The sequence below is a fragment of the Mobula hypostoma genome, chromosome 23 (assembly GCF_963921235.1).
Source record: "Mobula hypostoma chromosome 23, sMobHyp1.1, whole genome shotgun sequence".
NCBI classification, from domain to species: domain Eukaryota; kingdom Metazoa; phylum Chordata; class Chondrichthyes; order Myliobatiformes; family Myliobatidae; genus Mobula; species Mobula hypostoma.
Genome location: NC_086119.1, coordinates 44,023,728 through 44,145,623, shown reverse-complemented (window position 1 = coordinate 44,145,623; position 121,896 = coordinate 44,023,728). Strand labels below are relative to the sequence as shown.

At 44.3% G+C, this 121,896-nt stretch overlaps 3 protein-coding genes across 3 annotated transcripts in view; all 3 read left to right on the top strand.

Annotated features, from left to right (window-relative positions):
* The first annotated feature begins 250 nt into the window (after positions 1 to 250).
* LOC134336812 (complement factor B-like) lies at positions 251 to 90,183 on the top strand. The gene is made up of 18 exons (XM_063031301.1): positions 251 to 429; positions 15,456 to 15,662; positions 23,362 to 23,544; positions 29,475 to 29,645; positions 32,080 to 32,154; positions 33,611 to 33,735; positions 36,690 to 36,822; positions 38,938 to 39,066; positions 41,786 to 41,866; positions 45,389 to 45,541; positions 48,924 to 49,054; positions 63,029 to 63,131; positions 72,126 to 72,270; positions 74,478 to 74,563; positions 78,092 to 78,219; positions 83,619 to 83,700; positions 87,668 to 87,717; positions 88,461 to 90,183. The coding sequence occupies exons 1-18, from the start codon at positions 345 to 347 to the stop codon at positions 88,581 to 88,583; spliced, it is 2,190 nt and encodes a 729-aa protein (XP_062887371.1). The 5' UTR covers positions 251 to 344; the 3' UTR covers positions 88,584 to 90,183.
* Positions 90,184 to 94,121: 3,938 nt separating this feature from the next.
* LOC134336809 (P2Y purinoceptor 4-like) lies at positions 94,122 to 99,307 on the top strand. Its single transcript, XM_063031290.1, has 2 exons — positions 94,122 to 94,136; positions 97,334 to 99,307. The coding sequence occupies exon 2, from the start codon at positions 97,334 to 97,336 to the stop codon at positions 98,339 to 98,341; it is 1,008 nt and encodes a 335-aa protein (XP_062887360.1). The 5' UTR covers positions 94,122 to 94,136; the 3' UTR covers positions 98,342 to 99,307.
* Positions 99,308 to 102,742: 3,435 nt separating this feature from the next.
* The window catches only part of LOC134337008 (lysophosphatidic acid receptor 6-like), a 22,197-nt gene continuing 3,043 nt past the window's right edge, over positions 102,743 to 121,896 (top strand). Inside the window, exons 1-2 of the mRNA XM_063031749.1 lie at positions 102,743 to 102,829; positions 121,859 to 121,896. The exon at positions 121,859 to 121,896 is cut by the window's right edge and continues 127 nt beyond it. Of these exons, the coding sequence (XP_062887819.1) occupies positions 102,743 to 102,829; positions 121,859 to 121,896 (125 nt within the window). The remainder of the gene's footprint in view (positions 102,830 to 121,858) is intronic.

The following is a 121,896-nucleotide window of genomic DNA, read 5'->3' as shown; positions in this document are numbered from 1 at the left end:
CAACATTCAATCATCAGAACATCTGCTGGCCCAGAACCATGGTGAGATTGCCTTGTCCAGTTTGGGAAGTTATAGACTCAGAAATAATCAAATGGTTTGTTGAAGTATTTATATTTAATGTAGAGACAAAGTTTAACTACATTTGCTCCCAACTCCTTCCCATAGCTCTGCTGTGGCATAAACACAGTTATTAATGATTAATGTTTTATCAGAAAAACAAACATTAGGATCAGAAAATACATCTCTAACCTGATTCGACTAGAACAATTAACCAAAAGTAGCGATACAGTGCATCACCTTCTGTAAAGTGGAATTTATTTTTGCCAGTTGCTGTACAGTTGATCATGGCTATTCAATGGGCTAGGCAGTCTGGACTGGATGTTGTGTTAATAGTTTGGATAATTGGACTCTGGCCTGTTGTGATTTGTGGTAAGGACCTTTTCTGATACCCTAAATAATAATGTAATTTTAATTGGTGTAATAGTATAGTTTTGTTTTCCATTTTAAATGTAAGATTTGCAGATATTATACAATATAGATAAAGGAGTGCTAATGTGGTAGGATGTTGATGGTATGCTGTTTGAACTTGGGTTTTTTGTTGATAGTGATCAGAGCTGAGGTATATGTGGACTACCTAGGCTTTTTAGACTGCATTCTGACCCGATACACACTTGACCGTGTGGCTAATCACAGCTCCACCGCCACGTTCAGATTTCCCAAATCGACCCCGGTGGATGGATGAATCACAGGTGGAGATGAGTCAGCCCCCCCAGAGCAAGCAGGGGGCACCTGGGTGAGTGGTGCCACAACACCAACCTCTCGCTCGGTGCCAGTAAAACGAAAGAACCGATTGTTGACTTCAGGAGGGAGAAGGAGGGCAAGCATGAGCCAATCCCTGTTGGTGGAGAGAGTCAGCAGCTGTAAAATCCTGGGGTGTTAGCATATCGGATGACCTGCCTTAGGCCCCACACATGGATATAATCATTGGGAAAGCACGTTAACGTCTTTACTTTCTTAGAAGATTAGGCAGGTCTGGAACGTCACCAAATATATGAACAAACTTCTACAGGTATACTGTTGAAAGTATCCCGACTGGTTGCCTCATTGTCTGGTATAGAAATGTCAATGTGTAATTACACAAGAAACCACAGAGAGTCATGGGCTTAACCCAATATGTCCTAGGCACGTCTCTGCCCACCACTGGTGGTATCTGACTCAAGAAACCAACATCCGTCATCAAAGATCCCCTCCACCTCGACCATGTCATCTTCTTGCAGCTACCATCAGGCCTGAAGTCCTACACGTCAGGTTCAAGAACTGGTGCTTCCCTTCAGCCATTTTGTTCTTGAACCAACCGGCAAAACTTTAACCACTGCATCAGTACAGCAACACTAGGGCCACTTTGTTCTCTGCGATGAAAATGGGCTTCATTTTTTTCTAATAATGTGTTTTTTTTGTAAAGATTGTGTATAATTTACATTCTTTCTTATGAATGCTATTTATATGATGCTGCTGCAAGCAAGTTTTTCATTGCACTTGTGCAAACATATTTCTGTACATTTGGCAATAAACTTGACTGACTTGGACTCTGACATTGGTTGGGTATGGTGTAAGAAGGGCCTCTTTGGCAGTGTGATGGCTTCACTTGATAATGAAATGCAAACTCAGAGCTAAGCCGGTCCTGACTTCCAGGCATAGCAGGGCATGTTGTGAGCTGAAACGAATGACAAGACATCAAGCTGCTGCAAGTAGTTGATCCAGCAAGTCATGGCCTACGACCACAGCCAAAGATAATTCCTACTGAGCTCCAAATCCAATGTCATCCTGAAAAACTTGATTAATCACTGCAAAATTTCTGGGAAGAAAAGCAAAATTAATTTTACAGTCCGAGACCCTTTGACAGACCTAAGAAGAGCTCTTTCACAGTCCTGATGTAAGGTCTTGGACCTGAAACATTCCTTCTGTCTCTCTTTCCACAGATGTGCACGAGTATTTCCAATGTTTTCTGGGGGCTTTTTAATCTCATATTTCCAGCATCTGCAACATTTTGCTTCCCAAGTTCCTCTGACACATAATGTCTCAAATCTTTGTGTTTACATTGCTATACTGTTTACTACTGGGAATTAATTGGCATACTTGGTTTTAAGGATTAATTGCATTTCTAGAGACTGGTTTCCCCTTCCACTTTCTTTCTGAATACATGACTAAGTAAGTAGCATTAAAGGCATCAGTAATGTGTTCACAGGCTGATTTTCCTAATTTCAGATTTTCAGGACTTTCCATAGATTTAGCCTCAGAATTTCTTCTTTATCTCCCTGTTGGGGTTCGGGAAGTTGGAACACTGCTCCGAATCCCATAACTGCAGAATCAGACGAGGGAGAAATACACGCAGGGGTCACTTTATTATATACACCTGTACACCTGCTCGCTTTTGCAATTAGCTAATCAGCCAATCAGGTGGCAGCAACTCCACGCATGAAAGCATTTAGACGTGGTCAAGTTGTTCAGACCAAACATCAGAATGGGAAAGAAATGCGATCCAAGTGACTTTGACCGTGGACTGATCGTTGGTGCCAGACGGGGTGGTTTGAGTATCTCAGAAACTGCTGATCTGGGATTTTCACGCACAACAGTCTCTAAAGCGTCTATAGAGAATGGTGCAGAAAACATCCAGTGAGCAGCAGTACAATAGGTGAAAACTCCTTGTTACTGAGAGTGGTCAGAGAGGAATGGCCGGACTGGTTCAAGTTGTCAGGAAGCCGACCGTATCTCATTTAACCTCACGTTACAACAGTGGTGTGCAGGAGAGCATCTCTGAACACACAACACATTGAACCTTGAAGTGGATGGGCTACAGCAGAAGGCCACACTGGGGTGAAAGGTGTACTTAACAAGGAGGTCACTGAGTGTGTATGGTACCTGCCTGCCCTTCCTGAAAGTCTGACTGCATGCTATCTTGGCTTTTTTACCATCCGTCCTATCCTGAGTCCCTTCACTCCCCAGTCGAATTAGTTTAAACCCTCCCTAACAGCTCTAACAAACCTGCCTGCAAGAATATTGGTCTCCCCTCGGGTTCAGGTGCAACCTGTCACTTTTGAACAGATCATACCTTCCCCAGAAGAGTTCCCAATGATCCAAGAACCTGAAGCCCTATCCCCTGTGTCAGTTTTTCAGCCACATATTTATGTGCAAATCATCCTGTTTCCATCCTCACTGGCGCATGGCAAAGGTTGCAGTCCAGAAATTACTACCCCGGAGGTCCTGATTCTCAGCTTTCTGCTGAGCTCTCTAAATTCTCTCTTCAGGACCTCTTTGCTTTTCCTTCCTATGTCATTGGTACCAACATGAACGAGGACACCTCTCCCCCTCCAAAATGCCGTGGACTCTATCCGAGACAACCATGACCCTGGCACCTGGGAGGCAACATACCATTCAGGTGTCCCGTTCATGTCCACAGAATCTCCTATCTGTTCCTCTGACTATTGAGTCTCCTATCAGTACCACTCCCCTCTTCTCCCTCTTTCCCTTCTTCACCACAGATCCTGGTCTCCATGGCATTCCCCAAGGAGGTCATCCCCCACAACAAGATCCAAAATTGTATACTTATTTTTGAGGGGAATGACCACAGGGGTGCTCTGCGCTAACTGCCTATTCACATTTCCATTTCTCCTGACAGCCACCCAGCATCTTGCCTCCTGCAACTTCGGGGTAACTACTTCCCTGTAACTCTGATCCATTATCTCCTCACTCTCCTGTACAAGCTGAAGGTCATCCAGCTGCTGCTCCAGATCCCTAACACGGTCTTCAAGGAGGTGCAGCTGGATGTAGTTCCCTGGGAGACTCTGGGTCTCCCAGCAAGAAGAACACACAACGGCCATTTACTACACTAGGTACAGTAAAAGAAAAAAAGGGAACCTGAAAGTTTTCTAAATCAATATATAGAGGGACCAACTAGAGGGGATGCAATATTGGATCTCCTGTTAGGTAACGAATTAGGACAAGTGACAGAAGTCTGTGTAGGGGAGCACTTTGGTTCCAGTGATCATAACACCATTAGTTTCAATTTGATCATGGACAAGGATAGGTCTGGTCCTAGGGTTGAGGTTCTGAACTGGAAGAAGGCCAAATTTGAAGAAATGAGAAGGGATCTAAAAAGCGTGGATTGGGACAGGTTGTTCTCTGGCAAAGATGTGATTGGTAGGTGGGAAGCCTTCAAAGGGGAAATTTTGAGAGTGCAGAGTTTGCATGTTCCTGTCAGGATTAAAGGCAAATTGAATAGGAATAAGGAACCTTGGTTCTCAAGGGATATTGCAACTCTGATAAAGAAGAAGAGGGAGTTGTATGAAATGTATAGGAAACAGGGGGTAAATCAGGTGCTTGAGGAGTATAAGAAGTGCAAGAAAATACTTAAGAAAGAAATCAGGAGGGCTAAAAGAAGACATGAGGTTGCCTTGGCAGTCAAAGTGAAGGATAATCCAAAGAATTTTTACCAGTATATTAAGAGCAAAAGGATTGTAAGGGATAAAATTGGTCCTCTTGAAGATCAGAGTGGTCAGCTTTGTGCGGAACCAAAGGAAATGGGGGAGATCTTAAATAGGTTTTTTGCGTCTGTATTTAATAAGGAAGCTGGCATGAAATCTATGGAATTGAGGGAATCAAGTAGTGAGACCATGGAAACTGTACAGATTGAAAAGGAAGAGGTGCTTGCTGTCTTGAGGAAAATTAAAGTGGATAAATCCCCGGGACCTGACAGAGCGTTCCCTCGGACCTTGAAGGAGACTAGTGTTGAAATTGCGGGGGCCCTAGCAGAAATATTTAAAATGTCGCTGTCTACGGGTGAAGTGCCGGAGGATTGGAGAGTGGCTCATGTTGTTCCGTTGTTTAAAAAAGGATCGAAAAGTAATCCGGGAAATTATAGGCCGGTGAATTTAACGTCAGTAGTGGGTAAGTTATTGGAGGGAGTACTAAGAGACAGAATCTACAAGCATTTGGATAGATAGGGGCTTATTAGGGAGAGTCAACATGGCTTTGTGCGTGGTAGGTCATGTTTGACCAACCTGTTGGGAGTTTTTCGAGGAGGTTACCAGGAAAGTGGATGAAGGGAAGGCAGTGGATATTGTCTACATGGACTTCAGTAAGGCCTTTGACAAGGTCCCACATGGGAGGTTAGTTAGGAAAATTCAGTCGCTAGGTATACATGGAGAGGTGGTAAATTGGATTAGACATTGGCTCGATGGAAGAAGCCAGAGAGTGGTGGTAGAGAATTGCTTCTCTGAGTGGAGGCCTGTGACTAGTGGTGTGCCACAGGGATCAGTGCTGGGTCCATTGTTATTTGTCATCTATATCAATGATCTGGATGATAATGTGGTAAATTGGATTGGCAAGTTTGCTGATGATACAAAGATTGGAGGTGTAGTAGACAGTGAGGAAGGTTTTCAGAGCCTGCAGAGGGACTTGGACCAGCTGGAAAAATGGGCTGAAAAATGGCAGATGGAGTTTAATACTGACAAGTGTGAGGTATTGCACGTTGGAAGGACAAACCAACGTAGAACATACAGGGTTAATGGTAAGGCACTGAGGAGTGCAGTGGAACAGAGGGATCTGGGAATACAGATACAAAATTCCCTAAAAGTGTCGTCACAGGTAGATAGGGTTGTAAAGAGAGCTTTTGGTACATTGGCCTTTATTAATCGAAGTATTGAGTATGAGAGCTGGAATGTTATGATGAGGTTGTATAAGGCATTGATGAGGCCGAATCTGGAGTATTGTGTTCAGTTTTGGTCACCAAATTACAGGAAGGATATAAATAAGGTTGAAAGAGTGCAGAGAAGGTTTACAAGGATGTTGCCGGGACTTGAGAAACTCAGTTACAGAGAAAGGTTGAAAAGGTTAGGACTTTATTCCCTGAAGCGTAGAAGAATGAGGGGAGATTTGATAGAGGTATATAAAATTATGATGGGTATAGATAGAGTGAATGCAAGCAGGCTTTTTCCACTGAGGCAAGGGGAGAAAAAAACCAGAGGATATGGGTTAAGGGTGAGGGGGGAAAAGTTTAAAGGGAACATTAGTGGGGGCTTCTTCACACAGAGAGTGGTGGGAGTATGGAATGAGCTGCCAGACGAGGTGGTAAATGCGGGGTTTTTTTTAACATTTAAGAATAAATTGGACAGATACACGGAAGGGAGGTGTTTGGAGGGATATGGTCCGTGTGCAGGTCAGTGGGACTAGGCAGAAAATGGTTCGGCACAGCCAAGAAGGCCCAAAGGGCCTGCTCTCACCACTGGCCTACTCCCAACAATGGCCGCCCCGCTTTGTCCCTTCTGTACTTTTATTTAATTTGCTGTGCTCTGCTCCCGCTGCTGATTGGGCTGCCAGAATGAGCTTGAATGGTTGCAAAACTCTCCTTTTAAACAAGTGTCACCAACGTACGTGAAACCTCCTCGCTGTGGCCTGCTCCCACCGTTGACTGGGCCACCGGAATGAGCCTTGAAGATAAAGAGTCCCTAAAATGAGAACACTGGTTGTGGGAAACATCTCAATGATAGGGAAAGTGAGTGTAGTTATCCGCTTTTATTCAACAGGCTGCTGGTTGAGGGGTAGTAACTTTTCTTGGACCTGATGGTGCAAGTCTTGAGTCTCTTGTACCTTCTACCTGATGGCAGCAGCAATAGAGGAAGAAGAATTCAGACTGGACAATCTGACTGGGGAGAAGGGAAAAAACGTTTCAAACCTAGAACTGTTTGGATAACTAAAGATATGAAATTTGAAATGAAACAGCAAAAAGAGCTTGATTATTATGAAAAACAGGAGAAAATCTGCAGATACTAGAAATCCGAGCAACGCACACAAAATGCTGGGGGAACTCAGCAGGCCAGCTAGCATCTTTTGTAAAAGTACAGAAAACGTTTTGGGCCAAGACCCTTCAGCAGGACCTGAAACATTGACTGTACTCTTTTCCATAGAAGCTGTCTGGCCTGCTGAGTTCCTCTAGCATTTTGTGTGTGTTGCTTGGATTTCCGGCATCTGCAGATTTTCTCTCGTTTGTAGTTGGACAACATAGAACATAGAATAGTACAGTACATTACTGGCCCTTCGGCACACAATGTTGTGCCGACCCTCAAACCCTGCTGCCCATATAAGCCCCCACCTTAAATTCCTCCATATACCTGTCTAGTAGTCTCTTAAACTTCACTAGTGTATCTGCCTCCACCACTGACTCAGGCAGTGCATTCCACGCACCAACCACTCTCTGAGTAAAAAACCTTTCTCTAATATCCCCCTTTAACTTCCCACCCCTTACTTTAAAGCCATGTCCTCTTGTATTGAGCAGTGGTGCCCTGGGGAAAAGGCGCTGGCTATCCACTCTATCTATTCCTCTCATTATCTTGTACACCTCTATCATGTCTCCTCTCATCCTCCTTCTCTCCAAAGAGTAAAGCCCTAGCTCCCTTAATCTCTGATCATAATGTATACTCTCTAAACCAGGCAGCATCCTGGTAAATCTCCTCTGTACCCTTTCCAATGCTTCCACATCCTTCCTATAGTGAGGTGACCAGAACTGGACACAATACTCCAATCTCGGCGGCTCCAACACCTCAGGACATATTCAAAACCCGGACTCCAGCAACGACCATGGAGACATTCAAAGCGATCGCGCAACCACCAACTGCGTCTCCAGCCTTGAACTCCAGGCCGGGTCTTTATGTGCTGCTGTTGTGACTCCCGTCTCCCCTTCCCCCACCACCACTCCGCAGCCCCGTCTTCCTCAGATCCCACCGTCAACTCCTGGGCCCTCAGAAGCTCCATCTTTCTCTCACCCCAACCCTCCCCTCTCCATTGACACCCCCAGCCTCCCCCCTCCCCCCTCTGATCCCAGCTCTCATCCGTGCCGGGTCTTTACCATCCCCTCCGACCTTCAACTGTCGGAGGCAGAGCGCTCTGTTCTCAGTAAGGGCCTCACCTTTGTCCCCCTTCGCCCACACCTCAGCGAGTTCCGTGTTCGCCACGATGCGGAACTTTTCTTCCGCCGTCTCCGTCTCCGAGCCTACTTCTTCGGCAAGGACTCTTCCACCCCCACCGATGACCCCTTCTCCCGTCTTCAACCCTCCTCTTCTTCATGGACACCCCGCTCTGGTCTTCTGCCTGCTCTGGATCTCTTTATCGCTAACTGCCGACGGGACATCAACTGTCTCGATTTCACCGCACCTTGTCCCCATTCCAACCTCACTCCTTCGGAACGCTCTGCTCTCCACTCCCTCCGCACTAATCCTAACCTTATTATTAAACCCGCTGATAAAGGGGGTGCTGTTGTAGTCTGGCGTACTGACCTCTACCTTGCCGAGGCACAGCGACAACTCGCGGATACCTCCTCTTATTTACCCCTCGATCGTGACCCCACTAAGGAGCACCAGGCCATTGTCTCCCACACTATCAACGACTTTATCCGCTCAGGGGATCTCCCATCCACTGCTACCAACCTTATAGTTCCCACACCCCGCACTTCCCGTTTCTACCTCCTACCCAAGATCCACAAACCTGCCTGTCCTGGCCGACCTATTGTCTCAGCTTGCTCCTGCCCCACCGAACTCGTTTCTGCATACCTCGACACTGTTTTATCACCCCTTGTTCAATCCCTTCCGACCTATGTTCGTGACACTTCTCACGCTCTTAAACTTTTCGATGATTTTAAGTTCCCTGGCCCCCACCGCTTTATTTTCACCTTGGATGTCCAGTCCCTATATACTTCCATCCCCCATCAGGAAGGTCTCAAAGCTCTACGCTTCTTTTTGGATTCCAGACCTAATCAGTTCCCCTCTACCACCACTCTGCTCCGTCTAGCAGAATTAGTCCTTACTCTTAATAATTTCTCCTTTTGCTCCTCCCATTTCCTCCAAACTAAAGGTGTAGCTATGGGCACCCGTATGGGTCCTAGCTATGCCTGCCTTTTTGTTGGGTTTGTGGAACAATCTATGTTCCGTGCCTATTCTGGTATCTGTCCCCCACTTTTCCTTCGCTACATCGACGACTGCATTGGCGCTGCTTCCTGCACGCATGCAGAACTCGTTGACTTTATTAACTTTGCCTCCAACTTTCACCCTGCCCTCAAGTTTACCTGGTCCATTTCCGACACCTCCCTCCCCTTTCTAGATCTTTCTGTCTCTGTCTCTGGAGACAGCTTATCCACTGATGTCTACTATAAGCCTACTGACTCTCACAGCTATCTGGACTATTCCTCTTCTCACCCTGTCTCTTGCAAAAACGCCATCCCCTTCTCGCAATTCCTCCGTCTCCGCCGCATCTGCTCTCAGGATGAGGCTTTTCATTCTAGGACGAGGGAGATGTCTTCCTTTTTTAAAGAAAGGGGCTTCCCTTCCTCCACTATCAACTCTGCTCTTAAACGCATCTCCCCCATTTCACGTACATCTGCTCTCACTCCATCCTCCCACCACCCCACTAGGAATAGGGTTCCCCTGGTCCTCACCTACCACCCCACCAGCCTCCGGGTCCAACATATTATTCTCCGTAACTTCCGCCACCTCCAACGGGATCCCACCACTAAGCATATCTTTCCCTCCCCCCCTCTCTCTGCATTCCGCAGGGATCGCTCCCTACACAACTCCCTTGTCCATTCGTCCCCCCCATCCCTCCCCACTGATCTCCCTCCTGGCACTTATCCGTGTAAGCGGAACAAGTGCTACACATGCCCTTACACTTCCTCCCTTACCACCATTCAGGGCCCCAAACAGTCCTTCCAGGTGAGGCATCACTTCACCTGTGAGTCGACTGGGGTGATATACTGCGTCCGGTGCTCCCGATGTGGCCTTTTATATATTGGTGAGACCCGACGCAGACTGGGAGACCGCTTTGCTGAACATCTACGCTCTGTCCGCCAGAGAAAGCAGGATCTCCCAGTGGCCACACATTTTAATTCCACATCCCATTCCCATTCTGACATGTCTATCCACGGCCTCCTCTACTGTAAAGATGAAGCCACACTCAGGTTGGAGGAACAACACCTTATATTCCGTATGGGTAGCCTCCAACCTGATGGCATGAACATTGACTTCTCTAACTTCCGCTAGGCCCTACCTCCCCCTCGTACCCCATCTGTTACTCTTTTTTATGCACACATTCTTTCTCTCACTCTCCTTTTTCTCCCTCTGTCCCTCTGAATATACCTCTTGCCCATCCTCTGGGTCACCCCCCCCCCCGTCTTTCTTCCCGGACCTCCTGTCCCATGATCCTCTCGTATCCCCTTCTGCCTATCACCTGTCCAGCTCTCGGCTCCATCCCTCCCCCTCCTGTCTTCTCCTATCATTTTGCATCTCCCCCTCCCCCTCCAGCTTTCAAATCCCTTACTCACTCTTCCTTCAGTTAGTCCTGACGAAGGGTCTCGGCCTGAAACGTCGACTGCGCCTCTTCCTATAGATGCTGCCTGGCCTGCTGCGTTCACCAGCAACTTTGATGTATGTTGCTTGAATTTCCAGCATCTGCAGAATTCCTGTTGTTTACAATACTCCAAGTGTGGCCTAACCAGACTTTTATAGAGCTGCATCATTACATCGCGACTCTTAAACTCTATCCCTCGACTTATGAAAGCTAACACCCCATAAGCTTTCTTAACTACCCTATCTACCTGTAAGGCAACTTCCAGGGATCTGTGGACATGTACCCCCAGATCCCTCCGCTCCTCCACATTACCAAGTATCCTGCCATTTACTTTGTACTCTGCCTTGGAGTTTGTCCTTCCAAAGTGTACCACCTCACACTTCTCTGGGTTGAACTTCATCTGCCACTTCTCAGCCCACTTCTGCATCCTATCAATGTCTCTCTGCAATCTTTGACAATCCTCTACACTATCTACAACACCACCAACCTTTGTGTTGTCTGCAAACTTGCCAACCCACCCTTCTACCCCCACATCCAGGTCGTTAATAAAAATCAGAAAAAGTAGAGGTCCCAGAACAGATCCTTGTGGGACACCACAAGTCACAATCCTCCAATCTGAATGTACTCCCTCCACCATGACCCTCTGCCTTCTGCAGGCAAGCCAATTCTGAATCCACCTGGTCAAACTTCCCTGGATCCCATGCCTTCTGACTTTCTGAATAAGTCTACCATGTGGAATCTTGTCAAATGCTTTGCTAAAATCCATATAGATCACATCCACTGCACTACCCTCATCTATATGCCTGGTCACCTCCTCAAAGAACTCTATCATGCTTGTTAGACACGAGCTGCCCTTCACAAAGCCATGCTGACTGTCCCTGATCAAACCATGATTCTCTAAATGCCCATAGATCCTATCTCTAAGAATCTTTTCCAACAGCTTTCCCACCACAGACATAAGGCTCACTGGTCTATAATTACCCGGACTATCCCTACTACCTTTTTTTGAACAACGGGATAACATTCGCCTCCCTCCAATCCTCCGGTACCATTCCCGTAGACAAAGAGGACATAAAGATCCTAGCCAGAGGCTCAGCAATCTCTTCCCTCACCTCATGGAACAGCCTGGGGAATATTCCGTCAGGCCCTGAGGACTTATCCATCCTAATGTATTTTAGCAACTCCAACACCTCCTCTCCTTTAATATCAACATGCTCCAGAACATCAACCTCACTCATATTGTCCTCACCATCATCAAGTTCCCTCTCATTGGTGAATACCAAAGAGAAGTATTCATTGAGGACCTCACTCACTTCCACAGCCTCCAGGCACATCTTCCCACCCTTATCTCTAATTGGTCCTACCTTTACTCCTGTCATCCTTTTGTTCTTCACATAATTGAAGAATGCCTTGGGGTTTTCCTTTACCCTACTCACCAAAGCCTTCTCATGCCCCCTTCTTGCTCTTCTCAGCCCCTTCTTAAGGTCCTTTCTTGCTTCCCTATATTCCTCAATAGACCCATCTGATCCTTGCTTCCTAAACCTCATGTATGCTGCCTTCTTCCACCTGACTAGATTTTCCACCTCACTTGTCACCCATGGTTCCTTCACCTTACCTTTCTTTATCTTCCTCACCGGGACAAATTTACCCCTAACATCCTGCAAGAGATCCCTAAACATCGACCACATGTCCATAGTACATTTCCCTGCAAAAACATCATCCCAATTCACACCCTCAAGTTCTAGCCTTATAGCCTCATAATTTGCCCTTCCCCAATTAAAAATTTTCCTGTCCTCTCTGATTCTATCCTTTTCCATGATAATGCTAAAGGCCAGGGAACAATGGTCACTGTCCCCCAGATGCTCACCCACTGAGAGATCTGTGACCTGACCCGGTTCATTACCTAGTACCAGATCTAGTATGGCATTCCCCCTAGTCGGCCTGTCCACATACTGTGACAGGAATCCGTCCTGGACACACTTAACAAATTCTGCTCCATCTAAACCCTTGGAACTAATCAGATGCCAATCAATATTAGGGAAGTTAAAGTCACCCATGATAACAACCCTGTTATTTTTGCACCTTTCCAAAATCTGCCTCCCAATCTGCTCCTCTGTATCTCTGCTGCTACCAGGGCCTATAGAATACCCCCAATAGAGTAACTGCTCCCTTCCCATTCCTGACTTCCACCCATACTGACTCAAATGAGGATCCTGCTACATTACCCACCCTTTCTGTAGCTGTAATAGTATCCCTGACCAGTAATGCCACCCCTCCTCCCCTTTCCCCCGCTCTATCCCTTTTAAAGCACTGAAATCCAGGAATATTGAGAATCCATTCCTGCCCTGGTGCCAGCCAAGTCTCTGTAATGGCCAATACATCATAATTCCATGTATGTATCCAGGCTCTCAGTTCATCACCTTTGTTCCTGATGCTTCTTGCATTGAGGTACACACACTTCAGCCCTTCTACCTTACTGTCTTTACACCGTTTATTCTGCTTCTCTTTCCTCAAAGCCTTTCTATATGTTAGATCTGGCTTTACTCCATGCACTTCTTTCACTGCTCTATTGCTCTGGATCCCATCCCCCTCGCAAATTAGTTTAAACCCTCCAGGGGTTTCTTCCAGGCGTACCTACCCTAAAGAAGCTTAAATCTTCCCTTCACCAGGAGTTCAGTGAAATCCTCTCTCACTGCTCCCCCTCTGTGATCTTTAATTATTATGGTATCTAGGTAAGGACAAAGTGCAAAGACAAACTGATTGGGGTTGATTCGGGAACAAAACAAGAAAACTTCTTGTGGAGGCAAAATACAAGAACAGTATGTGAGTTTACTTACAACGGGACGTATGAAGAAGATGCAGCCAGGATCAAAGGAAGGAAGAGATTGTTGTTAGAATCAGATTGGAGAAAGGAGAAGCTAGCAAATTAAAGCAGAAGAGTCACCTGGGACAGATTCAGGAAGGCAGAAGCTGTGATTACAATATTCCAGTCTCTGGAATAGGCACATGCCAGTAATTTGGAAAATTGTAGGCTTATTGAGACTATGAGGGTTTGTGCAGGACACAGCAGTGAGGATTCAACCACAATGAGTAAAACAGCTTTTGTCCACCTGCTTCATCAGCCTCGGCAGTCCTACTTCACCAAGTTCAAGAATGGCAGCTTCCTTCAACCATTTGGTTCTAGAACCAACTATAGCTTGATCTAGCAACACGGTGATCACTTTGCATTACATTGGACTTTTTAAAAATCCTGATTGTGTTCTTTCATGTAAATAATCTATATAAATATGTTTAATTGATATTTTTCTTGTGAATGCTCTTATCTGATGCTATGTTCCTGTGATGTCTTTCATTGCACTGTGCAGACATGTACCTGTGTATATGACAATAAACTCGACTTTGACTTCAGAGACAGATGTATTTGCTTTACGCCTATGACTGTACGGCTAACTATACCCTATGATTGTATGGGTAAGTGCAGCTCCCACACCATATTCAAGTTTGCTGATGGCACCACTGCGTGGAGCATATCAACGGTGGTGATGAATTACCATACATTTATTTATTGTTTATTAAGATACCGTGAAGAACTGGCTCTTCGGGCCCTTTGAGCCACTCCACCCAGCAATCCCCGAATTTAATTGTAGCCTAATCACAGAATCTACCACTACGTCTTTCAACTGTGGAAAGAAACCCACACAGACACGGGGAGAACGTACACGCTCCTTACAGGCAGCAGTGAATTGAACCCGGGTCGCCTGCACTGTAGAGCGTTGTGCCAACCACTACGCTACCGTGCCACAGGAGGGAGATTGAAAATCTGGCTGAGTGCTGTCACAATAACAACCTCTCACTCAATGTCAGCAAGACCAAAGAACTGATTGTAGACTTAAAGAAAAGGAAACCAGAGGTCCATGAGCCAGTCCTCAACAGATGATCAGAGGAGAAGAGAGTCAGTAACTTTAAACTCCTGGGTTTTACTATTTCAGAGGACCTGTTCTGGACCCAGCATGTACTGTAAATGCAATTGCGAAGAAAGCACAGTAGAGCCTCTGCTTCCTTAGGAATCTGCGGAAATTCAGCTTGACATCAAAAACCTTCACAAACTTCTACAGATGTGTAGTGGAGAGTGGATTGACTGGCTGCATCACAGCCTGGTATGGAAACACCAATGCCTTTGAAAGAAAATCCTACAAGAGGTAGCGGCTTCAGCCCAGTACATCACAGGTAAAGTTCTCCCAACCACTGAGCACATCTACATGGAACACTGTCATAGGAAAGTAGCAGAGATCCTCACCACCCAGCCTATGCTCATTTTTTCACGGCTGCCATCAGGTAGAAGGTACAGGAGCCTATGACTGGCACCACCAGCTTCAAGAACAATTACTACCCCTCAACCATCAGGCTCTTGAACAAGAAGGGTATTCACTTGCCCATCCATTGAGATGATCCCACAACCAATTATCTCACTTCAAGAACCCTTTATCTTGTTATTTCATGTTTTCACCATTTATTGCTATCTGCTTATATTTTTATTTGCACAGTTTGCTGTCTTCTGCATTCTTATTAATCTTTAATTGATCCTGTTATAGCTACTATCCTATTTTTCAGCCCATTTTTCCATTTGGTTCGGATCCCGCTGCAAGCTTTGATAACCTTCCTCACTGTCTATTACGTTCCCGGTCTTCGTGTCATCCATAAATTTGCTGATCCAGTTAACTACACATTATTATCCAGATCGTTGATATAGATGGACAGACAACAACTGACCCAGCACCAATTAGAGATGGCTCATAATCAGAGCATGAAGTTAAATGAAAATTGGTCGATTTCTCTCACATATCTTGGGACACCCAGTAAGAAAACTGCATGACTCTTGGGGAATTACACTGTGACCTTTGCAAGGTGGGGAACATTGCTGGGAGAAATGTGCTGATACTTTAGACTGGGAAATGTGTTGATTTAAGGAACAAGTATACATTGCAGAAATGAATTTATGTAGAATAAGTGTGTATTAAAGAGGATAAATATTTTCATCTCTAATGCGGTTATGCTTAACATTATAGAAGGAGACATCTGTGATAATACAGAAGTAATTGAAAAAGGATGGATTAAATGGCCAGAGAATCGAATTGAAGGAAGTGTAATGATGTATTTCTGTCCGGATGGATTCCGACCCTTTCCTGTCAGCTTGAGGTACTGTGGCAGGAGTGGTAGATGGAGTCGTCTGAGGAATGCTTACGGTGAAAAAGCAGAAAGGGCTTCATGCGCAGGTTTGCCTTTGTCTAATACGTTAATCCTCTTTAAGGGGGCTAAAATATGATGGAAGCTGCTTTTGACTGAGTTCGAGGTCAGCAATGCATTCAGGCATATAAACTGTTCTGCATTGGCGGCACAATACCATATCACGTTAGTGTTAAAAGCTGGTCTCAAGGCAAAGAGACGGCATAATAACTCAGTGAGAATTTCTCCAGTGAACTTGGTAATTCACTCCTATCCTTGAAAACAACCTGCTATGGATGTCAGCTGCTCCAGATCACTGCCCCAGGTCCTTGCCCACAAAATCCAAGCATTTCATTTCTATGGGAGCTTGTATTTATATCTACAGATTATCAGGGCTTAGTTTGACAAAGGTCTATTTTTCTACTGCTGCAGAAACATTCGCTCTACTTCTCTTTCCACTGTTACCGTCTGACCTGCTGATTACTCCCAGGAGATTTTCTGTTCCAATTTCTATTGCTTCATTCGTGGATGCGTCTATCAGCAACCCAACATAGCTTGGAGAGCCTTGGTATATGAAACCATAATACCATTTTTAATATACATGCATTAAATGTATCAGTTAATAGTGTAAAAGGGGGATCAATTTACAATTCTAAACTATCATTGGCTAGTCACTGATCTTCTATCCAGATTGTAATGGCTTTGTAATGAGAAAGATCCGTGTGGTTAACTCATTTTTCTTCACATTATCAACTTGAGCAGCGTATGCTCTGTTGGAAAGCTAGAATAGATTTGTCCCAGGGTTGAGAACAGAAGATGTAAAAAAAAATAGGACGACAACACTCATTGCAAATGTGAAGGTGGTTGGAGATCTCACACCAACCCTTGCAGAACACCACTGGTCACTGGCAGCCAATCAGAAAATGTCCTACTTTATTCCCACACTTTGCCTCTTGGCCGTCAGCCAATCTTCCATCCATGCTGGTATCCTCTCTGTCATACCATGGGCTCTTTTAGACTCATGTGTGACGTAAAAATCCAAGTACACAACACCCACTGATTCTCCTTTGTCTGTTCTGCTTGTCATTTCCTCAAAGAGTCCAAATAGATTTGTCAGGCAAGATTTTCCCTTAAGGAAACTATGCTGACTTTGGCCCATTTTATCATGTGCCTCCAAGTACCCTGAAACCTCATCCTTTGCAACTGACTCCAGCGTCTTCCCAGCCACGAGGACAAGATAACTGGCTTATAATTCCCTTTCTTCAGCCTTCCTCCCTTCTCAAAGAGTGCAGTGACATTTGCAATTTTTTAATCCATCCGAACCATTCCAGTAACTAGTGACTCTTGAAAGCCCACTGCTACTGCCTCCACAATCTCTTCAACTCCTTCTTGCAGAACCCTGGAGTGTAGTCCATCTGGTCCAGATGATTTGTCTACCTTCAGATCTTTCAGCTTTCCAAGCTCCTTCTCCTTAGTAGTAGCAACTACATTCACTTCTGCCCCGTGACACTTTCGAATTTCTGGTATATTGTTAGTCAGTTCCACAGTGGAGACTGACACAGAATACTTATTCAGTTCATCCACTATTTCTTTATTCTCCTTTACTATCTCCCTAGCATTGTTTTCCAGCAGTCCAATATTGACTCTCACCTCACAGGCAGGAGAAAACCTGCAGATGCTGGAAATCCGAGCAACACACACAAAATGCTGGAGAAAAATCAGCAGGCCAGGCAGCATCTATGGAAAAAAAGCACAGATGACGTTTCAGGCCAAAACCCTTCGGCAGGGCTGGAGAAGAAAAGCTGAGGAGCAGATTTGAAAGGTGGGGGGAGAGGAGAGAGAAACTCTTTACATACCTGATAAACTTTTAGTATATTCTTTTATATTATCGGCTGGCTTGCCTTCATATTCCATCTTTTCTCTCCTTCTGGCTTTTTGTTGCTTTCTGTTGTTTCTTAAAAGCTTCCCAATCTTCTGGCTTCACACTAATTTTTGCTCTATTATATGCCCTCTCTTTTGCTTTTAGGCTGTCTTGAACTTTGTTGTCAGTCATGATTTTGTCATCTTCCCTTTAGATTACTCCTTCTTTGGGATGATTCTATCCTGCAGCTTCCAAATGGTTCCCAGAAACTCGTGTTGTTCTGGCATCATCACTGCTGGCGTCCTCTTCCAATGAACTTTGGCCAGCTCCTCTCTCATGCCTCTGTAATTCCCTTTACTCCACTCTAATTTGATACATCTGATCTTATCTTCTCCCTCTCAAACTGCAGGGCGAATTCTATCATATTATGATCACTGCCTCCTAAGAGTTCCTTTACAGTTTGGCAAAAGAATAAATCAAGGAAGGTAGTGCACCCGTGGCTGACAAGAGAAATTAGGGATAGTATCAATTCCAAAGAAGTAGCATACAAATTAGCCAGAGAAAGTGGCTCACCTGAGGACTGGGAGAAATTCAGAGTTCAGCAGAGGAGGACAAAGGGCTTAATTAGGAAGGGGAAAAAAGATTATGAGAGAAAACTGGCAGAGAACATAAAAACGGACTGTAAAAGCTTTTATAGATATGTAAAAAGGAAAAGACTGATAAAGACAAATGTAGGTCCCCTGCAAACAGAAACAGGTGAATTGATTATGGGGAGCAAGGACATGGCAGACCAATTGAATAATTACTTTGGTTCTGTCTTCACTAAGGAGGACATAAATAATCTTCCAGAAATAGTAAGGGACAGAGGGTCCAGTGAGATGGAGGAACTGAGCGAAATACATGTTAGTCGGGAAGTGGTGTTAGGTAAATTGAAGGGATTGAAGGCAGATAAATCCCCAGGGCCAGATGGTCTGCATCCCAGAGTGCTTAAGGAAGTGGCCCAAGAAATAGTGGATGCATTAGTGATAATTTTTCAAAACTCGTTAGATTCTGGACTAGTTCCTGAGGATTGGAGGGTGGCTAATGTAACCCCACTTTTTAAAAAAGGAGGGAGAGAGAAACCGGGGAATTATAGGCCGGTTAGCCTAACGTCGGTGGTGGGGAAACTGCTGGAGTCAGTTATCAAGGATGTGATAACAGCACATTTGGAAAGCGGTGAAATGATCGGACAAAGTCAGCATGGATTTGTGAAAGGAAAATCATGTCTGACGAATCTCATAGAATTTTTTGAGGATGTAACTAGTAGAGTGGATAGGGGAGAACCAGTGGATGTGGTATATTTGGATTTTCAAAAGGCTTTTGACAAGGTCCCACATAGGAGATTAGTGTGCAAACTTAAAGCACACGGTATTGGGGGTAAGGTATTGGTGTGGGTGGAGAATTGGTTAGCAGACAGGAAGCAAAGAGTGGGAATAAACGGGACCTTTTCAGAATGGCAGGCGGTGACTAGTGGGGTACCGCAAGGCTCAGTGCTGGGACCCCAGTTGTTTACAATATATATTAATGACTTGGATGAGGGAATTAAATGCAGCATCTCCAAGTTTGCGGATGACACAAAGCTGGGTGGCAGTGTTAGCAGTGAGGAGGATGCTAAGAGGATGCAGGGTGACTTGGATAGGTTGGGTGAGTGGGCAGACTCATGGCAGATGCAATTTAATGTGGATAAATGTGAAGTTATCCACTTTGGTGGCAAAAATAGGAAAACAGATTATTATCTGAATGGTGGCCGATTAGGAAAAGGGGAGGTGCAACGAGACCTGGGTGTCATTATACACCAGTCATTGAAAGTGGGCATGCAGGTACAGCAGGCGGTGAAAAAGGCGAATGGTATGCTGGCATTTATAGCGAGAGGATTCGAGTACAGGAGCAGGGAGGTACTACTGCAGTTGTACAAGGCCTTGGTGAGACCACACCTGGAGTATTGTGTGCAGTTTTGGTCCCCTAATCTGAGGAAAGACATCTTTGCCATAGAGGGAGTACAAAGAAGGTTCACCAGATTGATTCCTGGGATGGCAGGTCTTTCATATGAAGAAAGACTGGATGAACTGGGCTTGTACTCGTTGGAATTTAGAAGATTGAGGGGGGATCTGATTGAAACGTATAAGATCCTAAAGGGATTGGACAGGCTAGATGCGGGAAGATTGTTCCCAATGTTGGGGAGGTCTAGAACGAGGGGTCACAGTTTGAGGATAGAGGGGAAGCCTTTTAGGACCGAGGTTAGGAAAAACTTCTTCACACAGAGAGTGGTGAATCTGTGGAATTCTCTGCCACAGCAAACTGTTGAGGCCAGTTCATTAGCTATGTTTAAAAGGAAGTTAGATATGGTTAGATATGGAAGTTAGATAAGTTAGAAGTGGGGCTACAGGGGTCAGGGGGTATGGAGGGAAGGCTGGGTTCTGAGTTGGATGATCAGCCATGATCATAATAAATGGCGGTGCAGGCTCGAAGGGCCGAATGGCCTACTCCTGCACCTATTTTCTATGTTTCTATGTTTCTATGTTTACCTTAAGCTCCCTAATCAAATCTGGTTCATTACACAACAGCCAATCCAGAATTACCATTCCCCTAGAGGTCTTAACCACAAGCTGCTCTAAAAAAGCCATCTTCTAGACATTCTACATATTCCGTCTCTTGGGATCTAGCATCAACCTGATTTTCCCAATCTACCTGCACGACTATCATAACATTTACCATTTTACATACCTTTTCTATCATCTGTTGTAATTTGTACCCCACATCCTGGCTACTGTCCTGAGGCCTGTATAAAACTCCTATCAGGGTGTTATTACTCTTAGAGATTCTTAACTCTACCCACAGGAATTCTACACCTTCCAATCCTATGTCACCTCTTTCTAAGAATTTGATTTAATTTTTTACAACCAGAACCACCCCACTCGCTCTGCCTATCTGCTTCAAACTCAAACTGGAGAATACAATACTTAACATGTTTCTTTGACAGTCGGACATAATAATTCATATGCTTCCTTCAAAACAGGAGCTTTACATTGAAGCATTTTTATGATATGCGCAGCATCCTGCCTGATCCCATGGCTAAAACATAAAATCCTGGTGTTTTTATTCCACAGCTGATGAATAATTGCTATGTTTTAATATTTGTCATCTTTCTGTCCTCTGCTTCAAACAATATTTAATCTGAGATGGTTGCCCAGACTTTGCCATTTTATTCCCTTTAGTAACATAAGTAAACTCTGTCTGGCCATTGGTTTAAAAATATTGGGGCTTCCTGATACTTTGCAATCTTTGCGTGTTAGGAATATATTTATAAGCCTTTACATTTTATTGTAGATTCTTAGTGATCACAATTTCATTTTCTGGCCTTACTCGTGACAGAAACATTCCTGTTCCTTTTTGATAGTGTAGCAGTTAGCGAGACACTATTACAGCTTGGGACGTCACAGTTCAGAGTTCCCTTCCGGCATCCTCTGTAAAGAAGTTTGTACGCTCCTCCCGTGTGGGTGTGGGTTTCCTCCTGGTGCTAGTTTCCTCCCACAGTCTAAGGATGTACCAGTAGGTAAGTTAATTGGGCATTGTAAATTGTCATGTGATTAGGCTAGGGTTAAATAGGGTTGTGGGGTGGTGTGACTCACTGGGCTGGAAGATCTTGTTCCGTGCTGTATCTCTAAATAAAATAAATGAATAAATAAACACTCATCTCTTCCCAGTTCTATCTTTATTCTGGGCTGTCTGCTTTTGTTAGTCACCTCTGATCCATCTATTCATTTTTACTAGTTTATTATGTGTAACAGGCCCTTCCGTCCCTTCGAGCTGCGCTGCCCAGCGATCTCCAATTTAACCCCAGCTCAATCGCGGGACAATTTACAATGACCAATTAACCTACCGACCAGCACGTCTTTGGATGCTGGGAGGAAATCAGAGCACCCGGAGGAGACCCACCCCGTCACGGGGAGAATGTACAAACTCCTTACAGGCAGTGGGGGGAATTGAACCCATGTCACTGATACTGTAAAGCGTTGTGCTAACCACTACACCACCCTGCCGTTATCCTTCACATACCATCCCTTGTTCTCCTCTCTGAGTAGTTGGATTAATTTTCTTTCCTTTTGAGAAAGTGTTATAAAATATAGCTTTCTGCTTTCCTGACTGACTCTCTTTGAATCCACATTTCCTAAAATTAGCATTAGTCTTTCTTTTACCACAACCCTCTCCAAAGTAACCCCTGACTTCAAACATCAAGATTATTGTTCTTATTTCAAAGTGCTCACTATAATCACAGACTCCATCCCTGAGAGAATTCTTTAACAATGTAGATCTGCAACAGTCTGGTGTTTTACCTACAACACAGTTTTGTTGTTTTAATCCAATGTCAAATCTAACAATTTATGCGTGGTTATTTGTAGAACTGGGTGGCAGGGTCGAGATACGTCTCTACCAAAGGAGGTGTAAGGCACTCCTTCCCTCTGCTAGTCTGCAGGTCACCCTTGGGCAAGGTGTAGCACCTGCTTAGTACGCCGATCAGAGTAATGTGAAGCCATGAGAGCAGGTGGTGGATGGTCGTATGAGCAGCTGGTGCATAACACAAGTCCTGGTTATGTGACCACTGATGCCAGGCAGACAATCTCTAAAGAGTATTGATAATAGTTTGGGGGAGGGAGGGGGGTGTCACCTGTCTTGTAAAGACACTGCCCAGAATAAGGCAAAGGCAAACCACTTCAGTTGAAAAATTTGCCAAGGACAATCACAGTCATGGAAAGACCATGATCGTCCATGTCATATGACATGGCACATAATGAACAAGTGATTTGTAGAATATCCCAGCTCAAAACTTTGCTTTTTTTTAAATGCCTTTGAAACTTTCAAGGCTCTCATTGCAAATGATTGCTCTCTAACCTAGTACAGTGTGTGGTGCTAACAGAATCTAGTCTTTCCAGATAGTCAGGTCTGGATATTCGGAGGCCGTACCCTCCAAATATCCGGACCTACATCTCGGTTTTTTTGCACTACCTTACTTTCCATTTTTATATTTCTTATTTATGGTTTATAATTTAGATTTTTAATATTTACTATCGATTTGTAATCCAGGGAGCGGGAAGCGCAGAATCAAATATCGATGATTGTACGTTCTAGTATCAATTGTTTAGTGACAATAAAGTATAAAGTATAAAGTATAAAGCATTGCTATCCTCGGTAAGTTAAGTTGTAATCTATGCCCTAATTATGAAAGTCCCCCTGCAAGTAATTCCAATAATGCTTTTGTTATATACAGTATGGTCCTTCCTTTGAACCACAGCTCACGACTGGCCCAACAATAGAGTTCCTTCCCTTTGTTTCATTATATCCTTTAATTATTCCCTGGAACACAATATATTTTTTGATACATGAGATTTCAAACTCTGGTACATTTTGCCCCACCACTTACATCTCCAAAAACATTCTCAACATGGTCCTGATGCAGGGTTTCAATGTGAAGTAACTCCAATTCTTTTCACAAAATAATCTGCAGATGCTGGGGTCAAAGCAACACTCACAACACACTGGAGGAACTCAGTAGGTTGGGCAGCATCCGTGGAAAAGATCGGTTGGCATTTCGGGCCGGAGTCCTGACGAAGGGTTCCGGCCCGAAACATCGACCGATCTTTTCCACGGATGCTACCCGACCCGCTGAGTTCCTCCAGCATGTTGTGAGTGTTCCAATTCTTTTCATTAGGTTTCTCTGGAGATTATTTTGTTGTTTCAGATTCCAGCACCTGTAGTTTCTTGTGTCTCCACAGTGTAATTATTATTCCATGCAGTAAATGATATGGTTCTCGATGTAACCATTCTTAATTTTCACCTGGTTTATTTTGCAGCAATATTTTGCCCTGTTCCTTCTTTAAGATTTGGAACGTACAGTCCTCCTCAAGACAGCTACACATTTAATAAAACCGTCAAATTTCATTGCTTGGATGGATTCCAGCTGGCCGGTTCAGCTTCGAGCACCTGTTTGCCAAATGGTCAATGGAGTGGCAAAGTGCCCAGATGCAGCAGTTTAAGTATTTATTTTTTATCTTATATTTCCGTGGTTTAATAAGCATAGTGGTTTAAGATTTAAGTTTACTTTTAGAGACTGAATGTGTGATCTCCTGCTAGAAATGTACGGCATAATCCAAGTTGTACCTAAGGAGTCATTGTATTGAAGAGTGCCTGTAAGGAGCTTGAATGTTCTCCCTGTGACTGTGTGTGTTTCCTCCAGGTGTTCTGGTTTCCTCCCACCGGTTGTAAATTGTCCTGTGATTGGACTAGGATTAATTTGGGGGTTTCTGGGCAGCACGGCTTGAAGGGCCAGAAGGGCATATTCCTCACTGTATCTCAATCAATCAATAAATAAAAGAGACCTTGGGTTAATTCACGAGAAGCAGATGACTACTTTATGTGTAGAAATGCACTTAGAAACTTCTAAGTGTCATCAACACAGAATTTGATTTGACAGCGACATTGTCAGTTGTTTGGTACGACACAGTTGTTGCGTGAATGAAGTCACCAGAGAAAAGTTCTGGTAGGTACAAAGCAGCCTCTTTATTTGACAAAACAAGGTACAGCAGGCATCATATGGAGATGCTTTCGGTGGAAAGGTCTGCCGCCCAACGTGGGGCTCGGTACTTTATGTGACAAACATCAAATGACAATTCCATATTTACAACGTATGGACAATGCTTTCTTTGAATCTACACAGAAACTTCACACCTCCATATTCACACGCACACCAAGGACATCCAAATGAATTTTAATCAGCATTGTCTGGTCTGCGATTCACTGCCTTTAGGAACCCTTTGTGCAGAGCTGCACTCCAAATTAAATCCACAATACATCTTCAGTTGTGAGGACAGGTAGCCAAAGTCAATTGCTGAATGTATATGTCCTAAATCTAAAAATCACTCTAAAGACATATCATACCGATTTCTGTTTGAACACTATAGCAATATGTTCTTGATTAGACAGGGCATCAAAGGGTATGGGGTGAAGGCAGGGGAGTGGGGATGACTGGAAGAATTGGATCAGCCCATGATTGAATAGCAGAGCAGACTCGATGGGCTGAATGGCCTACTTCTGCTCCTATATCTTATGGTCTTATGGTCAATAGAAATGTTTAACTTGTTATAAAAGGTTGACTTATGGTAATTAAATGATCATAATAATTCTTTGGCAAACTTAATGGTTCTGGTTTATACGTGAACCAAGTCCAGATTCAATATCCAACTGACTTCTCTCCACATTCCTATCAACTTTCCTCAAACACTACCTCTCATCTACATACTAGGTGAGACTTATGGTGCCCAATTAATCTACCAATCTGAGAGTATTTGGCATGTGGGAGGAAACCAGGTCACCCGGAGGAAACCTTCCTGTTCACAGGGAGAGCATGCAGACTCTGCACAGACAGCATCGGAGGTCAGGTCTGAACCCAGATAGCTGGGACAACAAGGCAGCAGCTCTCCTCGTTGTGCCACTCCGCTGCCCAGAACTCCCTCCCGTCACCTATCAGGAGCTGAGCATTCAGGGAGTGGGTACCTTACCACTGCAGCAAAGCCGGGAACTCTACTGGGTTCTTGTAGGCACAATGGTGAAGTCAGTCACTGTATGGGAAACCCCTCAATGGCGGAGCCTCCCAGAAATGCAGGGAAGAGGAGAATCAACAGGAAAAACTCAAAGCATGCTCTGTGCTAAGGTGGAGGGCAAAGAGATGGAATAAAACATATGGGTGATGTATGCTGGTGGAAAAGACTGGCAAAGAGTTGGAAATTCAAGAAGGAGAAGATCATTTGGTATCTGAAATTACCAGCAGAATGTGAACAGAATAACTTGGGCGAGAAAATTATTCAATCTGAAAAAGGTGTTTAACTTTTGAAAATGAAATTAACCTGCAGAAGAGCAATTTTGCACACATTTTAGGGTGTATTACTGGGCATTATAGCCCATTGAAAAAAAATCTGTCTCCACATTTTTGGTGAGGTCTTCATTCTCTGAATCGGAAACAGGTTTAATATCATGGGCATATGTTATGAAATCTGCTGTTTTGTGGCAGCAGAACATTGTAATATAAAATAATAAAACTGCTAAATTACAGTAAGAAGTATATATGTATTTAAAACATTACATTAAATAAGTAGTGCAGAAAGAGAAAAAAAAGTAGTGAGGTATTGTTCGTGGGTTCAATATCCCTTCAGAAATCGGATGGCAGAGGGGAAGAAGCTATTCCTGAATCCACTGAGTGTGAGCCTTCAGGCTCCTGTACCTCCACCCTGATGGTAGCAATGAGAAGAGGGCATGTCCCGGGTGACAGGGGTCCTTAATGATGGGTGCTGCCTTTTTGAGGCATCGGTCCTTGAAGATGTCCTGTCCTGGATGCTGGGGAGGCCAGTGTCCATGATGGAGCTGGCTGTGTTTGCAACTCCCTGCAGGTTATTTCAATCCTGTGCAGTGGCCTCTCCGTACCAGATGGTGATGCAACCAGTTAGAATGTTCTCCACAGTACATCTGTAGAAATTTGCGAGTGTCTTTGATGACATACCAAATCTCCTCAAACTCCTAAGGAAATATAGCTGCTTTTGTGCCTTCTTTGTAACTGCATTGATGTGTTGGGCCCAGGATAGATCTTCAGAGATGTTGACACCCAGGAATTTGAAAATGCTCACCCTTTCCACTTCTGATCCCTCGATGAGGACTGGTGTGTGGTCCCTTGTCTTACCCTTTCTGAAGTCCACAGTCAATTCTTTGGTTTTATTGAAGTTAAGTGTTAGGTTGTTGCTGCAACATCACTCTATCAGCTGTTGTTTCTTGCTCAAATAGCAACAAAGTCCATCGTTTCACTAACCTCTGGCTGCAGAAATTCCTCTTCATCTCAGTTTTAAAGGGACATCCCTTTATTCTGAAGAACCTAGACTTTTCTACTAATGGAAGCATCCTCTCGTGCCCACTCTATCCAGGCTTTTCCAATAGGTTTCACTGAGATCTCCCCTCATCCTGTGCCTCCGTAACAGCATACGTTCACTCAACAGCAATATACCCCAATTACTGGAAGGGTGTTGATGGAATTATGATATATCCCTTTAAGCCACCTCCAATGGGATCCCACCACTAAGCACATCTTTCCCTCCCCTCCTCTCTCTGCATTCCGCAGGGATCACTCCCTACGCGACTCCCTTGTCCATTCGTCCCCCCCATCCTTCCCCACTGATCTCCCTCCTGGCACTTATCCGTGTAAGCGGAACAAGTGCTACACATGACCTTACACTTCCTCCCTTACCACCATTCAGGGCCCCAAACAGTCCTTCCAGGTGAGGCAACACTTCACCTGTGAGTCGGCTGGGGTGATATACTGCGTCCGGTGCTCCCGATGTGGCCTTTTATATATTGGGGAGACCCGACGCAGACTGGGAGACCACTTTGCTGAACACCTACGCTCTGTCCGCCAGAGAAAGCAGGATCTCCCAGTGGCCACACATTTTAATTCCACATCCCATTCCCATTCTGATATGTCTATCCACGGCCTCCTCGACTATAAAGATGAAGCCACACTCAGGTTGGAGGAACAACACCTTATATTCCGTCTGGGTAGCCTCCAACCTGATGGCATGAACATTGACTTCTCTAACTTCCACTAATGCCCCACCTCCCGCTCGTATCCCATCTGTTACTTATTTTTATACACACATTCTTTCTCTCACTCTCATTTTTCTCCCTCTGTCCCTCTGAATATACCCCTTCCCCATCCTTTGGGTCCCCCCCCCCCATTGTCTTTCTTCCCGGACCTCCTGTCCCATGATCTTCTCGTATCCCTTTTGCCTATCAACCTGTCCAGTTCTTGGCTCCATCCCTCCCCCTCCTGTCTTCTCCTATCATTTTGGATCTCCCCCTCCCCCTCCAACTTTCAAATCCCTTACTCACTCTTCCTTCAGTTAGTCCTGACGAAGGGTCTCGGCCTGAAACGTCGATTGCACCTCTTCCTAGAGATGCTGCCTGGCCTGCTGCGTTCACCAGCAACTTTGATGTGTGTTGCTATCCCTTTAAGAGTTTACTTATGAGATTGCACTGACTAAGTTAATAGGGTTATAGCTCTGAGAACTTGCATCAAATTAACATAGAAATCTTCAGAAACCTTCAACATCAGTACCAGCAGGACACCTGGCTGCACTGCTCTGTGAAAGTCTTACAGAGAAGTTCTTACTTTTTATGTGACTTTCTCAAATGGCGCTAGCACGATGAACAAAATTGCAATGACACCAAAAATAGTGAACTGGAGCATTTATTCGACTAAAGTCTGTAGGAAGTGTCATTTGGTGAGAATTGTATTTTCTGAGTTCAAGGAAGTAAATAACTTTGGCAACACACACAAAATGCTGGTGGAACACAGCAGGCCAGGCAGCATCTATAGGAAAAAGTACAGTCGATGTTTCGGGCCGAGACACTTCATCAGGACTAACAGAAAAAAGAGATAGTAAGAGATTTGAAAGTGGGAGGGGTAGGGGGAGACACGAAATGATAGGAGAAGACAGGAGGGGGAGGTATGGAGCCAAGAGCTGGGAAGTTGATTGGCAAAAGGGATACTTTCAAATCTCATACTATCTCTTTTTTCCGTTAGTCCTGACGAAGGGTCTCGACCCAAAACGTCGACTGCGCTTCTTCCTGTAGATGCTGCGTTCCATCAGCATTTTGTGTGTGTTGCTTGAATTTCCAGCATCTGCAGACTCTCTCGTGTTGTGGTTTTAAAATAACTTTGGCAGCAAGCTTCTCCCTATTTCAGTTCTACAAACTATGCAATCAGAATGTTTTTAAGTTTCCTAGATGGAGTTAGTTAGGGAGATTTAAACCAAACTCTGAAGAGGTCAAGTTCCACAATGGAAAAATGGATTATCAACAATTTAATTCCGAAATAACACTATGGAAGTCTTCAGTACATTTGAAGTGACTATGAGGTTATCCTGCTAGGGAATGGCAAGAGTATGGGAAGCTGTGGAGGGGATTTACTCTACTCATTGCCTGACCTAGCTGTGCTTCATGACAACAACCTTTCCCTTAATGCCTGCGAAACATGCCCTTAGTGATGATATGGAGATAGTTAAGAGCATCAAATTCCTAGCTTGTCCTGATCCAACCAGATCAATTCTATGGCCAAGGAAGTGCACTATCATGTCAACTTCCTCAAAAGGTTAAGGAAATTCAGTATAGCCATACCGATCCTCACCAATTTTCAGAGATGTATAGCTTGGTAAAGCTACTGCTCTCCCCAACACCACAAGAAGCGAGAGACAGAAGTAGACACAGAAACCAGCCTTCCCTCCTTGGACTTTGCCTACACTTCTCACTGCCTCAGACAAGTAGCCAGCATAATCAGACCCCTCCCATCCTGAACATTCTCCCTTCTCCTCTCTTCCATTGGGGGATAAAACGAAAATCTTAAAAGCATGCAGCACCAGGCTCTCGGACAGTTTCTTTCCTGCCATTGAACAGATCTCTTGTATTTTAAAGATGAACTCCTAACCTCACAGTCTACCACACCATGGCCCTAGCATCTCTTTGTGTATCCGCACTACACTCCATCTATAACTGTAACGGTAATACTATATTCTGCATTCTATTTTTGCCTATCCCTTGTACTACCTCAAAGCATTAAAGTTTTGAGATGATCTGTGCAGATGACTTGCAAAACAAACTTTTTCACTGTTTCTCAGTAATAAACCAGTATCAAAACGGACTAAAAGGGCCGAGATGGCCTGTTTCCATGCTGTAATTGTTATATGGTTATATGGTTACAAAACAAACTGAAGCTACTTAAAATCAATTGTGAGAAGTTATTCCAGTTCTAACACAGAACACTCAACAGTCACCACCATCAAGTATCTTAATGACTTAGACAAGATATTCTCAAATTGTAGAACTGTTTTTTTAATTAAAAAGTTTCTAATTGTCTACCTTCTCTCTTTAGGAACATTCTGCCCCAACCCTGGAACGCCCTTTGGTTCAAGAAGAAACGGCAACAATTTTGATGTCCTTTCAATTGTAGAGTATGACTGTGGTGAATACATATTACGAGGTTCATCAAAACGTAAATGCTTGGAATCTGGCCAGTGGTCTGGAGTGGAGCCTCGGTGTGAAAGTACAATTTATATATATTATCTCTTTTAGTATATTAATCAAGCAGTTATCTGATGACATTGCAATATGGAACTTCGGATATAGACCTCTAAGAAAAAAGTCCTTATGTTGTTAAGGCTTCCTGCATTTCTTTACAGCCAATTAAGAACTTTGTAATATACAGTACTGTGCAAAAGTCTTAGGCATATGTAAAAAAAATCAGTAAAGTGAAGATGCTTTCAAAAATAATGAAATGGGAAGTTTCTAAATATCAAAAAATTACTATAAAGAGCAGCAAACAGTAAAAAAACTAAATCAAATCAATATTTGGTGTGACCATCCTTTGTCTTTAAAACTACATCAATTCTCTTAGGTACACTGTCATGCAGTTTTATAAGAAAATCGGCCAGTAGGTTGTTCCAAGAATTTCGGAGAATTTACCACGGTTCTTTGGCTGTCCAGGTAATCCCAGACAGCCTCAATGATGTTGAGATCAGGGCTCTGTGGCAGTCATACCATCCGAAACCTTACTTAAAAAAATCTTAGATGCCCAAAATGTTACACAGTACTGTACAATTCCATCATCTTTTTCCCAGGGTAAAAATGTCTAATACTAGAGGGCATGCATTGAAGGTGAGAGGATGCAAGTTCAAAGGTGCAGGGGAAGTATTTTTTACACAGAGGATGGAGGGTGTCAGGAATACACAGCTGCTGGTGGCAATGGAGGCAAATGCTATAAAGGTGTTTTAGAGGCTCTTGCATTGTGCCAAGAATGGAAAGACAAGAACCTTGTATCAGCAGAAGGGATTACTTTAGGTAGTCTAGCTTAATTAGCTCACCACAACATCATAGCCCAAGGGCCTGTTCCTGACCTTTAGTGTTCAATGATTTAAAGGAATCTTATCAGTACCACATACCAGAACCATCAATAAGTAGATCATGTTTTGGTGATGTGAAGGATGCAGGTGTTAACCTCGCGCTCTCTCGATGTTTACTCCCCTCTCTGCGGTGTCTCAGCCGTGTCTGCAAGCCTCACAGTGATTGGTCCTGCCGTTTGCTGAATTGAGACTGAGGCTATGGGCCTACTCTGGCTACTTGGGGCTCTGGGCCCATGGACTCAATTTGGTTGGTTCTGAATGCTGTTGCTTGCTTTTATTGTTCGCATGATTTGTATTTTTTTCCCCCCTCTCTGCGGATTGCATGTTGGTCTTGGGTTCTTTCGGGTTTCTTACTTCATGGCTGCCTGTAGGCAGACAAATCTCAAGGTTGTACAATTTATACATACTTTGATAATAAATGTACTTTGAACTTGGAACTTTTAACCTGCCTGCTCTTTATGAAAATAATGCCATGCATCTTTTACATCTACTGCACAAGCAATAACCTCTATGACCATTCAAACTTTTCTTGGTAGAGCTTTAGAGTGCCAAATTTGCACAAACGCTCGACTAACCTGGACTAGAACTAATCACATCTGGCCCAGAGGGAATGCTACGCATGAGCCTCAGCTGACACCAAAGTTCAGAATGGGAAACCTCCAGCTGGGAGTGGTTGAAGAGTATTGTGCAGATATGTTGAACAGAAGTTCAACTGGGGTACCTGGCATAGAAAAGAATATGGTTAGTTTTCCAGCAGAGAAATTAGAGTAAACAAGAATGGATAGAAAGGAAGTGGAAGTGTTAAGGCGGCAAGAAGATGAGGTCCCAGAACATAAGAGATGTTATCTTTCTTCAAAGAATGGGATTTCCCTTCCTCCACCATTGCTGCTTCTCTCACCCACATCTCCTCCATTTTCCGGACATCTGCCCTCATCCCATCTTTCCGCTGCCTTAACAGGGAATGAGTTCTTCTTGTCCTCACCTGCCGCCCCATGTGCCCCTGCATCAGTCTCCACAACCTCTGCCATCTTCAACAGCATCCTCCCGTCTCTCTCCGCTTTCCACAGGGATTGCTCCCTCCGTAATCTCCTTATCAATTTGTCCCTCCCCATTAATCTCCCTCCCAGCAGTTATCCCTGCAAGCGGAAGAAGCACTAGACATGCTCCCTTGCCTCCATTCAGGGCCCCAAGCAGTCCTTCCAGGTGAGGCAACACTTCACTGTTGGGGGTCACCTATTGTATTTGGTGCTCCCAATGTAGCCTCCTCTACATCAGTGAGACCAAGTTGTTCTTGGGCTTTAATCAAGGGTGTGCTTCAATCGTCGTGAGTGGTTGCTTGTTGGTGAGGCAGTGCATGATTTAAAAAGAGCTCAGAGCCTTTCGGAACATTTCAGCAGGTTTCAATCATAACGATCTATTAGGCGAATAGATCTATTAGGGCCAATAGTGTGAGGATTAAGAATTGATGCAAAGCTAAGACATGCAGCCTATTATATGACAAAGTAATTTTTGTTAAACAGCAGACAACAAAACCTCTCTCCGCCTGGTTGTTAAATTCCGCATTCCATTGTTAAACAGGCAAAAATGCTTTTGATAATGTGAAGGATGTGGCGAGAGAACTGGATGTCTTGGAGTCAACGATACGCAACGCTGGTAGGACTTCCATTGCTTACTTTCATCATTGTCATTACTAATTGATCTTCTATGCTGCCACTCGTGGGCAGATTAGAATCTGGATAAGGAGTATGGCTGCAAACTTCATCTACCGTTTAGATTCATGGGTTAGGACTTTTTGGACAAAACTGATCTGAAGTTATACTTTCTATAGCCCGTTCAAAACCAACTGCCATTGGAGGGTTTCCACCCCCTCTCCCCCGATTTAGGTTCCTTCCTGAGAGAGTTATATGAGAAACAGGAGGAAAATTCTGCCTGTTTTTTTCCCAAAAATATTTAATTGTGATGTGTTGGTGTTTCATGTGAGAGAAGTTGACCTGAAGGGACAGACTAAATCACAACCTTCCTGTCTGTGCGTTACAAGTATCAAGTTTATTTTGAAACCAAAGCGATACAGAAAGTTCTAAGTAGACAATCAATAGAATCAATTGTAAGGAAAATCCATGGGATAGTTGGTCCAGAGTATTCTGACCTGGACTTGTGTTCCTGAGGAGCCTCCCCAATCACTACAGCTCCACCTGGAAGCAATGAGGGCTTGGTGTGTTGTTCATTTTGCATGTTGCTGGATATCTCTGGCAAGGCCACAACTGGTTTCCCATGGCCAGCTGGCTCATGAGAAGATGCTGGTGAGTGGCTGTTGCTCTTCTGGTGAAGGTACAGTGTTCTTGGGGAAAGACTTAGACTCACAGATGAAAGGAATTTTTACATTCAGGATTGATTATGAAAAGGAGCGGAACCTGCAGATGATAGTCTCAATCACTTGTCCTTCTGACAACAGGAGGTTGCGCTTGAAAGGAGCTGCTGAAGCAGTCTGTGCTGGTCACGGGAGTACACTCTGCAGATGGTGTGAACTGCATTCACACTGCCCCGTGGCTGATGGTAATGAATATTCAGTATGGTAGATGAGGTTCCAATCAAACGCATTGCGTTGTCCTGAATGGGTACATGTTGTTGAGTGTTGTTGGAGCAGTCTTGATCTGCAGATTGTTCCATCTGGATCTGGACTGGTACCTTGGGGTGTTAAGAGGTGAATCGCTTACTACAGGATACCTTGTCTCAGATATGCTCTGCAAACATACATGGCTAATCCATTTGTGTTTCTCTTCAATGGCGACTTCCAGGGTGGAAATGGTGGTGATTCAGGAATAGTAATGCCATGGGTAGGTTTTGGAGGTAGACATTGATGTTACTTATCGTGTTCCAGTCCATACGTCACTTGCTGGCTATCGGCAAAGACTGTTTATTTTGTCGCGAAGTTCTGAATGCAGTTGAACTATCCCCTATCTGAATGCAATCATCAGGGAACTATTCCCAGCTCTGACATTATAACAAACTTGGGAACCTCAAATAATGCTCCTAAATGCTTCCTGTAGTGAGACCTGGTGTCCAAATTATACTGAAGCGAATCTGATTAGATCTGCTTTTATTTCTGCAGAGTTTAGTTCTGAAAAGGAACACGTGAGTGGGTTCGATATCTACTTCGTCCTCGAAGTTTCAGGAAGACTTACCAATGAAAACTTCAACAAGACTTTTGACTTTGCCACAACTTTCATCAAGAGGGCAAGTGTAACTCTTCAAACTCACACCGGTTTCAAAAGAAATGTGTTCCAAAATCTCGGAGGCTCAGGATTAATCTGACCATAACTGGGCGAGGACAAATAGTCTGGAATAAAATGACAACCATAAACGCAAGAGCTGCTGGAATTCCAGAGTAACACATAGAAAATGCTGAAAACTGTCTTACCAACAGTCACACGTGCATAAGAGAAACTGCAGATACTGGAGCTCTTGAGCAACATACACATGCCTCCCGGTGGCCAAGCATTTTAATTCCCATTCCCATTCCCGTTCCAACATGCCTGTCCATGGCCTCCTCTTGTGCTAAGATGAGGCCACCGTCAGGGTGGAGGAGCAACACCTTATATTCTGTCTGGGTAGCCTCCAACCTGATGGCATGAATATAGATGTCTCCTTTTGAGGAAAAAAATTCTCTCCCCCTCCCCTCTTCTCTATTCCCTCATCTGGCCTCTTACCTCTTCTCACCTGCCTACCACCTTCCCCTGGGTCCCCTCCTCCTTCCCTTTCTCATATGCTCCACTCTCCTCTCCTGTCAGATCCCCTCATCTCCAGCCCTTCATCTTTCCCACACACTTGGCTTCAACAATCACCTTCCAGCTACCCTCCTTCACCTCCCCCCTCCCATTTTTTCATTCTGCCATCTCCCCCTTCATTTCCAGTTCTGATGAAATGTCTCGGCCTAAAACGTTGAGTGTTTATTCATTGCCATAGATGCTGCCTGACCGGCTGAGTTCCTCCAGCATTTTCTGTGTGAGGACATTCACTCTATCCCCTTGGTGATTTTATACACTTTATAACCTTAGATCACCTCTCCATCTTAATAATAATAGTCATAGTTATACTTTATTGATCCCGGGGGAAATTGGTTTTCGTTACAGTTGCACCATAAATAATTAAATAGTAATAAAACCATAAATAATTAAATAGTAATAATAATAATAATAATAATAGTAAGTACATTATTGATCCCGAGTGGGAAATTCTTTCATTACAGCAGCAACATTTAAAAACACACTTAGCAGTGTGCAGGCTTAACTAATAAAGTACAGAATAATAATATATACAATAATAATGTACAAAATAATAAACAGACTATTGTACTATCACACATACACACACACACACACACACACACACACACACACACACACACACACACACACACACACACACAGAATTCTGCAGTTGCTGGAGCCTCCGGGTCCAACATATTATTCTCCGTAACTTCCGCCACCTCCAACGGGATCCCACCACTAAGCACATCTTTCCCTCCCCACCTCTCTGCTTTCCGCAGGGATCGCTCCCTACGCGACTCCCTTGTCCATTCATCCCCCCCATCCCTCCCCATTGATCTCCCTCCTGGCACTTATCCTTGTAAGTGGAACAAGTGCTACACCTGCCCTTACACTTCCTCCCTCACCACCATTCAGGGCCTCAGACAGTCCTTCCAGGTGAGGCAACACTTCACCTGTGAGTCGGCTGGGGTGATATACTGCGTCCAGTGCTCCCGTTGTGGCCTTCTATACATTGGCAAGACCCGACGCAGACTGGGAGATCATTTTGCTGAACACCTACACTCTGTCCACCAGAGAAAGCAGGATCTCCCAGTGGCCACACATTTTAATTCCACATCCCATTCCCATTCTGACATGTCTATCCACGGCCTCCTCTACCGTAAAGATGAAGCCACACTCAAGTTGGAGGAACAACACCTTATATTCCGTCTGGGTAGCCTCCAACCTAATGGCATGAACATTGACTTCTCTAACTTCCGCTAATGCCCCACCTCCCCCTCGTACCCCATCCGTTATTTATTTATATACACACATTCTTTCTCTCTCTCTCTCTCCTTTTTCTCCCTGTCCCTCTGACTATACCCCTTGCCCATCCTCAGGGTTTCCCCCCCTCCCCCTTTTCTTTCTCCCTGGGTCTCCTGTCCCATGATCCTCTCATATCCCTTTTGCCAATCACCTGTCCAGCTCTTGGCTCCATCCCTCCCCCTCCTATCTTCTCCTATCATTTTGGATCTCCCCTCCTCCTCCCACTTTCAAATCTCTTACTAGCTCTCCTTCAGTTAGTCCTGACGAAGGGTCTCAGCCCGAAACGTCGACTGTACCTCTTCCTAGAGATGCTGCCTGGCCTGCTGCGTTCACCAGCAACTTTGGTGTGTGTTGTATTGTACTATGATGTGTGTTCTCCTGTCGCACAGAGATGAACTGTTGTATATGCTTATTGCATCAGGTAGGAAAGATTTTCTGTAACGATCCTTGTGACAGGGGAGCTGAACGAGTCTGTTTGAAAAGGTGCTCGCTGCTTATTCAGTAGGTCATGGAAAGAATGTGCCTGATTGTCCGTAATGGATAACAGTTTGTTTAGTGTCCTCCTCTGCACCACTAACTCAAAAGAGTCCAAGTTGTAGCCAAGGGTTCTTCACTCCAAGGAATGACATCCTAGCCTGTCCAGCCTCTCTCCATAACTCACGTCATGGCAATATCCTTGTAAATTTTTCCTGCACTCCTTCCGGTGTAATTGCCTGTAAAATAATTATATTGAAATATCTGAGAAGTATCCCATAATTTAAACTATTTTACATTTGTCTTGACATTACAAGCATGAACAGAGGCAAATTGGAACCAGAACTGCATAAACTCACAGCTCTAGTGACAAAGGTTTTGATGCTGACTTCCAATGTTGTCTAAGTCTGGAGTTTGCACATTCCACACATTATCCCTGGTGTGGCTTGGCAGGAGGAAAATCCAGGGTGAATTCGATGAGCATGTGAGATAAAATATAATTCAGGAAATAAGTGGGAGGACCGAGATTGCTCTGACAGCCAACGTAGAATTGATGGGCTGATTGTCTCCTATATTCTCGAGAAATTTGAACATGAAATTGACTGTTTGGTTTGACGGATTCTCTTTCCTACATTCTCTTAGATGTCGGGTGCTAACGTTAAAGTCCGCTTTGAATGTATTGCATTCGCATATTTTTCTCATAAAATCATAAACATCAGTGAAAGCCTTACCGTGGAGATGATGATAGAAAGGATTAAAGGCCTTCAGTACAGCGGTAAGTTGGACCAATTCTTATGTGGCAAGAGCAAGAAAGGCAGGAGAATCTGAGAGTGCACAGCTTGTCAGACTGTCATCAGGAAAAGTAAATTTAGGCTGTGTTTTTTTTTGGGGGAATGGAAATCCTCTTTAGACAAGACTAAGAGATGAAGTACATTTCACTTATAGAGGAGAAGAGAAAAATAGGCTCATTAGGAGCTTACAGACTACTTGGTAGCACCTCTCAGATCGTACAAAAATACAGACTACATCATTGAGATCACACTCTGCATATGACAGAGAAACAGGGATACAAAAGAACAGAGTGCTTTTGAAACCGCTGTGCCAACCAAAGTTGGAAGATGTGCAGTTCTCATAGAAGGAAGTCTGCTCTAAACCAACAGAGCAAACAGCAAAATTATCAAAATCTGTTTTGTAGAGTGGCTAAAGATAAAGAATCTCTTGGAGTGACTCCAAATTAAACTTAGTCAACACGATAGCAATTTGACCTGATAAATGTAAGAAGATTTCTCCCGCAAAATGCTAAGGCGAGGATGGTAAGGAACCAGGTGCTGGAGTATCCGAGACTAGAAGCGAGACACTATTTCGAGACTGAGACGAGAACAGGGTTCTTGGCTAGATGCTAGACAAGAACCTGACAAGACTAGATGAGAATCCAAATGAGACAAAAATCCTAAATGCAATCGCAGACTTGAACCAAAGTTGAGCTGACAATTGAGCCCCAAACCTGAGTTTAGCTGCTCTTTAAATATTCAACTCCTGGTGCCAATACATGGCCATCAATTAGCAGAGCAGGCCGGAATCTCTAAAGTAAAGGTGCCAGCTATCGATAAGCCAGAGAATCGGAGCATCCAAACACCGGAGGCTGGCGCGGTTGAGTGAGTACTGTAAAAAAGAGTGCCCCTTATTGTCTGCCTTCTCTGTACTTCCTGCATGACAGTAACACACATCACATACACAAGAAAGTCTGCAGATGCTGGAAATCCAAAGCAGCGCACACAAAATGCTGGAGGAACTCAGCAGATCAGGCAGCATCGACGGAAATGAATAAACAGTCAATGTTTCAGGCTGAGGCCCCTCTTCAGGACTGAGAGGGAAGTGGGGAGATGCCTGAATTAAAAGGTGGGGGGAGGGGAAATTGGCTAGCTGGACGGTGATAGGTGAAGCCAGGTGGGTGGGAAAGGTCAAAGGCTGGAGAAGAAGGAATCTGATAGGAGAGGCGAGTGGACCATAGGAGAAAGGGAAGGAGGAGGGGACCCGAGGAAGTGATAGGCAGGTGAGAAGGGGTAAAAGGTCAGAGTGGGGAATAGAGGGGGAGGGCTATTCCAGTATATTTTTTTTCCAGTATATTTGCAGTAAATCCTGATTTCACATTTCCAAGGCTGTCTGGTCAACCACTTGTCGCGGAGTCATTCAATGCAGAAAGAGTGCCCTTGGGCTAGGCGTATCTGCTGACCATTATGCACCCATATGCAATAATCCTAAAACGAGTCCTACAATAATCCTAAAGTAATTTTATTTCTGCAGTTGGCTCATTCCTGTGGCTGCTCAAATGATCTAGTTGCTAAATGGCCTTTTGTTATAAATTACAAGATCATAATGTTTATAAACTCTGTAAAGTTGAGGCAGCTGCTGCTGCTATTCTAGTGTCACAGGTCACAAAAATGTGGCTTTCACTAAACTGAACCTTCCTTTTATGTTACTCCTTCAGTTTGGAACACAAGTGTTTTTTTTGTTTGTTTGTTTGTTTATTTATTGACATAAAGTGCAGAATATGCCCTTCGAGCCACACCGTCCAGCAATCCCCCAATTTAATCTGAGCCTAATCACGGGACAGTTTACAAGAACTATTGGTATGTCTTTGGACTGTGGGAGGAAACTGGAGCACCCGGAGGAAACCCGTGCAGTCAGTAGGAGAACGTACACACCCCTTACAGGCAGTGCCGGGAATTGAACTCGGGTTGCTGGTACTGTGCTAATTACTACGCTACCGTTACGCTCCAAATGTCTCTGAATACATTTGGAAAGGAGAATGAGAGAGACAAGAAATTGATATTTACTGTCTTCATCATTGTAGTAAGACTTTTAAAGCAACTTTTCCTTCTTTTGTCAGAGTTTTACAACGACAAAGGAAGAAGATTGGGGTTTGCCCTCGAATACGTTTACAAAGACATCAATGAAACTTTGAACCTTCACAGAGGGCGAGCTATGCCGAAACAAGTTATTATCATCATCACCAGTGGTGAGTTTCCTCAGGCAGTGTTGGTCACTAATGCAAACAACACATTTCACTGTATGTTTTTGGTATTTCGATGTACATGTGACAAATAAAACAAACTTTAAAATTTCTTTAATCTTCCAAAGAGGGGGATAGTGAGGTAGTGTTGATGGGCTTTTCAGCTGAAGAGAAGAAGGTATCCCTAACATGTTGAGTTTGGATCTTCGGGCTCCTGCACCTTCTCCCTCATGGTGGTAATGAGAAGAAGGTGACGGTCCTTAGTGATGGATGCCATCTTCTTAAGGCTCTGCCTTTTGAAGATGCCGCTTATGGTGGAGTGGGTTGTCCCAAAATGGTGATCGATGAGTCTCTAACCCTCTGTCACCCCTTTCAATCCTGTCCATTGGGGCCTCCGTTCCAGCCTGAGATGCCAGCGGTGAGGATGATCTCCTTTTAGTAACTTCTGACTGTCAGGAAAATTATTTGCCAAGAAGTACTAGTGCATCCTAAAGTGGGTGAAAGATCGAGGCTGAATTAAGATGCCAATGCTAATCCAAACTCTTCATTAAATTGGACATTACATTTCCTTATGGCCTAGAAGGAAGCGATTCAGCTCTCAGAGATATCCTGTCATCTTCACAACCTGCTGGAGGACCTCAATACTAGTGCAGGTTCTTGACCTGTAGTGTTAACAGCTCCTTCCCCCACAGACGCTGCCTGGCCTGCTGTGTCCTTCCAGCCGATTGCTAGTTGCCGCCGATTCCAGCACCTGCAGTCTCTTTGCGTCTCAAATCAGCCTGCCTCTCACACACATCCACTAACAACCCCACCAATTTCCCCAGCAGCTATGAACAATAGGGACGAGTTACTGTGTCCAATTAAACCTCCGGTCTTCACAGTAAGAAACCAAGAGCACTGAGGAGAGGTCCATGCCATCTGAAGGAGAATTTGCAAACTGCGCACAAACAGGCCCCTGAGGTGGGGGTTGCCTCTGGCTGTGGTACTGAACAGTCTGGGTCAGCCACATGTGACTGGGCACTGCACATTTCAGATCTTTCCCTCTACCTCCCCCTCCCCCTCCCTCTTCACTCTCTCTTCACTCTTCTAGTATACTTGTTTTTGAGGGATTCTGTGCCTGTCTATATTTGCAAATGTGCATATAAACCTCATTCAATCAGGCTACAACTCTGTCATCCAATTGCCTGGATTTGGATTATGTGTTACATACTACTCCAACTGAATATAATGATGAAATAATTTCCAGTGACTGACAGTGAATAATTTTCATTATAGGCAAATAGGCAGCATGGCAGCATCATCTCCCATAGAGTATGGAATGATGACGTAAGAAACAGGTCAGAAGTCAGCGATACATACCCTCAAGCCAACCCCACCACTCAGTGACCTGGCCTCGACTACACATTCTTTACCCAACCATGGATTTCCATGTCATCCAAAACCTACCTATTGAACACGTTGAATATAACAACCCAGTTAGTCTGTTCTGTAGTTTTATTTAACAATATCAGGCAATAGGAGGTGAAGGTCAACATTTGGGAACAAGGTCAGTGGAACAGGGAAGACAAGAACTGCTCAGAAAGGGGCTGGGAGAACGTAGAAAGTGCTGGGACATGTAGTGACCGAGTTTGGAAACTCCTCTCTCTTACACTCTGAGATGGGAAAGGAAAGATGCAGAAAGGCTCAGATGGAACTTGTGTTTGTGTACAGTACATTTTAAATTATGTATGTAACAGCTATTTGGTTGCATGCTTTGGGCAATCCTAAGCAAATTAGATCTATTTTGCTTCTAGTTTTTGACTTCATTAGTTCCTGCTCTCTCACAGTGGCACTTTGCTTTTCCCTTCCTCCACATCACCCACCAGGATAGACGTCCCTTTACCTGTAACCTTGTACCCAAACATTTCCTACATCAATCCCCATCTCCCTTCCATATCCTCTCTGACAGGAGCCTGTTCTTGTCTCCTCTGCTCCCTTGATCCCGTTCCCAAGTGTTGACCATCATTGTGGGCATTCTTCCAACCTCTGCTAAAATCTTCACCGTCTCCACTACCTTTGGAAACTACCGGGCCACAGGTTTTCCAACTCTTGTAAGCTGAGTGGGGCTTCTTGGATTTATATTACCATGTTATGCCTTGAGGCAACTTTCTATCTTGTTCTCTCCAGCATTGTAGCAATTTGGTTGTCTTTGCCCGCTTGCTTCTGAGGCCTCCACATACGACCGACTCAATGTTCAGCCAGACAGTCCCTGTCTGGCACCTTTCATTAGCTCCAGCTCATCCCTTCTGGCCACCTCCTCCTGACGCACAGCACCTCCCTTGCCTCCACCCTTCCCTTAATAAAATCTTTCTCCAGGCTTCTCACTCACCTTGCCACTGGCAGCTGCCCTGGAGTTCTCCGTCTCGGAAGTGAGATCAAATCCCCCGCCTAATCTTCACGACACACTCCTCAAGTACCTTGTTTAACCTTTGCTTAACTCTATTTTGACTGTACCATCGTGAAGGGATTCAAACATGCCTCGTATCTTAAGGTTACAATATAATGCAAGTTATTGTTGTGGTTACTTTTTTGCATGAAGTTACCTTAACCTTTTCTCTTGCTTACTTGAACCATCTCTCCATTACTTCTGCTCTGCTTACAGTTACAGTTCTTGACGTGAAACATTTCAATTTGTGTTATTTTACACTGCAACGTGACGCAGGTTGTTTTTCTTTTCTTTCAACAGGGAAATACAATGGAGCACCATCACCTATTGCTGTCAGAGATAAAATTTCAGCTCTGCTCTCGCACTTGCCAAATATTCTCGGTATGTTCAACTCTCCCTGCCTCCCCCCACTCCTGAAGTCCACAAAGCTGCCTCTGTCAAAGCAAGGCAATGGAGCACACTTTAACTCGTTAAAATTGCAATCATAAAGCAGGGCCAATTTGTGTCAAGACTTTGCCTGCTGTCACCTTTACAAGGGCACGCTGTTAATTATTATATACATTGGATTCTTAAGATGCTTATCATAGCTGAATTACCAGTTTAAACCAGCATTAGTTAAACAGATTCAGAAGATCCAGGTCAGCATATATGAATTATAGATAGATACAGCACAGGAATAGCACTTTCAGCACTGAATCCATACCCACTATCAGGCCCACTGAATCCTGACCCATTATCAAGCCCACTGAATCCTGACCCACTATCAGGCCCAATGCATCTATACCCACTATCAGGCTCACTGAATCTAAACGCACTATCACGCCCACTGAATCCATACCCACTATCAGGCAGACTGAATCCATACCCACTATCAGGCCCAATAAATCCATACCTACTATCAGGCCCACTAAATCCATGCCCATTGAATCCTTACCCATTATCAGGCCCACTGAATCCATACCCACTATCAGGCCCACTCAATTCATGCCCACTGAATCCTTACCCATTATCAAACCGACTGAATCCATACCTACTATCAGGCCCACTGCATCCATACCCACTATCAGGCTCACTGAATCCAAACCCACAATCACGCCCAATGATTCCATACCCACAATCAGACTCACTGAAAGCATACCCACTATCAGGCCCACTGAATTCATAAACACGATCAGGCCCACTGAATCCATACCCAGTATCAGGCCCTCTGGATGCATACCCACTATCAGGCCCACTGAATCCATATCCACTAGCAGACTCACTGAATTCATACCTACTATCAGACTCACTGAATCCATACCTACTATCAGGCCCACTGAATCCATAACCACAATCAGTCCCACTGAATCCATACCCAGTATCAGGCCCACTGAATCCATACACACTATCATGCCCACTGAATCCATACCCACTATCACGCCAACCTAATCCATACCCATGATCAGGCTCACTGAATCCATACCCAATATCAGGCCCACTGAATCCTTACATATTATCAGGCGCACTGAATCCATACCCACTATCAGGCCCACTCAATGCATGCCCACTGAATCCTTACCTATTATCAGGCTCACTGAATCCATACCTACTATCAGGCCCACTGAATCCATACCCACTAGCAGACTCACTGAATTCATTCCCACTATCAGGCCCACTGAATCCACACCCACTATCAGGCCCACTGAATCCATATTGACTAGCAGACTCACTGAATCCATACCTACTATCCGACTCTCTGAATCCATACCTACTACCAGGCCCACTGAATCCATAACCACGATCAGTCCCACTGAATCCATACTCACTGGCAGACTCACTGAATCAATACCCAGTATCTGGCCCACTGAATCCATACACACTATCAGGCCCACTGAATCCATACCCACTATCATATCCACTGAATCCATACCCACTATCACACCGACTGAATCCATACTCAATATCAGGCCCACTGAATCCATGCCCACTGAATCCTTACACATTATGAGGCCCACTGAATCCATACCCACTATCAGGCCCACTCAGTGCATGCCCACTGAATCCTTACCCATTATCAGGCTCACTGAATCCATACCTACTATCAGGCCCACTGAATCCATTCTCACCAGCAGACTCACTGAATTCATTCCCACTATCAGGCCCACTGAATCCATACCCACTAGCAGACTTTCTGAATCCACACCCACTATCAGGCTCACTGAATCCATACCCACTATCACGCCAACTGAATGCATGCCCACTATCAGGCCCACTGAATCGATACCCATTATCGGGCATCAATATTTATTCTCATCCTACCTCACCCTGTCTATTATCCCCAAGTTCCCATTTCCTGACCATCCTTCTTCTCAACTGGAAGCACTAAAACCAATTCCAGTGTCAACATATCAAACCAGTACTATCAGCCGGCTCCTCAAAACCCATAAGCCTTCAAAGTTCAAAGTAAGTTATATTATCAAAGTACATATATGTCACCATATACAACCCTGAGATATATTTTCCTGTGGGCATACTCAGCAAATCTATAGAATAGTAACTATAAACAGGATCAATGAAAGATCAACCAGAGTACAGAATACAACAAACTGTGCAAATGCAAATATAAATAAATAGCAATAAATAACGAGAACATGAGATAATGAGATAAAGAGTCCTTAAAGTGAGATCATTGGTTGTTGGAACATTTCAATGATGGGACAAGTGAGTGTTCTTACCCCTTTTTATTCAAGAGCCTAAAGGTTGAGGGGGTAATAACTGTTCTTGAACCTGGTGGTGCAAGTCCTGAGGCTCTTGTACCTTCTCCCTGAAGGCAGCAGTGAGTGAAAAGCGTGGCCTGGGGGGGTGTGGATCTCTGAATGACGGATGCTGCTTTCCTATGACAGCATTTCATGTCGATGTGCTCAATGGCTTGAAGGGCTATCCTACTTTTTGGAGGATTTTCCATTCAAGGGCATTGGTGTTTCCATACCAGGCTGTGATGCAGCCAGTCAATACACTCTCCACCACACATCTAAAGAAGTTTGTCAAAGTTTAATAGGTTTCAATAGGTACATTTAGTGTCAGAGAAATGTATACAATATACTTTTTGAAGTTCTTTTCACCAAAAATTGGGAACTCACCAGGACCTTCTCAGAAAACCACTTTATACTGCGCTGTACAGGAAACCCAGGCTTTAACAGTGTGGGCTTTCCCCATCATTCTCAAAGTATCCTTATATCGTGCGAAGCAGGAGCTTCCTTAAGTGAAGTGAATTCCAGCATGTATTCTCTCATTTTGAGGTCTAGAATACAAGAGCAAGGATGTGATGCTGAGGCTTCACCTTGAGTGTTGTGAACAGTTTTGGGCCCTTCATCTTAGAAAAGATGTGCTGGTATTGGAGAGGATCCAGAGGAGGTTCACAAGGATGATTCCGGGAATGAAACGGTTATCATACGAGAAACATTTGATAGCTCTGGGCCTGTACTCGCTGGAATTCAGAAGGTTGAGGTAGATCTCATTGAAACCTTTCGAATGTTGAAAGGCCTAGACAGAGTAGATGGGGAAAGGATGTTTCCCATGGTGGAAGAGTCTAGGGCAAGAGGGTACAGCCTCAAGATAGAGAGGCACCCTTTCAAAACAGAGATGTGGAGAAATTTCTTTAGCCTAAGGGTGGTGAATTTGTGGAAATTGTTGCCGCTTGCAGCTGTGGAGGCCAGACCTTTGGGTGTATTTAAGGCAGGGATTGATAGATTCTTGATTGGATATGGCATCAAAGGTTACAGGGAGAAGGCCAGGAACTGGGGTTGAGGAGGAGATAGAAGGATCAGCCATGATTGAATGGCAGAGCATACTCGATGGACCAGATGGCCTAATTCTGCTCCTATGTCTTATGGTCTTATTGTATGTCCTCCTCCAACAATGCAGATGTCTATGCCATTGGAATTGGGGAAATAGATAAAAATTACCTGGAAAATTTGGTACCACTGAAGGAAACACTAGCACACGATCAGCGGTATGCCTTCTATTTGCCAACCTATGATCATCTAGAGCAAGCACATGAGCAGCCGAGACGGGATGGTAAGTAATTAAATCAAGTTATTACCAAGTGATCCAATATACCCCTTTGTGGTCAATAGGGTAGGTAAGAGAAGCAATCAGCACAAATTCCTATTCTTCATGTGGGACCTTCTGAAGTTGCTGTCTCGCATGGACCAGAACACCAGCTTGTGTCCTACAGAGTGGAAGGTCCTGTCAGATTATTGACGGCCATCTATTGTACAGACAGAGATTAGCATCCAAAGATAAATTGCACGTCTGTTTCCTGAAGAAGCACAGATTCTCCAAAGGCCACATTTCTGTGGCCACCAAGCGGTTCAAATGATCTATCAAAGAGAGCCAGCACACCGTTTCTTCCTCCAACTGCAGTTAAATGAAAGCACAGGTGCAGGATCCTCAATACATCCTACTTCAGCACATTTGCCTTATCTGTTGTGTTTCTTCCCATTGTTGGACAGCTCCACATCCATCAGGGCGACTTAGAGTCAGAATCAGAATCGGGTTTAATATCACCGGCACATGTCATGAAATTTGTTAACATAGCTGCAGCAGTACAATGCAATAAATAATAAACTGTGAATTACAGTCAGAAATATAGATAGATAGACAAATAGATATAAAATAGTTAAATTAGATAAGTAGTGTAAAAATTAGAAATAAAAAAGTAGTGAGGTAGTGCCCACAGGTTCAATGTCCAATCAGAAATCAGATAGCCAAGAGGAAGAAGCTGTTCCTGAATCAATGAGTGTGTGCCTTTAGGTTTCTGTACCTCCGTCCTGATGGTAGCAAAGAGAAGAGGATATGTCCTGGGTGATGGGAGTCCTTGATGATGGACGCCGCCTTTTTGACGATGTCCTGGATGCTACGGAGACTAGTGCCCATGAGGAGCTGACTAATTTCACAACTCTCTGCAGCTTACTTCGAACCTGTGCAGTAGCAACCCCCCTTCCTCCCAAAGGTTTCAAAGGTACATTTAATGTCAGAGAAATGTATACAATTATGACAAGAATACACATAAAATTAAGATGTTTGCTGGCCTGGGTTAGCATCAGTGACATCAGCAAGTGGTCTGCCACCTGCCCTCAGGGGAAGGAGAGATAAGGAACAATGGAGCAGCGTCTGGAGATGTGTAATGAAGGGACGGGGGAGAGAGAGCTGTCTGGAGTGGCTCCCCCTTTGAACCCTGAACTGTTTGAAGTGATGGACAGGCGATACCCCAGCAGGGGGATAAAAGGGGTCCGGTTTGCTAAGGCGGGACACACGACACCCGAGGTAACGAGACCCTGGAAGCGGTACGCCTCTCACGAGTCGGTGGGAAGTACCAGACAACGCCCGGGGTGGAAAGGTACGATCAGCGGGAACCCGGTGTGTGTCCGCCCTTGCCTGGGTGCCGGGTTCACTGCAGAGGATCGACCGCATCTGGAGGAGGGGTCACAGTCGGTGACCTCAGGTGACATCACCAAGGACCCGCCCAAAAGTTGCTTGTGAGCCAACTCGCCGGTCTGTGAGTGAAGTCGTGTATGAAGAGTTGTTCCTGTTCTCTCTCTCTCTTCCCCCACGTTGTCCATCCATGGCAACGATTACTGCGAACTGAACTACTAAACTGGACTGAACTTTGAGTCACTTTGAAATTTGGTCATTTACCCCTAGACAACGATAGAGCTTGATTGATGCTGTTATCTTAATTCTGTGCACATGTGTGTTTATCATCGCTGAACTGTTGCATTTATTATCCTTTCGATTACTGTGTTGCTTGTTTCTTTAATAAAACTTTCTTAGTTCTAGTACTCCAGACTCCAACTGAGTGATCCATTTCTGCTGGTTTGACAACCCAGTTACGGGGTACGTAACACAATATACATCCTGAAATGTTTTTTCTTTGCAACCATCCACGAAAACAGAGGAGTGTCCCAAGGGTGAATGACAGTTAAATGTTAGAACCCAAAAGTACCCCCCCAGCTCCCCTCCCTCCTGCACCTAAGTGGCAGCAAGCAACAATGCAGCCAGCTAGAATGTTCGACACGGTACATATGTAGAAATTTGTGAGTGTTTTAGGTGACATATCAAATCTCCTCAAACTCCTAATGAAATATAGCCGCTGTCTTGCCTTCCTTGTAATGTATCGATATGTTGGGCTGGTCCTGATGTTCCTAGCTGTGTGTTCATTTCCCCAAGAAGTGTTTTCCTTCCCTTTTTATTCCAGCAGATGTTGGCATCAAAAAAAAGCTATTCCCATGGGTGCCAGCTGCTGCCATGTCTAACTGGTCAGTCTTATCTGATCCAATGACCAAGTGTTGACAATAGGAGGGAGTCAGGGAGTACCACCACATTCTTCCACCTGTGACCACACAAGGAGACAGATGTTGTCGCACTCTTATCCTGCAGTTCTACAGAACACTTGGGAGTACTGCCTGCAGATTAGGTTGACCTAGTATAGGAAAGGCACCATTAATAATAATAGGCATCCTTTAGTCTTGTGAGACCATGGATTTGTGCCTTGGAAGGTTTCCAGGGCGCAGGCCTGGGCAAGGTTGTATGGAAGACCGGCAGTTGCCCATACTGCAAGTCTCCCCTCTCCACGCCACCGAGGTTGTCCAAGGGAAGGGCACTAGGGCCGATACAGCTTGGCACCAGTGTTGTTGCAGAGCAATGTGTGGTTAAGTGCCTTGCTCAAGGACACAACACGCTGCCTCAGCTGAGGCTCAAACTAGCGACCTTCAGATCGCTAGACCTACGCCTTAACCACTTGGCCAAGCGCCAACGCAAGGCACCATTAAGAGAAGATTTATAAGGATGCAGCCAGGACTTGGGGAATGAAGTTATAGCAAGAGACCGGGCAGGCTAGGACTTTATTCTTTGGAATGTAGGAGAACGAGGGTGATCTTACAGAGGTGTGTAAAATCACTGGAATAGACAGGGTGAATGGGGTCAGTTGTTTTCCCAGGAAGGGTGAACTGGGGTGGGGCAGGGGGAGCACTGTTTAAGGTGAGAGGTGAAAGATTTAAAGGAGACCTGAGGGATCGTCATGCAAAGGGCAGTGCGTAGATGGAATGAGCAAGTGGTTGAGACAGATAGGGCAGAAACAGTTAAAAACCACGTGGACAGGTGGTTGGATAGGAGTGGCTTTGAGAGATATAGGCCAAATAGGCAAATGGGACAAGGGTAGATGAGCACCTTGGTCAGAATGGATGAGATGGGCTGAAGGGCCTGTTGTCATGCTGTAAATCTTTCTGGCTATAACACACAGAAAGGAAGAGTGCCATCATTTAGTCAGTTCAATCATCTGTGTTCTAAGTTGAGGTGGTCATTACTTCAATTTAATAGTTCCTTTCTGTGAAACAAAGGTAGGACACAACAAATTAAACTCTTCCATCTCACTGGATGAAACTTCCATTGTTCTCAGGTACCTTACAGACCTATGATTGTGGCATCCGAGGGAATTTAATCCAAAGACCAGTTGGGAGGATATTTGGTGGTGTCAAATCGAAAGAGTATGAATGGCCATGGCAAGTCAATATAGACTTCCCACATAAAGTAAGTTAGCAGCTTTTAAAGCCCTTCATGAAGAGACTTTTAAAGGTAATATTGTATGTTGTTAAGGCATAGCATATCCCATTTGCCGGTCAACAGTTTTTCCCCCTTCATCCCTCATCCGCTCCTCCTCACCCCTTTCAATAGAACCTTGGACTTGAAATGTTAAATCTTTTTCTCTTTCCACAGCTGCTGCCTGACTCGCTGAGTATTTTCTGTTTTTATTTCAGGTTTCCTGCTTTAGCAGTATTTTTGATTTTCAATGATTTCCTCTGCAGCTCCCACCTATCAGTATATATAACTCCAACTACTGACTCATAATCTACAGTATATAACTGCAGCTCCTATCTCTCAATGTATATAACTCCATCACTAACATTCTGTGTGCAAAACTCCCTGGGTCCCCTCTTCCTTCTGTTTCTCCTCTAGTCCACTCTGCTCCCCTATCAGATCCTTCCTTCTCCAGCCCCTGACCCTTCCCACCCAGCACCTTCCAGCTAACCTCCTTCCCCTCCCTCCACCTTTTTAATTCCGTCATCTTTCCCCTTCCTTCCCAGCCCTGGAGAAGGGTCTTTTCCATAGACACTGCCTGACCTGCTGAGCTCCTCCAGCATGTCGAGTAAGTTGCTGCTGTTCCCATCAGTGTACGCAACCCCGGCTCCCACTCACAGTGTATGTAACTGCAGCTCATGTGTATATCCCCTTCGCCAACATGTCTGTGTATAAAAGTCCAGCTGCTCTCTAGATTCAAGATTGTTTAATGTCATTTCCTGTACACAAGTGTAAAGGAGAATGAAATAATTGTTACTCCGGATCCGATGCAGCACAAAAGATAAAGAACACTATAATAATAAAAACACAATAAATACATCAGATAGCTTTAAACATAGATTGATTGTATGCCCATAAAGTGATACTAGACTGTACATAAGGTGACTAACAGGAAATAATAAAGTAATGGTGGAGTTGGTGGGTGGAGGTGTTGATCAGCCTTACTACTTGCGGAAAGGAACCGTTTTTGGGTCTGGTGGTCCTGACATGGATGCGACATAGCCTCCTCCTGGGTGGGAATAGGACATACAGGCCATGAGCAGGGTGGATCAGATCCTTCTTGAAGTTACTGTACGTATGTCCTGATGGTAGGTAGACTGGTGCTGGTGATGTTTTGGCTTTCCTGTCCACAGCCGTGCGGTTTCTGTACCAAGCAGTGATGCAGCTTGTCAGGAGCTCTCTACCGTGTATCTGTAGAATGACGTGAGCATGGATGTGCAAAGTCCAGCCCTCTTCAGCCTCCTCAGAAAGCAGAGCTTTCCTGACTGTGTAGGATGTGTTCCTGGACCACGAGAGGTTCTGTGTGATGTGCACTCCCAGGAGTTTGAAACTGCTGTCAGATTACACTGCTGTGCCGCTGATTTCAAGGTGATTGTGAGTGGTGTGAGTTCTCCTGAAGTTGATAACCATCTCCTTAGTCTTGTTGACATTGAGGGAGAGGTTATTTTCCTGGCACCAGGCCACGAGCTCTCCCATCTCCTCTCTGTAGACCGTCTCATCGTTGTTGATGATGAGCCCCACCACTGTCGTGTCATCGGCGAACTTGACAATGTGGCTACGCAGGTGTTTGGCCGTGCTGTCACGTGAGAGCAGGGTGTACAGCACTGGGCTCTGCACTCAATCCTGGGGCCACCCGGTTTGAGGATAATGGGGAGGGAAGATCCTGTCTATCTGAGGTCTGGTCACTAGGAAGTCAAACACCCAGTTGTATAGAGATGTACTCTCACCACGTATATAACTGCAGCTCCTATCTCTCAATGTATACAACTCCATCACCAAACTGTTTCAGTACTAAAGTTCAGCTCCTATCAGTGTATATACCCCAGAGTGTATATAATTCTAATTTCCATCTCTGTGTATATAACTCCAGCTCCTACAAGTGTATATAACCACCTACCTAGCAGAGTATATAACCCCATGTCTTCCCTCTCAGTGTATATAACCCCAGCTTTCATCTCTGTGTTTATAACACCAGCTCCTATTCACCTCTTCTTCTTTGAACTCCGATTTATCCATTCTCTCCTCTCCTATCAGATTCCTTCTTCTCCAGCCCTTTAGCCACCTGGCTTCACCTGTCACCTCCTAGCCATCCTCCGTCCTCCCCCCCCCCCACCATCTCACCTTTTCTTTCTGACGTTTTCTCCCTTTCCATTCCAGTCCTGAAGAAGGGTCACGGCCTGAAACCTTGTCCGTTTACTCTTTTCCATAGATGCTGCCGGACCCGCAGAGTTCTTCCAGCACTTTGTGTGTGTTGCTCTGGATTTCCAGCACCTGCAGAACTTACCTGTGCTGTCAGAGTTTCTCTTCCAATATCACTCACGCTGTAATTTCTGAATTATGCTGCAGGCTATTGTGCCCTGTGTAACACCTCACAAACCTTCTCTGACGTCCCCTTTCAAAGCCGCAACCTCAATTCTCTAGACAGCCAGGTGATGCATTACACTTAGGATTATTGCCATCTGTACTGAGCCTTGTCATTCTGATCTAGAAATGCATCAACTATTCTTTGATATTGTATCCCTCTATTAATGGATACTGCCGGAGTTCTTTCAATGCACTGATTCCAACAGTTAAAGAAAGTGACTCACCATCATCTTTATGTGGGCATGAACTTATAAAGGCACAGCAACAGCAGCTGGGCCAGTGGCAATGTGGTTGGCCCCGAGGCTCAGCAGGGAGGGGTAAAGTCAGGCAGAGCGATTGTGACAGGAGGACAGATGTCCTTCTCAATAGAACCATAGAACCATAGAACCATAGAAACTACAGCACAGAAACAGGCCCTTTGGCCCTTCTTGGCTGTGCCGAACCATTTTCTGCCTAGTCCCACTGACCTGCACACGGACCATATCCCTCCATACACCTCCCATCCATGTATCTGTCCAATTTATTCTTAAATGTTAAAAAAGAACCCGCATTTACCACCTCCTCTGGCAGCTCATTCCATACTCCCACCACTCTCTGTGTGAAGAAGCCCCCCCTAATGTTCCCTTTAAACTTTTCCCCCCTCACCCTTAACCCATGTCCTCTGGTTTTTTTCTCCCCTTGCCTCAGTGGAAAAAATCTGCTTGCATTCACTCTATCTATACCCATCATAATTTTATATACCTCTATCAAATCTCCCCTCATTCTTCTACGCTCCAGGGAATAAAGTCCTAACCTATTCAACCTTTCTCTGTAACTGAGTTTCTCTAGTCCGGCAACAACCTTGTAAACCTTCTCTGCACTCTTTCAACCTTATTTATATCCTTCCTGTAATTTGGTGACCAAAACTGAACACAATACTCCAGATTTGGCCTCATCAATGCCTTATACAACCTCATCATAACATTCCAGCTCTTATACTCAATACTTCGATTAATAAAGGCCAATGTACCAAAATCTCTCTTTACGACCCTATCTACCTGTGACGACACTTTTAGGAATTTTGTATCTGTATTCCCAGATCCCTCTGTTCCACTGCACTCCTCAGTGCCTTACCATTAACCCTGTATGATCTACGTTGGTTTGTCCTTCCAACGTGCAATACCTCACACTTATCAGTATTAAACTCCATCTGCCATTTTTCAGCCCATTTTTCCAGCTGGTCCAAGTCCCTCTGCAGGCTCTGAAAACCTTCCTCACTGTCTACTACACCTCCAATCTTTGTATCATCAGCAAACTTGCTGATCCAATTTACCACATTATCATCCAGATCATTGATCTAGATGACAAATAACAATGGACCCAGCACTGATCCCTGTGGCACACCACTAGTCACAGGCATCCACTCAGAGAAGCAATTCTCTACCACCACTCTCTGGCTTCTTCCATCGAGCCAATGTCTAATCCAATTTACCACCTCTCCATGTATACCTAGCGACTGAATTTTCCTAACTAACCTCCCATGCGGGACCTTGTCAAAGGCCTTACTGAAGTCCATGTAGACAATATCCACTGCCTTCCCTTCATCCACTTTCCTGGTAACCTCCTCGAAAAACTCCAACAGATTGGTCAAACATGACCTACCATGCACAAAGCCATGTTGACTCTCCCTAATAAGCCCCTGTCTATCCAAATGCTTGTAGATTCTGTCTCTTAGTACTCCCTCCAATAACTTACCTACTACTGACATTAAACTCACCGGCCTATAATTTCCCGGATTACTTTTCGATCCTTTTTTAAACAACGGAACAACATGAGCCACTCTCCAATCCTCCGGCACTTCACCCGTAGACAGCGACATTTTAAATATTTCTGCTAGGGCCCCCGCAATTTCAACACTAGTCTCCTTCAAGGTCCGAGGGAACGCTCTGTCAGGTCCCGGGGATTTATCCACTTTAATTTTCCTCAAGACAGCAAGCACCTTTTCAATCTGTACAGTTTCCATGGTCTCACTACTTGATTCCCTCAATTCCATAGATTTCATGCCAGCTTCCTTATTAAATACAGACGCAAAAAACCTATTTAAGATCTCCCCCATTTCCTTTGGTTCCGCACAAAGCTGACCACTCTGATCTTCAAGAGGACCAATTTTATCCCTTACAATCCTTTTGCTCTTAATATACTTGTAAAAATTCTTTGGATTATCCTTCACTTTGACTGCCAAGGCAACCTCATGTCTTCTTTTAGCCCTCCTGATTTCTTTCTTAAGTATTTTCTTGCACTTCTTATACTCCTCAAGCACCTGATTTACCCCCTGTTTCCTATACATTTCATACAACTCCCTCTTCTTCTTTATCAGAGTTGCAATATCCCTTGAGAACCAAGGTTCCTTATTCCTATTCAATTTGCCTTTAATCCTGACAGGAACATACAAACTCTGCACTCTCAAAATTTCCCCTTTGAAGGCTTCCCACCTACCAATCACATCTTTGCCAGAGAACAACCTGTCCCAATCCACGCTTTTTAGATCCTTTCTCATTTCTTCAAATTTGGCCTTCTTCCAGTTCAGAAGTCAAGGGAACAGACAGCGGACTCCGTGGCTGCGAAAGACAAGCCAGGATGGTGTGTGTCCTCGCAGGTGCTAGGGTGCAGGATGTCTCAGAAGATTCTCAAGAGGGAGCGTGACCAGGTAGAGGTCGTGGTGACATGGGTAGAAAGAGGAAAGAGGTCCTGTGCAGTGAGTCTACAGAGTTAGGGAAAAGGCTGAAGAACAGGACCTCCAAAGTAATAATCTCTGGATCACCAGGCAACACACACAAAATGCTGGTGGAAAGCAGCAGGCCAGGCAGCATCTCTAGGAAGAGGTACAGTCAACGTTTCGGGCCAAAACCCTTCATCAGGACTAACTGAAAGAAGAGCTAGTAAGAAATTTAAAAGTGGGAGGGGGAGGGGGAGATCCAAAATGATAGGAGAAGACAGGAAGGTGAGGGATGGAGCCAAGAGCCGGACAGGTGATAGGCAAAAGGTATACAAGGGAGAGGATCATGGACCGGGAAGCCTAGGGAGAAAGAAAGGGGGAGGGGAGCACCGGAGGAAGATGGAGAGCAGGCAAGGAGTTATTGTGAGAGGGACAGAGAGAGAAAAAAAGGAAAAAATAATAAATAAACAAATAAATAATTAAGGATCCCCTTCTTACACCACCCCTTATTTATTTATTTATTTATCTATCTATCTATCTTTTTTTTCTCCCTCTGTCCCTCTCACTACGCCCCTCGCCCATCTTCTGGGCTCCACCCCCCCCCTTTCTTTCTCCCTAGGCCTCCTGTTCCATGATCCTCTCCCTTCTCCAGCCTCGTATCCCTTTTGCCAATCAACTTTCCAGCTCTTGGCTCCATCCCTCCCCCTCCTGTCTCTCCTATCATTTCGGATCTACACCTCCCCCTCCCACTTTCAAATCTCTTACTATCTCTTCTTTCAGTTAGTCCTGATGAACGGTCTCAGCCGAAAACGTCGACTGTACCTCTTCCTATAGATGCTGCCTGTCCTGCTGCGTTCCACCAGCATTTTGTGTGTGTTGCTTGAATTTCCAGCATCTGCAGGTTTCCTCGTGTCTGCATCTCTGGATTACTCCCAGTGCCAAGCGCTAGTCTGGGCTGGAATAAGATGATAGTACAGATGAATGAGTGGCTGAGGAAGTGGTTTGGGGGCAGCATTTCAGATTTCTGGATCTTTGCAATTTCTTCTGAGGAAAGTATGACCTATATGATAAGGACGGGTGTCAGAGGCACACCGAAGCTAGGAGTATGAGTATAAGAAGAGCAGACTTGGGAAAAGTCGGTCTTTTTTCGGCGGCTCAGGCAAGACAGGTGTCAGTCGATGTCAGAGCCTGATGGAAGTTGGGAGAGAGAGGGTAAAAGGAGCAAATTCAGGCAAGGCCGGTCTTTTTGGGCTGCACAGGCGCAGAAAATGTCAGTGTCAGAGGCCTAACGTCAGCTGCAAATAAAAGGAGGGTTGGCTCAAAGGGAGCGGCCACTGTTTGAGTGTGCCAGTGATAGAGCGGGAAGACTTTGGCTTAACGCGTGAACAGGTGGAGACACAGTTAAGAAGAGGCAAGCCTTTTTCTTTATTGGTATAGAGAAGTCAGGATGGAATGCCCCTCCTGTCAGATGTGGGAATTCAGGATACCTCACAGTTTCCCTGACGACTACAACTGTGGGAAGTGCACCCAACTTCAGCGCCTGACTGACCGGGTCAAGGAGTTGGAGCTGGAGTTGGATGTACTCAGGGTCGTTCAGGAGGCTGTAGATATTACAGACGAGACTCTTGAAGATGTGGTCACACCCAGAGTACAGGCTACAGACAGTGAATGGGTGACCACCAGGAGAGGGAAGGGGAAGAAGTAGTCAGTGTAGGGTTCTCCTGTGGCCATTCCCCTCAGCAACAAGTACACCCTTTTGGATACTGCTGGGGGTTTGACCCATCAGATCACGGCAGCAGCTGCCAGGCTGGTGGCACTGTGGCCAGCTCCGAGAAGCAACAAGGAAGGATGAAGTCAGGCAGTGCGGTAGATAGAGGGGACTTGATAGTTAAGGGGATTCTGTGCCACAAAGGAGACACCAGGATGGTGTGTTGCCTCTGGGGTGCTAGGACCCAGAATATTCTCAAGGGGGAAGGAGAACAGCCAGAGGTAGAGGTGCATATTGGCACCAATGACATGGGCAGAAAAGGGGAAGAGGTCCGATACAGTGAGTATATAGAGTTAGGGAAGAGGCTGAAGAGAAGGACCTCTGAGGTTGTAATCTCCAGATTACTCCCGGTGCCACAGGCTAGTGCAGGTAGGAATGGGGTGATGGCACAGATGAATGAGTGGCTGAGGAGATGGCACAGGGGACAGGGTTTCAAGTTCTTGGATCATTGGAACCTTTTCTGGGGAAGGGTGACCTGTACAAGAGGGACTGGTTGCACATGAATTGGTGTTGGAACCAATATTCTGGCCTAGAGGTTTGCTGATGCTGCTCGAGAGAGTTTGAACCAGTTTTACAAGGGGTGGGAATTGGAGCTCCTGATCAGTAAGGGAAAGATCAGACCAGAAGGTAGATGTCAGGGAAAGTACTGAAAGGCAAAATCAAAATAACAGATATGATGGGTCGGATAGTTTGAAATGTGTATATTTTATGGATATTATGGGTAAGGGTGATGAACTTAGAACATGGATCAGTACATGGAACTATGATGTTGTGGCCATTATTGAAACTTGGTTGAGAGAGGGGCAGGAATGGGTGATTAATGTATCGGGTTTTTGAGGTTTTAGAAAAGATGGAGGAGGAGGTAAATGAGGGGGTGCACCACTAATCAGCAACAATATCACAGCTACATTCAGGGGAAACGTAATGGAGGGGCCAGACACCGAGACTATTTGGGTAGTACTCGGGAATAGAAAGGGTGCATGCTCACTGATGGGATTGGACTATAGACCCCATGGAGACTGAGCAACAGATATGTAATCCGATTAATGAAATGTGTAAAAATAATAGGGTTGTTGTCATGGAGGATTTCAACTTCCTTAATATAAACTGGGACCTTCTTAGTGTAAAGGGTTTAGATTTGTTAAGTGTATGCAGGAAAGTTTCTTAAATCAATATGTGGTGGGTCCAATGAGAGGAGGCTGTACTGGACCTGGTGTTGGGTCATGAACCTGGCCAGGTGACTGACCTTTCAGTGGGTAAACAGTGAGGGAACAGTGACCACAACTCCTTAACTTTCAGGATAGCAATAAATAGGGATAGGTATGGTCCTTGTCGGAGAGTTTTTAATTGGAGTAGGGTGAATTACGAGGGCATTAGGCAGGAATAAGCGTTAATTGGGAAAACCTTTTCTCTGGCAAGTCCACATCAGACATGTGGAGGGTGTTTAAAGATCAAATGCACAGAGTACAGGAAAGGTATGCTCCCGTTAGAAGGAAGGATGGGGATGGATGGAAAGATAAGAGAACCTTGGATGTCCAGAGAGGTGATGAATTTAGTAAAAAAGAAAGAGGAAAATTATGTAAAACTTCAGGAAGTTAGGATCAAACGAAGCTCGTGAGGATTATAAAGAAGCCACAAGAGAATTAAAGAAGGGAAATAGGAAAGCCAGGAGTGGCCATGAAGAGCTCTTGGCAAGTAGGATCAAGGTGAATCCCAAGGCATTCTATACGTACATCAAGAGCACGAGGATAACTGGGGAGAGGGTGGGACCATTCAAGGATGAAGGGAGGAACATTTTCTTGGATATAGAGAATGTGAGTGAGGTACTTAATGAGTAATTTGCTTCAGTGTTTATCAAGGAAAAGGATACTGAGGACCAGAAGATCAGTGCCAAGTGTATAAATATGTTATGGCATTTAGATGTCAAGGAGGAGGAAGTGTTGGGCCTCCTAATGATAATTAAGGTGGAAAAGCTCCCAGGGTCTGATGGGATTTACCCCAGGTTATTGAAGGAGGCAAGAGACAATATTACTGGGCCCTCGACTGGTATATTGGTGTCCTCTTTAGCCACAGGCGAGGTCCTGGAGGACTGGCTAGTGGATAATGTTGTACCTCTATTTAAGAAGAAAACAAGGAAAAATCCTGGGAACTATAGACCAATGAGTCTCATGTCAGTTGTAGAGAAATTGCTGGAGAAAATTCTTAAGGATGGGATATATGAGCATTTGGAAATCAATGGCCTAATTAGGGGGAGTCCACATGGCTTTGTGTGGGGCAGGTTGTGCTTTACCAGCTTGATTGAGTTTTTTGACAAGGTGATGAGAGAGATTGATGAAGGTAGGGCAGTAGATGTTGTCTACATGGATTTTAGTAAGATGTTTGACAAATTCTGTCATGGGAGGCTACTCCAGAAGAGTAGAAATCATGGAATCCACGGCAAATTGGCTATTTGGATTCAGAACTGGATTGCTTAGTGACAACTGAGGGTAGTGGTTAAAGGGACTTATTTGAGCTGGAAGTCTGAAGTCTGTTATTAGTAGAGTTCTGTAGGGATGTGTGCTGGGATCTCTGCTGTTTGTAACATATATAAATGACCTGGATGAAAATATAGATGGGTGGGCTATTAAATTGCAGATGTGGATATGGGCAGAGAAATGGCAGATGGAGTTTAACCCAGATAAATGTGAGGTGTTGCAAATGGAAGGAGACAGTACACTATTAAGGGCAAAATCCTTAACGATGTTTCTGAGCAGAGAGATGTTGGGATCCAAGTTCATAGCTCCTTAAAAGTGGCTACATAGATCAATATGGTGGTTTAGAAGACTTGTGCAATGCTTGCTTTTATTAGTCAAGTTCAAAAGTCAAGAGGTTATGTAGCAACTTTATAAAGCTCTGGTTAGGCCACACCTGGAGTGCTGCACACAGTTCTGGTCACCCCGCTATAGGAAGGATGTTGAGGCTTTGGAGAGGGTGCAGAAGAGGTTTACCAGGATGTGAGGTTTAGAGGGCATGTGTTGGATAAACCTGTGTTGTTTTCTCTGGAGTGTTGGAGGCTGAGGGGAGATCTGATAGAGGTTTGCAACATTATGAGAGGCACAGACAGAGTGGACAGAGAGTATCAGTTTTCAGGGCTGAAATGTCTAATACCTGAGGTATTGAAGGTGGGGTGGGGGATAGGGTCAAGGGGGATGTGAGGGGTAAGTTTTTTACTCAGAGAGTGGTGGATGCTTGGAATGTGCTGCCTGGTATGGTGGTAGAGGCAACTACATCACAGGCTTTAAAGAGATGTTTGGATGGGCACATGAGTGTGAGGAAGATGGAGGGATATGGACATGGTGTAGGCAGGAGGGATTAGTGTTTGGGTGTTTTTGATTTGAGTTTTAGCTCGTTCAGCACAACAGTGTGAGCCAAATGGCCTGTTCCTGTATTGTACTCTTCTACCTATTCTATCTTACCTGAACCTAAAGGGAACCAATATCCATGCAAGCTATTTTCTAGAACTGTTCAGAAAGGTTTAAGCTAAGCCAGCAGGGGAATGGGAACCTGAGTAATAGGGTTGAGGACGAGGCGGTAGTTATATTGGTTGATGCACTGTGTAGTGAGACCGTGAGGAAGGAGAGGGAGATGATAGGGCAAAATTGCAGCCAATGGGATGAGGTGAAGTGTAACCTGGAGGCAAAATCAAAACGGGTGATGAATACAGGACTGATATATTTGAATGCACATAATATACCAAATACTAGATGATTTTGTAACGCAGTTAGGGATTGGCAGGTATGATGTTGTGGGTAAAACTGAGTCATGGCTGTAAGAAGATCATAGTTGGGATCTTAACATCCAAGGATTCAGATTGTATCGAAAGGACAGGCAGTTAGGCAGAGGGGGTGGGGTGGCTCTGTTGGTAAAAAAATGAAATAAAATCCTTAAAAAGAGACAACCTAGAATTAGAAGGTGTAGAATCTTTGTGAGTAGACTTAAGAAACTGCTAAGGTAAAAAGACCCTGATGGGAGTTATATTACAGGCCTCTGAACTGTAGCCAGGATGTGTGATATAAATTTCAATGGGAAATAGAAAAGGCATGTAATATGGATGATGTTACGATAGTTATGGGGGATTTTAATATGCAGGTGGATAGGGAAAATCCAGTTCGTGCCAGATCCCAAGAGAAGGAATTTGTAGAATGTCTAAGATTTGGCTTTCTAGAGCAGCCTGTCGTTGATTCCACAAGGGGAAAGGGAATTCTCGATTGGATGTTCTGTAATAAACCAGTTTGATTAGGGAGCTTAAGGTAAAGGAACCCTTAGGAGGCAGTGATTATATGATATAATTCACCCTGCAGTTTAAAGGAGAGAATATAATGTCAGGTGTATCAGTATTACAGTGGAGTAAAGAGAATTACAGAGGCATGAGAGAGGAGTTGGCTAAAATTGATTGGACACTAGCATGAATAACAGCAGAACAGCAACAGCTGGAATTTCTGAGGACAGCTTGGAAGACTCAGGATAGAATCTTCCCAAACATGAAGAAGTATTCTAAAGAGAGGATGAGGCAACCGTGGCTGACAAAGGAAGTCAAAGACAAAAGAGAGGGCCTATAAAATAGCAAAAATTAGTGGGAAGCTTTTAAAAAACAACAGAAGGCAACTAGAAGAGTCATAAGGTGATGAAAGATGAAATATGAAAGCAAGGTAGCCAATAATATTAAAGAGAATACAAAAAGTTTTATCAGATATATAAAGAGTAAAAGAAAGGGGAGAGTAGATATCAAATCGCTGGAAAATGATTTGGAAGAGGTAATGATGGGGTCAGGGAAATGGTAGATGAACTTTATAAGTATTTTGCAATAGATTTCACTGTGGAAGTCATCAGAAGTATGTCAGAAATTCGAGAGTGTGTGTGTGGGGGTGGGTAGATTGAACTGAATTGAATTGATTATTTCTTACATCCTTCACGTACATGAGGAGTAAAAATCTTTACATTACGTTTCCATCTAAATGTGCAATCATAGTAATTTATAATAAATAGAACAGTCAATGTAACACTCAAATCACGTGAGTTACTCAATCTGATTGTCTGGTGGAAGAAGCTGTCCCAGAGCCTGTTGGTCCTGGCTTTTATGCTGCAGTATCGCTTCCCGGATGGTAGCAGCTGGAATAGATTGTGTTGGGGTGACTGGGGTCCCCAGTGATCCTACACACCTATCCTTGTAAATGTCCCGAATCATGGGAAATTCACAACTACAGATGCGCTGGGCTGTCCGCACCACTCTCTACAGAGTCCTACCAATAAGGGAGGTACAGTTCCCATATGTGAGTGTAGTTGATATTACTAAGGAGTAGGTGCTTAGGAAGCAGAAAGGTCTGAAGGTAGATAAGTCAACTAGACCTGATATACTGCACCCAGGCTTCCGAGAGAGGTAGCTGAAGAGATTGTGGAGGCATTAGTAATGATCTTTGAAGAATCATTCTGCAATGGTTCTGGAGAACTGGAAAGTTGCAAGTACTACTTCACTCTTAAAAGACAGAGCGAGGCAGTAGAGAAGAAATTACACACAGTTAACCTGACTTCAGTGGTTAGGACGATGTTTGTAGCTTTTTATTAAGGATGAGGCTTCAGAGTACTTGGAAGCATATGATGAAGTAGGCTAAAGTCAACATGGTTTCCTTAAGGGGAAATCTTACCTGAAAGATCTGTTGGAATTCTTTGAAGAAATAGCAGTCAACATGGACAAAGGTGAGTCAGTGATGTTGTTTCTTGGTCTTTCAGAAGGCCTTTGATAAGGTGTCACATGTTATGAGGCTTCTTAGCACAGTAAGAGCCCACGGTATTACGGCAAAGATGTTAGTGTGGAACGAAGATTGGCTGTGGCAGGAGGTAAAGAGTTGGAAAAAAGGGGGCCTTTTCTGGTTGGTTGCCGGTGACAAGGAGTGTTCCCCAGGGGTCAGCGATGAGATCACTTCTTTTCAGATGGCAGATGGAATGTAGTGTAGGGAAATATATGGCGATGCATTTTGGTAGAAGGAATAAAGGCATGGACTATTTTCTAAACAGGGTGAAAATTCAAAAATCAGAGGTGCAAAGGAACTTGGGAGTCCTTGTGCAGGATTCCCTGAAGGTTAATTTGCAGGTGAGTCAGTGGTAAGAAAAGCAAATGCAATGTCAGCATTCATTTCAAGAGGAGCAAAGATGTGATGCTGAGGCTTTATAAAGCATTGGTCAGTTAGCACGGAGTACTGTGAGCAGTTTTGGCCCCTTACCTAAGAAAAGATGGGTTGGCATTGGAGAGGATGAGAGAAGATTCATGAAAACAGTGAGGAACATTTGATAGGTCTGGTCCAGTACTTGCTGGAGTTTAAAAGATTGTTGGGGATGGGTTGGATTCTCAGTGAATACTATTGAATATATTGAATATTGAAAGGCCTAGACAGAATGGATGTGAAGCAGATGTTTCCTGTAGTGGATGAGTCTAGGACCAGAGGGCAGAGCATCAGAATAAGGGAATGTCCATTTAGAATAGTGATGAGAAGGAATTTCTTTATCCAGAGGGTGGAGAATCTGTGGAATTCATTGCCACTGACTGCTGTGGAGGCCAAGTGATTGAACGTATTTAAAGCAGAGGTTGATCGGTTCTTGGTTAGTCAGAGCGCCAAAACTTACGGGGAGAGGCAGGAAGGTGGGTTTGAGAGGGACAATAAGTCAGCCATGATGGAATGACGGAGCAGATTTGATGGTCCAAGTAGCCTAATTCTGTTCCTATGTCTCCATGGTCTAAACAGGGCAAAACACACTTCTAACCTCATAATGGAAAGGAAGGTCATTTACAAAGCATTGGAAGATGATTTGACCCAAATCCTTGGACTGATGAAGCTCCCGCAGCACAACACTGGGATATCTTGCTCTTGAAATTGGGAAACCTCTGTTAAGAACTGGGTGCTCTCTTTCAAAGAGTGACTGACTATCCTCAATACTGTTGGTCTATACATGTCAATAGGACTCAGTTTCATGCACAGCAATCCCGATAACATATTTGTACAGCTCAGGCCTAAGAGTTTGCATTTTATTCCTCCTGTAACACCTTTCCTTTCATTCCTTTGCACAGGAATTTTGTGGAGGTTCAATCATCTCAACGCGTTGGATTCTCTCTGCTGCTCACTGTTTTAATGGCTCATTGGACATGATAGATGACATAAGTATATGGATTGGTGAGGATCAGACCATTCAATTCTACAAGGAACATTTTGATGTCAATTTGCCTTATTTGTAGCATTCTCACCTACAGGAGGTTAACTGTAAAACTCTAGTCCACAATTTGTGCCATTTTCTGGTCTGATAAAGAATTTCAGCACCAAAGGTTTACAGCATCTTGGGGACAATAAACTGAGTCTTAAACTTTGAAAGGACGAGAAAGATCGGTAGCATTTTAGAGTCATAGAGCTGCAAACAAACGAATACAGTAGGTGCTTCTGTCTGCCATGTCCACACCACCCATTGTCCCTAATCTCAATTGCTTAATATATAAGGAGTGTTTCTGGTGGCTCCACGCCTGTACCCAATGGAGTTCAGATGGATGAAGAGGGGATCTCATTGAAGCCTGCCCATACTGAAAGACCTGGATAGAGTGGACGTGCAGAGAGTGTGTCCATTACGGGGAGAGTCTAGGATCCAAGGGCATCACCTCGGAATAAAGGGCTGTCCCTTTAAAACTGAGATGAGAAATTTCTTCAGCCAGAAGTTGATGGATCCATGGAATTCCTTGTCACAGATGGCCGTGAAGGCCAAGTGATTGGATGTACTTAAGGCAAAGATTGACAGGTTCTTAATTGGTGAAGGATTCAGGATCACAGAGAGCAGGCAAAATAATGGGGTTTAAAATAATCAGCTGTGAATGACAAGCCAAATGATCTAATTCTACTCCTATATCTATTGTCTATAGATGATGTCTGTAGCCTCCTATGGCTTTGGCAATTAGATGTCAATACTTCTTAAATGTAGTGAGAGTCTCTGCCTCCACAACCTCTTCCCACAGTGCATTCCATCTTTCAAACACCCTCTGTGCGGCAAAGAAATGCCCCCTCAGGTTCCCTCTTTCACCTTAAACCTAGGATCTCTTCTCTCTCCGTCCTCCCCATGATAGAAAGGTTTTTACTATGTACCTAATTATTCACCTGACCATTTTGTTAACTCCATAACGTTACTGCTCAGCTTCCTCTGTTCCAGGGAAAACAAACCCGGCCTATTTGGTCTCACCTTATCACTGTAATGCTCTAATCCAGACAAAATCCTACTTGATAATCATCAATGACCAACCTTTCTCTCTAACGCAAAACAATCAAAAACAAATTACTTGGCTCATCACCTCATTTTGTCACTGATATGATCCTGCTGTGTACGCATCTGGCTTTAGCGTTTTCCTGTGCAATAACAGTCCTCGCACTCCAACATAATCCATCATCAGTTACATTCTTCACTGAGGATCTGACAGCCACACGTTCTCTCTTTCTGAGCGACCTGCACTGGATAGACAGGGACAAATTTCCCCATCCTGCTTCAAAACAAAACATACTTCACAGTCACAAACACCACAGGAAGTAGACATGGGGAGGAATTTAATCTCATGTCAACAAGAAGGTTCGAAAGTGGCCGCCTAAAGCAACAGCACTTCAGATTTCAGTTGCCAACCTGGTGGCATCCATTTATAATGAAAACCGCAGACACGGGAAATCTGCGATTAAAAACAAGAAGTGCTGGAAACGCTCAGCACATCAGGCAGCATCTGTGGAAAGAGAAACAGATTTAAAGTTTCAAGTTAAAGACTTTCATCAGAACTCCACAACAGTGAGTATATCAGGCTGTGTGCAGGAATGAGTGGGTAATTCCAGTACAGTTGTTATTCATTAAGAGTGGTATTAACCTAACTGTCCCCCAAGTTCAATCGATGATTGGTAAATCTGCCAACAGATATTATGTTCTTCATCTGCCTTATTAAGTAACTGTGAAAATATTTTTTCATGGATATTGTCATTAGGAAGGGATGGAGCAAACACCAGGAAACAGAGTGTTATAAGAATCAGAGCTAGGTTTGTGAATTTTGTGCTGTTTGGTTGGTGAGGTGGCTACTTGTGAATGGGACTTGGCAGCTCTCCTGCCCCATCACCAGCTTATGATGCTCTGGGACCGGAGGACAACACAGCCTCATAAGGCACAGGAGCAGAATGAAGCCATTTAGCCCGTCAAGACTGCTCCACATTCATGGCTGACTTATTTTTCTCTCAACTCCATTCTCCCCATGGCTTTCTCCCCATGGCTTTCTCCCCATAACCTTTGACACCCTTACTAAACAAGAGCGTATCATCCTCTGCTTTAAGTGTATCCAAAGGCCTGTGGTAAGTAATTCCACAGATTCACCACCCTCGAGCTAAAGAAATTCCTCTTCATCGCTGTTCTAAAGGGATGTCCTTCTATTCTGAGGCTGTGCCCTCTGGTCATAGACTCTCTTGCTATATCTTCTCCATGTCCACTCTATCTGGGCCTTTCAATATTTGGTAAGCTTCAATGAGATTTCCCTTATTCTTCTAAACACCATCAAGTACAGAACCAGGCCATCAAATGTTCCTTTTATTCCCGAAATTATTCTCGTAAAACACCATTAGACCCTCGCCAATGCCAGCGCATCCTTTCTTAGATAAGGGGCCCAAAACAGCTCACAAATATCCCAAATGTGGTCTGACAAAGGCATTAGCATTACATCCTTGCTCTTATAATCTAGTCCTCTCGAAATGAATGTTAATGTTGTATTTGCCTTCCTTGCCACCGACTCAACTTGCAAGTTAATCTTTAGGGAACTCTGCACTAGGACTCCAAGTCTCTTTGCACCTTCAATTTCTGAATTCACTCCTCATTTAGAAAATAGTCTACGCCTTTATTCCTTCTACCAAGTGCATGATCATGAACTTCTTTGCCCATTCTCCTAATCTGCCTAAGTCCTTCTGCAGGCTCCCTGCTTCCTCAACACTACTTGCCCATACACCTGTCTTTGTGTCACCCATAAACATGGCCACAAAGCCATCAAGTCTGTCATCCAGGTCATTAACATACAATTTGAAAAGTAGCAGAGCTTACACCAACCTCTGCAGAGCACCAATATTTATTGGCAGCCAATCAGAAAAGGCTTTTATTCTCACTCTTTGCTTTCTGCCAGTCAGCCAATCTTCAGTCGATGCTAGTATATTTCCTGTATTACCATGGGCTCTTGTTTAGCAGCCTTATATGCGGTACTTTCTCAAAGGCCCTCTGTAAATCCAAGTAAGCAGCATCCACTGACTTTCCTTTGTCTTCCTAAAAAATTTCAATAGATTTTTCAGGCAAGATTTCCCCTGAAGGAAAACATGCTGGCTTCAGTCTACTTTATCATGTATCTCCCACAAACCTCACCCTTAAAAATGGACTCTAACATTTTATGAACCACTGAAGTCAAACTAACTGGCCTATAATTTCCTGCCTTTTGTCTCCCTCCCTTCTTAAAGAATAGAATGACTTTTGCAATTTTCCAATCCTCCAACTATTCCTGAACCTATTGACTCTTGGGAGATCACTACTACTCTTCAGTTACCTCTTTCAGAACCCTGGAGTGTAGTCCATCCGGTCCAGTTGACTTATCTACCTCTAGAACTTGCAACTTCCCAAGCACCTTCTCCGTAGTAATAGCAACTGCACTCACTTCTTCCCCTTGACACTCTCAAATTTCTGGACTATAATTTCCTGTCTTTTGTCTCCCTCGCTTCTTAAAGAATGAAGTTATATTTGTGGTTTCGAAAAGCTCACACCACCAGCCCTCTGAGATTCCTTTAAATTTGTAGCAGTTACACCAAGAACAACACGAGGGATAAAGCTCTTGTAGGGGGGGGGGGCGGATGTGGTTAGGGGGAGGGAATCTGCGCCTGGCATTCAGTTTGCACAGGCAGAGACCAACTTTCCTACACATGCCTGGACACCAGTGATTGTCAAGACTGAGAGTTTTATGGGATGCTGAGAATATGGTTAAGGAAGTTCAGAATGTCAACGTGCAAACTTCTACTGATGTACTGTTGAAGATATCCTGACTGGGTTGCATCATGATTTGTTGCGGCAAATTGAATATGCAGAAAATAGTGGCCTTAGCCCAATACACTGCCTTGGAAAAGTATTCAGCGCCCACAACTATTTTCACATTTTACTGTCTCGTTTTCTAAATTTCAAATATATTGAAGTAGGATTTTGAGCTAATCTACAAAACATTGTGCATCATGTCAAATCAAACAAAAAAAATCCAAAACCTGTCAACAATTCACTAAAAAATCAAAAACAAAAATTGTAAGGCTGAAGAAGTATTCATTCCCTTTGTAATTAGTATGTTAACTTTCCTCCAGTGCAACATTACCTTACCAATTCACCCAATTTGTTGATGTAGAAAATTGGAGGATCACCTGAATAAATACCCCACTCTCTTTGTAAGATCTAACTGTATGGTAAATTTTCAACAGACCAAACCAAAATGAAGACAAAAGGGCATTAGATTTTCCTCATCTGAGGAAAGACATTCTTGCCATAGAGGGAGTACAAAGAAGGTTCACCAGATTGATTCCTGGGATGGCAGGACTTTCATATGAAGAAAGACTGGATCGACTGGGCTTATACTCGCTGGAATCTAGAAGATTGAGGCAAATCTTATTGAAGCGTATACAATTCCAAAGGGATTGGACAGGCTAGATGCAGGAAGATTGTTTCCGATGTTGGGGGAAGTCCAGAATGAGGGGTCACAGTTTAAGGATAAAGGGGAAGCCTTTTAGGAGCGAGATTAGGAAAAACTTCTTCACACAGAGAGTGGTGAATCTGTGGAATTCTCTACCACAGGAAACAGTTGAGGCCAGTTCATTGGCTATATTTAAGAGGGAGTTAGATATGGCCTTTGTGGCTAAAGGGATCGGGGATATGGAGAGAAGGCAGGTACAGGGTTCTGAGTTGGATGATCAGCCATGATCATACTGAATGGCGGTGCAGGCTCAAAGGGCCGAATGGCCTACTCCTGCCTCTATTTTCTATGTTTCTAAGAAAAGTCAGGGGAATGATAATAGAGAAGCAGAAACCTGGGGGAGGGTAAAGAACATCTCAAAGGCACTGAACATACCTCGGAGATCATTGCAGTCCATCATGACAAAGTGGAAAATATATGAAACCACAGCCACCCTGCCTAGGTCTGGCTGCCCGTCTAAGCTTAGCCGCTGGAGATGATTGACACTTGTAAGAGAGGCTACTGTGATGCTAACAGTCACTGAGTGAGCTGCAGAAGTGAATGGCTGCAACTGGAGATGAAGTTCCTGGCTCCACAATCTCTGCGGTCTTGAACAAAAAGGATATTTATGGAAGAGGGGCAAGGAAGAAGCCCTGGCTAAAAACAAAAGCATATCCTTGCTTGTAAAGACTTTGAAAAGTGTCTCTTAGGAAATACTATAAAGATGTGGAAGAATGTCTTATCGTCAGATGAGACTAAAGTGGAACTTATTGACCTCAACACTAAGTGGTACCTGTGATGTAAATCTAATACTGTGCACCAGGCAGGTAACACCATCACTACTATAAAGTATTGTGGAGGTAACATTCTGCTATGGGATGATTTTCAGCAGCAGGAACTAGAAATCTAGTCAGAATTGATGGGAAGATAAATGCGGCCAAATACAGAGAGGTCTGGATAAAACCCTACTATGCTCTGCCAGAAAGCCTAAGTAGGGCAGGAAGTTCATCTTTCAGCATGACAACAATCCAAAGCACACTGCCAGAGCAACCACAGGGTGGCTTCAAGTGGAGAAAATTGACACCCTTGAGTAGTATAGTCAGAGTCCTGACCTTAACCCAATCAAACATCTCTGGCAAGAGCTCAAAATTGCTGTCCACCACTGCTCCGCAACTAACCTGGCATCGCTTGAGCAATTTTGCAAGGAGGAATGGTCAAATCTTGCTCTATCACGTCATGCGAAACTAATGGAGACTTATCCAAATAGTCTACTGACTATAATAGCTGCGAGAGGTAGTTAAAGCGCAGAGCGAAAGGGGATGAATACTTTTGAACTGCTGATAGTTCAGTTTTCGAATTTTTAGTTTTTCATGCTTTACAATTTTCCCAGTTTTTTTAGATTCTACTGTTATAAAAGGAGCATGTGATTCACAAATAAAAATTCTCAGTTAAATTGATCAAAATCTCTGGTTGTAATACTCTTTTATGTAAACAAAGGGTTGGTGGCTGAATACTTTAACGAGGCACTGTGCATCACGAGCACATCCCTCCCCACTGCTAGTAGGACATACGTGAAGCGCTGCCTCAGGAAGGCAACGTCAGTCAGCAAAGATCCTCACCATCCAGGCCATGCCATCCCCTCGCAGCTACCATCAGGTAGGAGGCACAGGAGCCTGAAGTCCCATATGTCAGGTCTAAGAACAGCTACTTCTCTTCAACCATTTGGTTTCCGAACCACCTTGCACAGCCTCAATCACTACAAACCCCACAACCACTTCGACAACTTTGTACTACAATGGATGTTGTTTTTGTGTGTGTTTTTTTTTGTTCTTATTGTGTTCTTTCGTGAAAGAACTGTACCATATATAATTTATATTTCTCTTGTGAAGTTTGTGTACTTTGATGCTATGTGCCTGTGATACAGCTGCAAGCTTTTCAATACCCCTGTGTGCACACATGTACTTGTCCATACCTATGAGGATAAACTTGATCTTGACTTCCATATAACCATATAACAATTACAGCACGGAAACGGGCCATCTCGAAACAGACTTCAACTTGTGTTAGGCAAAATAATGGAGCTGTGATTTCCTGGGAGTTACCTGTGTATGTTTTCTCTCTGTAAGACATTTCAACACCTTTAATATAAATACAGAACTGTTCATCCTAGGAAGCTTTGAAAGAAGAGTTTCTGCTTCAAGTGGTGTACAAAAGATCAATATTGACTTTAGTCTGGTAGAAGGAAAATAATTGCTGAATTATTTTCCTGCCATCCAGGACCCTAAACAGTCCTTCCAGGTGAGGAGACACTTCACCTGTGAGTCTGTTGGGGCGACTTACTGAGTTTGGTGCAACCAGTGTGGCCTCCTGAATATTGGTGAGACCCGATATAGATTGGGAGACCGCTTCACCGAGCATCTACACTCTGTCCGCCAGATCAAGTGGAATCTCGCAGTGGCCACCCATTTTAATACCACTTCCCATTCCCTTTCCAAAATGTCCATCCATAGCCTCCTCCACTGTTGTGATGAGGCCACACATAGGTTCGAAGGACAGCACCTTATATTCCGTTTGGGCAGCCTCCAACCTGATGGCATGGACATCAATTTCTTAAACTTACGGTAATGACACCCCCTTCTCCATTTCCCATCCCTTTTTCCTTCTCTCACCTCACTCACCAATCAACTTCCCAGCTCTTTACTTCATCCCTCCCCCTCCAGGTTTCACCTATCTCCTCTCTCTCTCTTCCCTTCCTCACATTTTAAATCTACTCCTCGGCTTTTTTTCTCCTGTTCTGGCAAAGGGTTTTGGCTCGAAATGTCGACTGTACTTTTTTCATGCTGAGTTTATCCAACATTTTGCGTGTGTTGCTTTGGATTTCGAGCATCTGCAGATTTCCTCTTGTTTGTGACTACTGTGGGAGCCGAGAGAGGAGATTGCTGAGCTCCTGGCAATGATCTTTGCCAGAAGGGGACGGGAGAGGTTCCGGAAGATTGGAGGGTTGCAGATATTGTTCCCTTATTCTAAAAACGGAGTAGAGATAGCCCAGGAAATTATAGACCAGTGAGTCCTACTTCAGTGGTTGGTAAGTTGATGGAGAAAATCCTGAGAGGCAGGATTTATGAACATTTGGAGAGGCAGCGTGGCTTTGTCAAAGGCAGGTCGTGCCTGACGAGCCTGATTGAATTTTTTGAGGATGTGACTAAACACATTGATGAAGATACAGTAGTAGATGTAGTATTTATTGATTTCAGCAAGGCATTTGATAAGGTACCCCATGCCAGGCTTATTGAGAAAGTAAGGAGGCATGGGATCCAAGGGGACATTGCTTTGTGGATCGAGAACTGGCTTGCTCACAGAAAGCAAAGAGTGGTTGTAGATGGGTCATATTTGGCATGGAGGTCGGTGACTGGTGGTGTGCCTCAGTGATCTGTTCTGGGACCCCTTCTCTTTGTGATTTTTATAAATGACCTGGATGAGGAAGTGGAGGGATGGGTTAGTAAATTTGCTGATGACACAAAGGTTGGGGGTGTTGTGAATAGTGTGGAGGGCTGTCAGAGGTTACAGCAAGACATTGATAGGATGCAAAACTGGGCTGAGAGGTGGTAGATGGAGTTCAACCCAGATAAGTGTGAGATAGTTCATTTTGGTGGTCAAATATGATGGCAGAATATAGCATTAATGGTAAAACTCTTGGCAGTATGGAGGGTCAGAGGGATCTTGGGGTCCGAGTCCATAGGACACTCAAAGCTGCTGCGTAGGTTGACTCTGTGGTTAAGAAGGCATACGGTACATTGGCCTTCATCAACCGTGAGATTGAGTTCAAGAGCCAAGAGGTAATGTTACAGCTATATAGGACCCTTGTCAGACCCTACTTGGAGTACTGTGCTCAGTTCTGGTCACCTCACTACAGGAAGGATGTAGAAACTATAGAAAGAGTACAGAGGAGACTTACAAGGATGTTGTCTGGATTGGGGAGCATGCCTTATGAGAATAGGTTGAGTGAACTCGGCCTTTTTTCCTTGAAGCGACGGAGGATGAGAGGTGACCTGGTAGAGGTGTACAAGATGATGAGGGGCATTGATCGTGTGGAGAGTCAGAGGCTTTTTCCCAGGGCTGAAATGGCGAACATGAGAGGGCACAGTTTTAAGGTGCTTGGAAGCAGGTACTGAGGAGATGTCAGGGGTTAGTTTTTTCACACAGAGAGTGGTGAGTGTGCGGAATGGGCTGCCGGCAGTGGTGGTGGAGGCGGATACAATTGGGTCTTTTGAGAGACTCCTGGATCGGTGCATGGAGCTCAGTAAAATAGAAGTCTATGGGTAACCCGAGGTAATTGCTAAAGGAAGTACATGTTAGGCACAGTATTGTGTATTGTGCTGTAGGTTTTCTACGTTTTGATGTTTCTATGTGACTGAATCTTTCCTTTCAGGTTCCATCAAAAGGAAGACTGGCTTGCAAAAATTATCTGTGGAACAGATCATCTTGCACGAACAATTCAGTGTTCCAACAGAGATGAACAATGACATTGCCCTTTTGAAGACTAAGGAAACCATCGTATACAGTTCTCACGTGAGGTACAGTACCTACTGGGCCAGCTGGTTACCAATAATAACAAAAAGTTAAAAGGCAATGAGAAAAAATAAATGCCCTGAAGATAGATTGTTTATGAGCTATTTAACATGAAAGTTATATCTTTGAAGGAGGCCATTCACTCATCATGTATGTGATAGCATTTTGTAAGGCTAGAAAGTACAACATATGTGCCCTGCCCCATCATTTGTCATTTCTGGTGGAATAGGCACATCTTAGGAGCTTGTTCAGTTTCTCCTGAAAGATCAAACACAAACAGTTTTTGGATCTAGCTGGGTGAAATGACCACTAACTTTAGCCGCCAATATAAAGTCTACAAACACCAGCCAACCTGCTCTCTCTCACACCCTCTTACACTCTCTTACCCTCTCACACACTCTCACTCACCCTCTCACACTCTCTCCCTCTCTTTCTCTCTCCCTCTCTCCCTCTTTCTCTTTCCCACTCTCACACTCTCTCACACACTCTCTCACACTCCCTCTCACACTCTCACACACTCTCTCACTCACTCTCTCTCACTCACTCTCACGCTCTCTCACTCACTCTCTCACACTCTCTCCCTCTCTTTCTCTCTCTCCCTCTCTCCCTCTCTCCCTCTCTTTCTCTTTCCCACTCTCACACTCTCTCACACACTCTCTCACACTCCCTCTCACACTCTCACACACTCTCTCACACTCCCTCTCACACTCTCTCCCTCTCTTTCTCTCTCTCCCTCTCTCCCTCTCTTTCTCTTTCCCACTCTCACACTCTCTCACACACTCTCTCACACTCACTCTCACACTCTCTCACACACTCTCTCACACACTCACTCTCTCACTCACTCTCTCACACTCACTCTCACGCTCTCTCACTCACTCTCTCACACTCTCTCCCTCTCTCCCTCTCTTTCTCTTTCCCACTCTCACACTCTCTCACACTCTCTCACACTCCCTCTCACACTCACTCACTCTCTCACTCACTCTCTCACACTCCCTCTCACACTCTCACTCACTCTCTCACACTCTCTCCCTCTCTTTCTCTCTCTCCCTCTCTCCTTCTCTTTCTCTTTCCCACTCTCACACTCTCTCACACACTCTCTCACACTCCCTCTTACACTTTCACTCACTCTCTCACTTACTCTCTCACACTCACTCTCACGCTCTCTCACTCACTCTCTCACACTCTCTCCCTCTCTTTCTCTTTCCCACTCTCACACTCTCTCACACACTCTCTCACACTCCCTCTCACACTCTCACTCACTCTCTCACACTCACTCTCTCACACTCTCTCCCTCTCTTTCTCTCTCTCCCTTTCTCTCTCTCCCTCTCTCCCTCTCTTTCTCTTTCCCACTCTCACACTCTCTCACACTCCCTCTCACACTCTCACTCTCTCTCACACTCCTCTCACTCACTCACTCTCTCATACTCCCTCTCACACTCTCACTCACTCTCTCACACTCACTCCCGGTGTCTCCGTCTCTTTCTCTCTCACACTCTCACTCACTCTCACCCACTCTCCCTCTCTTACACACTTACTCTCTTACACTCCCTCTCTTTCTCTCTCTCTCTCATTTTCACTCACACACTCTCAGACTCTCACTCTCTCTCTCTGTCTCTCTCACTCACTCTGTCTCCCTCTTCCTTTCTCTCTCTCTTCCCCTTCTCTCTGTCACAATTTCACTTACTCTGCCACTCTCTCTCTCTCACTTCCACTTATGGGACACAACTTTAAACCCCCTGCCTCTCTTTATTGTGGCTAACCAATGAATCAGGCTTGGTTGCCTTGGACCTTTTGCTAGGAGCATTTGGATTAAGTATGTGAGGACCGCTCCAATGATTTTCTCTTTGGAGTACTGAATAGTTGGGCCATTGAATCTGAAAAGCTTTCAGTTCTGTGTTGATTTCAGCAGGGCGGGTCATGGTAATACTTTTTCATGGTCAGTGGGTGTGAAATAGATGTACCAACAGCTGCCCTTCCAGATCACTTCCACTTTGTATTAGATTTTATTGAGCAGTGTAAGCTTTGCTCAGTAGGAAGTAGAAATAATAGCTGGCTTGGGTGGGGTCTAGTGGGTGCCTCAGCCACCCAGTGAATGACTGAGTAGAGCTGGAACAGACTGCCCTGTCACACCACCTGAACTCCCCTTCTTCCCTGCCTCTCGTGGACAAATCCCTCAGGGTTTACAACCTCCTCCTGGGTTTATATCTTGCAGACCTGTTTGCTTGCCTTGCACTCAAAGGAGTGCCCAGCTACTCGTCTCACCTACGAGCAGATGGACCGAAGCTTGTCGCTATGAAGGTAATGCAGTTTCACAGGATTTCTCCTTTACTGCAGATGTCTGGTAGACTAACAACTGTTATCACTAATGGTCAAACTAGGAGTTTCATAATGTTCAGTGCATTTCATGCAGGTAAATATTGTCTCTAGTTAATGTCAAGTTCAACTATCGATCTCATCTCCATTAATAGACTTGGCTTTCCTCATCAGTAGTGGACAGTGTGCAAACGGGCCCTCTGGCCCATTTCATCCCTGCCAATCAAGGTGTCCATCCAAGTTTCTACCATTTGACTATCTTTGATGTACATGCCCCTAAACAATTCATCCCATTTACCTCAAATTCTAAACAAGAGCAAATCTGCAGATGCTGGAAATCTGAGCAACACACACTAAATGCTGGAAGAACTCAGCAGGCCAGGCAGCATCTATAGAAAGAAGTACAGTCTATGGTTCGGTCTTTTTTTCCCAGAGATGCTGCCTGGCCTGCTGAGTTCCTCCAGCGTTTTGTGTGTGTTGCATCCCATGTACCTATCCAAATGTCTTTCAAATGCTTCCTCTGGCAGCTCGTTTCATATACATGTCACCCTCTGCATTCCAAACATTCACAATCTTCTGGCCTGAGAGGAATTTAACCTCGGAAGCACAGGTATGGGTCAAGTAGATTGTCAAGATAAACAGGTGGTACATATGCTCAAAGGTGTTGAGGTTGAGAGCTTAAAGTTCCTAGGAGTGAACATCACCAATAGCCTGGCCTGGGCCAATCACGTCACAGCTAAGAAAGCTCACCTGTGCCTTTACTTCCCTAAGAGGCTTCCACTGGCCAGAAGATACAAAACCCTGGAAGTTCCTACCACCAGACTCAAGGACAACATCGACCTCAATGTTATATCAGAATTAGGTTTAATATCACTGGCATACATCATGAAATTTGTTAACTTAGTGGCAGTAGTAAAATGAAATCCATAATAAATATAGATTAAATAAATAAATTAGAGTATATATGTATATTAAATAGTTAAATCAAATAGTGCAAAAACAGAAATAATATATATTTTAAAAAGTGAGGTAGTGTCCAAAGGTTCAATTTCCATTCAGAAATCGGATGGCGGAGGGGGAGAAGCTGTTCCTGAATCGCTGAGTGTGTGCCTTCAGGCTTCTGTACCTCCCTCCTGATGAGTGCGCGTCCTGGGTGATGGGGGTCCTAAATAATGGACGTCGCCTTCTCGAGGCACCGCTCCTTGAAGATGTCTTGAAACTATGGCGGCTGCTGCCCATGATAGAGCTGACTAATTTGAACTTCCTGTAGCTTCTTTTTGGTCCTCTGCAGTAGCACTGCTCCTCCCCACCCCTCTCTCCCTAAACCAGACGGTGACGCAGCCTATCAGAATGCTCTCCATGGTACATCTACAGAAGTTTTCGAAAGTCTTAGTTGACAAACCAAATCCCCTCAAACTCCTAATGACACATAGCCACTGTCTCACCTTCTTAATAACTGCATTGATATGTTGGGACCAGGTTAGATGCTCAGAGATCTTGACACCCAGGAACTGGAACTCTCTCCTCTTTATGGTCTTGTACCTTATTGTTTACCTGCACTGCACTTTTTTTGTAGCTGTTACATTTTATTCTGCATTGTTATTGTTCTGCCTTGTTCTAATTCAGTCCACTGTGGAATGATCTGATCTGTGCAAACAGGATGCAAGATAAGTTTTTCATTGTATCCCAGTACATATGACAATGATAAACCAAGTCCAACAGCAAACAACCTAGTATTGTCTGAGACTGTGGTAGGACAGCGTATATGCAATCAGATATATGAACACAGAATTGTGGCAAAGTCCGGAAGGATGACTTGACTTTCCATTTATTAATTGGAAGGGCTTGTGGTGAACAGCAAACTGATGGTTGTACAAGATGTTGAAGGGAATGTCCATTCTTACTTGGAGGCTCTGCAAGTCTGGGTCTTACTGAGTGACAGATGACACCACATCTGTCCCTGGACCTTGTTGCCAGACCCTGTGCAGGTTCCTGCTGCTGGACAGAACCATACAGCCATGCTAGGGGTGTGCCCCCTCCAAAGCTGAGGCCACCACATAGACGCTCCGCCCAACTAAACGCAGAGTGTGAGGGAGTCCATGTCTTTGGCCTTCTCCATGGAGACCAGCTGAATTTTGGTAGGGTGTCGTTGACAGATCCAGTAAGGCCCAGCCCAACACTTGTCAGTGGTGCAAACTCTGTCACCCTCCCTGACTCCTTGAGCTTCACATGAGCAAGGAACTTCATTGCATCCTTGTATATATGACAATAGAGTCACAGGGCACTACAGCACAGAAAAAGGCTCTTCATACCATCTAGTCCATGCCGACCTAATCTTCTATCTAGTCCCATCTTCCTGCATCCAAACTATACCCAGATAATCAACTTAAACATGAGGAAATCTGCAAATGCTGGAAATTCAAGCAACATACATCAAAGTTGCTGGTGAACGCAGCAGGCCAGCCAGCATCTGTAGGGTCTCAGCCCGAAACATCGACTATACCTCTTCCTAGAGATGCTGCCTGGCCTGCTGCGTTCACCAGCAACTTTGATGTGTGTTGCCAGATAATCAACTAATTGGAATCTGAATCTCACCATTCATTCAGCTTCAGCCAGTCCATTCACAAATGTGGCATCTTATTTGTCTCCGAGATAAACTCCAAACTGATGGCCATGAGCAGCATACCCACATCTGCTGCTGTTTCCTGTGCCTCTCCCAACTACATCACACCCCTTTACCACCTTTCCCTATCCTGAAGTTACCAGCTGATTTCCCATCCCAAATCATGTACTCGTTCCTTGATTAAATCCTGCTCCTATCTCCTCCATGAGCATACCTTGACTTCCAGATAACCACTTTAGGATTTCCTTCTCTATATACATCACAGCACTGGAGAGGGTTCAAAGGAGGTTCACTGAAAATGAACAGCTTGTCGTGTGAAGGGCATTTGATGGCTCTGGGCCTGTATTCACTGGAATTCAGAAGACTGAGGGATGACCTCATTGAAACCTATCAAATGTTGAAAGGCCTCGATAGAGTGGATGTGGAGAAGATGTTTCTTATGGTGGGAGAGTCTAGGACCAGAGGACACTGCCTCAGAATAGAGGGGCATTCTTTTAGAACAGAGATGAAGAGGAATTTTTTTAGCCCGAGAGTGACGAACCTGTGGAATTTGTTGCCACAGATGGCAGTAGAGGCCAAGTCTTTATGTATATTTAAGGCAGAGGTTGATAGATTCTTGATTGATCAGGGCTTGAAGTAATATGGGGAGAAGGCAGGAGACTGGGGCTGAGAGGAAGATTGGATCAGCAGTGATGAAATGGCAGAGCAGAGTCAATAGGCCACATGGCCTAATTCTGCTTCTATCTCTTATGGTCTGAAGTATTTAAGAGAAAGGCTGATGTTTAACTAACTAAGCCCAGTGCCCGCATTCATGCTCATGTTCACTGCAATTGTGCTACACGATGAGTTGAAAGAGTGGAGATGAATATTGCTTTAATCCTACCTCCTAGATGTTCTGTTGACAAATGACAATGGAAGAACCCAGAAGATACCAGGTTATGTGACAGGCTGGGGATACTATAGGAAAAGGTCAACTTTATCAAGTTATGATCTGCAGCATGCCCAAGTGTACATTCAGGTAAATTGATAAATGATTTTTTCTCTGCTTCTTCTTTCCAATTTTAATTTTTGGAATAGTTATTGGGAGAGCACAGTCATATTACCAAGCCTATGTATAATGGAAAATCGGTTGAATCCAGTTTTTTGCTGTATGAGCTGATGATTTAATCCCCCAGTTACTCAGTTCCTCATAAATTGGAGGTGGAACATTGAAGGGGCAAGTAGTGGAAGCTAAAAAGGGGGTCCAATTGCTCTTTAGAAGGATTAACAGACCTATTAAAGCAGCTGGTAGAGGAACTAGTTAATTCGCCAATACATGCAAATTTCTGGAAATACTCAGCTGGTCAGGCAGCATCTGTGAGAAGAGAAACATGTAATGATTCAAATCCAACACCTTTCATCAGAACTGCAAAAGACAGAAAATTTTAGGTAGAAGTTTGGGGAAGAATGGGTTTGAACAAAGGGAATATCTCTGACCGCAGGAGGTTAGTTGACTTAATCTAACAGTGAGGCAGCAGTTAAAATCGATTTCAATTTGTTTGTCTTTGTGGTATGCATAGTAAGCCCGTAGGAAATGCCCAGAAGGCCACAGTATATATAACAAAAGAAAAATAAAGTCATATAATGGCCAGTTCTGATGTAGAAAGAGTTACCTGAAGTTGGATAATTCAGTACTGAGCCCAGAGATTGCACCTGACCCATTCTTCCTGAACAATGGCATTCCTTCTGCCACAGTGCACTGATCCCTTAACCATATCTCATCTCCTCACCTCACCTCTTCTCCTCCTGGACAGAGGAAGAGAAAGGTGCTTCAGACTTCAAAGTACATTTATTATTGAAGTATGTATAAATTATACAGCCTTGACATTCATCCCCCTACAGGCAGAAACCTGAAAGAACCCATCTTAAAAAGTCCAATGACCACCCTATGCGGGGGCGGGGGGGGGGGGAAGGGAGGGAGGGAGGGAGAGAGAGAGAGAGAGAGAGAGAGAGAGAGAAACAAATCATGCAAACAATAAAAACAAGCCACAGCATTCTGAATGAAAGAATGAAGGCTGGAGCAGACATGAAGGCCGGAGCAGGCCCACAGCCTCGGCCTCAGTTCATCACACAGCCGGGCTTTGGTCCTCACTCGCACTCCACCAGCTTCCACGTTTAATGAATCACCCTTTGCAATCCCTGCCAGCTCCACCACCAGACTCTAATCCCCTCCCTGTCCCTTTTAGCATTTTGAAAGGATCGATCGCTTAATGAATCCCTTGTCGGCTCTTCCATCTCCTTGTATGCTGCTTTCCCACAGTGCCACAGGATGTGACATCCCCACACATTAACCTCCTCCCTTCCCACCATCCAAGGACCGAAACATTCTCTCCAAGCGAAGCGGTGATTCACTTGCATTTCTTCCAATCTAATGTACTGTGTTTGCTGTTGGCATTGTGAGTTCACGTACACTGGAGGTATATCATGTCTGTTACACCACTGGTGTTTAGGGCAGCAATGAAGGTCCTCCTTTTCTGTCTGTCCATGGCCACTCAGATGTAGAAGGATTCTTCATTGCTGTTTTACCAGTCAGGGTTTATTAGCCCTGAGCTGAACCCCCAAACCTGGAGGACTGGTAGACCACTCTTAGAAACATAGAAAACCTACAGCACAATACTTGCCCTTTGGCCCACAAAGCTGTGCCGAACATGTTCCTACCTCAGAACTACCTGGGCTTTACCCATAGCCCTCTATTTTTCTAAGCTCCAGGTAGCCATCCAGGAGTCTCTTAAAAGACCCTCTCCTTTCCGCCTCCACAACTGTCACCGGCAGCCCATTCCACCCACTCACCACTCTCTGCGTAAAAACTTACCCCTGACATCTCCTCTGTACCTATTTCCAAGCACCTTAAAACTATGCCCTCACGTGCTAGCCATTTCAGCCCTGGGGAAAAGCCTCTGACTATCCACACGATCAGTGCCTCTCATTATCTTATACACCTCTATCAGGTCACCTCTCATCCTCCAACACACATAAAAGTTGCTGGTGAACGCAGCAGGCCAGGCAGCATCTCTAGGAAGAGGTGCAGTCGACGTTTCAGGCCGAGACCCTTCGTCAGGACTAACTGAAGGAAGACCATATCCATATCCATATCCATATGTTTAAGTTGATTATCTGGATATGGTCTCTCTTCCTTCAGTTAGTCCTGACGAAGAGTCTCGGCCTGAAACGTCGACTACACCTCTTCCTAGAGATGCTGCCTGGCCTGCTGCGTTCACCAGCAACTTTTATGTGTGTTGCTTGAATTTCCAGCATCTGCAGAATTCCTGTTGTTTACCTCTCATCCTCCGTCACTCCAAGGAGAAAAGGCCGAGTTCACTCAACCTATTCTCATAAGACATGCTCCCCAATCCAGGCAACATCCTTGTAAGTCTCCTCTGCACGCTTTCTATGGTTTCCATGTACTTCCTATAGTGAGGTGACCAGAATTGAGCATGATACTCCAAGTGGGGTCTTACCAGGGTCCTGTAGAGCTGCAACATTACCCCTCGGCTCCTAAACTCAATCCCGCGATTTATGAAGGCCAATGCACTGTATGCCTTCTTAACCACAGGGTCAACCTACATAGCAGCTTTGAGTGTCCTATGGACTCGGACCCCAAGATCCCTCTGATCCTCCACACTGCCAAGAGTCTTACCATTAATACTATATTCTGTCATCATATTTGATCTACCAAAATGAACCACCTCACACTTATCTGGGTTGAACTCCATCTCCCACTTCTCAGCCCAGTTTTGCATCCTATCAATGTCTCATTGTAACCTCTGACAGCCCTCCACACTATCCACAACATCCCCAACATTTGTGTCTTGAGCAAATTGACTAACCCATCCCTCTACTTCCTCATCCAGGTCATTTATAAAAATCATGAAGAGTAAGGGTCCCAGAACAGATCCCTGAGGCACACCACTGGTCACTGGCTTCCATGCAGAATATGACCCGTCTACAACCACTCTTTGTCTTCTGTGGGCAAGCCAGTTCTGGATCCACAAAGCAATGTCCCCTTGAATCCCATGCCTCCTTACTTTCTTAATAAGCCTTGCATAGGGTACCTTATCAAATGCCTTGCTAAAATCCATATACACTACATCTACGGCTCTACCTTCATCAGTGTGTTTAGTCACATCCTCAAAAAATTCAATCAGGCTCATAGGGCACGACCAGCCTTTCACAAAGCCATGCTGACTATTCCTAATCATATTATGCCTCTCCAAATGCTCATAAATCCTGCCTCTCAGGATCTTCTCCATCAACTCACCAACCACTGAATTAAGACTCACTGGCCTATAATTTCCTGGGCTATCCCTAATCCCTTTCTTGAATAAGGGAACAACATCCGCAACCCTCCAATCCTCCCGAACCTCTCCCGTCCTCATTGATGATGCAAAGATCATTGCCAGAGGCTCAGCAATCTCCTCCCTCGCTTCCCACAGTAGCCTGGGGTACATCCCGTCCGGTCCCAGTGACTTATCCAACTTGATGCTTTCCAAAAGCTCCAGCACATCCTCTTAGTCTGGCCTCTGCTCTTTGATCTGTACAAGAACCAAAGCACAAGGCCCTGACTCCAGCCAACATAGCTTTCCGGGTCATTGAAACACACACAAGCCTTCAAACCCCAGGTTATGGTCCTCTTGGAGGTCTTCATTGGAAAAAGCAAATACAGATTGGGTGATCACTTTGCAATCTGCAGGAATGACCCTGAGCTTCCTGTGCATTTCATTGTAATTCACCACCCCACTCCCATTCTGTCCTCCCTGTCTGTCTCCTCCCACACTGACAGATTGAAGTCCATTGCAAACTTGAGGAACAACAGCTGATATTCTGCCTCTGCAATCTCTGAGGACTCAGCACTGAATTTTCCAATCTTATTTAACTCACCTTTTTCCTGTCTACATCAGAACTGGCTATCCACTCAAAATGCTGGAGGAACTCAGCAGGGCAGGCAGCGTCTATGGAAAGGAGTAAACGGTCAACGTTTCAGGTCAAGACCCTCCATCGGCCTGAAATGTCAACTACTTACTCTTTTCCATTGATGCTGCCTGGCCTGCAGAGATCCTCCAGGGTTTTCTATGTGTTGTTTTGGATTTCCAGCAGCTGCAGATTTTTTCCTGTTTGTCAGAACTGGCTATTTTTGCCTAACATCACTTGGCTTTGGTATTTTCTTTTCTTTGTATACTCTAGACTGATGGGCATGTCCACATCCTTACCATTAGCAACACATTACACAATCTTAAAGTGATAGCAACTGCAACTTACCTCTGGACTCACCCTATTGGAGATATTTCTTTGTACCACCCACCTTCCCTGCCACCTAAAACTAATCATTTTTCTCTCGTTGTCAGTTCTAATGAAAGAGATCCAGACCTGAAGCAGTAACTCTCCACAGGTGCTGCCTAACCTACTGAGTACGTCCAGTATTTTGCTTGCTTATTATTTTAAATTCTCACCATCTATGGTGCTTTGATGTTCACTTATTTAGTCGTTCTTCCATGGACAATTCCAGCACAACTTCAACAGTTCCATATCATGGACACAGCTTAGACGTTGCTCGCAGGTATGGTTAGTGACAGAAAATCAATTTTGAAAGTTGCGTGTCTTGCAGTGCACTTCGCTACATTTTTTCGGTCTCAGAACTAGGTCTAATGTGGATCCCTTGTGGGATCTGAGAGAATCTTGGAAATGTATCAATAATTAATAGCCAGTTGATTGATTAGGAATTTCACACCAGCGAGTGAACTGAATGAAGGAGTTCAAAGAAATAGTCAAACTGATTTCTGATCATTTCTGTGACGAGAGGCCTAGGTGAGGATGGAAAGGACCCAGGTGCTGGAGTATCTGAGACTAGAAGCAAGACACTGTTTTAAAACTGAGACGAGAACAGGGTTCTTGACTAGATGCTAGACAAGAACCTGACAAGACTAGACGAGAATCCAAACGAGACGGAAACCCTAAACTCAATCGCAGACTTGACCCAAAGTTGAGCTGACAGTTGGGCCCTGAACCTGAGTTCTGGTATTCTTTGAATATCCAAATCCTGTTGCCAAATGTGGCCACCAATTTGCAGAGCAGACCAGAATCTTTAAAAGGACCACACCAGCTATCCACACTTCGGAGAATTGGAGCATTTAATCCCCAGAGGCTGGCACGGTTGGGCAGGTACTGTACCAATTTAATCGTACAGAAACTAGCACCGGTAGATAACTCAACCATCACATGGTCATTACTATTATTACCATGTTGTCTATGTAAAGTCGCCTCAGCAGCTCTCTAATCTGTTCCTTCTTGTTCTCAGGCCAAGACGTAGGCCGAGCAACTTCTTATCTAACTAATAGCTCTCGCCTGTTTCTGCCATATGCTGAGTGCTCTGCTCTCTTGTAGAATCGATTGACATGTACTTCCCCATATCCGCTGACTGAAAACATGTTCTGTGCGAAAGGGACAGCAGCAGATAGTTGCAAAGGTAAGCCTTTCTTTCTCCCCGGTTCCACCAGCCTTTCTGAAAGGTTCGCCTCTCTGCAGAAGTGGCACTTCACACAGTTAGTAATCTGGCTGAGATTATCAGTCGCTTTGTTGTGAAGAAACAGTCTGTTCTTGACTGCACAGTGGTGAAGCCAGTACAGACGCTACCTCACAGTTCCACAACCCAGGTTTAACACTGACTCCTGGTGCTGTCTGTGTGGGTTTGCCCATTCTCTCTCTGACTGTGTTAGTTTTCTCTCACTTCGCAAAACTGTGAAACTTTGTAAGTTAATTAGCCTATAATGTTGCTGCCAATGTGTAGATTAGTTGTAGAGTTGGCAGGAGGTGGGTGGAGGGTATTGATACGAATATGGGAGAAATAGAGTTGTATCAGTGTAGGATTAGTGTAAAATAATCAGAATGGGCATAATGGACTAAAGAACTGCTTGTGTGATGTGACTCTTAATCAAATCCCCGAAACAGGCAAAGTTTGGTGTTGCTTTCAACCACCTCCTTTCCACACCAACTACTGTCCTACTCTGGAGAGCTATCAGGCAGTGTCAGTCCAATGTCAAAGCTGTGTCTCAACTGGAACTCTCAAAACCTCTGTGCATAGATGCAGGGTGAAAACCCCACAGAGATCGATCAGTAAAGCACACAGAGATCGATCAGTAAAGCACACGGAGATTGATCAGTGAAGCACACAGAGATTGATCAGTAAAGCACACGGTTTTGAAAACTCAATAAAGATTATATTAAAAAGAAAGTAAAGCACATGGAGATCGATCAGTAAAGCACACAGAGACTGATCAGTAAAGCACACAGAGATCGATCAGTAAAGCACACGGAGATATTCCATCTGATTTCAAGGTGGGAAGAAACCTTCCTTCTGCTTGGTGGTCCCAGTGCGAAAGACCTGAAGTCACAGCACAGGCAACAACACTTCTCTGCCTCTATGTTACCAAAAGGCAAAGCCATCCGGGTACAAGGATGTGTGTGAGTGTGCCTCTGGACCAGTGTGAATGTATGTGTGTGCATATGCGTTTGGTGTGAGGTGGCATGTACTGGTGTTTGTGCATATTGGTCCCTAGCCAGCAGGACTTGCCTTGTACAGTATCCATATATCAGCCATGCTCCAGTAAAACTCAAAGGTTCACTTGTATATCAGAGAATGTATTCAATATGCAGCCTGAAGTTCTTCCTCTTCACAGACATCCACGAAACAAGAAACCCCAGAGAATGAATGATGGAAACATCAAAGCCTTCACCCCCCCCAACTTGCACCAGCAGATGTACCGCCCCCACCCCCACACTCCCCCCCCCAAGCAACAGCAAAACCCACACCCCCAAGAGCCCTTGATCCAGAGACCATCAAAACTACAGTCCAGAACCCAGCACTTCGGTATTCCAGGCACTTGGTGGGCAGTTTCTGGTATACATTGCACAGGTGTAGGTGAATCCTGATAGGCACAGCACATTCCAACCACAGGCGTGCTCTCCTTTGAGGAAGATGTTCGAAAACATTGCTGCAGTGGGGCAGAGAGATTTTGGTATAGGCCCCCAGTACAGCTCTGCGAATTTTGGGGAAGAAGGCTTCCTTGGCCATGCATCTCTTACATGATGCTCAACTGACATCAATTTAGAAACCGCTTACCATCATGGATTGAACAAAAACGAATATTATCTTATGCTTAGAAGGCCATTTGGCCCATTGGGTCCATGCCAGCACCCATCAGGAATCCCATTTTTCCCATATTAAGAATTGACCATCTTAATGAAGAGTTTCAGATCTGAAGCCCTTCTATCTGCACAGACGATGCATGGCCAATCCAGTATTTCTAGTGCTTCCTGTTTATATTTCAATTTTTCAGCATCTGCAGTGTCCTTAATTCACATCATCCCCAAACCCCTTTCCTTATTTCCCTATAACTTGGCAACTTATTGAAACTCACATATGTCCATCCATTCCCTTAAATAAGATTGGAGAATTCAATATTGATTCCTCAGAGATTGCAGTGTGCGGTGGCAAAATATCAGATTCGGTTCCTCAAGTTTGCACTGGGCTTCAATCCATCAGTGCAGGAGGTCACAGAGAGGGAGGTCAGAGTGGGAGTGGGGTGGCAAATTAAAGTGAAATGCACAGGAAGCTTAAGGTCATTCCTGCTGACTGCAAAGTGATCACCCAGTTTGCATTGGCTTTCTCCAGTGTAAAAGAAGCCACAATACAAAACAGCAAACATAATACGTTAGACTGGAAGGCATGCAAGCAAATCGCCACTTCACTCAGAAAGAATGTTTCGGTCCTTGGATGGTGGGAAGGGGAGAGGTTAATGTATGGGTATTTCACATCCTGTGGCACACTTCTTACTGTTAACCTAAAACAGGGGATAATTTATAATAATTCACCTACCAGCACATGTGGGCACGTGGCCAAGTGGTTAAGGCGTTCATCTAGTGATCTGAAGGTTGCTAGTTCGAGCCTCAGCTGTGGCAGTGTGTTTGTGTCCTTGAGCAAGGCACTTAATCACACATTGCTCTCGTGTCTGTGCGAGGAGTGGTGCCCCACACAGACTTCCAATCTGTGCCTTGTAAGGCATGAAAATGCCCGACGCAGGCCTCTCATGGTCTGAGTCAACGTTCCCTGCCTTTCCCCCATGTCTTTGAGATGTGGGAGGAAATTAAATCTCCTAGATACCCACACAGTTACAAAAAGAGTGTTCAAACTCCGTACGGTCAGCACTTCAGGTCAGGATACAAAAATCTGAATCCCTTCCTTCTACACCAACTCCTCAGCCAGGTGTTAAACTTAATAATCTTGCATTGCTGGCCTCATTACCTGAGATCACAACCCTAGAGGTCCTGCCCTTTAACTTAGCACCTAACTCCCTGAACTCACTTTGCAGAACCTCGTCGCTCATCTTACCCATGTCATTGGTACCTACGTGCACCACGACCTCTGCCTGCTCACCCTCACTTAAGAATGATGAGGACTTGAACCAAAATGTCCAGGACCTTGGCACCCGGGAGGCAACATGCCATCTGGGAATCTAGTTCTCGGCCACAGAACCCCCTTTCTGTTCCCCTGACTAACGAAACCTCTAGCTTCCTCTTCTCCCCACTTTGCTTCTGAGTCACAGAGCCAGACTCAGTGCCAGAGACCTGAGTGGAATTTGGTGTGGGAGGGAGAAGGAGAGACAAATGACAAAGAGAATGAATCAATATAGGTTTGCTTTGTAAGTTACTCTGCAGTGTGCGTACATAAAACTACATTGCCCCACATTTTAGGAATAATCTTTATATGATATTTGATGGATGACTATCTCTAGTAAGTCCTCCTGGTTCTCAGCAAAGGTTGTGAAATGTCATCGATATTATTTGGGTTTTGAATAGTTAAAACACTGAGTTTACGAGTGATTTAATGGATGTGGTTGGATTTCTGGCCAGCTGTTGTAAAAGAGGAAAGGAAAGGAAGCAAAAGACCAAAAAAAAGGAAGGAAACTGGCTGGAGACCAAAAGAGGAAGGAAATGGGCAGGAAGCAACACAAGGAAGGAATAATGGGCTGAAGATTTAAGATTCTTGGTTCTTCTTTGTATACCCCATCTCCAACCTCCCTCAGCCACTCACCTTTGCATTGCCTCAGGAATTCTGAGAATATCTCCATTGGGATGTTGTGTTCTCACACTGTTGGCAATAGAGTTTATGCTGTGAGGCGATGTTTCCAGCCCTTTATCCTTAGAAAGTCTCCCACAATGAGTTCTGACCATAAAAGGTGAGCTTTTAGCCATGTTCAACAAAGATGCAGGGACCAGATGGAAGAGCCCTTTTCTTTTCCAAGGACCAAGATGGGTGCTGGCCTCTTTCTGGGTTCCTGCTGGGGTATAAACAGCCCTCTAGCTTTGTGGAGGGATTTGATTAGAAGTAATCACTGCTTGATGAAGTCTGACTATTTCCCCAATGGCTTTGATAGGAGACTCAGGTGGACCCCTGGTCATGGAGATAAATCATCGGTGGATCCAGGTACTTGATCGCTCACTTTCTAAAGCATGAAATATTTAGGAATGATTAGCGATACGCTTCGCTTACTAATTGCATCTGATTTAGTAATTCATTCATTTTATTTTTCAATTAAAATCTTTAATTCAGTCAATTAATGCAAATTCAAATTGTATTCTTCATTTTGCCTTTTACGATGATTTAATTGGATGTATTTATATGAAAAAAGCATTGAATCAGGTGAGGTGACGGTATGTTGCTTTGATAAAATAGTTGCCTGATTTTCTTTTCAATTCAATGTTCACACCCAGCATATCCAGTTGGGGACAGTTCGTAGTTAGTTGGAGAATACATCTATTCCTTTCTGGGAGTTTCTGTTAAAGAGATCTGTTCTCTCAACTTTGTTATTCCATAGCAATGAAGAATTATGCTCTCACAGATTTAGTTCACTGGATCATTTCAAGGTTGTGATTAACAGAATCAGCCTGCTCTCTGATGTAAAATGAAGACTCACCTTAAACCACATTCTATGTCTCATCTCTTGGCATTGGGACTTAGGACTGAATCTATATACAAGGCAGGATATTGGTCTACCCTCTTGAATATGGTGGCATTAGGAGGCTGAGAGAAAATGGGGAAGAAAAACCACCATGAATTTGATTCTGAACAGAAAGAGCTCGGTTAAAAAGCCACTGCCATCCTTTGTGTTGGTTGCATTGCACGTCCTTCCCTGAACTAACATGCTCCGTTCTTTGACCCATCCATAGGTTGGCATCATCAGTTTTGGAAAAACGGAGATCTGCGGACAGGACATCATGGGATTTTATAGTAATGTGCCCAAGTATATGAACTGGATTAGAGAGAGAGTAACAGAATTGCAGTATGAATAAAGAGCCAAGGATACAACCTTAACATACTAGGTGCAATAAGTATCAAATCAGAAGCCCAGCAAATTGGACAAAGCATCTTGACTAATCAATCTTAAGTATCATCCTGCATATTTTAAATGTGTGGACAATTCCATTTTTTTTTGGCAGCAAGAAGAGTTTCCTCAGTGTGATAACAATTCAGCTGCTGAAGCTGAAATTCCAAAGAGAAAAAAGAGATGACGTAATTACCATATGCAGACAATTCCCTGAGAAAAAGCTTTATTGTTCCCTTTTATAAATCTGCTTTGGTGTGGCTTTGATGTTGAAGCAAGCATGTTAAGTTTGGTCATACAGTAAGCCTGGAACAAAAAATTTAATCTGAATCTAATGTATTGCAGTCATAACTCCTCCTCTTCTCCATTCTAAAAGGACGCCCGTCTATTCTGAGGCTGTGTCCTCTGGTCCCAAGATTTCCATCTTACCCTTGCCATTTTCATTTTCAAATTATGTTAAATCAATATCCACTGTGGGAATCCATTTCCTATTCCAGAGAGCAATTGTATGACAGCATTTCCTCAATTCCTTCTTCATCTATCTCTTCGGAAGACAAGTGCTTATTGGTAATCACAGACCCTTCGTTATATGAACATTGATAATTGTTCCAACCTATTCCACTTTGAGACTGAAGGCAGAACTGTTCCTCAAGGTTCCAAAGACTCAGATTCAATCCGAACCCATGCAGCAGACTATATGGAGTTTAGACGTTCTCCCTGTGACCACACAGACTTACCCTAGCTACCCTTGTTACTTTCCAGATCCCAAAGACGTACTGGATATTAAATTAATTGGCCACTGTAAATTACCCCTACTGCAGTAGGGAAAAATCAGGCGGCTGTTAATGGGCATGTCTAAGAAAATAGGTTACAGGGAATTAGTGGAATGGGATTGATAGGGTGGCTCTGAGAATGGTCATAGACAGAATGAGCTGAAGTCTTGTAAGGAAGTATTGTCAGAAACATGGCAATTGAGATGACAAAGAAATTCTCATTCCACTTGACTGGCCAACATCTCACTTCATTTTAGCAGTTTAACTCCTCATTACTCCTGTTATCACAGTTACCACAATGCATCCCAAAATTATCAATGAGGTTGTTCAGTCTGTATTGGGTTTAATTTCAACTCAGGTTTGTGTTCTTCTTTGTTTGATTGTCAAACCCAATATACATGGACAAAGGTCTGCTGTATTAAGCAACACACACATACAAAGTGCCAAAGGAGCTCAGCAGGCCAGGCAGCATCAATGGAAAAGAGTACAGTCAACGTTTTGGGCCGAGACTCTTCATCAGCACTGAATTGTTGAGTGTGTGCCTTCGGGCTCCTGTACCTCCTTTCTGTTGAGAAGAGGGCAAGTCCTGGGTGATTGGGGTCCTGAATGATGAATACTGTCTTTTGGAGACATCGCTTCTTGAAGATGTCCTGGATACGACGGAGACCAGTGCCCATGATGGAGCTGACTAAATTTACAACTTAATTGGGTTCTTTCGGGTTTCTTGCTTTGTGGCTACCTGTAAGCAAACAAATCTCAAGGTTGTATAATTTACATATTCTTTAATAATAAATGTAATTTGAAACTTTTAAACTCCTTGCAGCTTATTTCAATCCCGTGCCGTGGCACCCCTCTCCCTACCAATGGCAAATGGGGCATACATTTAAAATTTCAGATTTTATTTATTTTATGTCAAGTTTTATATAATTACAGACCTGACGCAATTGTCAATCGTGACCTTGGAAAATATAGAAAATTTCTCGTGCTTTGTAACAGAAAAAGGACAAATCCAATTTTGCAAGTTCCTGCCCCAGTCTCCGTCAGAGTAGTAAAGTTGGTCAATTTGTTTGTTATCATCACACGGTACGGTGAACAACTTCATTTTTCATGCCATGCAAACAGATCCTTTCATCACATCAGTACATTAAAGTAGCACAATGGAAGAATATAGAATATAGTATTACAATTACGGAGAAAGAACACTGTAGGCTGACCATAAGATGCAAAGCCATAATGAGACCATAAGACCATAAGATTTAGGAGCAGAATTAGGCCTTTTGGGCCATCGAGTCTGCTCTGCCATTTCATCATGGCTGATCGTTCTTCCCTCTCAGCCCCAGTCTCCTGCCTTCTCCCTGTATCCCTTCATGCCCTGACTAATCGAGTACCTACCAACCTCTGCCTTACGTATATCTAAAGACCTGGCCTCCACAGCTGCCAGCAGCTTCCTCTCCTAATTTATATATATATACTGTAATTCAGATTTTTTCTATATTTATCATGTATTGCATTATACTGCTGTCACAAGGTTAACAAACTTCACGATATATGCCTATATGCCGGTGATATTAGACCTGATTCTGATTCTGAACTCCACAGATTCACCATTCTGGCTAAAGAAATTCCTCCTCATCTCCACTCTAAAAGGACGCCCCTCTATTCTGAGGCTGTGTCCTCTGGTCCTAGATGAATGCCGTCAACATCCTCTCCACATCATGAGACTGTGATGTCAAGAATCCATCATGTTGCACCAGGGAGCCATTCAATAGTCTTAAAACAGCAAAATAGAACCTGTTCTTGTGCCTGGTGGGACGAGCACTCAGGCTTTTGTAGTTTCTGCCCCATGGGAGGGTGGAGAATGGAGTAGGAGAGGTCTTTGGTTAAGATGGTAGCTTTATTGAAGCAGCGAGAAGTACAGACAAGGGTCCATGAAGAGGAGAATGGTTTTCTTGACGTGCTGAAGTTGCTGTCACATTGCAATTAACTGCTCACCGTTATTCATTTTGGCTCCTGGTAAGAACAGATTGACCCAGAGCCTTGATCTAAACTTGGACAAAAGAGCTGAACTCGGAAGGTACGATGAAATTGACTACCCTTGAACTCATGCCAGAAGTTGACCAGGGAATGGTGACCGACGCAGTGGGAGGGAGGAGAGGTGGATTTCAGAATCAGAATCATGTGTTGTGAAATTTGCTAACTTAGCAGCAGCAGTTCAATGCAATACATAATATAGAAGAAGAAGAAGAAGAAGAAGAATAAATAAATAAATAAATAAATTACAGTATTGTATACATATATTGAATAGATTAAAAATCATGCAAAGAACAGAAATAATATATATTTATAAAGTGAGGTAGTGTCCAAGGGTTTAATGTCCATTTAGGAATCGGATGGCAGAGGGGAAGAAGCTGTTCCTGAATCGCTAAGTCTGTGCCTTCAGGCGTCTATACCTCCTACCTAATGGTAATAGTAAGAAAAGGGCATGTCCTGGGTGTTGGAGGTCATTAATAATGTTTGCTGCCTTTCTGAGACAACGCTCCTTGAAGATGTGCTGGGTACTTTGTAGGCTAGTACCCAAGATGGAGCTGACTAAATTTACAACCCCCTGCAGCTTTTTTTCAGTCCTGTGCAGTAGCCCCTCTATACCAGACAGTAATGCAGCCTGTCAGAATGCTCTCATGGTACCTTCCAGTGGTTGAACTCATTCCCAACACAAAGGAATGCAATTGCAATTCTTTGACTGGAGTGCCAGGATGCATATGTTGTACATAAAACAAATGTTACAACTACAGTCGTTGGAGACCTGTAATTCCAGTTACTAGAGTTTCTGAGACACACAGCTCCGCATTATTTTGAACTATTATCAAATAGGGCAAAATTGTAGGGCTTCATTGATGATTACACAGTTCCTTTTATAACTCTCAGACAAAGAAATATCACTGCATATTTGCAGCAAACCAGGATGGTGAGAGGGAATTTGTTGATGCTTGAGTCTGGGGAACTTAAATAAGGGACTTTGCAGACCGTAACGTCGAAAAAGCGAGCTGTTGGCCTCCCCTCTCATGTGACAGGAGCGAGATCTCTCTCTCCCTTGTTAGTAAGAGAGAGAGAGAGAGCCGGTTGCAATGTTGAGGTGTTAGGATGGACAGAATGTTTTGATGGACTTTAGATTATGGTCTCTGGGGGTTTGCTATTGCATGGTAGGTAGTTGGGGGGGGTGTTGCTGATGCTTTTGCTGAAGTAAGTGGGGGGAGGGGGAGGTTGACACTTGCTGGTGCCTGTGTATGGCAGGGGGAGGAGGGAGCTTTGGGTTCTAACACTTTCTGTCATTCATTCTTTATTTTTTTTCACTCTGTTTCACGGATGACTGTGAAGAGTAAGAATTTCAGGTTGTATGCTGTTTACATTCTCTGATGTCAAATGGAACTATTGAAGCCTTCAGGCTTTGAGTGAAAATGTCAGCCAATAACAGTCTCCAGCAAAGGAGTCAAATGTCTTGACGTTTAACAGCAGCTCATGAACCATATTCCTCAGCATCAATATCATGGACATCTCAATTGAAAATTAACCTAACTGGATCATCTAAGTTACAGGAGTGGCCGTGAGGCAGGTATAGTCAAATGCCAAGCAATCCACCCCTGATGCCTCAAAGCCCTGCAAAAGTTTGATGGACTATTCCCCACTTGCCTGTATTGGCGTAGCTTCAGAAACATCCAAGAAGCTCAATATCTTCCAAAAGAAAACCCCTGTCCCCTTTTCAATCTGTGCATGGGACACTGTACATCCAATTCTCGTCTGGAAGCTCATGAGGAGTATAAAGAAGCAGATGGAGTTTAAACCAGTTAAATGTGAGGTGTGGCACTGTGGTAGGGCAAATGCAAAGAGACAGCACACTGGTAAGGGCAAGATCCTTAAGTCTTGCTGAGCAGAGCGATCTTGGGATCCAAGTTCATAGCTCCTTGAACAAGTAACCATTCCATAAGCCTTCTTAACCACCTTATTGACCTATGTGGCCACCTTCAAGAAGCTATGAATTTGGATCCTATCAGTGTACTATCTCCTTGTACTTGCCCACATTTATCTGTGTTAAACTCCATCTGCCATGTCTTGGCCCGTATCTGTAACTGATGTATATCTCGCTGTATTCTTTGTCAGTCTTCAACATTATCTACACCTCCACCAAACGTAGTATCATACACAAATTTACTGACCCACCCATCTATATTTTCATCCAGGTCTTGTATATACATCACAAGCAGCAGAGCTCCACAGCACAGATCCCCGAATTACAGATCTGTGAATTACCGATCTCCAACTCGAATAAGACCCCTCTACCAGAACACTCCGTCTTCTACACACAGGCCAGCTCTGAATCCAAATTGCCAATTCACCATGGACCCCATGCATTTTAATCTTCTGGATTAGACTCCCATGAGGGTCTTTAAAAAATCTAAAATCTGAAAACCTAAATTAAATTCTGAACTTACTGGAAATGCACATTTGTCAAACAAATGAAAACTTTTAAAGAACTTATCTTGATCTTTCTCTTTCATTAACTTAACAATGAGTTAATTTCCTGAATTTTTTTCTGGTAACTTTCACACACAATATGCTGAGTTTTCTACCCAATTCTGGACCTCCCAAATTTCATCATTCACATAAGGTTAGTTAGAATTGCGAAACAATCTTCAAGAAACGTTTTGCTGAGCACTGACAGCAGTGCCACGGGAACATCAAGGCTCAGACTGGTAAGTAATGAACTCAGTTGCTTGGATTCTAATCACTTAATGAATATTTGTAGAATATATTAAAATCTGACAGAGGAACATTATTTCTTCATTTGCAGTTCCTGGATGATGAAGAAATGTCCTGTACTGTGCTGTACTATTCTATAATCTATCTATAACTATAACAATGTGGGACCGCAAGTGAGGGAGGAGTGTGTTTGTTGAGCTGGTGGGGAAGAGGGAGGTAGATGTAACTCGGGAGGTGGATGCATAACGCCCATAATCATGCTGGGCTTCTCTATGCATCTGAGGAATGGCCTCAAAGCTCCCAACACCATTCTAATCGTTCTAAGTTTCCCATTTGATTGTGTTTGGCCCGTATCCCTCTAACTCTTTCCTATCCATGCACCTGTCCAAGTGCCTTTAAAATGATGTTAATATACTGGACCTGCATCAGCCATTTCCTTTGGCAGCTCACTACCTACACAGGACCACTGACGATTGAGGGACTGCTTTGTCGAGCACCAGCGCTCCATCCACAATAGGATGGATTTCCCGGTGAAAAACCATTTTAGTTCCACTCTCCACTCCTGTTCTGATCAAGTCAGCCCACAGCCGTCCTTACTGCCACAATGAGGCCACTCTCAGGCTGAGGAACAACACCTCATATTCCGTTTGGGTGACTTCCAACCCGGTGACATGAACATCGATTTTCCCCTACTTCTGATCATTTCTCTCCCTAGCCCCTCTCTCTTTTCCTATTCCCCATTCTGGCTCCACTCTTACCCCTTCTTGTCACCTGTCTCTCACCCCCTCCTGGTGCCTTTCTCCGCAGGTCAGCTTCCTTCTTCTTCAGCCCTTTACCTTTTCCACTTTTTAACTCCCAGCTTCTCACTTCATCCCTTGTCCCCAACTCACCTACCTTCCCCCTCACTTACCTTCACCTATCCCTCCCACCCCCCCACCTTCTTATTCTGGCTTCTTCCCTCTTCCTTTCCACTCTTGATGAAGGATTTTGGCCTGAAACATCGATTCTTTATTCCTCTCCATAGATGTTTGCTGACCCACTGATATCCTCTGACACTCAGTGCGTGTTATGCTGGATCTCAAGCACCTGCAGAATCCCTTGTATTTACATGACTACAGATGGAATTGTCTCCTTTCTTCAAGCTGGACACGACTGTCGGGTCTCTCAGCTCCCCAGGCACATGCTGCCTTCCCAGTCACAGGAGGCAAAGCTGTGAATTTGAGATTGACATTCCATTCCACTTTGTCTTACACTGATCCCATCTGCTTCTGAATTGTTGTTTACCATTTGTAACATGGTCTTCGCTGCTTCTTGTCAGTTAGGGATGATTGTCAGGATGGACTGGATTATTTTGTAGGGTAATAGAGTCAGGGGTGTCACAAATGAGTTTTTTTAAGTTGCTTCTTCCATAAGGTATTGACTACCTCTCCATCATTCATAAACTCAATTCCAGTCTTGGCTCAGTGATTCAGACATGATCTGCTTTGGTCATGGCCATTTTTAATGGATCCCAACCAGATGAGGTCTAAATAGTGTACAAAGCCACAAAAGATTCTGGATTTAAAAACAGAAACTTCTGAAAATGTGCAAAAAAATAGTTAATGTTTCCAATTGAAGCCTTTTATCACAATTTTGACGTAAGTTTCTACATTTTACAGGAGCAGAGTTTTGATATGACACAGCACATAAACAGGCTGTTGGCCTAACAGGTCCATACTGACCATCAACCAATCATTTATAATAATCATTAATTAATTACTTTAATTCTCCATTGATTCAAATTTTTATTCTCCCCACATTCCCATCTTCTCTGGCCCAGATTATACAGCACACCAACCAACTAGTGGCCTCTTGGAGATCCCACTTTTTCTGGTGAACAGAGCATAGGTGCTCGGCAGCTTGCTCTCCCAATCTACGTCAGGTCTCACCAATATACAGGATGCCACACTGGAAGCACCAGAAACAATAGATGACCCCCAACAGACTCACAGGTGAAGGGTCACCTCACCTAGAAGGACTGTTTTGGGCCTGAACAGTAGTCAAGGAGTAGGCGTAGCACTTGTTCCGCTTGCAAGGATAAGTGTCAGGAGAGAGATCAGTGGGGAAGGACGAATGGACAAGGGAGTCACAGAGGGAGGGTCCCTGCGGAAAGCTGAAATTGGGGAGGAAGCGAAAGATGTGTTTGGCGTTGGGATCCCGATGGAGATGGCAGAAGTTGCGGAGAATTATGAGCTGAACACGAAGGCTGGTGGGGTACTAAGTGAGGACAAGAAGAACACTATCCATGGTAGGGTGGCGGGAGGATGGGGTGAGAGCAGACATGCGTGAAGTGCAGGATATGCGGCTGAGGGCAGCATTAATGCTGAAGGAAGGGAAGCACCTTTGAAAAAGGAAATCACCTTCATTCTGGAAGAAAAACCTCAACCTGAGAGCAGGTGCAGTGGGGATGAAGGAACTGAGAGAAGGGTTGGCATTTTACAAGTGACAGGGTGGGAGGAGGTATAGTCCACGTAGCTGTGAGAGTCTGTGAGTTTGCAATAGAGATCAGTAGATTAGCAGTCTCCAGAGATAAAGACAGAGACATTGAGGAAGGGGAGGGAGGTGTCGGAAATAGACTAGGTAAATATGAGGTCAGGGTGGAAGCACTTACTTCTCTGGGCGCAAATGGCAAATACAAGAGGCACAATTTTAAGACAATTGGAAGAAAGTATAGGGGGATGGCAGAGGTAGGGTATTCTGTTAACAGCAAGTGGTGGGTGTATGGAATGCGCTGCCAGAAGTGGTGGCAAAGATCTATACACCAGAGACAGTTAAGAGACTCTTAGAGAAACACATGGATGACAGAAAAATGGAGGGCCATGTGGGAAGGAAGGATTAGACATTTGGATGGGTACATTGAAGGAAAGGCTTAGAATAGGGATTCTCAGCATTTTTTATGCCATGGACACCCTAGCATTAACCGAGGGGTCCATGGACAACAGGTTGGGAACTCCTGGCTTAGCAGGATATGGGCCAAATTCAGGCAAGTAGCATCAGCTTAGGTGGGCATCTTGGTCAGCATGGGCCAGTTGGGCCGAAAGGCCTGATTCTATGCTGTATCAATCTAGTTTTTGCAGATCACCAAACATGATGCAAAGCTAGACGATCAATGTAAATCGTTTTTTATTTGTTCATATTCTTATACTTGTAGATGGCTTCCACGGAGGAAACAAGCAATTCATCAGCTACAGTCAGAACTAATGAAACGTGCTTCTTGGATGAACAATTCCTCACAAGATTGATGCCTCCAGCACTTACAATCTTCTTCATTTTAGCTGTAAGCTTTAACAGTCTAGTGCTATGGATATTCTGTTCACAAGTGAAGAAAAAGGCCCCAATTGATATTTTGATGTTAAATCTGTGTCTGGGTGATCTGTTTTTCTCATTCACCTATCCGCTTGTAATCAGTTACCACAGCAACAACAACCACTGGATATTTGGAGAATTTATGTGCAAACTCCAAACCTTCTTCATCTATTTCTTCTTGATGGCAAGTATCTTCTTCCTGACGTGCATCAGTAATTATCGATGTTACATGGTCCTCAAACCCATTCAGTCCAAAAACAGGATTACAAAGAAATGTACCATTGCCCTTTCTATCTTCTTCTGGTTGTTAGCTGGCTTTGTTACATCCCCGGCTTTTTCTCGGACCACTGCCTTTGAAATGAATGGAAGATTATGTTGTATGAGCTTTAATCAGCCACTTAAGAAGGAAGTAATACAATCTTCCACAGTTAAGTTATTTATTTTGTCCTTTGGAATTCCATTTGTTTCCTTGCTGGTGTCAACTTTACTTGTTCAAAGGAAACTGGCCAATTTAACATTAGCTGCACATTCACAAAAAAACCAATATGCTATCCGGATGATGATAGTCATATTGTGCATCTTTGTAATATGCTTTCTTCCTGTAAATGTAGCACGCTTAGTTATTTCCACTGTGGGTGTTAAGAACTGCACACTTTTCCAACAACTTGGAGTAGCTTACTACTGCTGTGTTCTTGCCATTTATTCCAATACTGTCCTGGATCCTATTGTGTACTTCTACGCCAGCACCAAATATCGGACAATGCTCATTAACACCATTAAAGGCATGGGCTTTTGTAACAAGCTGCCTACAGTAGCCAGCAACTCCGCATCCGCCAGCGAGTCAAGAGTGTGACAATTGATGTAAGGAGCCAATGATTTACTCTCAGTGGCCACTTGCTTTATCATGCATCTTCTGTACCTAATAAAGTGGCCACTGTGTATATATTCATGGTCTGCTGCTGCCCATTCACTTCAAGATTCAACGTGTTCTGCGTTCAGTGATGCACTTCTGCACACTACAGTTGGAAGCATGATTATCTGAGTGACTGTCGTCTTCCTGTCAGTTTGAACCAGTCTGGCCAATCCCTTGAGGCGTTTCTGCCCACAGAACTGCTGCTCACTGGAAGTTTTCTGTTTCTCACACCATTTTCTATATACTCCAGAGGCTGTTGTGTGTGAAAATCTCAGGAGACCAGCAGTTTCTCAGATTTGTAAACCACCCCATCCGGCACCAACAATCATTCCACAGTCAAAGTCATTTAGATCAAATTTCCCCTTTCTGATGTTTCATCTGAACAACTGAACCTCTTGACCATGCTTTTATGCAGTGCATTGCTGCACATAATTGGCTGATTAGTTATTTGCATTAATAAGCAGGTGTACAGGTGAACTAATAAAGTGGCCATGAAGTGTAGGACGTACTGACACAAGCCTAACTTTATTTCAAATGAATGCAATCTTCGCAGTAATATCAGAGCTTTATCTCATCTTTGCACTTCAAGACAAATGTCAAACTTAGACTAAGTGAGCTGTTCCAGCAGTTCAAGCCACCATTACCACTACATGGAACTAGTCTAGTATTATTCTTTAACATACTCCAAAACAGATTAACTGGCCATTCTTTTTTAAAATTTCCTGTGTGTAAATGCTTGCTGTGATACCAATAGGCAGGTGTTTTCAGCCAAGTTCAAAAGTGAGTGATTATGATATGCTTCACTGAAAACTTGAAAATGGGCATCTAAGATACTTCTAGATTCTTGGCAATAATTGTTTTGTTTGTAATTCCCCATATCTATACAAATAAAGCTACTCCCATGAGTATGTCTGCCTATACAAATAAAAACATTGAATTGACAGAGTTTCTGACCATTTATGCATCTAAAAACCATAAGACCTGAAAGTGTTGTTAATGAAAAGAATGATGGAATGAATTCTAAAATACATTGTCAAGTGATCCACATCTACAGAGAGTGAGAGAGCACAAGCGAATAAATAGATCAGCTACAATCTACCAAACTGCATATATAGGCATTTGGTCGAGGCCTCAAAATGAAGTTAGTGCTTATAAACCCATCCATCTTCCAGTAAGGAGAAACATTCAGGCAAGTGGATTGAAGATAAAAAATGAGGGAGATTGACATAGGGAGAGATCAAGAGAAAAAGAATAGGCAGAACATTCAATTTGTCCTTGTGATCACTGACTTCCCATCTCAATTCAGTCTGAGCTGATGGAAATATCAATGTTTTAACACAAATCCGTTATACAGCCCATCTTGGTCGGACTTCCAGGAAACTTTCCACAAGGACAATTACAAGTACAAACAGCCTGAAATGGCTTCTGTACTATCAACTGGGATCACATTAATCTGAAAGTTCAGAGGAGGTAGAGTTGACAAAAGGCAAGCTTTTTGAGTCAATGTGCAGACAGCCCTGTTAAACAGCACTAGACCTAAACTTTGCGATTCTATCTGGTCAATGGTGGTGTCAGTGAGAGAGGATTTTACAAATATTGACTGTAACTCTAAGTTTCAAGGATATAATGGAGAAGGCCAAAGTTAGACTGGAAATGCTGTGTTGAATATTCTTCAATATATGACATGACACAGGGAAAGCGGACTGATGGCAGATAAGTCTACAAATAACGTGGGAGTCATTCACCAATGAAACGATGAGAATTCAGGACTATGGTGAATGGCAAAGACAACAAAGGAACACTGGATGTCAAGGAGCATGGAGAATCAAGAAAAAATGTCAAAGGTTAGATAAGGAATCAAAAGGGGAATTTATAAAGAACTGCAAACAGGAGACATCCAACAGGGCATCGACTGTGAAGGGCGTGCGTAAAAAGTAATTGGGAGAACAAAGTGGAGGTATGCAATAGAACTGGCAGCAAGGTTAAGGAAAATCCTAAAGCATTTTTATATTAGTTGCGGAAAGGCACCCAGGGAAAGAATTGGGCCCACAGAAGACAAAGTGGAAACCCATGTACAGAGTCAGAGAATGTAGGTGAGGTGTTAAATATATTCCTCATCTGAGTTCAGTAAGGAGGACAGTTTTGTTGGATAATTCAGGGAAGGGGAGGATTAAATTAACTGCTGTTAAAAAGGAAGCACCATTAGATATCTTACTTGTTATAAAAGTGGATATGTCCCCAAAGCCCAATGAGATGTATCCCAGGTTGCTATGAGAGAGAAGAAAGGCAACCTTGTGGGATTCAAGAGATATTCTGATCTTCTCTGGCCATAGGCGAGATGCCAGATGACAGGGTAAGAGTAAATATGGTACACTTATTTGAGAAGGGCAACTGGGATAAAATAGGCTCATGAGTCTAACACAGAGGATGAAATCTGAAAGATAGAATTAACCTGCACATGGAGAGGCTGGGTTTGATCAAGGACAGCAAGAGGGCTTTGCTAAGAAGACTAAACTGATTGAATGCTTTGAAGAAGCATCTACATGCTTCAGTGAGGTTAATGTGGTGAATTAGTCTACATGGATTTCAGTAAGGTTCTGAAAAGGTCCCACATCAGAGCCTAGTTCAAACTTCCAGGCTGAGCATGGAGTGAGTGGGTGCGTGTGAGTGTGGCTCCCGATTGTTATTGAAAATCTACCTGTTTATCTTTGCTGTACATTTGGAAGGCGGTGAAATCATCGGACAAAGTCAGCATGGATTTGTGAAAGGAAAATCATGTCTGACGAATCTCATAGAATTTTTTGAGGATGTAACTAGTAGAGTGGATAGGGGAGAACCAGTGGATGTGGTATATTTGGATTTTCAAAAGGCTTTTGACAAGGTCCCACACAGGAGATTAGTGTGCAAACTTAAAGCACACGGTATTGGGGGTAAGGTATTGATGTGGATGGAGAATTGGTTGGCAGACAGGAAGCAAAGAGTGGGAATAAACGGGACCTTTTCAGAATGGCAGGCGGTGACTAGTGGGGTACCGCAAGGCTCAGTGCTGGGACCCCAGTTGTTTACAATATATATTAATGACTTGGATGAGGGAATTAAATGCAGCATCTCCAAGTTTGCGGATGACACGAAGCTGGGTGGCAGTGTTAGCGGTGAGGAGGATGCTAAGAGGATGCAGAGTGACTTGGATAGGTTGGGTGAGTGGGCAAATTCATGGCAGATGCAATTTAATGTGGATAAATGTGAAGTTATCCACTTTGGTGGCAAAAATAGGAAAACAGATTATTATCTGAATGGTGGCCGATTAGGAAAAGGGGAGATGCAACGAGACCTGGGTGTCATTACACACTAGTCATTGAAAGTGGGCATGCAGGTACAGCAGGCAGTGAAAAAGGCGAATGGTATGCTGGCATTTATAGCGAGAGGATTCGAGTACAGGAGCAGGGAGGTACTACTGCAGTTGTACAAGGCCTTGGTGAGACCACACCTGGAGTATTGTGTGCAGTTTTGGTCCCCTAATCTGAGGAAAGACATCCTTGCCATAGAGGGAGTACAAAGAAGGTTCACCAGATTGATTCCTGGGATGGCAGCACTTTCATATGAAGAAAGACTGGATGAACTGGGCTTGTACTCGTTGGAATTTAGAAGATTGAGGGGGGATCTGATTGAAACGTATAAAATCCTAAAGGGATTGGACAGGCTAGATGCAGGAAGATTGTTCCCGATGTTGGGGAAGTCCAGAACAAGGGGTCACAGTTTGAGGATAAAGGGGAAGCCTTTTAGGAGCGAGATTAGGAAAAACTTCTTCACACAGAGAGTGGTGAATCTGTGGAATTCTCTGCCACAGGAAACAGTTGAGGCCAGTTCATTGGCTATATTTAAGAGGGAGTTAGATATGGCCCTTGTGGCTACGGGGGTCAGGGGGTATGGAGGGAAGGCTGGGGCGGGGTTCTGAGTTGGATGATCAGCCATGATCATAATAAATGGTGGTGCAGGCTCGAAGGGCCGAATGGCCTACTCCTGCACCTATTTTCTATGTTTCTATGTTTCTATGTATGCTCGAGATAACTGAATATTTAACATTGTGAACAACCCGGGACGTTGCTGGACACTGAAATGGCAAAGAAAATGTACCTTCGAAGTAAAACTGGGGAAAAAGATAGCGAAGCCTCAAGCAAGAAAGCTGATGTTACAGTAATGGCGCCGTTGCACGCTGCTGGACCTGCGCTACCCGATGACTTGGAGAGGCTTCGTTTAGTACTTCTTACTGACATGACGCACGCGATGCATTCCGCCCTAAAAAGAGAACTTGAAGATGCTTTATCACCAGTGACTGCTACCATGGAACAAATTATGTCGGCTTACAAGTCACACGACGAACGCATTCGTGGGGTTGAAGACGGCCTGAACGATTACAGTGACCGACTGGTGAGCGCCGAAGCCGCCATTGCAGCGTTGCAGAACGAAAACGCATTTCTGAAGGGAAAGCTTGATGACCTCGAAAATCGGTCGCGGAGATCCACTTTGAGAGTGGTCGGCATTCCTGAAAATTTGGAAGGTTCGGACCCTGTAAATTTATTACCGAGTTTTTTGACGAAGTGGTGGGGACAGATTTTTTCCCAAGTCCTCTTGTGCTTTCGCGTGCTCACCGAGTCGGACGTAAACCATCCGGTGTCTCTGGAGCCAAGCAAACGAGACCAAGAACGTTCCTGGTTTGCTTTCACTCCTTTCAAGATAAGCAATGCATCATCAATAGACGGAAGCAGGAGCTGTATTTCCGCGGACACCGCGTTTTTTTTATGAAGATTTTAGTGCGGAGCTGGGTAAAAAACGAGCAGCTTTCAAGGAGGTGAAATCCCTGCTTTACGGGAAAGGGGTCAGGTTCGGCCTCTTGTATCCTGCCCAGCTCCGGGTCATACATGAAGGTAAAAAGCATTATTTCCATACACCAGAGGCGGCCAAAGAGTTTTACCATTCGCGCTGGGGAGAAGAAGAACGAGAAGAGCAATGACCTTTTTTTTAGGTTATTCATGCAGCATTGAAGGGGCCTCATGCCGAAGCAAACTGTTAATTTTCACAATCCACTTCTTTGTTCATTTTTTTCCAGTTTAATTTGTGTTCCACAAATTACAACATTACAAATTACCACGTTTGTGCTATGCTGCGAAATCTGATTAAAAAAAACTTTCAACCGGCAAAATGTAACTATTTGGGATTTGTATCTCGGGCGTTTAGTTTCCTGGTTTTTTTTTAATACTTTGCTTGACCTATGTTATTTTTAGGTAGATTAAAAGTAGAATAAGTGATGGTATAAATTTTAAGGAGGGGAGCCACCATAGATTAGATTGAAAGTTTGGTTGTATGGGGAACGCTTTGGAAGTTTTTTGTTTGGTAATGCCTGGGATCATCCTCAGTTGGGGAGGTAGATCTTGGTTTCAGGGGTTAATTGGTTTTTTTTTGTTGGTTGTGTAAGGGGGTGGGGGGAGTGTTTTGGGGGAATACCATGGCAAGTTTATTCTTTTGTGTGTTACAGATTGGCCAGACTTTCTTTTCATTGTGCGTTATTGTGTGCAACTTGTGCCCTCGCACTGTTTTGGATTGTAGGCCCTGTGTGTCTTTTGATATAGTTAACATGAGGCGGCTGATGGAGGCCACCCTGTGAGGTTTATTTCTTGGAATGTAAAGGGGCTCAATGGTCCTGTTAAAAAACTAAAGTTTTCTCTCATCTGAAACAATTAAAAGCAGATATACTATTTCTACAAGAGACACATTTAAGAGTGGAGGACCATAATAGACTTCGTAAGGCGTGGATTAGTCAGGTTTTTCATTCCAGATTTAATAGTAGGTCCAGGGGGGGTGACAATATAAATCACCAAAAGAAAGCAGTTTACACCATCTGATGTAATCAGTGACCCTAATGGTCGCTTTATTATAGTCTCTGGATCTCTCTTTCAGATACCTGTCATTTTGGTAAATGATTATGCCCCTAATTGGGACGACGTCCACTTTGCAAATAAGGTTTTGTCATTAATATCTAACCTGAATACACACCAGCTAATCTTTTCCGGAGATTTGAACTGTGCTATTGACCCACTGCTTGATAGGTCTTGCCCTAGGGGAACATTTTCTGGTATGGCAAAGGCCTTCTCGATGTTTTTGCAACAAAATGGTTATATGGATCCTTGGAGATTTTTGAATCCATCAGTTAGGCAATTCTCTTTCTTTTCTCATGTTCACCATTCCTATTCCAGGCTAGACTATTTCTTTATAGCTAACTCCTTGATACTAATGATTAGACAAATTGAGTACACTGCTATAGTTATATCTAATCACTTGCCCGTGAAACTGGACCTATGTTTTCCTTTAAAAATTAGAGAACGGCCTCTGTGAAGACTTAACCCCCTTTTGCTTTCTAATGAGAAATTTTGTAGTTATATATCGGCTCACATTGACACAAAACTGAGTCGGTATTGTACACTTTACTTTGGGAAACTTTAAAAGCTTACTTGTGGGGTCAAATAATATCTGATACTTCACATGCCAATAAAGAGCGTAGGAAGGAAATGCGAGTGTTACTGCAATCTATTTTGGACCTGGATAGGCAATATTCTGAGGCATCCGCTGCGGAATTATATAAAAGCCGGGCTGATTTGCAAGCAAAGTTTAATCTTCTATCTACAAACCTATCAGAACAATTAATTCTTAAGACACGTGGCCTCTATTATGAATATGGTGACCAGGCGAGCCGGCTTACGGCTCATCAGTTGAAGCGTCAAGCTGCATCACGACTTATTCCCCAGATAAGAGACACACACCAAAACTTGACAAGCAATCCAAAAGAGATTAATAACATCCTTGCAACTTTTTATTCCTCTCTGTATACCTCAGAGTTTCCCTCAGATATAACAAACATGGAATGTTTTTTAGATAATTTGGAAATACCAACTCTTGAACCAGAGGAGGTGAAGAATTTAGATTGGGCTCTTGGGCAGGAAGAGATTAATAATGCCATTATGGCTATGCAGAATGGTAAGTCCCCAGGCCCTGATGGTTATCCGATAGAATTTTATAAGAAATTTAAGGATAAGTTCATACCGGTCCTTCTAGAAGTGTTTCAGGAATCTTGGAGAACGGTTCCTTACCCCCTACTCTTTCACAGGCATCTACGTTTGTATTTCGCTACTTCTTAAAAAGGACAAGGACCCGACTCAATGTGGATCATATCGCCCCATCTCACTTTTGAATATAGCTGTGAAAATTTTGGCTAAAGCGCTTGCATGACATTTAGAATGTCCCCTTCCCAAGATAATTTCAGGTGATCAAACAGGTTTTATTAAAAATCGCTATTCTTTTTTTAATATCCGTCAACTGGTTGATGTGGTTTATTCACCCAGTGATTCTCCAAGTCCAGAGGTTGTTATCTTCTTGGACGCGGAGAAGGCGTTTGATAGAGTGGAGTGGGTATACTTGTTTAGTGTTTTGGAGATATTTGGATTTGGCAGAATATTTGTAGCCTGGGTTAAGCTATTATACCACTCGCCTTTAGCATGTATACAGACAAATTATTTTCGATCTGACTATTTCCCATTAACACGTGGCACTCGCCAAGGCTGCCCATTGTCCGCTCTTCTCTTTGCAATTGCAATTGAGCCTCTTTCTATTGCACCTAAGTCAACTACATTATTTCAAGGCGTTAGGAGAGGGGACATGGAACACCGTGTTTCCCTATATGCTGATGACCTCTTACTTTATGTTAGCGACCCTGTAGGTAGTAGTCCTGCTATTGTGTCATTATTAGGTCAATTTGGAGCCTTCTCCGGCTTTAAACTGAACCTTCAAAAAAGCAAATGCTTTCCCATTAATAACTTGGCCCTACAGATCCGACAGAAATCTTTGCCTTTTCCTTTACCTCAAGATGGTTTTGTATATGTAGGAATACACATTACTCGCTCTCTTACATCTCTGTTTGAAGCTAACTATAGGCCTCAGGTTAGCCAAATGGAGGCTAATTTGAGAGATGGAGCAGTTTACCCCTTACTATAGCTGGGAGTATTCAAACGTGAAAATGACAATAATACTTCCCAGATTTCTTTACTTGTTCCAGTGCTTGCCAGCTTTCTTACCTAAGTTATTTTTCAAATCAGTCGACCAAGCTATAACCTCCTTTATTTGGAAAAATAAGGTCCCAAGGGTTAATAAGCGCACTTTCCAAAGAGGTTGTGACGTAGGTGGAATGGGCCTTCCTAGCTTTATTCCTTATTACTGGGCATCGAACATTCAAAAGGTATTATTTTGGCTCCACTGGCCAGACATAAACTAGTGCCTGCTTGAGACACGGTCTTGCCACTCCTCGTCTCTCCTAGTTTTAGTGTATTCTTCCTTACCATTGAAATCCTCTCAATTCACATCTAACCCGGTCGTGCTCTCCACCCTCAATTTTTAATCAATTTCGCTGCCACTATAAATTCACATCAGCTTCAGTTTTGGGTCCCATTCATAGAAACCACTTATTTCTTCCCTTCACACTCGATTCAGTTTTTAGACAATGGGGTTTGAACAGTCTTATGTGCATTAAGGATTTGTACACTGATAACATATTTGATAGTTTTGATAACCTGTGCAGTAAATATGGTCTTCCACATAATCATTTTTTTAAATACCTGCAGATTCGCCACTTTTCCTGATCTACCACCTGCTATGTTGTGGGAAAAACTCACTCTTAGCTTTAATAATAAAGGGCTGATCTCTGTACTATACTCTCAGCTGATGTCTTTGGGAGTTCACGATCTAAACAAAACTAAGAGTAGGTGGGAGGATGCCCTTGGCATGGATCTGGCTGAGGAATATTGGGCAAAAGCATTGAATAAGGTTTATTCCTCGCCATCATGTGCTAGACTGGGGCTCATACAATTTAAAGTTTTACACAGAGTACACTTAAGTAAAGCCAGGCTTGCTGACATATATCCCGGCACAGACGCTGGCTGTGACAGGTGTTCCTTCTCTCCGGCTGTTTTAGTACATGCGTTTTGGTCATGCCCTCAGCTTGATGGTTATTGGGCACTGGTTTTCAAAAATTATCGGTGAGGTTTTGGGGGTGACACTGAGACCTTGCCCACTTATAGCTGTATTTGGTGTGGCAGATGATGGTTTAGGTTTAAATGCAAACCAGTCGGTTATCATTGCATTTACATTGCTATTGGCCTGTAGGAGAATCTTGCTGGTCTGGAAATCTGCCGTTCCCCCATCCGCTGCTGCTTGGTTAGAGGATGTAATGTTTCTTCTGAAATTAGAAAAGAATAAATTCACTTTGAGGGGGTCTGTGAAAAAGTTCCATTTGAAATAGGGACCTTTCTTGTCATATTTTGGGAGTCTTAAGGAATTACCTACTAGTTGAGGGCATTTGATTGTACTTGGGAAGTTGCCTCCCATTTAACACACTTATAATTTACCTCACAGGGTGGTTGCTGAATTGTAATATGAGTGTATTCTGGATCATCTGACATGTTGTGGATGTGTGTGGGCCTTCGTCTTGAAGTAGTGTGGGGGTATGGCTGTGAAATGTCCGTACTTGTATTTGTGAATTGTTGTATTGTAAATGCATTAGCTGCCATGGTATGTTCGGGGAGGGCGGGTGAGGGGAGGTTTGTCTAGGGGTAAGATATAAAAGCAAAATGGAGGAAAATGTAACCATTATGTATTCTGTATTGTGTCATTCCTTCAATAAAATTATATAAAAGATCCTAGTTCAAATTGAAGAACCTATGGGATCCAGGGCAAGCTGGTAAACTGGATCGAAAACTTTCTGGTGATAGAAAGCAGGAGTCTACATGGATTTCAGTAGGAGAACCCTATAGCATGAATGGCAGCAATGCTTCACTACCAAATGAACTCAATGCCTTCTGTGCCCGCTTTGAAAGGGAGAATATAACTACAGCTGTGAAGAACCTGCTGCACCCAGTGACCCCGTGATCTCTGTCTCAGAGGCCAATGTTAGGCTGTCTTTAAAGGGGGTGAACCCTCACAAGGTGCAAGGTCCTGATGGAGTGCGTGGTGAGGCTCTGAAAGCTTATGCCAACCAACTGGCAGGAGTATTCAAGGTCACTGTTATAGGTGGAAGTCCCCACTTGCTTAAAGAAGGCAACAATTATACCAATGCCTAAAGAAGAATAATGTGAGCTGCCTTAATGACTATCGCCCAGTAGCACTCACATCTACAGTGATGAAATGCTTTGAGAGCTTGGTTATTACTAGACTGAACTCCTGCCTCAGCAAGGACCTGGATCCATTGCAATTTGCCTATCACCACAATAGGTGAATGTCAGACGCAATCTCAATGGCTCTCCACATTACCTTAGACCACCTGGACAATATGAACAACTATCAGGATGCTGCTCATTGACTACAGCTCAGCATTTAACACCATCATTCCCACAATCCTGATTGAGAAGATACAGAAACTGGGCTTCTGTATCTCCCCGCTGCAATTGGATCTTCAACTTCCTAACTGGAAGACCACAATCTGTGCGGATTAGTGATAATATCTCCTCCTCGCTGACGATCAACACTGGTGCACCTCAGGGGTGTGTGCTTAGCCCACTGCTCTACTCTCTCTATACCCATGACTGCGTGCCTAAGCATAGCTCAAATACCATCTATAAATTTGCTGACGATACAACCATTGGTAAAATCTCAGATGGAGTTGAGAGGGTGTACAGGAGTAGGATGTACCATCTAGTGGAGTGGTGTTATAGCAACAACCTGGCACTCAATGTCAGTAAGACAAAAGAGCTGATTTGGACTTCAGGAAAGGTAAGACGAAGGAACACACACCAATCCTCATAGAGGGTTCATAAGTGGAGAGAGTGAGCAGTTTCAAGTTCCTGGGTGTCAAGATCTCTGAGGACCTAACCTGGTTCCGACATATCGATGCAGTTATTAAGAAGGCAAGACAGCGACTATACTTGATTAGAAGTTTGAAGAGATTTGGCATGTCAACAAATATTCTGACAGGCTGCATCGCTGTCTGGTCTGGGGAATACTGCACAGGACCGAAAGAAGCTGCAGAGGATCGTAAATTTAGTCGGCTCCATCTTGGGTACCAGCTTGCAAAATACCCAGGACACCTTCAAGGAGTGGTGTCTCAGAAAGGCAGCGTCCATTATTAAGGACCTCCAGCACCCAGGGCATGCCCTTTTCTCACCGTTACCATCAGGTAGGAGGTACAGAAGCCTGAAGACACACACTCAGTGATTCAGAAACAGCTTCTTCCCCTCTGTTATCCGATTCCTAAATGGACATTGAACCCTTGGACACTACCTCACTTTTTTTTAGATATACAAAAATACATTATTTCTGTTTTTGCACAATTTTTAAATCTTTTCGATATGTGTATACTATAATTGATTGATTGATTTTTCCCTTCTTGTTCTATTTTATGTATTGCATTGAGCTGCTGCTGCTAAGTTAACAAATGTCATGACATATGCCGGTGATAATAAACCTGATTCTAATTCTGATGTGCATTTCAGCTGGGTCAGCACAACATTTTGGGCTGAATGGCCTGCTCCTGTGCTGTGCTGTTCCATATTCTATGTTCTAACATAGGAGATGGTGTGAATTGAAAGGCTGAATAAGGTTCAGGTCAACATAATGAATAGGATGCTAGGAAGCAGTGTAGAACAAAGGAACCATTCTGTACCTGTCCAGCAACCCCTGCAGACAGCAGCACAAGTAGATAACCTGGTTAAGAAGGTTTAAATGATAACTGTAAGCACAGGGGATTCTGCAGATGCTAGAAAACTTGAGCAACTCACAAAATGCTAGAGGAACTCAACAAGTCAGAGAGCATCAATGGAGGTGAATTAACTGTGGATGTTTCGGGCCAAGACCCTTCATCAGGACTGGAAAGGAAGGGGGAAAGAAGCCAGAATAGGGTGGGAGGAGGGGAAGGAGTACAAATTGGCAGGTGATAGGGGAAACCAGTGAATAAAGAAGCTTGGGGAGAGGGTGGCAGTGATAGGTGTAGCCAACTGGTGAAGTGCTGAAGGTGTCTGATAGGGGAACACAGTGGACCATGGAAGAATGGGAAGGAGTTGGGGTGCCAGAGGGAGGTGACTGGCAGATGTGAGAGGTAAACCCAGACTGGGGAAAGGGAAAAGAAAGAAGGGAAGAGGGGGAAAAATTACCAGAAGTTAGAGAAATCGACATTTGCATCATCAGATGGGCGATTCCCCCAGATGGAATATGAGATGCTGCACCTTCAACCCGAGAGCAGCCTCACTGTGACAATAGAGGAGGTCATGGACCGACTGTCGGTATGGGAAAGGAACGTCAAGTTGAAATGGTTAGCCTTGGGAGATCCTGCCTTTTGCGTCAGATGGAGTGAAAATGCGCCACGAAGTGGTCCCCCAGTCTACGTCAAGTCTCACTGATGTAGAGGCTGTTGCATCAGGAGCACCAGAAACTGTAGATGTTCCTGATAGACTCACAGGTGGAGTGTCACTTCAACTCAACGGACTGTTTGGGGCCCTGAATGGTGGTGAGGGAGGATGTGGAGGGACAGGTGTAGCACTTGTCCTGTTTGCAGGGATATCTGACGTGAGGGAGATCAGTGGGGAGGAACAAGTAGACAAGGGAGTCGCAGAGGGATGGGAGGGAAAGATTAGATTAGATTATGAGGACACGCAGTCATCTTTTATTGTCATTTAGAAATGCATGCATTAAGAAATGATACAATGTTTTTCCAGAATGATATCACAGAAACACATCATGAACCAAGACTGAAAAACTGACAAAAGCCACAAAATTATAACATATAGTTACAACAGTGCAAAGCAATACCATAATTTGATAAGAACAGACCATGGGCACGGTAAAGTCTCAAAGTCTCTCGAAAGTCCCATCATCTCACGCAGACGGTGAACCTCCAGCGCCGCCAACTTGCCGATGCAGCATCCCGGAAGCATCCGACCCACAGTCCGACTCCGAGTCCGTCTGAAAACTCTGAGCCTCCGACCAGCTCCCCGACACCGATGCACCGAGCACCATCTCTGCCGAGCGTTTCAACCCCGGCCCCGGCAACAGGCAATAGGCAAAGCCGAGGATTTGGGGCCTTCCCTCCAGAGATTCTCGATCGCACAGTAGCAGCGGCAGCGAAGCGAGCATTTCAGAAGTTTCTCCAGATGTTCCTCCGTGCTTCTCACAGCTGTCTCTATCAAATCAAGATTGTGCACGGCGTCCTACTTCACAGCGATATCTGTGATGATACGATGTGCTTAGTGATAGGATCCTGGTGGAGATGGCAGCAGTTACAGAGAATGATTTGCCAGATACAGATGCCCGTGAGGTGGTAGAATAAGACAAAGGGAACCCTATCCCTGTTGTGGCACCAGCAGGGTGCATGAGGGCAGTTGTACAGGAAATGGATGGGATGCAGGTGAGGGCAGCATCGATGGTGATGGAAAATGAAGAGGACGTCTTGTACATTCTCATCCTGAGAAGTGAGTGGGCAAGGGGTATAGTGAAGAAAACTGAAAGTCTGTCTCCGGAAATGAGAAAGGGAGATCAGGAAAGGTGAGAGGTGTCAGAGATGGGTCAAGTAATACTCTCACAACATTTAAGTAATATAATAAATAATAGAAATACACAGAACTCTACAAGATGGGTGCTAGAAAATGGAATATGTAGTTACGTCCAGCACAGGTGTGATGGCCCAAAGGGTCTCCCCCTTCTACGACCCTCTGACTTTACAAGTCTCTAACATAAATCCAGCAATACACACACACATTTGTAATCAAGAGAAAAAAACAACTCACACCACAGTCCTTAAAACCTTAGCTTCCTGTTCGGAGGAAGGGAGATAAGAAGCTGAGCAAATACAATTTTGAACAGACATCAGCACTGGATGCTTCATAGTAGCAACATGAGGAAGTTACATGCTTTGCATAAGCCCAACGTTAGTGTACAGTGCAAAACAAATGGAGAAACTTTTATATGCATATATGGAGTAATGTGTACAGTTCTGGTCACCGAATTATAGGAAAGATGTCAACAAAATAGAGAGAGTACAGAGAAGATTTACTAGAATGTTACCTGGGTTTCATCACCTAAGTTACAGAGAAAGGTTGAACAAGTTGGGTCTTTATTCTTTGGAGCGTAGAAGGTTGAGGGGGGACTTGATAGAGGTATCTAAAATTATGAGGGGGATAGATAGAGTTGATGTGGATAGGCTTTTTCCATTGAGAGTGGGGGAGATTCAAACAAGAGGGCATGAGTTGAGAGTTAAAGGGCAAAAGTTTAGGGGTAACATGAGGGGGAACTTCTTTACTCAGAGAGTGGTAGCTGTGTGGAATGAGCTTCCAGCAGAAATGGTTGAGGCAGGTTCGATGTTGTCGTTTAAAGTTAAATTGGAAAGCTATATGGACAGGAAAGGAAAGGAAAGGAAAGGAAAGGAAAGGAATGGGCTGAGTGCAGGTTGGTGGGACTAAGTGAGAGTAAGAGTTCGGCACGGACTAGAAGGGCCAAGATGGCCTGTTTCCGTGCTGTAATTGTTATATGGTTATATGGCACTATTATATGTACAGATCGCTTCTACTCAAGAAATGAAAAGATTCATTAATTACAGTTGCAACCAATACAACATATTTGGATGAACATCTTTTCATAACAATGATACCTCCAGCCCCTTTGATCTTTTCTATTTTAGCTGCAATCCAGATCTTGGATATTCTATTCTCAAATAAAGACAACACCTCTTGATTCTGAGAACAGATGCATGGTTGATCAACTTTCCCACTCATAGGTTTCCGCAGGAAGAACAAAAATCACTGGACTTTTGGAATCTTCACCTGCAAGCTCCAAGTATTCATCCTCCTAGGCAGTGTATGATTATCCTAGACTTTATCAGCATCCTCTGCCATCAGCCTCAAATTTTTATAGGTTTTGACTGGTGGGTTCAAAATGAATGGAAACTTGCATTTCTATCAAGCTTTAAGAAATCAAATATTCTCGTATTCCCTTAGTTGGAGCCCATTCAGTTCATCGAGTCTGAATCTCAGAGCATTTTCAATCGGTCCCAATCCCCATATGCAGTCCTGTAACTTCTTCTCATGTCCACACATCACTCCACCCCAATTTTCTTGTCTCCCAGCTAAGCTCGGGTTATTTTCTATGAGTGTCCAGTGGAAAGCATTCTGACTGATAGCATCACAGCCTGGTATGGAAACGCCAATGTGCAGAAATGCAAGAGTCTAAAGAGAATGGTGGACACAGTCAGTTTCATCACTCGTACAAATCTCAGCAGTGGACATTACAAGGGGCAATATCTCAGGAAAGTGAGATCCCGTCCATCAAGGATTCCCACCTATTGACCCATGCCCACTTCTCGATACTGCCACCAGGCAGGACGTAGAGGAGCCTGAAGACCCACACTTCAGTGTTCAACCACAGCTTCTCTTCCACCAGGGTGGAGCTAGGATGGCACTTAACAACAAGTCCTTTGAGCTCAACTGCAGAAACAGTTTAATCTCTATCTTTCCTTTTCAAGGCAGATGGGGTTGTCGAAAACCCTGATCTAGAGTTACACTCAAACTTCAGTTCTTTGCGGTGGTGGGAACTCCTCCCGGGGGCTCTAGGCTGGCCACTTTTTGATATCCCAAGGATGCTGCCTCGAAGAAAAGTGGCCCTTTGGGGTTCCAAGAAGTTGCGGGAGAAAACAGAACCTCGGGAACACCGGATCAGCTGTTGGAGGCTCTGCACTCGACGAATCGCACTCACTCTTCCTTATTGGTAGGGAGGTTTGCTGCCAATTCTTGAGTTGGAGAACTCAGGCGGGGGGAGAGCACAGTGGGGAGCAATGCGGCAGACTTTATCATTGCAAATCAGCCTGTTGTGTTGTTATAGAAACACAGAAAACCTACAGCACAATACAGGCCCTTCGGCCCACAAATTTGCGCGGAACATGTCCCTACCTTAGAAATTACTGGGGTTGCCCATAGCCCTCTATTTTTCTAAGCTCCACGCACCTATCTAAAAGTCTCTTAAAAGACCCTATCATATCCGCCTCCACCACCGTTGCTAGCAGCCCATTCCATGCACTCACCACTCTCTGCGTAAAAATCTTACCCCTGACATCTCCTCTGTACCTACTCCCCAGCACCTTAAACTTGTGCCCTCTTGTGGCAGCCATTTCAGCCCTGGGAAAAAGCCTCTGACTATCCACACGATCAATGCCTGTCATCATGTCTTCCCTCTCGCAGTGAAAGGGTGACACCCCTCTGTCCCTTTATTGGGACGAGGGAGAGAGCCTGTAGCATGTCGAACTGTCGGAGAGAACAATCTGTTTTTTAACACAAAATAATCTACAAATGCTGGGATCAAAGCAGCACTCACAACACGCTGAAGAAACTCAGCAGGTCGGGCAGCATCCGTGGAAATGATGGGTCGACGTTTTGGGCCAGAAACCATCAACAGGACTGTAGAGGGAAGGGGCAGAGGCCTTATAAAGAAGGTGGGGGAGGGTGGGAAGGAGAAGGCTGGTAGGTTCCAGGTGAAAAACCAGTAAAGGGAAGTCAAAGGGGTGGGGGAGGGGAAGCAGGGAGGTGATAGGCAGGAAAGGTGAAAAAGGAATAGAGGAAAACACAATGGGCAGTAGAAGGAGGCGGAACCAAGAGGGAGGTGTTAGGCAGCTGGGGGAGGGGGCATAATGACATAGGGATAGGGGAAGGGAGGGGGAGGGAATTACCAGAAGTTAGAGAATTCTATGTTCATACCAAGGGGCTGGAGACTACCTAGACGGTATGTGAGGTGTTGCTCCTCCAACTTGAGTTTACCCTCATCATAGCAGTAGAGGAGGCCATGTATGGACATATCCGAATGGGAATGGGAAGCAGAGTTGAAGTGGGTGGCTACTGGGAGATTCTGTCTGTTGTGGCGGATGGAGTGGAGGTGCTCGATGAAGTGGTCCCCCAATCTGCATCGGGTTTTACCGATGTAGAGGAGGCCGCACCGGGAGCACCGGGTGCAATAGATGACCCCAACAGACTCACAAGTGAAGTGTTGCCTCACCTGGAAGAACTGTTTGGGGCCCTGAATGGTGGCAAGAGAGGAGGTGTAGGGACAGGTGTAGCACTTACGCTTACAGGGATAAGTGCCGGGTGGGAGATCCGTGGGGATGGACGTGCGGATAAGTGAGTCACGGAGGGATCGATCCCTGTGGAAAGCGGAGAGGGGTGGAGAGGGAAAGATGTGCTTAGTGGTGGGGTCCTGTTAAAGGTGGTGGAAGTTGCGGAGGATAATGTGCTGGATCCGGAGGCTGGTGGGGTGGTAGGTGAGGACAAGGGGAACTCTGTCCCTGTTGTGGTGGCGGGAGGATGGGGTGAGGGCCGGTGCGGGAAATGGAGGAGATGCGGGTGAGGGCATCATTGATGACAGTAGAAGGGAAACCACCATCCTTACGAAGGGCTCCGGCCCGAAACGTCGACCTATCGTTTCCACGGATGCTGCCCGACAATCCGTTTTTTGTTGTACCAGATCATGGTCTTTCTTGGGGGCTTTGCTGTTGTTTGTTTGGTGGGTGGAGGGTGCTGATACTCTTTTTTTTGCTGAAGTGAACTATCAGGACTATCTGGGAGGCTGCAAACTCCATAGTGTGCTGGCTTCCGATAGCAGATGGGTGACCACCAGGAAAAGTAAACAATGAGTGCAGAGTTCCCCTGTGGTCATAGCTCTCAAAAACAAGTACACCCCCTTTGGATAGTGCTGAGGGGATAAGCTATCAGGGCACAGCAGCAGTAGGCAGGCCAGGGGCACTGCGGCCGGCTCTCAGACTCAGTAGGGAAGGGTAAAGTCAGGAAGAGTGATAGTGATAGGAGGCTCGATGGTTAGGAGGACAGACAGCTGACTCTGTGGGCATGAAAGACAAGCTAGGGAGGAGAAGATGGCAGCGCGACACAGCGAGCACGGCCATTCTGAATTGATATTGATATGTGTTAACTAGGGGGCTGTGCACAATCCTGATTTGATGGAGACAGACGTGAAAAGCACGTTGGAACATCTGGAGAAACTTCTGAAATGCCCGCTTCGCTGCCGCTGCTGCTGTGTGATTGAGAATCTCTGGAGACGAAGGCCCCAAATCCTCGGCTTTGCCCATTGCCTGTTGCCGGGGCCGGGGTCAAAGCGCTCAGCAGAGATGGTGCTCGGTGCTCGGTGTCGGAGAGCTGGTCGGAGGCTCAGAGTTTTCAGACGGACTGGGAGTCGGACTGTGGTCGGATGCTTCCGGGATGCTTCATCGGCAAGTTGGCGGCGCTGGAGGTACACTGTCTGTGTGAGATGATGGGACTTTCGAGAGACTTTGAGACTTTTACCGTGCCCATGGTCTGTTCTTATCAAATTACGGTATTGCTTTGCACTGTTGTAACTATATGTTATAATTATGTGGTTTTTGTCAGTTTTTCAGTCGGTTTGTCATGTGTTTCTGTGATATCATTCTGGAAAAAACATTATATCATTTCTTAATGCATGCATTACTAAATGACAGTAAAAGAGGACTGCTTGTCCTCATAATCTAATCTAGGATGGTGTGTTCCCTCCCAGGTTCTAGGATCCAGGATGTGTCAGAGTGGCTGCAGAAGTTTCTCAAGAGGGAGGGTGAACAGCCAGAGGTCACTCTGCAGATTGGCACCAATAGCATAGGTAGAAAGGCGGAAGAGGTCCTGTGCAGTGAATATAGGGAACTAAGGAAGAAGCTGAAGAACAGGAACGTCCCAGAGCCACGTGCTAGTCAGAGCAAGAATAGGATAATAGTACAGATGAATGAGTGGCTAAGGGAGTAGTTCGGGGGCAGGGTTTCAGATTTCTAGGTCACAGGGATCTCTTCTGGGGAAAGTATAACCTGCACAAAAAGGATGGATTACATCTGAACCCTAAGGAGACCAATATCCTGGCAGTCTGGTTTTCTCGAGCTGTTGGGGAGGGTTTAAACTAGGTTGGCAGGGGGATGGGAACCGGAGTGATAGGGGCAGTTGGTATACAAGTAGATGCAGTGTTTAGTGAGACTGTGAGGAAGGGCAGGCAGATGATAGGGCAAAATTGTAGTCAATGGCATGAGCTGAAATGTAACATGGGGGAAAGATCAAAAAGGACTGAAGGTGTGAACGCACGCAGTATCTGGAATAAGGTAGGTGATCTTAAAGCGCAGTTCGAGATTGGCAGGTATGACTTTGTGGATATCACTGAGTCATGGCTGAAAGAAGATCACTGTTGGGAGGTTAACATCCAAGGATACACATTATATCCAAGGGATAGGCAGGTAGGGAGAGGGGATGGGGTAGCTCTTAGAAAGAGGTGACATAGGATCGGACAAAGTAAAATTCTTGTGAGTAGAGTTAAGAAACTGCAAGGGTACGAAGACCTTGATGGGAGTTATATACAGGTTTCTGAATAGCAGCCAGGATGTGGGATATAAATTTCAATAAGAAATAGAAAAGACCTAAAACAGCAGTGTTTTACGATGGTCATGGGGGATTTCAATATATAGGTAGATTGGGAAAATCAGGTTGGTGCTGGATCCCAAGAGAGGAATTTGTAGAATGCCTATGAGGTGGGCTTTTAGAACAGCCCACTAGGGGAAAGACAATTCTGAATTGGGTGTTGTGTAATGAACCAGATTCGGGATTAGGGAGGTAAAGGAATCCTTGGGAGATAGGGATCATAATATAATAGAATTCACCCCACAGCTCAAGAGGGAGAAGATACAGTCAGATGTATCAGTATTACAGTGTAGTAAAGGGAATTAAAAAGGCATGAGAGCAGGCCAAAGTTGATTGGAAGGGAACACTAGCAGGGATGATGGCAGAGCAGCAATACGTGAATTTCTGGGAGCAATTCGGAAGGTGCGGGATAGATACATCCCAAAGGTGAAGTATTCTAAAGGGAGGCTGGGGCACCTGTGGGTGACAAGGGAAGTCTAAGATAGCATGAAAGCGAAGGAGAGGGCACTAATTAGTGGGAAGTTAGAGGATTGAGAAGCTTTTAAACATCAACAGAAGGCAACTAAAAACCATGAGGAAAGAAAATATGAAAGTAAGCTAGCCAATAATATCAAAGAGGATAGCAGAATTTTTTCCAAATATATAAAGAGTAAAAGGATATTGGACCACTGGAGAATGACGCTGAAGAGATAGAGATGGGGGACAAAAATGGCAGATGAACTTAGTAAGTGTTTTGCATTGGACTTCACTGTGGAAGTCATTAGCAGTGTGCCAGAAACTCGAGAGTGTCAGGGGACAGAAGTGAGTGTAGTTGTTATTACTAAGGAGAAGGTGCTTGAAAAACTGAAAGGACTGAAGGTAGATAAGTCACGTGGACCAGATGGACTGCAGCCAGGGTTTCTGCAAGAGATAGCTGAAGAGATTGTGAAAACATTAGTAATGATCTTTCAAGAATCATTAGATTCTGGAACGGTTCCAGAGGACTTGAAAACTGCAAGTGTTATTCTACTTTTTAAGAAGAGAGGGAGGCAAAATACAGGAAATTAAAGGCCAATTAGCCTGACCTCAGTGGTTCATAAAATGTTGCAGTCTAATGCTCATGAACCAATAGTCCAACAGTGCTGCCCTTTCCCTTTTGTATCGGACACCTAAACTTTTCCAGTATGAAACTTCCTAAATGTCATCTGAAAATCAATCTCTTGTTGCATGTAATCCTGGCAGGCAATGCGGCTGGTCCCCAGTGCTCAGCACAATAGGTTATTTCCTGGGCTCATCAGGACTCTGCGCTATTGGGACTGGAGTCACTGAAGTCAAAAAGGCCAACCACAGTAGTGGTAAGTGGATTAAAGCAACTTTTCCTTTGCCAAAGGCCATTACTAACCCAGCTGAGAATGTAAGCTTCTTGCTTTTGTGATAACGTATGAAAACCAAACTCCTCTCCATTGACTTAGCCTATACTTCTTGTGGTCCCAGCACAGATCCCTGTGGAACATTGTCCAGCTTGAATAAGTCCCTTCCACCACAACCCTCTGACTTCTACACGCAAGCCAGTTCTGAATCCAAATTGCCAATTCACCGAGGACCCCATGCATCTTAATCTTCTGGATTAGCCTCTGATGAGGGACTTTAAAATATCTAAAGTCTGAAAATCTAAAATAAATTCTGAACTTACTAGAAATGCACATTTATCAAACAAATGAAAACTTTTTAAGAAATTATCTTGATCATTTTCTCTCATTGCCTTAACAATGAGTTCATTTCCTGAATTTTTTTTTTGTCAGTCACTTTGACAAACAACATGCTGAGTTTTCTACCCATTTCTGGACCTGTAAATTTCATCATTCACACAAGTTAGTTAGACTTGCGAAACAATCTTCAGGAAACATCTTGCTGAGCACTGACAGCAGTGCCACGGGAACATCAAGGCTCAGACTGGTAAGTAATGAACTCGGTTGCTTGGATTCTAATCACTTAATGAATATTTGTAGAATATATTAAGATCTGACAGAGGAACGTTATTTCTTCATTAGCAGTTCCTGGATGATGAAGTCAATGTGGACTGCAAGTGAGGGAGGAGTGTGCTTGTTGAGATGGTGGGGAAGAGGGAGGCAGAAGTAACTCAGGCAGTGGATGCATAATGCCCATAATCATGCCGGCAATCTGTGTGCATCTGAGGAATGGCCTTGAGGTTCCCAAACATTCTAATTGTTCTTCTCCTCTATGAGTGGTCACAGGTCAAAGTCTCCCAGGAGTCAGCAGGAGTGTTGAGTTACATGCTTGGATGTTTTCCTTGGTCTCCTTGTTGACCTGGTACAACAGTGCTGGAAATAAAGTGTTTGCTTTGGGACTGCAATTCCCATATTTTGTCATCATCTTCCTGTGGATTCTCAATGACACCTGAATGCTCACCCTCCATTTTCAGCTACTCTGGCGGATGTGTGTGGGTTGGGGTGGGAGATGTCCAGCTGATCAGATCGTTTTTATCGTAAGGAATGCAAACATGTGTTCCATCCCAACTGGCCCACGATGGCCTAGATTCCCATTTGATTGTGTTTGGCCCGTATCCTTTCCTATCCATGTCCCTGTCCAAGTGCCATTAAAATGATGTTAACATACTATACCTGCATCAGCCATTTCCTTTGGCAGCTCACTACCTATATAGGATCACAGAGGACCACCAACTACACCACTGGGCCATCCGATTTTTCATTTAAAAGAAATCCACAAGGAGAAATAAATTTACTGAGGTGGTGCCAAAGAGGAAGAAAGGTAAGGAGTACATCTGTGGGAATTTGATGTGAAAGTTGAAAAGAAGTTGGGGTATCATATTATTGAGAAAGCTGGCTAGGTGGATTGAGAATTGACTTGCCCACAGAAACCAGAGGGTGGCAGTAGATGGAACATATTCTGCCTGGAGGTTGGTGACAAGTGGTGTTCCTCGGGGCTCTGTTCTCAGACATCTGCTCTTTGAGATTTTTTTAAATAAATTTATTGAATGAAGTGAAAGGATGCACTGCAGACGACATAATGGTTGGTTATGGTGTGGATAGGGTAGGAAGGTTGAAATAGCTTAAAACTGACATTGATAGGATGCGGAGCTGGGCTGGGCAGATGGAGTTCAATCTGGAGAAGTATGATGTGATTCACTTTGCAAGGTCAAACTTGAAGGCAGAGGACAGGGTTAATGGTAGAAGAAACAGGGGGCTCCCAGGATCCATGTCTATAGATCCTTCAAAGTCTAGGGCAAGGTGACAGGGTTATTAAGAAAGGGTATGTTGACCTTCTTTAGTAGGTGCATTGAGTTCAAGAGCCTTGATGTAATGTTACAACTTGATAAAACTCTAGTTAGACCACATGGACTACTGGTTGCCTCACCATAAGGCTGTGGAAAGTGGGCAGGATGCTACCTGGATTAATCAACATGTCTTATGAAGAAAGTCTGAGTGAGCTAGGGCTTTTCTCTTTGGAGCAAAGGAGGACAAGAGGAGACTTGATAGAGGTGTTCAAGGTTATAAAAGGCATAGACAGAGTGGGCGTCCGGCACCTATTACAGACAAGAGAGAATCTGCTGATGCCGGAAATCCAAACAACACACACAAAATGCTGGAGGAGCTCAGCAGGCCAGGCAGCACACCCGTTGACGTTTTGGGTGGAGACCATTCAGCAGGGCTGGAGAAAAGAAGCAGCGGAGTAGATTTAAAAGGTGGGGGAGGGGAGAGAGAAACACAAGGTGATGGGTGATACCTGAAGCGGGTGGGGCGGGTGGATGAAGTAAAGAGCTGGGAAGCTGATTGGTGAAAGAGACTCGTGGCTGGAGAAGGGGGTGTCTGATAGAAGGGGACAGAAGGCCATGGAAGAAAGAAAAGGGGGAGAAGAGCACCAGAAAGAGGCGATGGGCAGGCAAGGAGATAAGGTGAGAAGGTGAGAGACGGAAAAGAGGATGGGGAATGGTGAAGTGGGGGAGGGGGAAACATTACTGGAAGTTCAAGAAATTGATGTTCATGCAAG

Excerpts from the sequence above, each read along its gene's own strand:
- LOC134336812 (XM_063031301.1), top strand. The coding sequence starts at position 345 with ATGGCTATTCAATGGGCTAGGCAGTCTGGACTGGATGTTGTGTTAATA. Across the intron at positions 33,736-36,689 it reads CCACAACTTTCATCAAGAGG|ATGTCGGGTGCTAACGTTAA; the intron begins GCAAGTGTAACT and ends ACATTCTCTTAG. Across the intron at positions 49,055-63,028 it reads ATATAGACTTCCCACATAAA|GAATTTTGTGGAGGTTCAAT; the intron begins GTAAGTTAGCAG and ends TCCTTTGCACAG.
- LOC134336809 (XM_063031290.1), top strand. The coding sequence starts at position 97,334 with ATGGCTTCCACGGAGGAAACAAGCAATTCATCAGCTACAGTCAGAACT.